A 144,179-nucleotide genomic window follows, 5' to 3' on the forward strand; every position below is an offset into this window, starting at 1 on the left:
TAAAAATAAGGGGGTCTCTCTCCAGAGGGGAGGGCAAACCAGCTCTGGTTTTATCTTTAGAGTCTTTGGATAGTCCAGAGCAGGGAGAAAAACAGAGAAAGCTTCCTGTGGACAGCAGGCCACCATTCAGGGGAGAAGTGATCCTTAGAGACTCCCCTAGCAGGCCCTTGAGCACTGTGCAGAGTCATTTCCAAGATCCAGCCATTGGCAGGAAATTGAAAGGCAAGCTTCTTAAATACATAGTCTATAGCAACAGAAGTGGGGATCACCCCAAGAAGAAAAGGTCAAGACCCCAGAACAGCCCACATGGCCCAGAGGATGTGCAAATGGACTGGGCACTGCTAACCCAGATCCAAGTCAGCCTAAGGCAGGAGTTTCTCATGAGTGAAAGAGCCAAGTATCTGGAGGACAGAATCCAAAGTCTACCACAGCCCACATGTTTTCTCTTTCAAGGTTACTCTTCTAACAGCCCCTGGGAGAAAGGAAGTGAAGGAGTACTACATGCTCCAGCAATCAGAACACAGGGTGCAGGAAGAGGGCAGAAAATCATTCCTGAAGAGATTGGAAAACAAACTGGAAGCAATCCCATCACCGAGAACACCTTTTTCCTAAGGCACCCTTCCCCTTTCCACCCCTTTATCATTCAGCAACTACTTAATACTTACCAAGAAAAATCTTACCCCTGACCTCAAGACTGCTCCGGAACTCAGGGAGAAAATGCTTTTCCTCTTCTATAAAAACATGACAACCAAGGCAGGATTTAACAGTAAGAAAGTGGACCTGGGTCACGACTCGCCCTGCAGCCCTTCAAATGGAGACACGGAGACAAGCAGCGAGCACGAGCAGCAGAGGCAGAGCAGGCTGGGCTGGGCCCGCATCTGGAGCTTCCCACGCAAGCCTTCATATCCACAGCAAGGAGGAATATCTAAGAGGAACATGATTCTGGGAAACATTTTGCCAGTAATGCTCTTACTGTAAAAAGAGAGAGTAAAAGACAATAATTTGGGGAATGTTAGCAAATTTGTTTCTTCAGTGGCTTGGGGAGGGAACAGGAATAGGAACCTGGCTCTAATTTTTGATCTTTTTCAATAAAATCAAACCAATGAAAACTAGTCGACTTGAAAACTAGGAGAGCTCTTTTACTCTCCCTCTGCACCCCATCCTCAGCAGGCAAGCCCTATGGGGAGCCTCCTTACATTTAGTTAAGCAAAGAAATGATGACTTAAGCAAGCAAGTGGCCTGATGATGTGATAAGAGCACCAAACGGGAGGCAGAGGTTCTACTTTCTAGCTTCATATAAATTCATATAACTGTAATGACCAGAGTAATCCTGGGCAAAGTGCTTCACAGCTTGAGACCTAAGTTTCCTCATCTATAAAACGAGGGTTGAAGAAGATGATTTTTTAGAAGGTCATTTTTACCCTTACACCTCTACAATTACTTTAACTTGTCACTGCCCTTGAGCAAAATAAAACATCTTCAGTCTTTTTTCCTTCCAGTGGTCAGTCCAGTGGTTGGTTAACATGTCAGACACTTTTCTGAGGTAATATAAGGAAGTTAAAGTCTTCATTATCAATTAGATGGTCATGAAGTAAACATATAGAGAAGTGGCAATTTTACATTAAAATGAATAATGGTAGGGCTCTCTTTAAATGTTATTTCTCTGTATTTCCTAAATACTTAAGTCCCATGATGACAGCAACCTAAGTGGAATTCATGTTATAAAGCACATGGCTAAATAATTGCAGGCTAATGTCACCTGAAATCAGATCTGCAGTCAGAGGCTACTCCTGTCCACTGCAGTGGTCTGCACTGTCCCAAATGACTGCATCCACTTCATGTGGATTCAGTGGGAATTTTACTAATTTCCTTTATGGGTTACTTGCATAGATGTATTGAAAGCACACAGGTGGTTGTGATGAGAAACAAAAAGCCACCCTTATATAAATAATGGGATTACAAGCATGATTTTAGAGTGGGGAGTGGGGTGGAGACCTGCAGTAGAGAAAAAGAAGCTCATAAAACTTAAAAAAAAGTTAAAACTTAAAAAACATAAAAAAGTTACTTAGGAAAACATGATTGTTTACTCACCATCTTCTTAGGAATATATGGAAAACTGGTTTCCCTTTTATTGCTTTCCAAAACCACTACATATATAGAAGCAGTATAAGGTTGTCCTATCCCTGAACAGTGGAACGTGTGAGGAGCACCTGAATGCCAGAAAAGCTCCATCCAGGACCCCCTCTTCACATGCAGGGACAGCTCTTACACTACTTTTACTGGTAGCTTCTGTGGAGATCTGGAAGTCCAGTTGACAAATAAGGCCCTTTGGTTTTACAAGCATAATTTAATTCATACAAGCATAATTTCATTCACTCAACAAATACATTCTGAACACTGGGGTGAAAAAAACAGACACATTCCTACTTTCATGGAGTAAAATTTAAGGAAAGAGTTAGGCAATAATGAAGTAAGCAAAATAATACACTGTGAAAGGCATTTTGGAATTATGAATATTTTACGGACTATAGTTCAAATCTGAAAAATATTTCAGTCCTTTTAACAATACATATTGAAAGCAAATGGCATTTTCTTTGGGTCTGGGTACAGGATGCAAGCACATGGGGGCAATTCTGAAATGCATTTTTAGGTAATAGGCTAACTTCCATTTGACAGGCCCAAGTATACACTGTAGTTGTGGTGAGCTGGGATTCTCCGGCTCAATCTCAGCTTGAAGCATTGGAGGTTATTTTCCTGCCCTTGGTAATTATCTCCAGAGCAAGGCTGCCTTCTTAGTTGCCTCAAGAAACTGACTTGATCTCACTACTGTGAACTTTTTGACCCACTGTTAAGTGGGCCGAACCCAGCAGTGTTAGGCAATGATCAGTCCTGAAAGCTGGACGTTTGCTGTAATTGATGATTTTCAAGTTTATATCACATTTCAAAAGTTTTGAAATATTTTCACAGAGCTGATATATTTCCTGGGATGACCTTCTTAAAAACTGTGGTAAGAATTGAGGTGGGGGAGGGTATCAGCCAGAAGTGTGCGAGGGACAGAAGGGAAGAGGATGGGAAGGGGTTTCTGAGGCAACCTGGTTGCTCTGTAGTTCTACAAAGCTTGTTTACATTCTGCTCTAGGCACTGGGGGCACAGCCATGATTAAGACAAGGTCCCTGGGCTTCCCTGGTGGCGCAGTGGTTGAGAGTCCGCCTGCTGATGCAGGGGACGTGGGTTCATGCCCCGGTCCGGGAAGATCCCACATGCCGCGGAGCGGCTGGGCCCGTGAGCCATGGCCGCTGAGCGTGCGCGTCCGGAGCCTGTGCTCCGCAACAGGAGAGGCCACAACAGTGAGAGGCCCGCGTACAGCAAAAAAAAAAAAAAGACAAGGTCCCTGCCCTCATCAGGCTTGGTTTGTAGTGGAGCACAGATAAAAATGAGCAGATAAGTGAACTGCTTTTTATTTTCCTTTCCTTGTGTAACCCTAAAATGCTAGCATTTTCCAGGGATTCTGTCCATGTTCTTTCTTCCTCCCTTTATTCCCTTTCCCTGGTGATTACCTAAGGGTTCATCTATACTGAAGAACCATACATTTTAATCTTGTGTAGGCTTTTCTTTAAACCCTTATTTTTTAACTGCCTCTGAACAGCTCTACTTGTGTATCTCTCAGACACTTCAATTGAAACATGACCCAAGAGTATTAATGTTCCCTCCAAAACCTGCTTCTCTTCCCTGTAGACCCCACACCACCACTACCAACCCATTAACCCAAACCAGAAATGTGGGAGTTATCTTTGACTACTCTCTCCCAGGAATATCTAATCAGTCACCCAGTCCCAGTTCCTAATATATCTTAGACTGTACCCTCCCTTCTATCCTCAGTCTCTTATATACCATTCTAGAATTACGGCAATGGTCTCCTAACTACAAAGACCATGTGGCACTTATGCTCCTCCAGTCCATGTTATAATACATATAAAATGCAAAATGAATTATCTTTGTATTACAGTATCTGCAAAATAAAAGTCCAAAATCCTTGGTACAGTCTACAAGGTCTTTCATGATCTGACCTTCCTTTCCAATCCTGTCTTGATCCCTTTGAGCCCTACACTCAGGCATACTGAACACCCTCCACTTGTCTGCCTAGTATACACCTACCCATCCGTTAAGATTCAGCTAATCCTTCACCTCCTAATTGAAATTTTTTTGGATCTGAATCCTCTGTCCAAACTGTATTTCTACATACTTCCATTAGGCTTAGTGGTTTATATGTATGTCTGGCCCACTGGATTGTCTCCCCATAAAAGATTCCTTGATTGAACAAAGCAGCTCTGAAATCAATCTGAAACCTCAGCAAACCTGTAACATGATTAGCATTCAACTGGTATTTGCCATGTAAATGTTAGTGAACAGAAAAAACTTCACACTTCATTTGGAATAGGACTAGAGGTAGGTTTGAAATCTCCCTTGGACATCTTTCCTTAGCACCAACCTAAGTGTGCCTAAGTCCTTTCTATAGGTCTGATTTACTACATAATGAGGAATGTGTGTGTCAGGAAGGAAGAAAGTAAAGGGGATGGTGCAGCAGAACACAACTTTTTTCTTTTTGCAAGTCTGCTCTCTGGCTCTGGATTTGTTTTTCTAGGAATGAAATCTCAGGTCATGTAGTTTTTCTGGTCACTTTCAGGTAATAAACAAAGCATCTATTTTTCTGGGTATGAAGTCCACACTAGTTAAACATCAAAAGGCCACTCTCTCTCCTAACTGAAAACATAACTCTTGCTCAGGCCTTCTTCTGGGTGGGAAGCCTGAAGATAGGCTCTTCCTCACTTTACCTTCTCACTCAAAAGCTATTTCTGGCCCTTCTGGAAGGGAGGGAATGAGAAAAGAATCCTGCCTTATCCAGTTGGTGCAATTATAATAGGATACTGAGCCTTCAGGCAGAGGTGGGGGTTGATGTCTTTCTTTCATGAAGTAGACTCTACAGGGAACCCCAAATGAGAACCTCTGGCTTAGCTGGTAGCTTCCAATTTCTTCTCCTCGCACAGCTTCTACATTTGATGGTACTCAGATGTTGGATGCCTTGCTCCAGAGCAGGAAGCCCACTTGTGCAGGGTAATTTTCAAGACGGCTCGTGACCAGTCTCCTACAACGACCCCATGTGGCCTATAGGAAACATACACTTCAGCCTCATCATTGGTAAATGTGCCCTTTATTCGGCAATATTCTAAACAAAATACAAACAAACCAAACCCAGCAGCATATTAGAAGGTTTGTGTACCATGGACCTATAGGATAACCCCATGAATGCAGGGTTGGTACAACATACCAAAATCCATCAATGTGATAAAGGACAAAACCCACATGACCATCTTAACAGAAGCAGAAGAAGCATCTGACAAAATCTAATATCCTTTCTTGAGAAAAAACACTCCACAAACTAGAAAAGGAAGGAAAATTTCCTCAACCTGAAGCAGCTATGAAAAACCTATTGTTAGCATCACACTCAATGGTGAAAGATTAAATGCCTTCCTCATAAAATCAGGACTAAGATAAAGATATCTGTTCTTGCCACTTCTATTCAATATTGTACTAGAGGTGCTGGCCAGGGCACTTAGAAAAGAAAAAGAAATAAAAAGAACCCAGAGTGAAAGGGAAGAAGTCAAACTATTTCTATTTGGCAGATGCATGATCTTGTATATAGAAAATCCAAAAGAACAAAAAGAATAAAATACTTAGGAAAATATTTAACCAAAGAAACCAAGACTTGTACACTGAAATCTATGAAACATCAATGAAAAAATTAAAGACCTAAAGAAATGCAAAGACATCCATGTTCATGAATTGAATACCTTTATATTGTCAAATTAGCAATATTCCCCATATTTATTTACAGATTAAACACAATCCCTATCAAAATCCTAGCTGCCTGTTTTGTAGAAACTGGTAAGCTGACCCTAAAATTCACATGGAACTGCAAGGCACCCAGAATAGCGAAAATGACCTTGAAAAAGAACAAAGTTAGAAGATTCACACATCCCAAATTCAAAATTTACTACAAAGCTACAGTAATCAAGACAATGTAGTACTGGCATAAGGACTGACATATAGGTCAATGGAATGAAATTGAGAGTCCAGAAATAAAGTCTTATATTTACAGTTAATTATTTCTCCATAAGGGTGCCAACACTATTCACAGGGAAGTAAGTCTTTCAACAACTGGTGCTTGGACAACAGATATCCATATGCCAAAAAATGAAGCTGGACTCCTACAAGACACCATATGCAAAAATGTATTAAAGATCTAAATATAGGAGCTAAAACTACAAGACACATATGATTTTTTAAGATATGACACCAAAAGCACAAGCAACAAAAGAAAAAATAGATAAACTGGACATCACCAAAATTGAAGTCTTTTGTACTTCAAAGAACACAATCAATAAAGTGAAAATACTATCCAAAGGATGGGATAAAATATTTGCAAATAACTTATCTGGTAAGGGACTTGCATCAGAATTAAACAACTCAATAATAAAAAGACAACTCAATCAAAAAATGGGGAAATGTTCTGAATAAACATGTCTCTAAAGATGATAAAAATGGCCAAAAGCACATGAAAAGATGCTCAACATCATTAGTCATTAGGAAAATGCAAAGCAAAACTGAGATACCGCTTCACTCCCACTAGGACGGCTGGAATCAAAGTCAGATAATAAGTGTTGGCGAGGATGTGGAGGAATAAGAACTCACAAGTTGATCGTGGGAATGTAAAATAGTGCAGCCACGTTGGAAAACAGTTGGCAGTTCCTTGAAAGGATTGGGCATATGACCCAGGAATTCACTCCTGTGTACATAGCCAAAATAAATGAAAGCTTATGTCCACATAAAAACTTGTACACAATGTTCATGGTTTTGGTACTTATAATAGCCAAACAGTGAAAATTACACAAATATCTACGAAATGAACAAAAATATGGTATAGCAATACAATATTATTCAGCTATAAAAAGAAACGAAGTACTGATACATGCTGCAACATAGATGCACCTTGAAAACATTGTTCTAAGTGAAAAAAGCTAGACACAAAAGGCCACATGTTGTATGATTCTATTGATATGGAATGTCCAAAACTGGCAAATCTATAGACAAAAAGTAGATAAGTAGAGTAGTGGTTAGCACTTGGGAGAGCAGGGAGAGTCACTTTTAATGGGTACAAGTTTTTCTTTTTTTGCAGTGATGAAGATGCTCTGGAATTATGTGATGATTGCACAATTTTGTGAATATTCTAAGAGCCACTAATTATATACCTTAAAGGGGTGAATTTTATTATGTGAATTATCTTAATTAAAAAAAGATGAGGGAAAACACCCCTCCTCCATTTTGAGGTAGATGAGGAAGGGTCAAGTCCTGCAAAAGAAATCACTGAAAGTATCTCCAACCTCTCAATGGATTCCCTCTTCTGTCTTGCAACAGGTTGCCTAGCATCTGTATCTCAACTTCACTGAGTCTTGGATGATAATCCAAGCTGAAGGAAGGGCAGGGCCAGGACTGAGACCCAGTCATTCAACTCTGAAGGTTGTGCCCTCAATCTGTGCACTATTTACTAGACACATGCCCATCACATTTTCTATGGTTTCCTGGAGACTGGAAGATAGGATAATTATTCCAGATCCTGTTCAGCTGAACGTGGGAATCCTGATTTAAGGGTCAATTTGTATCAATGGTTAAAAGGTTCTGGCAAAACAGGTATTCATCATGGTGAGTGCTTCATTTAGTATAAAAAACACAGTATTTAGCAAAGATAGCTCCTTGATGTGAGGGTTTGGCAACAGCAGGATGGTGTAAGACACCCGCTCCCATCTCCACTGGGATAGGAGTGTAGCCACAGAGGCTGGCTGCACAGAGGCTCCTGGTTGCCAGAGCACATCCATAAAGCAGGAAAATCTTGCCTTCAAGGACTTTGTTCTTTTCATCCTTCTCCTCTCAGTAATCTACAGTTTCACAGGCTGAAATGACAGAGCCGGTTATTCTGGGGAGCCACTTCCTCCAAAAGCAAGTTCTTTAGCCACTAAATATTCAAATATTTAAAAATAAAAACCTTTTTGGGGGAGGAGGGAGAGGAGATAGGAGACTGAGGCCATCTTTAGTGGAAAAAAGAGAAGCTTCGTTGAACATTCTAGGGCACGCTGAGTCATTTTCAACCATTCATCAGGTAGTGATTGACAAGCTAGTGGAAAAATAGAGCTAATCCTTTAACAGTTATTATGCAACTACTACATGGCAGAGGCACAAAGATAAACAATCTTCCCCATGAATCTGCCCACATCAGGTAATGATTATGGGAAAAAAAGAAAAATCCCAGTGATTCCTCACTGTTCGATGTGCCCAACCATGCATGTACTACCATGGAAGTTTGGGTTGCTGTTAGGTTACAGAGGCACTCTGAGGGTTGAAGAAGTCTTTATGGGTGAGGGGCTTTTAAAATTTTGGCCTTCAAGGTTACTTGAGAAATATGAAATAATTAAGCACAGCATGTTAAGATGTGGGTGGGGACACAGGGAGACATGCCTGTAACTGATGGTAAATAAGATGTGGGTGGGGACGCAGGGAGACATGCCTGTAACTGATGGTAAAATTGGAAAAGGAGGTGGGGCTGAGCCTATGGAGGGTTTTGGATGCAGGCTTGCAGATTTATTCAAAGGGGCACAAGTTCTGAAGCAAAGGATATTTAAATTAGCAAAATTGTGTTTTGGCAGAAAAAAGAATGCAAGAGGACGTTAGGCAGATGAGTTAGGAAGCTACTAACAGCATCCAGGTGAGTCAGAGGATCAGGGGCTGAAAGGAAGTATGCTGAAGGATGCAGGGGGAAAGAAATGATACAAGCTGTGATAACTGAGGGATGAGGGATTCTGAGTTGAAAATGATGCTTTTAAGGAAGAAACAACGGTAGGTACAGACATAAGAGTTTCATTTTTAAGTGCATTGATTTTGAGGTACCAGAAAGATATTCTGGGGATAGAGACTGAGCAAAAGACACGGATTTGAGGAAGAATCTTTTTGAGTGGTGGAGGAATACCGGACAGAATTGGGCAGGTACACGCCAGAACTTTACAATTATAGTAGTATCCATCCAACTGAAAAAAGGACAGTAGCAGCTGAACCAAGTTCAGGGTGCTGCCAAGGTTATTAGAGTTCTCACTGGCAAGTAGGAGGCTATGAGCATCTTCCAGGAGAGCATTTTTAGTGGCACAGCAATAGTTTAGCAGCATTTCTCACAGGGACACATCTGCACCAAAATCTTCCTACAGTGGTTAGTTAACAAAAGTCAACTACTGGATCTGAATAGGGGAAAAGAAAAAGTTTTGAGACTCTGCACTAGTAACACTCTCTAGCCTCCCCAGGAAATTATACACTAACACTGTGGGTAAAAGAAGACAAGAAAGGGAGCCAGAGGAAGCTGTGCTTTGAATTCTCTGGCGGCTCAGGGAAGGGGTAGGGAGGGTAAAGATGGTCCTTAGAACCCAGTGGAAGGTCAAAAAGGAAATTTAAGGTAAACAGGTAAGGGGAGCATGACTACAGATAGAGCAGCCTTGGGAAGACACTCCTTCCAATGACAGTTTGCAAGAAATTCTTGAGAAAACCCCTTAAAGGGGCCTGAAATCCCAGCACAGTCATGGTATTATGGGAACAGGGAGTCATGTTGCCAGGTTACAATCATGTCTTTTCTAATAAGATGGACCTGTGCCAATGGGGAAATGAATACCATCAACAAGTTCTGTTTGAAGCCTCGTTTCGTGTATCTCCCTGCTTAGGTATGTATCCCAAAATAAAGCTACGGAAGTTGTCACTGGATTTTATCACACAACTAAGCACAGCCCAGGAAAGTATATAGGGGAGGAAATCCAACTCAATTTGCTGAAGCGGCCAGGCTCCAGAAAAGTTTGGCTACAGGCCATGTTTTTTTTTTATCACACAACTAAGCACAGCCCAGGAAAGTATATAGGGGAGGAAATCCAACTCAATTTGCTGAAGCGGCCAGGCTCCAGAAAAGTTTGGCTACAGGCCGTGTTTTTACTGTATGCTTGAAATATTCAGTAACAATGGTATGTAAGAGAAAGTTTGTATTTTATCTGGAAAACCAATTACTTTAGTTTATGGTTCTTTATTTCCTCCAGAGCTTCCTGCTGATCCAGGCAAAAGAGTACTTTATAACACGACATCTAGGGTAGATATCTACTATAGTCAAAATTTCTATTTTTTTCCTCTTCCTAAAGATATTGTTCTGTGACAGTTTTGTAAACAGTAGTGAAAAGGAGACAATGATAAAAAGAAGTGGTAACATGCCCAGGATAATTAGTTACTAAGCAAGTGAGAGCAATTAGTCTAGACAACCAATGAATTTTTCTCTTAAAATATTTTCAAGGGTAGGTTTATTTTCAACTGTTTGTTAAAAGTCTATTTGATGTGAATTCTATGTCTGATAACCTACACTCAATTACTATTCAAAAACTTCACACAGATATTATTTCAACTGTAGAACTTCAATACTGTAGTGATAATAAAACTTGAGAACCAAAGAACACAAATTTCTTCATGAATTTATTATACAAAACGCCCCCAGAGTATTTGATTTCTCTTATTCTCACTTTCATTATACACAAGAAGCACAGGAATGAGAGGCCTTTTAAGATGACTGTAGTAGCATGAGGGTCCCTTGCATCAAGGTAGTGTACATACCTTAACAGTGTTCTAAAGGCTGGCCCAGAAAAACCCCATGTTACTTTATCACAATATGGAAAGCAATGTCTTCTTTTTCCACTAAATTATGGTGAAAAATGTCACTTTTATTTAGCATTATGGTACATAACAGTTAAGTCTCAATTACTAAAAGAATTAAAATAATTCTTAAAGACATCCTCTTTCCCCCTCCAATGATTTGAAAGCTGTATTTTTCCTGCCAATTTCAAACAAATCATCAAATTGATCTGTCATAGTCAGTTAAAAGAATCATTGAGGCACAAGCTCAGCACATTAGCTGTAACTTGTAGTAAAAGGATATATCAATATGTCTCTTCTCAGTTAAAAATACATAACCCTTTTATTTTATATTGCAATAAAAGAAATTAACAACACAGACACAGAAGACTAGAAAGGGGAAGAAACTACTTACTTCTGAATGTCCAGTAATTTAAACCAACCTGTACTTTTCCATAGTACATGAAAGTATTATTTAACACTTACTTTTTGAAATAAACTTTAATCTTTGGGGATAAACAATGTAAATAGGACTTAAGAGTAATAGTTCCATTCACTTCCAGGTCTCTGCTTACTGTATGATTAGGTAAAACAAGGCACAGTAGCCATCCTTTCCATTATGTTCCAACACTGATCATGTGCCTTGATAAAATGGCTGATTAGATAAGATGATGGCAACATGAAGGGAAGACTTTGGATTGTCTATTTAAAATGCGGGTAATAAGCAATTAATAAAAAATTTATTTTAAGTGCACTTTCACATGCTTTATGTTTATAATAAACAACAAACTTCCTACCTTTCTTGCAAAGGGTTTGACTACCATTTCTTTTGGCCAAATGCACTTTTCCCCAGTAAACTTAAAACAACAACAACAGTGACGACAACAACAAATCCCTGTCCTTCCATATACTAAGAAAGAGGATTGGCTACTGAAACAGTTCATTGCAAGACACATGAAGACGACATACTGTGGCATGAGTTGTTTTTAATTTGTTGTGCTGTTACTAAAGTAAAGTTCTGAGGGCTGCAGTTAAACATTCCAAGTTCTCCCTTCCATCTTTATTGATTTTAAGATTTTGCACAGAAAACTCTTTGGGGACTAGAACAGCAGCAACTGCATCACACTGTTTTCAAGACTTCAAGTTTCAAAAGCAAATTGTTTAAAAAAAAAATACAGCTCCTGATTTGAGTTAGATACAGGGACAAAAAAATAGCACATACCTGAAGGTTACATGGTCTACAAATGGTGGCAATATTTTCCTTGGGAGAGTAGTTTGTTGGTATATATTTTTTAAATATGCAAAAAGGCTCAACCTCAAGCAGTAATAAACACAAGCAAAAGTGATTTAACCCTTAAAATAAATATTCAGAAAAACCTCTCTGTACATACAAGTGAAAGAAAAAGTAACACTTTCACGCAAAAAAAAAAAATAATAATAATAATAAAGGATTTGTTCATATAAGTAGCTGAAATCTGCTGTTCCAGCCCACGTATCCCCAATAAAGAAGGGAGGCACAGACATAGGTGACTACTGTGGTTCACTATTTTACAGCCTTTTTGTACTGGGTCACTATCACCACCAATTTTATCCCTCTTGTTATATTTATTAAAATTTTAAATTTTTTTCTCCCCCCCGTTTTTTGTTTTTTACAGCATGCCAAATCCTTTGGCATAAGTGATGGCCTTCAACAATCTCTCTTTAAGTTTTTCTTTGCTTGAATATTCCGGAAGTAAAAGGACATTAAAGCAAGTATGAGATGTAGGTAACCTATATAGAGAGAAAGGGGAAAAATAGGAAAATAAGTCATGGGAAATACGCTCAGTATTAAATGATCCTACTTTAGATGGTATATATGTTGAGATGGTTTGCAATGCAGACTATACATTAATAGAAGTCATGGATAAACTTTCTGCTCTTGCCATACAACTACTAAACAGCAGTTTGTCTCTATCTCATAAATTACTCAATGCTAATAATGATGATGGTTGATGATAACATATTGCATCCACAAAATTATTACTACATACCAGATATTGTTTTAGGTACTTAACCCTGAGAGCTCGTTTAACTAAATTTTCTCACAATAAACCTACAGACTGCGTGTCAGTTTCCCCACTGTAGAGTTGAAGTAACTGAGAAGTTATGTAACTTACTCAAAGGTGGAGGTAATATATTCAAACCTCGTTTCCAAAATTTCAAAGTCTGGGCTCTTTAATGCTTATTAGAAATATTTCGGTATGATTATGTAATTCATTTGATAACCAATAAATTTACATTAATGCCAAATAATACAGACAATACCAAATAATGTAGAAAACTAATAGAAAACTAATAATTCAAGCTATTAAATATACTACTGCTCACATACGGTCGCTATGCACCAAATGTTAACTTACACAATGGAGAGGAAACACAATGTAAGGACTATGAAATTGGTGCTTCTAGCGTAATATAGAGCTGAATAGACAATCTCCTGAGCCTCAACTTTACCATTCTAAATAGATGACATAATATGGCTTTCAATTAAAAAATTCTCAATCAAAAACTAATCACACCAATTTTTAAAATTTCAAATCAAGTGAACTCCATAATAATTTTTAACCTGGCCAGTGTTTAAAAATTTTCTCAAACATTAACAGCAAAATATTCTCTGAACTAATGTTTCATGTGATTTGGAGATTTCTATATAAAATTGCAAAAGTGCTCAGAAGCTTCCAGATACATCACACATGTGTAATGTGAAATGCAAGGTTTTCAGTATACAGTCACAATTTAATAATTACCTTTCTGTGTCTGGGCCATTTTTGGCTATAATCATCTTTAATTTTCCTAGTCCGCCCACAGGTGCCCTGTCTGTGCCTGTTGTAAACTGCAAGAAGAGTCTTTTCTGCTCATCTGTAAATGAATGAACGATTTCCCAGAACTCCCTAATGAGAAAAGATAAAACAATGATTTTAGTTTGGCATTCATTATAATGAGCACTAATGTAAGTTTATGATTTGCATTAAAACCATAATAGGAGATAACCTGGAAGTTAATATCAAGTACCCTGAAGATTCTTTTCTGGTCATCTAGGACCTAGGAATTCCACTACACAAATTTATCTTAAGGAAACGGTTTTTAAAAATATAAAAGCTTTTGTTCATCACTACATTATCTACAACAGTAATAACTGGTAAACCTAAGTGTCCAACAAAAGGAAATAATTATGTAAACTGTAAATATATAATCAGTAACAAACAAAAGACAAAATGTGTGTACTGTGAAAACTTAACTCCGGATGTCTTCGGGTGTGTGTGTGTGTGTATTTTATTTACCCCTCCTTCTTTATTTTCTTTGCCTACGTGTGTATATACATTTTATTTACCCCTCCTTTGTTTCCTTTGTCTGCTCATACCTTACACAACTTTGGGGGAGAAGGTGATACAGATTAGAGACAAAAGAATAGGAAAAGAAAAAAAAATAAAAACCCACACACTTAAAAGTACTAATATAAAAGTATACAATTATTATATAATCAATATCAATAGTGTGTGCTGTGGAAGGGGAGATGGGGTATTATTCTGATATATCTGTTATCTGCAGTTATTTTAAGAGAATAATTTAATCCATGGCATTCCTAAAACCTATGTGATAAAAGTCATGTTATAATGATGCTTGTTAAACTTACTCTAAAAACAAAATGCAAGCACATTAAGAGCAATCCTGGCATGCTTGTTTGAATAATAATCCATAAATTTAAAAAACATACTACTTCTCAGATAAAAATTTTTAAGATTTTGGAAAATAATTAGAAACATTTTTAATTGGTGAAAGAATGCATTTTTTAAATTTAATTTTTATTTTATATTGGAGCATAGTTGATTTACAATATTGTGTTAGTTTCAGGTATACAGCAAAGTGATTCAGTTATACATATATTCATTCTTTTTCAGATTCTTTTCCCATATAGGTTATTACAAAATACTGAGTTCTCTGTGCTATAGAGTAGGTCCTTGTTGATTATCTATTTTATATACAGTAGTGTGTATATGTTAGTCCCAAACTCCTAATTTATCTCTCCTCCCACCTGTCCGCTTTGGTAACCATTAAGTTGGTTTCAGAAGTCTGAGTCTGTTTCTATTTTGTAAATAAGTGCACTTGTATCATTTTTTTTAGATTCCACATATAAGTGATATCATATGGTATTTGTCTTTCTCTATCTGATTTACTGCACTTAGTATGATCATCTACAGGTCCATCCATGTTGCTGCAAATGGCATTATTTCATTCTTTTTTATGGCTAAGTAATATCCATTGTACATATGTACCACATCTTCTTTATCCATTCCTTTGCTGATGAACATTTAGGTTGCTTCCATGTCTTGGCTATTGTAAACAGTGCTGCAATGAACACTGGGGTGCATGTATCCTTTCGAATTATCCTTTCCTCCAGATATATGCCCAGGAGTGGGATTGCTGGATCATATGTTACTTCTATTTTTAATTTTTAAGGAACTTCCATACTATTCTCCATAGTGGCTGTATCAATTTACATTCCTACCAACAGTGTGGGAGGATTCCCTTTTCTCCACACCCTCTCCAGCACTTATTTTTTGTAGATCTTTTGATGATGGCCATTCTGACCAGTGTGAGGTGATACCTCACTGCAGTTCCTATTTGCATTTCTTTAATAATTAGCGATGTTGAGCATTTTTTCATGTACTTTTTGGTCATCTGTATGTCTTCTTCAAAGGAATGTCTATTTAGATCTTCTGCCCATTTTCTGATTAGCTTGTGTTCTGATCATCAGCTGCATGAGCTGTTTGCATATTTTGGAGATTAATCCCTTGTTGGTCATTTCGTTTGCAAATATATTCTCCCATTCTGTAGGTTGTCTTTTTGTTTTGTTTATGGTTTCATTTGCTGTGCAAAAAGCTTTTAAGTTTCATTAGGTCCCATTTGTTTATTTTTGTTATTTTCATTATTTCAGAAAGATATTGATGCAATTTATGTCACAGAGTGTTCTGCCTATGTTTTCCTCTAAGAGTTTTATAGTATAGTCTTACATTTAGGTCTTTAATCCATTTTGAATTTATTTTAGTGTTAGAGAATGTTCTAATTTCATTCTTTTCCATATAGCTGTCCAGTTTTCCCAGCACCACTTACTGAAGAGACTGTCTTTTCTCCACTGTATATTCTTGCCTCCTCTGTCATAGATTAATTGACCATAGGTGTATGGGTTTGTATCTGAGCTTTCTATCCTGTTCCATTGATCTGTATTTCTATTTTTGTGCCAGTACCAAACTCTTTTGATTACTGTAGCTTTGTAGTATAGTCTGAAGTCAGGGAACCTGATTCCTCCAGCTCCATTTTTCTTTCTCAGGACTGCTTTGGCTATTTGGGGTCCTTTCTGTTTCTGTACAAATTTTAAAAATTTTGTTCTAGAAAATGCCATTGATAATTTGATAGGAATTGGATTATCTGTAGGTTACCTTGGGTAGTATAGTCATTTTGACAATATTGAATCTTTCAGTCCAAGAACATGGTATATCTTTCCATCTGTTCGTGTTGTCGTTGATTTCTTTCATCAGCATCTTATAGTTTGTGGAGCACAGGTCTTTTTTCTCCTTAGGTAGATTTATTCCTAGGTATTTTATTCTTTTTGATGCGAAGGCAAATGGGATTGTTTCCTTAATTTCCCTTTCTGATCTTTCATTGTTAGTGTATAGAAATGCAAGAGATTTCTATATATTAATTTTGTATTCTGCAACTTGACCGAATTCATTGATAAGCTCTAGTTTTCTGAAGAATGCATTTTAATATTTATTTGAAAGTTCCTTCCAGAAATTTGGCAGAGAATGTCATACTTCCTACGTCCATAATTACAATTATAGTTTTTGATATTCTAGTATTTCAGTATACAATTTCTATTACCAAAATGCTAGTATTTTTGTTGGTGCAATGCCATTATTTCTAACATAGCTTAGCAGCTTTATTAGAATTCTTGGCTCTCTCCACTTCCCTGCCCTGACACTCTAATATCCTCCCCACCCTTCAGTTCTTGCAAACCCCCCATTCACCTAGAGAAAAGAATTTAAAAAAAACTACACAACAGTAAACTGGACATGGAACGTACAGGCACATCTCTCAGGAAGGAGAGAAATCATACCACAGTTTAGGTCATTCCTTTTCGGTGGCTGGCAAGAAAAAGCAAGTCTGCTGTAACCCAGAACCCTTTGTCAGGGCAGAAAAGCTTCCTCACCCTTCAGGAGTGTTCTAAAGCCAAACTGAATCAGCCACACCTGAACAGGCAGACCAACGGGTGCCCTTGAGTAGAGGAGACAAACCCTAAAGGAAGTAGCAGACCAGATCACTGTGATGAGTTTAGCTGTTTTTTTGGTTCTTTCTAAAAAATTAGAACTTAAAATATTAGGGTTACTACTATCAATTTATATAATGAAAACACTTACTAAACAAAATTCTTCTTTTCCTGTAAGTGTTAAGTTCTACATTAAAACTGTGAACTAAGAATGCAACTATTTAGAAAACTGAAAATGAAAAAAAGAAGCTTTTCTGTTTCTACATTAAAGTGGTAGCTGTATGGATTGCATCCCACTCACATCTTCTAAAACCCATCCAGTACATAAAGGAGACAAAGTCCAATAAAAACACCCATAATCTATGCCTAAGTTAACTAGAAAAACAGAGTGGAAAACTCAAACTGACATGTAAACTGGAGTTTATATACACCTGAGTCCACACTAGCAGAGTCCAGCAGGAGCTATGTGGAAGAATGGGGTGTGCAGAATAACATGGGCTAGGGTTCACCCCAAAAGGGCAGAGCCCCACCCCAAGAGTGAACTACTAAGGGCAGGTAAGAGCACTGGCAAGAGGAAAGTATCTTGGACCAAATATGGCAGTCTTAGGAAGACATCATGCCTGAAAGGGCCAGGGGGCACCCTGGAAAGCAGAGGTATCCCTTGAAAGTAGCTTCTGGTTGTAAAGGGATGAAAGCAGCTGATGAAAATTGGCCCTAGTCAGGTAGAAGGCACTGGGCCACATAAACACACATGGAACTCAGTGAGAGATGGGACAAATCTGAAATAGAAATTAGAAGTCTCTAAAATACTCAAGAAATATGCAAAATAAACTTGGAAATAAAGCTAATTTATGTGGTAACTAAAGGAGAAACAATATGACTAAAATTTCTACTATGGACATAGGAGGTCAGAAACAGAAAAGCAAAAATAAAAAGTATTTTTAAAAAACTAAAGAAATACAAAGTATTTAACTGCATAAACATAATAGTTTTCATTTGCAAAAAATCCCTGTAAGCAAAGTCAAAAGACAAATGACAAACTAGGAAAAAATATCTGCCAATTTATTCAAGTGCTAATGTCCCTAATATAAATATAAAGTTTCTAAAAATCAAAATGAACAGCAAAATGAGCAGAACTATAAAAATTACTAACAGCTCTTAAGTATAAGAAAAGATGCCCAACCTCCCTCATTCATAATGAGAAAACCACAAATTATAATTACACTGAAATGCCATTTCTCAACTAACAGACAGGTAAACAGCTGAGTTTAACAACACACTGGGTTTGGGGAAATTGTAAGAAATGAGATACTCATATATTACTGGTGGGAGTGCAAAATGTCACAATTTCTGTGAAGGAGAATTTGGCAGTATTTAGCAAAATTACATATGTATCTACCATTTGGTTCACCAATCCCACTTTTAGCACCAATTCCCAATTTAATGATGTCTCTACGTATGTATGGAATAATCCGTATGTAAGATGATTCACTGTGACATTCTCCTAACAGGGTTGGAAATAACCAACATGTGTGTCTACACAATACGACAGTATTCAGACACACTTTTTTTTTTTTTACTGCTAAAGTAAAAAACGTAATAGGACCCAGGGTCTCCTAACAAAACAGCCAAAATGTCCAGCATACAATCCAAAATCACCTGTCAAACCAAGCACCAGGAAAATCACATGAATGAAAGAGAATCAACCAATGTCAACACTCGGATGAATAAGATACTGGACAAAGATTTTAATGAGGTCGTCATAAAAATGATTCTACAAGCAATTACAAGTTCTAGTGTTTCAAAACTGAAACATCAGAAACTCTCAGCAAAAATTAGAAGTTATAATAAAAAAGAGCCAAATGGAAATTACAGAACTAAAAAACAGAGTAAGAGAAAAATATGAGATGGGCTCAATAGTAGAGTCAAGATGACCAAGGATAAAAATCTGAACAAAAGAGAAAACAGACTGAAAAAAGATAAATAGAGCCTCAGGTACATGTGGAACTATGACAAATGACTGAACGTCAGTATCATTAGAGGCATAGAAAGAAAGGAAAAAGAGGGATTTCTCTGGTGGTCCAGTGGGTAAGACTCCGTAGTCTCAATGCAGGGGGCCTGGGTTTGATCCCTGATCAGAGAACTAGATCCCGCATGCATCTCGCAACTAAGAGTTCACAAGCCGCAACTAAGGATCCCACATCCACAATGAAGATCCCGCATGCCACAACTAAGAGTCGGTGCAGCCAAAATAAATAAATAAAGGAATATTAAAAAAAAAAAAAAAAAGGAAAAACAGAGTGGTACTGAAAAAGTATTTCAAGAAATCATGGCTGAAAACATCCCGTGTTTGGAAAAAGACACAAAACCAGACTTAAGAAGCTAAGAAACCCCAAATAGCACAAACAAAACTGTTCTTCAGAAATAAAGGGGAAGTCACCCTCAGGCAAAGGAAAACTAAAAGAATTTGTCATTAGCAAATCTGCCTTTGAAGACTAACTAAAGGAAGTGACAAAAGATGGACTCTGAGGCAAACAGAAGAAAGAATAGAAATAGTAGAAATACAGGTACATACAACAGACTACCATCCTCCTCATGAATTTTATAAATCATATGTGATGACTGCTACAAAAATTATAACAGCATTAATATTCAAGACAACGATATTTAAAAGTGGGGTTTCCGGGCCTCCCTGGTGGCGCAGTGGTTGAGAGTCCGCCTGCCGATGCAGGGGATACGGGTTCGTGCCCCGGTCTGGGAGGATCCCATATGCCGCGGAGCGGCTGGGCCCGTGAGCCATGGCCGCTGGGCCTGTGCGTCAGGAGCCTGTGCTCCGCAACGGGAGAGGCCACGGCAGTGAGAGGCCCGCGTACAGCAAAAAAAAAAAAAAAAAAAAAAAAAGTGGGGTTTCCATACTTCACAGGAAGAGATTTTGATAGCAATATCACATATGTATAATGTAATACCAACAGCAACCATGAAGAACACTATACTAAGCAACACACACACAAAAAGAACACTAAAATCATGAAATCCTTAAAAATGTTTAAATAACTAAGTATCCCACAGAAGGCAAAAAGATATCAACAAGGAACCATAAAGAAGAAAGAAACAGAAAACAAATAAAATGGCAGACTTGAGCCCTAACATATCAATAATTACCTTGAATACAAATGGCCTAAATATACCAATTAAAGGCAAAGATTGACAGATATGACTCAGCTATTTTTAAGAAACTCATTTCAAATTCAGCAACATAGATAAGTTGAAAAGTAAAAAGATATCATGCAAACAAAAAAGCAAAGCAATACAAAACCAGGAATGGTTACAGTCATATCAGATTCAGAGCAAAGAAAATTACAAGACATAAAGAGAGACCTTACAAGGGAGGGAGACGCAGGAGGGAAGGAATGTGGGAACAGATGTATATGTGTGACTGATTCACTTTGTTATAAAGCAGAAACTATTTAAAAAAAAAAAAAAAGAGAGACCTTACATAATGATGGGGGTGGGGGTGGGGAGTCAAATTAGAAGTATGGGATTAACAGATACAAACTACTATACATAAAATAGATAAGCAACAAGCATTTACTGTACAGCACAGGGAATTATATCCAATCTTATAATAACCTATAATGAAATATAATCTGCAAAAAAAAATCACTATGTTGTACACCTGAAACTAACACAACATTGCAATACTGCAAATCAACTATACTTCAAAAAATTTTTTTAAAGCATTCACATATGATCTTAAGATATGTATCAAGTAGGAATTATGTTATTATAAAAGATAGAAATAAAATTAAGACCTTAACTTAAAAAGTAATTTCTCCATAAGGAGGAGCACAAGATATCTTCAACTATTCTAAGGGAAACATTAAGATGCTACACAGTCATAACTATCTGTGATCAATAATATCACTAACAGAGATACTGCTGTGATAATACTCACAAGTGAGGTTATCCTTTCATCATGTTATCTCAACCCTTTTATGGGTCACCTTTGAACTTCAAGTAAACAGCAGAACCGTGGTTGCTAAAAGTAAAAAAGCTCACGACTACTGCTAGAAACGACCAAGGGTGTGCTAAATAGAAGAAATATCAGTAACCTCCCACGAACCAGAATGAAGAATAAAATAACAGAACAAAAGAAAATAACAGAACATAAAATAACATAAAATATTATTTATTTCTAGATACAACTGATATTCATTATGGCTTTCACACACTTGAGTCTTAGAGTAATAACCTTCAGAGACAACCTCCAGGAATGCCTTCCCACCTCACTCCACCAGTGACTGCTAGAAGGGCATCTTTGTCCCCTTAAACCCACCTTAGCAGGAAAGGAAGAAGCCTATGTCTTTCAGGACTGGACAGTAGTAAAGAAAAGAAGACAATAGCATTTGCTTGGAAGCAGTTAAGACTGGGAATCTCTGCTTCTTTCTGTGAGAATTTGGAGTCTTCAGATATACAATAACAATTCTAGTATGTACCTTGCCATGTTGTAAGGATTAAATCAAAGAATGTACCATTTCACACAAAAGATGCTTCATATAGGGTAGGTAAGTAACATTTCACAGAGTTCAAAAGAAAGGAGAAATACTCGGAAGTGATAGTTCTATTTTCCTCATCATGTAACTGGCAGTAAGCACATTCTAACCAGAATTACTAGGAATATTAGATACTTTATACCCCCAATGCAGAAAAAAAATCCCACTTACATAAAACACATCAGTCAGGAAATAAATCACAAGATTAACAATAAGAACTGGTGATTGATTATATTACAAATATACCTCCAATTTTATAGATTGAGAATTTGTGAGTTTGCTTATTTGGGAAGTAAAACCTGGAGACAAAGGTCTAAAGCATAAAGCACACATCCCTTTGGTGAATTAAATCTTCCTTTTAAGAATTAAGAACCTTACCTAATCACAACAGAGTCCCTGGTATAGCCACCGTCATATTCTGTAGTTTCTTCTAGTGCTTGGAAATCTAGATTCTGCAAATTCAAGAAAACATGTCTTAACATCTACACCACACCATTACAAACAATTAATCAATAGAAGATATTTTTGCAAACCCTTGCTTTCTTACCCGGCTTCCACATATAAGCAATTCAATTTCCTCTGGTCTGAATAAGTACTTTAAAGGAGATTCATTGGTCACCATATGAAAACCTCTCCGAAAAGCCTTGAACTGCTTTTCTACTGATTTATTCAGAATGTAGTCAGAATAGAGATTGACAAATTCCTGCAGAAAATATTAACCACAAGAGCATCTTATAATATGCAGTACAACAAAACACAACGAGCTACAGGGCTGCATAACTTTCTGTTTTTATTTTCCCAAAGAAACAACATTCAAGAATATTTTTTAAAATTCAAACTTTACACACACAAAGGAAAATACTTTTAATAAAATACCTTTAACAATTTCACAGCTCTCTATTATAGTCAATACTGAACTGTAAAAAGGCCATGCACAAGTAAGTTGATATAATTTTAAAGTTCTCTCAATTAGGTATGCAAACAAAGAGACATTTAAACCATTTACACATCAATTTATAAAAGCTAACATTTTTAATAAAGTGCAATGTACTGGATATGTATAAGCAAACAAGGAAGTCTCATGTTTTCTATTCTAGAATATTTGGGGAGCTGCCTACTGTATCCAGTTCAACAAAAATATTGGCGTTTTCATTGATACACAAGCTACTATACCAAATCATAAATGGAAAATATACTTTTGTATCCTTAGTGAATATAATATTTTATCAAAAATTAATATAAACACACACTTACTAAAGGTTTTATATATATCATAATTTCCCTGTTATGTTCTGGGTTATTCCCGTTTCCAGATGCATACTTTTCTAGTCAACAGAAAACACAAAACTGATTTAAGTATTCTTTAGTACTTTTCAGATGTATACTTAAGGCACATATATGTGCGAGTACATTGAATGCAATTATCATCTGTTTGGTTATAAGGACCTTAATTACAAGGTCCCTGTTTCCCTCCCCTCTACAGCTTAATATGAGAAACACCCCACTTCATGCTTTATACCACAGCCACACTAAGCCATTCACTACCTCCTACGCATGCCTTCTTTCTCTAAAAGGGGCTTAGTGCCCAACCATGTGCTCTCATACCAGCTTACAGCCAAAATTTAGGAAACTGTGGTTATTTCCTTTATAATAACTTGGTTACTTGATTTCTTGCGTCTCTGTATGGATGGTATTAGATACTCCTTTAAAAACTACAAGCATATATGATTTAAAATTCTGTTAATAAAGAGAAAAGACAAGGATGACATAAAAACATTTATTACCTTCCTGTTTTCATTTGTAATTGGAATTTTATCACCATTTTCCTTTAGATCATACATCATTGGATTACCAAAAAGATCCGTCTGAGATATCTGGAAAGTGATCATCATATCATCTTCCACATTCCCTTCATACTCCAATAAGTCTTTTAAACTCTGATATAGCACCTAACAATCAGAAATGGAAAATTAAGGCTACCACAGAACTACAAAATACAACAGTTTGTATCACTCTTCTTGGGAAAAGATTTAAAAAAAAAACCTTTAACAATAAAAATTAAAGCATAGATAGTATTCCTGCCAATAGTTTATATGTAGAAACTAAAGAAAGGCTGTCAGTCATTGGTGATGTCCCATTCTCTGCTGAGAAATCCCACACCAGCTACTTAGCAATGGATCTCACACTGCGCTCTTATGAGAACTTTAGAGGTGTCTCAAGGTTAAAGAGCGGCTGTAGCCACCAGCCCCTTACTCAGCACAGCTCTAACTGGGCAATTTCATGATTTCATTAAAAACAAACAAACAAACAAAAAATTAAAAACACTTTCCTACAGAATCAATCTTTACAAAGCCAGCTTGCTGACAGCAATATGTAAAAAAGTTCCCCTTCGACTTTTTAAGTGTTCATGGTACTTCAGACAGATTAAAGCAACTTTATCTTACTATCTTACAGATATTAACAAAGGTTCCAAATGAAAGCTTTAAAATTTTTATATAAATGAAAGTCTATATTTGCTTTTAAATAAAATCTAAAAGAGAGAAGAAAAAATGACCAAAGACTTACAGGGTGAGAGTCTCCCAGGTCAAGAAAAGTTCCTTTTTTCCCCATTAGCTTCCTGTAGACAACCATGGGAAAATGTACATCCAGTATACAGTTATTGTAAATAGCCAGACCCAGTACTATGCCAATCAGAGTGAACTGACCCTCAGTTTCAAAAGAGGATGGATTAAACCAAAACAATTTTGTAGATTCATCATATGTGAACATACCTATAAGAAATGATTTTTAAAAATACATTACTTTCACATTACAGACTGATGAACAAATATTTATACATATAAAATATAAAAATATACAATAATTATACATGTAAGCTTATGTGCACTACGTATAGAAATATTTTTTCTCTTACATTGGCACTTGAGAAAACAAAGTTCAAATACATATGAATGTTATAAATTGTGGCAAATGGTAGCATATATTTTTAAGAAGCCAAAGAAATAAATAAAGCATTTTGGTGGCATTTTCTAAGAAGTTAGGGAAAATGTTCATTAAATTCAAGCTCTTTCATCTTCTACTAACACAAATGAGAAGTTAATCTGCATTCACACTTTATCCACTCAATCGTTGAAAAATAAATGCAAAAGGAAAAAAGGCTAATCATACTTTGAAAATGTTTCCCTTATAAAAACATATTCAATCCACACATACTGCTTTAAAAAACAATTCTGAATTTCATTAAGTAAAAGTCTGTGTTTTCCCCAAATTGCACAATGGTTCCATGAAGTTTTTCCAGCACCTTTCTAACAAAGATGCCAAGTACTTAAACTCAGGTAAACTTGATAAACTTAGATTATGCCCCAAAACCAAACCCATTTAATACACACATTAACTGTGAGCCAAGTAAAACAAAAGTAATTTGTATTTGTAGTCTTCTTTCAGTTTCACATGGTCTTCGTTATTTTAAACGCAAGCTTGGAAACCTTTTTGATATCACTCATTTAAAAACAGGAATCTGAATAGCCATTACCAAGGTAGATTTATCTCCTTCCCTTTAAAGAAATATCTAAGATAAAAGTTAAATGATATTTTAATTGAATTAACAATTTCATTTTACTAAAAATGTTTTTCACTTGCTACTGTGAAACTGAATGAAAATATTTTAAGAATTAGGTCTGGAAAAGAGGGGGAAGTTCCAATAGAACAAACTTTAGAAATCAACAGAGCATATAAATCAATTTATAAGTTTTTTAAAAGCTTTGAAAATGTTTCTTCATTTTCACATTCAGTTTAGGTTAAATATAAAGGGAAATTTAAACGGTCCCCATGATCATAAGAACATGAATTAAACTAAGACATTTTTCTAATGCAATTTAATGTTCATGAAATAACATTTTATAAATTATCCAATTCATACTTGAATTTCAGTTTACATCCAACTTTTTCTACAGGCCTAAGTTACAACATCCACTGAAGTGCTTAAAAACTTCATTTAATTATAAATATGGTATTAACAGAGTCAGAACAGTTAAAAATAATTACAATTAATAACTTTGATGAAATATCACAAATGCATGCCCTTGGTCTCAAGGGCAATAAATTACAAATTAATCAGAATGTAAATTACACAGGTCACTACTCTCATCTTTCTGTGTGAAAGATAATAATATTAAAGTTCAAGGAGATACCATTTGGGGCACATTTATTTTCAGGTCCCTGGAAGAAAAGCTCCATAAAGGGTGGCTCTTCTAAAATATTCCTTTTTGATATTTCTATTGTCATCATTTTAATTGTTTTACTATCAAGTGGAACTGTTTAATGTATGTTTTTTCTTAAAAGTATTTCTGCATATAATGTAAATATACTTTATAGCTAATGTTTAACTTTTTTAGATACACCAGAACCTACAGCCAAAGTTTACCAAATTTATGAAGCTCATAAATTTTCTATCTCTAAAAGGGCATGGTTCTATGTGTCTAGGTTTACCTTGAATGAATTACATACAAAATGGCATAGCTTTCTGATTAACAAACATTAGCTAAAATACAAAGTCTTAACTATTATATTTGTGTCATGAACTCAAAATGTCTATTTTCATTTGCAAGTAGACTAAGAACAATTACAGAAAAGTCAATTCACTGTACATACTGAGAATCAATAGACTTTAATGGTTCAATTCTCAAAGCTTAAGGGAAATGATCTGTATACTCTCTGCCACATTCTTCACAATTATGATGGTAGCTTTTGAGAAATTCTTTTCCTGTAACTGTCATGCATTCAATTTTAAAAGTAAGCAAACCCAGTAATCAACTAGTTATACTGTAGAAATTGAATCAGATCAGAATTATACAATAGTATACTACCTAAGAAGCTGTTGTCTTTTTCCTGTTCTACTTTGCCAAGTTTGTCTATTACTTTGTCTATCAGTGAAACCCAAATTCTTCACTTTTAGACTGATATATTATAGATCAGTCTTTCCCAAACTGTGTTCAATGAAAACTCTTCTGGGAAGCAAATACTATTAGATGCAGGATGGAAGAAGGGTTCTGGAGTTCAAAAGTTTGGAAAAACATTACAATATTAAGCCCAAGAAATCCTGTAGCAAATAAACCAAATTAATTTGATATCAGCCAGTGTTTCCAAACTTTGAAGCATGATACACTTGTGAGACAATCTCAACAGTCTTCAGACCATTATTCAATGGAACTCTTGTCTCAGAAATGCTATGGGTCAGACTTCCCCGGTGGTCCAGTGGTTAAGAATCCACCTTCCAGGGGCTTCCCTGGCAGCACAGTGGTTAAAAATCCACGTGTCAATGCAGGGGACATGGGTTCACTCCCTGGTCCGGGAAGATCCCACATGCCATGGAGCAACTAAGCCCGTGTGCCACAACTACTGAGCCTGTGCTCTACAGCCCACGAGCCACAACTACTGAGCCCGCGTGCCACAACTAGTGAGCCTGCATGCTGCAACTACTGAAGCCCACGCACCTAGAGCCCATGCTCTGCAACAAGAGAAGCCACCGTAATGAGAAGCCTGCGCACGGCAACAAAGAGTAGCCCCCGCTCGCCGCAACTAGAGGAAAGCCCAGGCACAGCAACAAAGACCCAATGTGGCCAAAAACTAGAAAATAAAATATTTGTCTAAGTTATCTAAATAAGAACTTGAATAAATGAGTGATGCAGGATCAATCCCCAAAGTCCACAAATTCAGTCATTATCTGTGACTCTAGGTAATCCATACCAAAATCTCCTTCTGTTGCTCTTCGTAACTGAAAATATTTATAAACCTAGGTAAATAAATTCTTAATTCAAAAAGATATGACACCATGATCACATCACTAAAATATTTACCAATATCTGGATTGAAGATTTCCTCCACAACCAGCTGAAAAAATTCTTTGGAAACACCTCCCTCATCAACTCCTTGTTCTCCTTCAAATTCCACATACAACTGTTTCTTCAAGTCTGCAGGATTTTCCATAGCGATCATCTCTAGCTAGTGAGTGAAAAGATAAAGTGAAAAGGTGAATGCCAGTATTAGGATGAAAGAAAATAAAAATAAGGTGTAGGGGTAGGGAGCAAATAAAAGATAACACTTTTGATATATTTTAAATGGAAACAGAAAGCAAACTGGTAAAAAGCCAGTGAAGGCAAAGATTCAGTCTCATAGATAATGGAAAAATAGGACAGAAGAAAAACCGGCATAGAATTCTAAAAGGGTTACTTTCTAACTACTGATCTGTAATGAAATTAACATACAGTAGAAAATCAGAATTAGGTTTTCTGTTAATTATGTATATAACAAACCTGGGCAGTAAGATTAGGACATGGAAAAAAAGTCAAGATAACAAAAATGCCTAAGTAACTACTCAAATTATTTCAGGGAAAACAACGGCATATAGAAGTTTGACTTCAAAACTGTTCACTTGTAGTTCTTTATGTTTACTAGAATAGAAACTCAAGAATTAAGTCTTAATATCTATTAAATCATAAATAAAACAATTTCAATTAAGAAAAATACACTTAGGGAAGCAGTTTATGGTCTCCTAATAGCACCTTGGGTACAAATTACCATTTTAATGGATTAGAACATATTTTATATCCACTTTTTTTTGAAAGCAGATGAGACATATACTTGCCTATATCCTTACTCTTTAACTTCTTACTAACAGTTATCAAACCCCAGTTTCAACATTTCTTCAACTATAAATCTTTACCAAATACTTTTTGTATCTATAGAATAATATGATTGCTCTCAGTTATTGAGATTAATCATAAAATCAACACTGTATTCTAATGTGAAATATTTATACTGCAATTTGTCTTATGTGTCTGAAATTTACTAACAGCATGCCTGACTGATCATCCACCTTATTTGCTAAAGTGACTTTAAATCTGCCAAAACAGAATATATTTAAGCGTGTTCAGGTTTTTGCAACTATTCCAACTAGAATCTTTAGAATGGTTTTGAGCAATGCAAACATCATCAGAATAAGTGTGCTATAGTCAGTCCTAAAGTAATTACTTTAAGTAACAGCACTGTTTTGTACATTCTAGTGTGTCTATAAAAAATAAAATAAAATCTCACAAATTCATGATTCAGGTCAGTTGCCCTAGATCAATGTTTTTCAAGCTGCCAACTGCAATTCATTAGTGGGTAGTCCAATCCATTTAATGCAAACCAAATAAGGGAAAAAATCAGAATGCATTCCACATAGTACTGGCACCTACTGTTCTGTGAAACTTTTGCTTCAATTATATGTACAGGCAGATATGCATATGAGTATTGGAATGCTATGTAAAATATCTCTTACTAGGGGCAATCAAAAACATTTGAACAAAGGTCAAAATGATCTCCTGGATATCTTCGACTTTTGCATTCTATGATTCTGTGAATTTAGAATCTTTAGCTTTAAGGAATGTCTATCCCGTATAACAGTGGTATCTACCATTTGCAAAATCATTTTTATGCCAAGTTGTATTAAGATAATTTATCTTTGAGACAGTGTCGTTGTGGAAAGATTGAGTCAGTCCCAACTGTCACTTAACAAAATTTTTTAACCTTTAAATTTTAGCAAGGAACTCAGTTGAGCCTGTTTCCTCATCTGCAAAGGGGGAAAAAATTAGGATGGTATTCTTCACACTGCAAAGTTGTGAAGGCTTAATAAGAAAGAATGTGTGAGAAAGAGTTCTAGAGTGGGTGATATTGTTAAGATAACACATCATATTGTTACCTTTTAAAACACCTCTGCTCTTTGAACAAAAAATTATCAATTTGATTTTATAGCCTAGTCTCAAATTTTGAAAATAACTTAGGAGAAAAAAAAATAGTTCCAGTTGGAAACCTGTATCAAGTCACTGGCTATAAAGAATTCCAAGGACTAAGTCAGAATTATCATCTTAGCTCAAATATGGTTTACCCATCAGGCCAATATCCCATATTGCCATGAAACGCATTGCTAATTTCCTTCTCCCAGTTTCCACCTGCCTAGGTGTTATAGAAATGTACATCAATGTTTATGTACACCCTTACAACACAAAGACAAACCTGCTTCTATCAGGTACAGCTATTCCAAGGTGGAAAAAAATAATTATCTGTTATTTAATTATGTGTCCTGTGTCTCTTCCTCACTAACATTCATAACTGAGAGCTGACTCTGTGTCAATGTGACTGATACTTTTTAAAGGATTTGATGTAGTTTCTAAAGGATTCAGAGGCCCCGTGTTCTAGTCTTAGCTCCACACAAGACACTTCGTATCACAAGTGAAGCAAATTTATCTTCACTCTTAATAAAATATTACATTTCTGTCCATTCCCACCAATCTGCACTCCATTCTACACCTTGAATGCCAAAAGAATTTAATGCAATATGTTCTATTATTATAATTATAAACAAGTCACTTTATCTCTTTTAGTTTCATCTGTAAAATGAGCATAAAAATATATCAATAAGTTAATGTATGTGAAGCAAAGATGAATTCCCTGCACAACAATTCTTTATAAATACTAGCTCTTATTATTACTTTTATTTTATTGGCTCTCAAATTTTTTTCAGGCTTGGCTGAAAATTTAACGACTCAGCTATAATGGAACAAAAATATTCCGGTATTAACAACAAAACAATATATAGCACTTAATATGCCAGGACACTTTACACGTATCAACTCACTTAATTTTCATAAGAATCTTATCAGGTTGGTAATATTATTAACCCTATTTTACAGATGCATACCCTGAAGTAATGAGATTCATAAACTTGCTCAAGTCAGTCAGTAAATGGTAGAACAGAAATTCTAGACCAGGCAGCAAGCTCTTTACTATGCTTTACTGCCTCTCCTCAATGACTAGCAACAATCTTTTTAAAAACATTGAGTGATTTTCATTGTTATGCTCTTCTGTATATTTCAATCTTTTTTTTACAATAAATATATATTATTTTTAGAATCAGGATATATTCAAATGTAAATATTCGTAGAAAGAATGATTTGAAAAATAGACTGCAACCAAATTCCGTGGGTGAAAATTTCCCATTATTATTTATTTTAGATTATCATTCTCAGATATACTACATGGTTCTATAAAATATGGTATAATTTATGACATCAGTAGCCTATCTTTTATAAAAATTACTTTTGTGGTAAGTAACAAACACATAACAAAATTTAGCAATAATTATTTTGACAAAGGCCATTATTAACGGACTGCACTTATTTTTACTTTCCTTAAAAACAAGCACTTCTAATTCATTGTTCAATTAGAGAAGACTTAAGAATTAAATAGTAAAGGCATATCACTTTATGTAATAGACACATACCATTTAAAATTGAATTTTTTTAATCAAAAGTTATCTTGAAGGCAGGAGAATATTTGGAAATTGGAAGAATATGTCAATGAACAGTCTGAAAGAGGAGAATTTGCATGCATCCTTTAATTAAATTCATTTAGTACACAGACCTGGATTTTTACATATAGGTTTTCTTAAAGTAGGGTACACTTTGTATTAATTTAATATGGAGACTGGCAAAAGACAGATTATGTCAAATGTATCCTGATTCATAGTCGAAAAAAAAATACCTTAATGGTATGGATATTTAAGTAGAAGTAGTAGTATTCAGATAAAACAGACCTCTCTAATACTTAAGAATGCTTAGGATCCATAAGAATGGCTGGCTTAAACTACTTCAGTCAACTTACTAGAATCTACGTTTAAATACTTTGCTAGTGAGTACATTAAAACTATTGACTGGAATGAGATTTTTAGATTACCTGGATATATTTAGTTTTTTTCATTTCTCTATAAAGAGATGAGGAAAAGTTGTTTATGTTAAATATAAAGTTTAGATGTCTGAGTAACAGCCAAATCACATAATCACATCTGCCTGTGAGATCAGGAACCCTGAGTTCTACTTCCAATTCTGTTATTAATTTCTGTAGGTCAGAATCTGAGTTTCATTTTCCTCACATGTAACAACTAAGGAGTTTGACAAGTTTCATTGTTTTAAATTATTTTACGATGAATCTATGTAGATCTACTTCACTCTCTTGTTCTACTTAAAGGACATAAATCAGGTATGAAGTTCTTCAATTCAATTAGAATAAATCTTAAGAAACTATAATGGCCATTGCATTAAGCACAATATAAGTGAATGTAGACGATACAATTAAACATACCTAAAGGAGCACAGAATAATCTTACTCCTAAAGCACTGTAGGTCAATTAACAAGTAAAGGAATCAAGTTTTGTTTCAATAATAACTAAGGGTGTCTATCAAGGAAAATGCTGGGGACTGGGTTAGACAGTATTGGTATAGCAGAGCCCAGAAAAAAATGAGTGAGTGATTTTTTGAAGAGATTGAGCATAACCTCTTGGCAGTAGGGCTTGCATTTGTACCTATCACCTTTAATATGTTCTAGTTCTTATTTTTGGACTTTCCTATCCAATTCTACATCACAGCCATTTCTTTTGGTCTTTAGATCTCTACTCAAAATTCTAGGACGCCCTGACTAATCTGAACCAAGTCTCATACCACCATCACCCCTTACCCCTATGCCTACAATCCTCATCACTCTCTTAAAGCCTGCCAGTTCCTAAACATGTAATTGTATATGAAAATGGCCTCAATAAATATGTATATATAAACTGTACCAACAGCCATCTCCTAAATACTGGTTTCCAGTCTGGCTTTATCAGAATACCTATATTTCTAACAGAAATATATATTCCTAGGCTATACACGAGAGCTCCTAATCTGAATCTCTAGAGGGTAGAACTTTGGATTTTTTTTTTTTTTAAACAAATCTCTCATTCAGATACGAAGGCAGTTTGGGGCACCTCACAGACAGCAATACTGTCTTCCAAAATATTCATACCCTCAACTCAATTTCCTAACATAAAAGGTAATTTAAAAAAATTTTACATCTTCTTACCTTGAAGATGTTTTGTCTAAGAAAAAAATGACAAATTATCTAAAAGATAATTTAAAAGAACACACAAATAGATAAATGTTATTAGCAAAATACTGTAAAAACCTCATCACATTAGGATCGTTCTCATTCAAATGAAAGCTGAGTTCTGAGCCCGTTTATCACTGTATTATTTCCTACGGAACAACAAAAAGTAGTGAAAATAAGTCCTAGGAAGAAATAGTCCAGTAATTTAAGGGTGTAGGGATAGTTTTTAAACGATTCTGATATCTATTTGTGGAAAGACAACTTATATATTACATTTAATTGATTTTTAAAATTTGCTTTTCTGTTTTCATATTTTAACATCTCTGAAATCAGGATATAACATAAAATTGACAGGGTCTCAAAACTAAATTGGCAGCATTTGTTCTTTTTAGCTGTAATAAAATAATAGTGTGTCCTACAACCAGTAAGATATCTTAGGTTTGATAAAATATTGTAAACACTAATACTCTTATTGTCATCAAAAACAGTTCCTCTAAAAACTCCAGTTAGGAAACAATTTGCCTCTCTGGTTTGAATTATATGGTACATGAAAGCAAGGAATATATTTTTCTTTAAATAAAAAAAATCTATAATCATTAAGTTACTACTGCTCCCTCCAAGCTAGTCAGTCTTACAATTAATAACTGAAAAATAAGACCCAATAGAAATACTCAAAGAGTGCCATATTTTCCAGGAAATAGTCACTATTTTCCAGGCCTCATTTATAAACTAACAAGTAGATGAGCTCCAAGGCTCCTTTTAGCTCTTAAAGTCTAAGGCCCTATAACCTTGATTATTTAATTATTAATACTGAGCACACCACAATGTTTCTCATTTCCTCTTCTCTTCCTGACCCTACTCTGTAGTTCAAAATTAGCAGGTGATAAGAAAGTGGTCAATAGGCTTTATTTTGTTTGTCAAACTGTGATATAAAAAGATGAGGCTTAAAAAAGGCAAAGTAGGGCTTCCTGGTGGCACAGTGGTTGAGAGTCCGCCTGCCGATGCAGGGGACACGGGTTCGTGCCCCAGTCCGGGAAGATCCCACATGCCGCGGAGCAGCTGGGCCCGTGAGCCATGGCCGCTGAGCCTGCGCGTCCAGAGCCTGTGCTCCGCAACGGGAGAGGCCACAACAGGGAGAGGCCCGCGAACCGCAAAAAAAAAAAAAAAAAAAAAAAAAAAAACGCAAAGTAGATCTTACTGGGGAAGAAGATGTTGAAAATCCATTAGTACTTCTGAGAGTGTACCTGAGAGGATCACCTTAAACTACTTTTTATTACTAAAACACTATAACTTTATCATGATCATCACCTGCTATGAATGTTTCCAAAAAAATTGGCAGATTATCAATTTGACTTCCAAGACCTATTTTGATGCTTTTTATTTTTAACCTTTTCTCACTGTGTTATTAAAGAAGGGGAGGGAGGGAGGGAGGGACACGAAGGGAGGAAGAAAGTTAGCAGTAAAATCTGCTTAATGTGTACCCCTAAGAAGCTCCTCAGTGGTCATAATTCATCTTTACATCTCTATTGCTTAGCAAAGTACCTCACACAAAGGGTTTCTGAAGTGGTAATATTCAGGTACAGATATTATCTAGTGAATCCTAGTTTATAAACAGGTCAGTTGATAATATTTAGCTTTGACATAATTAAGCTGAACTCACTAAAAAAACAATTTGTTAGCATAATTTAAAAGCTCACAGTTAACTTTACCCTAACACTTGCTCAAAGGACATCCTTATAAACTAAAATAGTTGTTTCCTCAAAATTCTAGAGGATAATTTTTAAAATAGAATAAAGTAAGTATACAAGAAGCACCTAAACATTTGTAGGTTCTTAGTCTTGCTTTACTGGGCGGGGGAAAATAGGATGGTGTGGGGGAAGACAGTAAGGCTCAGTAGATTTCTGAGAAGGCAGCTAAGTAAGGTAGATAATTTTTTAAAACTCTGGATTGAATGTCACAGAGAGTAATTTCATTGCTTTTAAAGGCCAGGTACAGCTCTTGGAAACAGATGAAAAGATCCTAACCCAAGAAGACAAAGATAAAATGTGTAGTTTGGGGATTTGTAGTTCTGCTCTAACAATGGAAATTCATAGATAGACCTCAATGTGCTTTCCATAAAATATCATCACACCCTTATACAATAACCTATCATTCTGCTAAACTATGGAAAATAAGTTGGCTGGCTGTGTGATGATCAGTTATTAAGTATATTAAGTCAGTAGTTATTCATGTAGCTCAAAACTACTAAAGTAAAATTAAAAGGGCACCAGAAAGCAAGCAAGCTATGATAATTACTCCAAGCAACTACTGCCCCTTTCTGTCTCTGGTGAAAAACTGCCTGAGTTGCTTAAATAGTGAAGAATCTTTTTTCAACATCAGAAACCTATTTGGTATTAAAAAAAAAAAAAAAAAAAAAAAAAACAGTAACAAAGAAAAGCACAGAACCTCTGCAACTTTTAAATTTCTAAGATGTCAAACAACTTTTTCACTGGTTTAGTTTTATAAATTCTCAGATTTAGATAAATCCATTCTAAAACTAAAATATATTTTGAAATAAATTTCATTACTTTCTAGTTATCTGTGTCATGGGTTCTTTTCCTTTATTAGTATAGAAGACTGACTATATCTTAATTTTAGTTGCCATTAAATTTTACTTGAAGTTGATGAAAAAGAACTAGCAATGCCAGGTACATCTAATATTATAAATACAATAAAATCCTGTGATAAAGAACCCTATAACAAATGTAAATGTTGGTACAATGTGAATGGCAATTGGTTTCTGTCTTCTGGCCAGGCTTACATTCTTAAATGGGGGCACTAAAATTCTTATTTTCTGTGGAGGGAAGGAGTGAACAAAAAGCAACCCATGTGGAGAAACAGGGAACTAGAAGGTGGGTACCTGTGTTCTCAGTATTCTCCCAGTTCAATCTCCCTGGATTGGGTTGATAATACAGGCACCACTAATTACAAGATTCCTGGAATAGTTACTGTTTTCCCAGAAGTTCCAACCAACTCCAAGGCCCGGTGTAGTCCATATGTATATTTTAAGTAGGAAGAAACTACCACAGTCAGGCAGTGCCAAACAGGGACCTTCCACGTGACCCCGCAGGAACTCCTACCAGCAGCATGCACCACCTGCCCGGGTCACTTCATTAATCTCACAATAATGCAATACTCAACTTCACATGATGGCATTTTTAGACACCACTTATTATTTCATGGTGTGGTTTTATTCTACCATTTCTCCCCATTAAGACTTGACATTCATACTTATTATTGGGTATCTCCAAAACCCCCTTGCTTCTGTGCTCTTCAACAACCATTTCTCTTCTGAATGACAAAACTTTGGGGGTTAGTTGTCAAGATTTAGAAAATGTATTCTTTTTCAAAGAGAGAGTGATCATGACACAAGACAACCAATATTTTGTGAAACATTTATGAACTTGGACAGGAGCAACAAAAATATAGTACTTACATTTACAATTTAAAAGTCCATGTGTTCCTATACTATATAATCATATACATACATTTTCCCCCCAAAGAGTCACTTATAAAATGAATTCACTGAACTGTATCACAGTCTCCCCATCATTAGGTATTCAATCTAGTACTAATTTTTAAACAGTAACCCAACTTACCCGGACGAGTGCATCATCTATGATATGGTCACGTCTGACTTTGAGTCTCAAATATGGATTCAACTGCTGTCCTTGAACTAAGCTGTAGAGAACAGTAATTCTTCGTTCACTGTACATGCGAATTCTATTGTCATAATACAATCCCAAATTCTTTGTGACAGCATTCAATATAAAGGGACATGTCATAAAAGAGAATTTGTTCTCTGTTTCTACTTTGAAAAAAGTATAATCTTTATCCATTTCTAGAACATCATTCAGTGGTTCATTAATAAACTCTTCAAAAGGGATAAGTGGTTTTCGACAATCCAGAGTTTTAACAGCAAGTTCAGTTTCTAGTGGGTCCACTCGAGGACCTTTCTTGTTCCTTCTTTCTTCTCCCAATAGCTCCTGAAGTGTCAATTCACTGGACTCAGGAATGGGCTCTTCATCATCTTCTTCATTATGATTTGTGTCCACTTCCCCTCCCACTACATTTGCATAGTAAACCATTTTCAAGCACTTGGAAGCAGCAACAATAGCATCATCATCATTCACTAAATTTCGATTGTTAAAGTCAGTGCTTATGACTTTGTATGTAATAAGTTGTTGAAACGTTTCCATCATTCTCCGAATCTGGTCTGCGCTGTATTTAGACCACAGTCTGACCAGTTTTCCTTGGGCTGCAAGGGGTAGCTTACTCATGGCTTTGCAAAACAGTGGCAAAGCCATTTCCAGATATTCAGGACTGTGGAGATTTCTATTCTCCATGACAATAATGAATAAATTCAGATAATTAGGATCTCGGGAGTATACATTATGATACGTCAAGTCACATTCCACATTAGGTGACAAATACACAAGTGCATTGAGAAAGGCAGTTTCTATTTTTTCATTAGAGAGCAATCTGGTGTAGACCCTTCTAATGGCCTCAATATCCACAGACACATCGTCAGGACCTAGTTTTTGTAAGTTGTTATCTCCTTGTGAGCTATCACTTATCCTTGAGGAAGATGCTTCTGAATCTTCTTCCATAGCTGCAGCAGAACATGCAGCTTTTTCCTTTTCATCTTCATCTTTGTCTTCATCCTTTCCTTGAAGAGATTTCAGTTCTTCCTTGGTGTGTTGTTTGACTTTCCGAAAGCTCTGTACCAATGCCTCAGCACTAGAAAAAACTCTTCCAATAACACGAATTAAAGGGGAATAATCCTCCCTCTCTCTACATAATTCTAGAATTTCATATACCGTCTCTTCTGTTAGGTAAGTCACATCTAGAAAATTAGGAAAAAAGAGAACATTTATTTTCATAATATATATGTATGTTTGCTTTCTTTTAGTAAGTTCTAGTGAAAAATAAAATTGCCAAACATTTTGTAATAAATACCATTTATGATTTACAAATCTTTTAAAAAGTATCTTAATACTTAGGTTCAACCAACAAAATATGCTTACCTATTTTTTTAATGTACTACTAATATTAACAACTTTACTCATTTTTTAATATTCTATATGTATTCTTATATATAGCTTTTAATGAGCTCAAGCTCTTTTCACAGTGATGGTATATATTAACGTGCAGTTTTAACTGTAAATATGAACCAAGATATCATGTGCCGACTCATCACAATATACCTTTTACAACTTCGCTTTACTTTAGAGCAGAAAACACCACTATTTTTCTGAGAGGTTTCTTCCTTATTTCACTACTCTGTTTCAAAAGACTAGGAAGGCAAGGTTTTAAGAAAGATTTCTTCAGAGTCCTCTTCTGGAAACAGCCCTTGTCCTAAAACCAGACTAGTTCCTTTCTGAGTCTTCCTTTCTAAGTCTTAGTTTTTTTTCAGGGTGGCCATTCTGTGGGTGACCGAGAAGGATTAATATATCATTTCCCATAAGCTCTGAAGTTGACAGACACTGCCATCTGCAGCCAGGTTGGAATAAATCTTACACAGTGACAGGAAATAGTTATAAAGCAGTGAAAACAATAGGGTGGGAAGAAGGCAACATATGAGCAGACAAGTGAAACAGACTACTACGCAGTCACCAAAATCTGTTTCCTCTCCTTCCTGGGCACAGAGTTGGACACATTCTCCAGCTTTCCCAGCTTTTTGAGACAAGTGTTACTTTCAGGCTAATGCTTTTCTCCTTCTGGCTAACGGGATGATGCTTCCAGGATGGTTCTGAAAATCGTGTGTTAAAGACAGTGTCATTGGGCTTCCCTGGTGGCGCAGTGGTTGAGGGTCTGCCTGACGATGCAGGGGGCACGGGTTCGTGCCCCGGTCTGGGAGGATCCCACATGCCGCGGAGCGGCTGGACCCGTGAGCCATGGCCGCTGGGCCTGCGCATCCGGAGCCTGTGCTCCACAGCGGGAGAGCCCACGGCAGTGAGAGGCCCACGTACCTCAAAAAAAAAAAAAAAAAAAAAAAGAGTGCCATTACAGCTGCAATTCTGAATGACTGCATGAACAAGAACTCTCTGCCAATCTAAAATATTATGGCTGTTAGATGAGCTAGAAACAAATTTCCACTGTTTGTAATAAGCTAGTGTTCTTTCTGGGGTCTACTTAATATTGTATTCTAGCTGATCCTTACAAGTAGAGAAGCCTTTCATTTTCCCCATCTTGCCTTCAGTCTTAAAATACAAGTAATGACCATCTCCCCCTAAGCTGATATATTACCACTGTTTTTGCAGCCTGTAGTATTTAAATCCATGGGAGTTTTATTATGATTTTCTATTATATCCATTCTTCCCCATAAAGAAATAACATCATAAAAGGCAAAAATGACAGCAGGCCCTGAAAGGCCAGACTGAATATCAACTTACTACACATTTTCAGAGTTACTGTAATGTTAACAAATTAAAATTCTAATGAAATCACAGAAGAAACAAACAATACTTCAAGGACTTTTTGAGATAAAAATCTCTGGAGCCATGGACAGTTGCAGGGGTGAAAGAGTTTGTTGCAGTTTGCTGGAAGTTATTTTACTTCCTTCTCATATCTGTCTTTAAATATAGTGGCTTAGGCCTCCACTGTCAGCTTTTGCCATTAGACTTTTTACATTTGCTACTATTCGCTTTCAGACAAAACCAGATAAACCTACAGCTCCCATTTTCTTTAACAACAAAATTTAAATCTATACATATACTCCCTTTAGAGGAACAGAGTAAGTTTGGAGGTTACAGAATGCATGAGTGCTTAAGGTGAGTGCCACTGCATGAAATACATTAGAAAAAGAAAGAAAAACTCCATGTGTTCCTTCTCTTACACTTTCCTTACTCGAGAAGAAAATACAAGCATACACACAAAAATGAATTTTAACATGCTGTTTTCTAAAACTCCAAGTTCTCATCTTACTCAAATGTTGATTTATTTTGTGCAGTTTAATATGAGCTTTCATAATGTTTGACTTTTTTCAAAGAAGTTACCGAGTACAACGAATGGAGTGAAAAACAATGTAAAACATTCAAACACAAAGAGCAGTAAATCCCAATGCTTGGGAATATCATACAACAGGCAATGGGTTGATTCAACACCTCATACCATAAAACTCCCTGGCACTTACCATGAGTTTCAACTAAAAAAAAAAAGAAGAAGAAAACTATCAATTTTAAAATTAAAATTAGCTTAGCTATAATGTACTCACCCTCATGATGTTATCAAAAAAACCAAACCCACCCTACATTCTCTCACTTATTTTCTGAGATAAACCTATATAATCACAAAATTTCACCTACCAAAGCTGAGAAATATAACCCAATAACACTATTTTTTGTTATGACTTGCATGAATATTAGATTACTAGATATAAAATAAAATGTTTTAACAGTCAACAATTTAATGCATACAATAAACAGGAGCATAAACGATTGTATTTTAAATGAAAATACAGAAGTAAAAACATTTCAATCCTGTAGTCAAATAACTACATTAATAAAAGAAGTGAAAACAGCCTTTAAACAGAAGATAACCAAATTTCACTTTATAAATCAATTCTAATAGCAAAGAAAACAATGAATGCTCTGGGCAGAGATAATTCAAAAACCCTGAAAGGGGGTGGCTAGAAATGTATATGTGTGTGTGTGTGTGTGCGTGCGCGCGTATGCGTGCATGTGTGATCCCTAATGACTATAAAACATGTCTGGCATTACTCAAAGTACTCAAATGTTTGACAGGTAAGACTAACCGATTACCAAAAGGATATGAAACCTCTAATGACCAACCACAAGATCTCATTCTCAACTAACAGAAAGTTGAGTAACGCTGGGTAATACCCCAAGACTTTTGTGTCGTGATTGATAGCAGTTTAGTTTACATGGCTATATCAACTTAAATTTTCTATTGCGATTACTTCTAACTCCAAAGCAAGTGCTATCATTGTTCTGTATCTGAAATGTGATCCTCTGAAACTGCTCTCTTAACCTCCAGCTCTCTAATGTATCTGGGCAGACACTTTAGGCTGGCTAACTCCAAATCTATTCACCACCTTTACCCCGACATGCCATTGTGATAGAAACTGAAAACTAAACACTAGTATTCCAATCCTCACTTGCATTGGGGGACGGTATGTGACACAGGTCTGCCAGTGACCTAAGTGGAGCCTATTGGTGGACTTCTGAGGATTTGTTTTCCTGATAAATGAGACAAATATGACTCATACTTTGAGTAGAAAAAAGATCATTTATTCTTATTAGCAGATGTACAAAATAAGCTAACTAGTATCATTTTCAAATTACCCAAGCAAAGACTATACAGGTCTCTACAAATTATAAAACTGTCCTTCAAATTAAAAAAAAATATATAGTGTTTACTAATATTTTGAGACCTCTTTTCATACAGGCCAGTAAAAATTATCGAACTGTGGAAGAAATAAAAATATAGCACCCCAAATAAAGACCTTTTGTCATTTTGAATTAACTTCAGGTACGTTATTTTACAGGAAAGAGAACAAATGATATATTTTGTCTGTTAACTCTAAGAAGATGTACTGGTAAAACAATATTACTGACAAAAGTCTTAATCCCTTTAATCAAAAGAGCGATAGCCTTGTCATCAAATAGTTAAGCAGAGGATAATTTTAGAGTCATGTAGATAATCCTATCTTCATTGTGTCAAATGGACCCTTATACTTGTAATGAACACAGATAAAACTTCTTAATATGATTCCTACCTCTGCTTTTATATTTGCTTCATAGTAAAAGATAATACAAAATGCAAATGGTTAGTGAATGAGCAGCTTCCAAAAACTGAACCACAAAAATACCAAATTTTATCACACCACGAATCTAATCTTTGGTCCTTGTTACCAGACTGTCAACACCTTCTTTTATGGGCCATAACTCTTTAAGAACGAATCCTTAAGGTTTGTTCTATTCAGGATATTTAGGCATATTCTGCTAAACTTCAGTAACCTCTTCCTGAAGAGTGTGAAACTGCTAACTGGGAGCTTATTTCGCGCTATTTTAATTGGAAAAAATTATAATATGTTCTTTTGAGACCAGGCCCATAAAACAAAAACAAAAACAAAAAACACCTAATTTCTTAAAATGTAACCAAAACATAGTAACTATCTATTATAAATAACTATCCAGTTAGGACATAGGACACTCTGTTTCCTAATCATCAAATAATAAAGTTGTTAACAAAGAGTTGCCTTGCATGTAGTAAATATGGCTCATCTTACGGATAAAGCAGCGTTCTAGACCCACGCACCCTCTGTTGGCATGACATGCTCTTTAGAACATCTTCAAGTGATTCTGACATTCTACTAATTCTACATAAAATGTACCAATACTTTATTCACATGGTGTTTTGTTTAAAATGTTAAACTGAATTTTCAGACATAAATGTAAATTAGTTAAAAAACATTGCATTTTGAAATATAAACATTCATTAACGTTTGGGTATCAATAAAAGGAGGTATTCTACTGAGAAAACAATAAATGAGACATTTTTGTATGACATACCTGTATATTTTATGATATATATGTATTTGAAAAATAATCTATAAAATTTTTAACTTAAATTCTTATGCAAAAAGAGAGTTTGGGGCAGACTATTCAACACCTGAAACTTTGTAACTAGAGCTAATGTATATAATTAACACTCAAAATAAAAGTACTAGTGCAGTTACTATATTTATAATTCCTAGTAAAAATATACTATAGTAAATACAGATGTTGCAGGAAAAGGGGGGCAGGGGGAAAGAGTGTAGTATATTGGAAGAAAGTACAATGAACTGCTAAATTATATAAACTTGAGCTTAAACAGTACACAAAGACTGGGGATAATCACCCAATAAGTACCTCTAAAATGAACCACATAGCCAAAAAGAAGATGGGTACATCCATCCTGCACTATAACCCCCATATGGCTTGCTGCCTTCGACTGTGGCAGCACATCGTACATTCACAGTAATGGTTGTTCTTATGGTGCACACTTGCTGGGGAAATGTGTATAATGCAACTTCCACATTAACATATTGACAACGTTCACTTATTTATCTAGTGTGTGAGCTAATTCATGGAATAGAAATATTCATGCAATAAAGCTGTAATAAAGTTATGAAAACAGCTTTATTATGGAAAGAGAGTAGAAGCTATTAACACAATTCCATTTCACTAAATTAATTTAAATGTGATTCAAATGACGTTACTGAAAACTTTAGAGGTAGTATCTAACTTCTATGTATCCTGAACAAAAAGCTTCCTCTCTTAAAATACGGGACTGTCAGTCATTCAAAAATCTGATTAACTTGTTTCTAATACCGATTTGCCTTTACTGGGAGAAAGAAAGCTTGAAGTTTATTAAAAAGAAAAAAAGTTTTAAAAGTTTTGGAATACAGGATCATTTAGAAAGAAAAATAAGGCTTGGGTAAGACTACCATTGTTAGGTAATGATTCTTGGCAGTGCCAAATGCCTGGGAGAAGGTGAGCAGGATACAGGAAGAATACATTAGAAAGAAAAATTGATTATTTCTCAGGTAACTATTAACATTTTGCCTTGCCTTCAGAAACAGAAAAAGACCACTAATCAGTCTGCTACTTTCACTATATAGTGCTCGGGTTCCAAAATGCATGCCAGATATTTAGTCCAGCTATTTTAACATCTAAATGACTTTGTGGCCTAGTTTAGGTTATTAACTACTACTTAATACATTTTTCCTAGTGGAAAATATTTGAAATTTCTTATCAATCCATTAGCAAAGGAACTTTTGGGAGTATAATCTGCTTCTAATTAGAGATCATTGGAACAGTAAAATAGAGTGAAATCACTAACTCAATTATTAGTTCTGTCCCCTATCACGATAAAAAATCGATTCTACTATACTAACATGTCCTAAGGTCACAAAATGAGACAAAAAAAGCAAACATCAACACCTCACACATTTTGAAAATCTCCAATGTGGTTTTCAGTCCAAAATTATCAATTAAAAATAGAACGTCTTACCTTTAAAATCATCTCTTGCTCCTTGTCCATCCTTCTTGTTCATTTTCATGTCAGAGCAGTTGTTAGGGGCACCTTTAGAGTTTTCAAGGTAAGCTGAGCTTGCTCCTTTCTTGGAGGGATGAGGATCACAGAGTTTTGCATTAATCTTATAAAGCTCAAGGGCTTTAATAGCTGCTGCATTGTTATCCATACGACGAAAAGTTGGACAGGAAGCACAAAACTCATTCGTGCAGGCCTCATTTCCACAGCCCTCAGTTAACTGGTGGTAGTAGCGTTCTATTAGATGTTTTGCAGCTGCTCGCTTCCTGTACCAAACATTCAAACAGTAAGCACAGTGATTAGTAGAGCTCTCAGGTACAAAGCTCAACAGATCATCAACAAGGCAGAAGTTAGTCAAGCGCTGAAGTAATAAACCTGCATATTAAGATGAGGTATAGAAAACGGACATACACTATTTACACAAAACTTTTAACTGGTGAAATATTTGATACTTATTTCCTAAGACATATGACAAAGAATATCAATTCTTGTCAAAAATCATTGTTTTAATAGAATATGCTTTCCTTTGGTTTGGGGCACAGTGGGGGGGCGCTTGTTTGATGTGCTTCAATTGTTTAGCACCACAGCTGAAAATCACAAGTTTTATGACTAAGAGTTTTAGTATTTTATCACTTTAAAAATTAACATTAATAAAATGAGTCTATTTAAAGTATCAATCCAGCTTTCCTTTATATAATCACCATTTCATTTCAACAGCCTGTAAATACTTGACTTATAGTTAACATAGAACTTCTATGTGGAACAAAGAAGGAGCCCCCCCCCATTATCTACTATACGGAAGATTTAAAAAGAAATTTATAAATAAAATATCCAAACCTTGTGTCATATCACAAGAAAGTGGCTCAAAACATACAATTTTGAACCCAAAAGGTATCATTAAACTTCCTCATTAATACCATGTCATAGGAACATGGAATATTTTAAATTCCTTTTAGAGCAAAATCTTATATTACTCTTACTTTGTGAACATAAAGTATGTGAATTAATGTTCCATTATGGCTGTTCTAGCAGACCTAGCAAGGATATTGAAGAAGGGGTCATTTCATCAAGCAAGAAGCTGGACTAATTTCTATCTCTATGGCTTATTCCAACTCTTAAGATCTATACTTCTACTATTGATGATATGAGATCACCATAACTTGAGTAGTCTACTGGATCCAAAAAAACATAATTCACAGCTATTCCTTTTGTTTCCAAATAGACATACAGGAATAAAAACTACAAATAATCAAAACTATTTAAAAAATAATTTACCTAATTTAATTCTCAAAATGTTCCTACAATGATCTCACAAACATGTAGGACTAAATGGCAAGTGGTATTAGAGTTTACATCTTGTTAATCGTGAGATACATCTTGTTAATCATGAGATACATCTTGTTAATCATGAGAAACTGAACAACTAACAAGACAAACAAGGGATACACTAGTAAGTCCAATTTTGTCTCAAAAGTAGGACTTTGTCTCTAAACTATCAAGGTAAATGACAAACAGTAATAACTCAAACACATTCAATTCACTCTGGTGCTCTGTTTTTTCATATGTTCCATGCAAATTTACCACTCAATGCATGCCAACAAAGAAAAAAGAAAAACCCACAAAATGCACTTAGATATTTTATTATATGTAGCTATAAACAATTCCACTCCTGAAAATTAAAACATATTATTTCAGATATATCACTGTGCAAAATACTAAAGTGACAACATGTAAAGAAAGAGAAATACAGAATTTATAAGGTTTATACCATACACTGCTATTCTTCTTCCAAAATGCAATAGCTTTCCCTAGTGAGAATGTAAATAAGTATGTATTTCCTTTCCGGAAGAAAATTATGAACATTTATCAAAAGTCTTAAAAATGAATCAGAGGATGAACCATATGAATCAAAGATCCCATTTTGGGTGAAAATAATAGGACAATTTTGTTTCTACAAAACCTGGAAAAAAACTGACACGCCCAAAAATAGATTACTAAAATGAACTGATAACCATTCACACAATGGAATAAACAAAAATTATCAAGATCTGAATTTGGCATAGATCACTAATTGATCTTTTAATTGTAAAAGTCTGTCACAAAGTAGTGTCATATGAAGCCATTTTTATTTCAAAGTGTTAACAGTCATTTCCCTGAATAATGTGACTGAATGAGTTTTTTAAATTATTATATCATTTTGCTTGCAATTTATTTTTTCTATAACATGCTACTTGTATACTAAAATTAATGAATATGAAAGGGGAAAATGTTAGTGGTTTCAAAACTTCATATACATGATTTGAATGGCCTCAAGGTTTACTAAATTGTCCGTATGAGTTTTTAAAGATTAGTTTCAAAAATCAAAATACCGAAACAGTCTAGCTATTTTTCTTATTGTCCTAAAAAAACAAACAAACCAAAAAATACCGGTCATACATATAATGCTTCTGAATGTAATACATAAACAACTGTGAACATTAAAAACAGAACAAGACTGAGAAATCAGAAAACCAGCTTTAAGAATCAAAGTAGCTGTACTATCTGGACAATTCTGGGCTTCAGTTTCCCATCTTTAAGACTCCTTTCAGTTCTAAATCTGTTAATAGGGAGGTGAGCAAGGAACTATCATTTGTTGAATGCCTGGTAACATACTGGACACACTTGCAAGGGACTTTGACATAGGTTATCTCATCTGAATCCCATGACTCTGAGGATGATCCTCAGTCCACAGCCAAAAAAGGAGACAGAACTGAAAGAGTGAAATCACGTATCCAAGGTCGCACAAAGGAAAGTGCAGAACTAGGATGACGGCAGGAGTCCAGAGGTCTTCCGGCTTCAGAGTCTAAGTCGTTTCTACTATACTGTCTTACAGAAGGTGATACATTTCAAAATAATTCTTAACAATAGTAGTACTAAAAACTTTTATGGAAAAAAAATCCCATAAATAATGTGTAATTGAAAAAAGTAAAATGCCTTCTGAAAAATCAAAATTTGAATCTCAAATTTATGCATATCTGGTATCACACAAGAACACAAGTTTCTTGAGGAACAGGTAGCACTATATTCTGTAAATTTAATATATTTATAATTTGTTGAAGACCTACGTGCTAGGCTTACAGATGTTCTCGCTTTAGACGACAATAAACCCTAGAAGTTAAAAGCTCACACTCTGAGGCCAGATTGCCCAAGTTCACATGCTGGCTCTGCCACTTAATAACTATGTGACCTTGAATGAGTTTACTTAACTTCCTGTGTCTCAGTTTCCTCATCTTAAAAATGATGGCATACAGAAGAATTATTATGGCTGTGAGAGAATTAAATGAGTTAATATATAAAAAGTGCTTAGAACACTGCATGGCACATAGTAAGCACCATTAACTTATGGCACATAGTTAGCCACCATTATTGTTACAATTTTTATTAGCATCCTCACAAGTCTATGATTAGCTATATTAACCTGCATTCTGCTGATGCTCAGAGCTGTTACCTAACAAGTTACATATCTAATAAGAGATCTGAACCCAGGTTTGACTCAAAACTTGGGCTTTTAATACCACTAAGGGTAGATTTAATATAAAAGTAGGCCCCTCTATTTGACCTGCTTCGCTGTCCCAAGACTTAGAAACGGCAGCTAGACTGATGAAACAGGACTGAAAGGAGGCCAAGACAGAACCTCCGTGTTATTAGTGGAATCAACCACACCAAGCATTTTTTTTCTTTTCTGACTTCAGTGACACCTTGAATTACCTGTTTATAATTCTGTATCCCCATCTAATTTAGAGCACATAAAAAAGCCTCTACACTGGGAATGTGTACACTAATAATGACATTTTGGTAAATAACCTGTACAAGATTAATCCCTATACATTGAGTTGCCAAATCATAGCTATGGACCAAATCTACCATGCCACCTATTTTTTTTATAGCTTGTTGGTTTTTAAATTTTAAATGGTTGCAAAAATCAGTAAAAGAATAACATTTTGTGACATGTAAAAATTACATGAAATTCAAATTTTAGCATCCACGAAGTCTTACTAGAACACAGCCAAGCTCATTCATTTACATATTGTCTACTGCTGTTTTCACATTACAACAGCAGAGTTGAGTAGTTTTAGCAGAGACTGTACAGCCTGCAGAGCCTAAAATAAATACCACCTGGCCTTCACAGAAAAAATTTCCCAACTCTTAATTTAGAGACTGTGCTTTCTGCCCTCCAGTGACACTTCCATCCAATCACATGGCCTCCTACTCTTTCTTCTCCCTCAGCAAATCATTTTATGCAGTAAAATGTATAACTCCCTCAAGTATGATTTCAAAAAACAAAGGAGAGAAGGAAAAAGAAAGATAAAGAAGAGATGAGGAAAGAAGAAGAAAATGAAATAGAAAAAAGGAAAGAAATGAAGAGACATCTTTTCCCAATGGGGTCCCCTTTAGTGACACCTTATCTGTCGTTCAAAACTACCCCAAGAGGGGCTATGGCTAACTTTCTATAATTTCCTCACATCTCACTGCCTTTTCTTCTATGTAAAAAACAAACTAAGTATTATACTTTATAATATACTGATTTTTTATAAAGGGATTTTTTCTTATCAAGTCAAGTGACATTTAGTGATAACACTCTCAACGCTCTTGAGATTACTTACACATTGAAAACAGGTAATACTTTCCATTGATTTCTTTTATTTCTATGACTGAATCAGTGAGACAGTCCTACAAATAAATGTTCTGTGGAATAATAATATAGAGAGCCAGAGTTACTCTAGAAAACTTGGCGGAAATCTTTTAAAAATGGTTTCACCTTAGGGGGAAGTGTACTCATGTCAGCAATTAACTTTGAAATGTATGGGGGGGAAGATGGATTGATAAATAGAAGGGTGGACATATGATAAAGCACTGTAAATATTAAAGGTAGAATCTAGATGACAGGCATATGGCATCAACTGTGCAATTCTTTCAATTTACCTGCATGTTTGGAAGTTTTCAAAGTAAAATACTGGGGGAAAATACTGTTGCCGTATTGTAACTTTTTAGACAGCATATCAAATGGCAGAGGAAATGGTTTCAGCCATCAGGGGAAGAAAAGGAAAACCGATGTCAACATCATCAATGGCACTAATACCACATTTGCCGACTCTGTTTTTGGAACAGTCTGGTACTTAACAAAAACAAAAAAACAAACAAACAAAACCCTATAATAATAATGATAAATACAAGAGTTAAACTCTGACCACATTATGTACAGCAACTTAATTTGCCTGTCAAGGAAACAAATACTAGGAAAGTATGTTTAATGTTCCTATACCAATGGCAAATCACTGGAATCAGAACCACTGAAACAGCTGCCAACAATATAAGAGATGGAAGTGGAAAATGATCTTAAATTGAACTTAGTAGGAAGTTGGAAAATAAACAATGAATACAAGAACGAAGAAAATGAAGAAATAAAAATAATAACTGTCAGGCGACTTCCCTGGCAGTCAAGTGACTAAGACCCCGAGCTCCAAACGCAGAGGGCACAGGTTTGATCCCTAGTTGGGGAACTAAGATCTCACATGTTGCATGGTGTGGTCAAAAAAAAAAAAAAAAAAAAAAGCAACTATCAGAAAGTGAAGATGTATCAGTGAACAGTGAGCAAACAAGACTGTAATTATAATACAAAATGACAGAACTTAAAATAAATATTAACTGTGACGTGCAACATAAGAACTATATTGGTGGAGGAAGTACAGAATAATGAAAGGAGATAAAAAGGCAAAGATCAGAAGAACATGTGAACGTTAAGTAGAGGGGCTTTAATTGAAAATGAAGTCAAATGAAGATGTGAGGAATCAAGAACCCAGAGATAAAACAGAAAGGGCCCAAGGCTTACATAATCAGTCTATAAAGCTAATAACCACTGCTTACTAGCCTCAAAGAAAGTAGAACACCTTTGTTCCTTCTAGGATGTTGCCTTTGTAAATCCTCCACCCCCTTCCCCAAAGTTTTATTTAACATAAAAAAACTTTAAGAATGACCAATGTTATCCTAGATAGTATTAGGCCTTACAGAAAGAGATCAGACAAAAAAAACATCTGTGACACAGCCACGATCAGGTTTAAGGTTGGGTCTATTACAATTTGAGTGAATTATTAGATTATTTCAATTGTGAGCTCATTATTACCATGATCCAAGCAACAAGCCATTAACTATAGAATAAGATACAGTTTTCACACAAAAAAGTTTTTATTTAAATTGGTATTTTTTTACTGTTAGAAATATGTTTACTGTAATAACTCCTGAGTATTCTTTTATTGAGGCTTATAATCTCAGTGCCTAGAGAGTTTGTTATACAGTAAACACAACTGTAGAACTAAATATTTATACAAAAATTACTCACCTTAAAAAAACTTTGTTTTTTAAAACAGTGTGACATTTTAGAGTGAAGAATAAACAAAATACAAAATATATCCATCCACCTCCCTCCAATTAAGATCCTAAAGGGAAAGGAATACAAAGTACATGTTGGCATTAGTGTAGAGCAACTACTAATTCTCTGTGATGATCATGAAAAATGGTCTTTGATTTTTATTTCTGATTCAAAGACAATCAAGACAAAACTTGTACCTTGACTAATTATACACTTGAGTGTCTACCATGGATCAGGCAATATGCTGTAAATTCTGCGATAAAGATCTGGTTGGCTGACTATTTTGCATTCTAGATAGCTGGATCACTCATAAAATAATCTTTTCTAGGAGGTTAGGGAGCTGAGAAAACCTTGGAGTTATTTAAAAACTTAATAGCTTTTATATATATTGTTGAGAAACACCTAGAGTTCTTTCAGTGTTAGGGTGAGAAAATTCTTAAGACTTAACTTTGAATTTATACTAAAGATTATTCAATACACATCAAAGTTAGTTTTGTATAGGTGATAAATGAGCCTATAGGTGCATTCCTATCAACTGAACTGTAGAATTACTACATTCATCTGAACAAAGATAAAAAAACTAACCAGCCAACCAGAAAGGACAGCAGGATGGAGAAAAAAGAAGCACCAGAACTGACTCCCCCACAGAAACTCTGACTTATATGTGATCCCAAAACCTTTTAGGAAACCTCCAAAACCAATTAGAAAGCTGCAGTACCTCAGGCAAGCTCAAAGCCTAAACCAGCCAGAAATGTGTAAGAAAAGTTGTTTCATATCAATTGCCTCAACCCCTCCTCAAACTGGCACAGTTCACAATAGTGATGAAAAGCCCAACTTGCAGCATCACCCTTGGGAACAGAAAAAAAAAGAGAAGAATTATGTCCAACATTCTCAAGGGGGCTGCCCAAAGAACTACTTTCTGTCTTGCCTAACTCAGAAAACTGATGGAACTAGCGTACACTGGATGCCTAGGGAAAACAAAAGACAGTTATCTGGCTTGCTGTAGCCTCAGAGAACCTTAAGTGCTACAGAAAGACACAAGAGAAGGCAAAATACTATAAGCTCTTGAAAAAAAACCAATAAACCTCTTCAACTGGAAAATTACAAGCACAAGTCCAGAGAAGATGCACTCCCTAAAAGGTTTTAGAGGTACCAAGAATCTCTAGCTAGGCTGAATGATGGTGATCTTCCCCTCTACAAAGCCAGACCATAAAGACTGGGAGAGAAGCTGTTTTCCAAATGCAAAATCCACATCAATAACAACAAAAAAAATAAGGCACATAAAAAAACAGGGAACCATGACCCAGTCAAATGAACAAAATAAAGTTCTAGAAAATGACCTAAAGAAACAGAGCTCTACAAATTAAATGACAAAAAATTCAGCCTAATTGCTTTAAAGAAACTCACAGTACTACAAGAGAACACAAAGAGAAAACTAGATGAAATCATGATGCATGAACAAATGAGAATATCAAAGATATATATATATAAAGAACCAAAGATTCTAGAGTTGAAGAATACAATAAATGGACTGAAAAATTCTCAAGAGGTAATGGCAGATTTGATCAAGCAAAAGAAAAGAATCAATGAACCTGATGGGCAGGTCTTTGAAATTCTTGAGTCAGAAGGAAAAAAGAAAAAAAAAGAAAAAGAAAAATGAAGAAAGCCTAAGGGACTTATGGGACATCATCAAGATGACCAATATATGCATTAGGGGAATACCAGCAAGAGAAGAGAGAATGAAGCAGACAGCTTATTTGAAAAAATAATGGCCAAATGCCTTCCAAATATGAGGAAGAAAAAAATGGTATCTAATTTTAAGAGGCTCAAAGGACTCCAACTAGGAAGAACCCAAAGAGGCCCATACTAAGACGCATTATAATCAAACTGTCCAAAGCCAAAGGTAAAGAGAAAATCTTGAAAGCAACAAAACGGAAACTACTGGTCATGTACAAGGAAGCTACCACTAGACTATCAGTAGATTTCTCAGCAGAAACCTTCCACACCAGAAAGTAGTGGGATGAAATATTCACAGTGCTGGAAAAAAATACCTTCCAACCAAAACACTATCATCTGGCAAACTGACTTTAAAAGTGAAGGAGATACAATGACCTCCTAGCATAAGCAAAACCTGAGATAGTTCACCACCACTAAACCCACCTTACAAGAAATGCAAAAGGGAGTCCTACAACTTGAAACAAAAGGACACAAAACACAACACAAAAGCATATGAAAATATAAAGCTTTCTGGTAAAGGTAAATTTGTAGACAAATACAGAATCCTGTAATATTATAATGGTGGTGAGTAAATCACTTTTAATTCAGGTAGAGAGTTAAAATATAAAAACATTTTAAAAACTCAACTATATGTCAATGTATATGAAATATAAAAAGGTGTGATTTGTGTCATCAACAAAAAGGGGAGAGATGTAAAGCAGTGAAGTTTTTGTATGCAACTGAAATTGTTATCAGTTTAAAATACTTCATTACAACTGTAAGATTTTATGTAATTGCCATGGTAACCACAAAGAAAATACCTATAGAAGATGCACAAAAGAAAGAAAGGAATCAAAGCATGTCACTACGAAAAAAAATTAACAAAACACAAAGGAAGGCATCTCAGAGAAAAAGAGGAGAAAAAATAACTACAATATATACAAAAAACAATTAACAAAATGGCAACAGTAAGTCATTCCCTATCAGTACTTACTTTAAATGTTAATGGATTAAACTCCCAATCTAAAGACATAGATTAGCTAAATGGATTTTAAAAAGAAAAGACTCAACTATATGTTGTCTACAAGAGAGTTACTTTAGATACAAGGACATACACAAGCAGAAAGTGAAAGCACAGAAAAAACATTCTATGCAAATATAACCGAAGGAGGGAAGAGATACATATGATCAGAAAATAAAGAAAATATTTATATATAAGAAAATAAAGTCAAAAACTGTCGTAAGAAACAAAGGACACATTATATAATAATAAAAGGGTCAATTCACCAGAAAGACACTACAATTATAAATATATATGCAGAGCACTGAAACATACTAAGCAAACATTAACAGAATCAAAGGGAGAAATAGACAGTAACACAATTACAGTAAGACATTTCAGTACCTCACTTTCAATAGTAGATATATCAACCAGACAGAAAATCACTTGGGAAACAGAGGACTTGAACATCGTAATAGACCAAATGGACCTAACAGACAAATAAATGACACTCCACACAACAACAGCAGAATCTACATTTTCTCAGTTGCACGTAAAACATTTTCCAGGAAAGAGCACATGTCGTACCACAAAATGAGTCTTAACAAAATTTAAGAAGACAGAGATCATACCAAGTATCTTTCCCAACCATAATGGAATGAAGTTAAAAATCAAAATCAAAAGGAAAACTTGAATATCCACAAATTTATGGAAATTAAACAATATAGTCTTGAACAACCAATGGGTCAAAGAAGAAATCAGAAGAAAAATTAGAAAATATCTTGAGACAAACAACAATGAAACACAACATACCAAAATGTATGGGATGCAGCAGAAGCAGTACCGGGGAAGTTTATAGTGGTAAACACCCACATTAAAAAAGAAAAAAGACCTCGAATCAACAACCTAACTTTAGACCTCAAGGAACCAGAAAAACAGACTAACTCAGAAGACAGGAAACAAAGATTATAGAGAAATGAAATAGAGCACAGACAACTGAAAAAAATAATCAATGACAGTAAGAGTTGTTTTTGGAGAATTTCAAGAAAATCAACAAATCATTTGCCAGACCAAGAAAAAAGAGAAATGACTCAAGTAACAAAATCAGAAATGAAAGAAGATAAATTATAATTGATGCCACAAAAATAAAAAGAATCAGAAGAGACTACTAACAACAAGTATACACCAACAAATTGAATAACCTAGAAAAAAAAATGAATATATTTCTACAAAAGCCCAGGATAAGATAGCTTCACTGGAGAATTCTACCAAAGATTTAAAGAATAATTAACACCAATCCTTCTCAAACTCTTTCCAAAAACTGAAGAGAAGGATACACTTCCAAACTTACCTATGAGGCCAGCATTACCCTGATACTGAAATGAGACAGAGCTACGAGACAAGAAAAATACAGGCCAATATCCCTGATGAATATGGATGCAAAAATCAATAAATTACTAGCAAGTAGAATTTGACAACACCTGAAAAGGATTATACACCATTGCCAGGTGGGATTTATTCCTGGAAGGTAAGGATGCCTCATCATATGAAAATCAATCAATGTCATACACCAAATTACCAACATGAAGGACAAAAATAACATGATCATCTCAACTGATGCAGAAAAAGCATTTGACAAACACCCTTTGATAACAAAAAGTCAAACTAGACATAAAAGGAAATTACCTCAACATAATAAAGTCCACATAAGCAAAGCCCACAGTCAATATTATACCCAATGGTGTAAAACTGAAAATCTTCCCTCTAACATCAGGAACAAGGGAAGGATGCACACTCTCACCGTTTCTTTTCAACATAGTACTGGCAATCCTAGTCAGAGCACTCAGGCAAGAAAAACAAATGAAGGCATCCAAATAGGAAAGGAAGAAACAAAATTATCTTTGTTCATAGATGACATGAATATGCAGGAAACCATAAAGATCCCACAAAAAAATGTTAGAATAAATGAATTCAGTAAAGTTGCAGGATACAAAAATCAACTTGCAAAAATCAGTTGTGCTTCTATAAACTAAAAATAAACAATCTGAAAAGGAAATTAAGAAAATATTCCCATTTGCAACAGCATCAAAAATAAAATACTTATGAACAGACTTACCCAAGGAGGCGAAAGACTTTTACAGTGAAAATGACAAAAAATTTCTGAAAGAAGCTAAAGAAGACACAAACAAATGGAAAGACAGCCTGTGTTCATGGACTGGAAGACTTAGTTAATGTTGTTAAAAGGTCCATACTACCCAAAGCAATCTACAGGTTCAATTCAATCCCTATTGAAATCCCAATGGCATTTTCTCAGAAACAGAAAAAGAAATCCTAAAATTCATATGGAATCTCAAAGGACCCCAAATAGCAAAACTAATCTTAAGAAAGAAAAACAATGCCAGAGGCCTCACAATTCCTGATTTCAAAACACCTTTACAAAGCTACAGTAATTAAAACAGTATGGTACTGGTATAAAGACAAGTCATACAGACCAATGGAACACAACAGAGAATACAGAAATAAACTCTTACACATACGGTCAAATGATCTTCAACAAAGGTGCCATGGGTACACATGGGAAAGAACAGTCTCTTCAACAAATGGTGCTGAGAAAACTGAATATCCCCAAGCAAAGAATGAAGTTGGACCCTTACCTTATACTATACAATATAAAAGTTAATCCAAGATGGATTAAAGACCTAAATATATGACCTGAAACTATGAAACTCCTAGAAGAAAACATAGTGGGATAGTTTCAGGACACTGGATTTGGGTAATGAATTCTTTGATATGACACCAAAAGCATACGCAATGAAAGCGAAAACAGCCAAATGGGACTATAAAGAAATATCAAAGGAAACTATCAACAGAGTGAAAAGGCAACCTATGGAATACAATCTATTCAATCTTCTGAGCTCAACAGTCTAGGTCAGGAGTACAGGAACCAGAGGGTTGAGGGTGGAAGATAGTAGAGGGGCCAAGGGACATCTCTTAGAGACAAGGAAGGACAGATGGGATGAGAGAAAGCAAGTAAGAAAGCACACAAAGTCTGCAACCACAGGTGGGTGTTTTAATTAAAGGTTTCAGGGGTAAAACAGTTCAGACCCACATGCCTATGGGAATGGGAAGGAGCAGGAAGCAGAGGTGAAGGTTTTCGAAGATAAAATGGGTGGGGAACTGAGATGTTGTTAGAGGTTACCCATGTAAACAAAGACAGCAGGGGATCTGCAGCAGAGTACAAAAGTATGAGTTCTTCAAAGACTGAGAAAGGCCTGGGAGGTAACTAGATAATGAAGACAGAAGATGACACAGCCAGAAAGCACAGCCTCAAAGGAACAGGGATTCTTATACTGAGAAAATAACAGAAACAGTCCAGAAGCATTAGTGGAAAAAAAGAGTAACAGTGTGTAGGAAACAAAGTCAAGGCTTACAGCACCCTGTATCCAGTAATGTAGAGACTGTTCTCACCAAGTCACCACTTTTCACTCCTTATTTTACTTAACCTTGCTGAGAAATGTAGGCCTTTTGGAAATTGTTGACTGTGGGCTTTCAGGACACTATTTCCTGATTTCCTCCTTTCTCTCTGGCTGTTCTTCAGATACTTCCCTTCCTAATCTAGAAACGCTTATTATATTCCCCAGGGACCAGCCATTAGACGCTTTTTCTTTTGTATTTCTCTTTGGACAGTTTCATCTTTCAAGGCTTTAGAAATACCTGATGGCTTCCAAATGTCTCCTTCAGTATAGTTTAAACTCTGCTTGAGAACCTAGTACTATTCCAGCTCTTATGGCTATTTTTATATGGGCCCTTTCCTCAAGGAACTTACTGTCTAAAGGGGGAAAAAAGCCAGAAGATTTTAACATCATAGGGACTCAAGAGGTATGGCGATATAAAGAGAAGCAATTTAGCCAAGATGAATCACAAAGGATGGCTAGGAACTGATAACACAAAGGGTGGGAAGACCGGTTCAGATAAGATGGAAAAATGAGTGAGTGAAGGCAGAAGAGCCTAAGAACATGGTCTTATGACAACTGGAAGCAGTTCAACAGTAAAAAGTTCAAAGAAGGACTCAAAAAATATGAAGAGGCAGGAGAAGCCAGATTATGGGAGATTTTATAAGATATGATAAGAAGTTCAGATTTTAGCCAGCAGAGGAGTAATCTTACAAAGGCTAATAACTTTCTCCACATAAAAATTCATGCACATATACTCCATCTGGCAAAAAGTTTCAGAATGTTCACACACTATTCATAAACCACTAGATAAGAACACTTGCAGCAGGAGTCACTAAAGGGTTTTAAGCAGGTCAGTGACTAAGTCAAATCTGCCTTTATGATAATTCCATTTTCTAAACTGGGACCAAAGTTGGCAAAACTGGAGACAGGCAATCCAGTTAAGTGATGACTACTATTATAGACCAGGCAAAGAATGAAGTAGCAGGAAAGAAGAGGAAACTGATGCAAGAAACATTTAAAAGATGCAGTATGTAGGGACAAATGAGTTGGAACAGCTGAATACCTAGGTTTCTAAGATGGGCACCTGGGTAGAAGGTAGCACTACAAGCTGAAATGATAACAAAAACAATAAACATTCATTAACATACAGTGCGTGGTTTTTGTAAATGATGTCCTTTAATCCTCACAAATTATCCTAGAAGTGAGGACTGTAAACTATTCCCACTAACATTTCTTAAAAATTTTTTAAGGACATGTAAGATATAATGATTAAAATACAAAATTCACATTGATTCTAAAAACTGCTTCATTGGAGTATTTCAACAGAATAGCAGAATTTTGCTCATTCTGCCTTCTGCGAATACTCAGTCAGAGGCAGTTCATCTATTCATCCATCCCTACCATGAACCAGGAGCATGTTTCCTTGTATTTAAAACAGAATATATAGGTTTATACAACGCTTTGTGGTAGAAAAGTGGACAGACTATGACTCTTGTCACTTCTATGCCTAACACCTTTCATTAGTTCCTATGTCTATCAGGAGAAAACCAGGGACTTTTCAGTAGTGTCAAGGCCTTTCACTATATGGTTCTAGCTTTCTAATTCCAACTACATTTTTCAGCACTTCTCTTGTCTCGTAACTGTATTCCAGCGTAACAGTTCAGAGGATTTGTTCTGCTGTCTTCCTTGGCTCCAGGTCTTAAAAAAGTTTTTCTTCCTGCCTAGAATACTATGATCTCTACATTTATAACTAATCATCCTCAAAGATTCAGCTTAGCTATCATTTCCAGGATCACGACTGCTGCTCCCACAGTAACCTGTACCTATTCTCAGTACACCTTATAATAACTGCCTATTAATTACATGGTAAGCTCCCTGAGACACATGATCTGATAATTTATTTATTAATAAATTAATAAATAACCTAGTGAATTTCAGAGCCTCAATGAGGAGTCCTGAATTTCTCTCCTGATATTGTCTAGATAACAGTGTCAATTAACTCTATCTTTTTCTAAACTTAACCATAAAGGGAAACAGATGTCAGGATACCTCCCAGTTTCTTAGGTATATCAGATGCACACAAAAGAATATGCAAAGGCTCAGTCTGAAGAAGAAGAACATGCTATCAGAACCCAGAGGAGAGAAACCTGAAAACAGAAGAGCTATCTTTATTTGGTTGAAGAGATTTGTATCTTTTACTTCAGAATGTATTTCAAGATGTTACTTAATCCATAAATGTTTTTATACACATGTAAGTATATTTGAGTTGGAAGTCAGATAGAAATATTTTCTCCCACTCCATACTGAAAACAGCATCCAAGCTATATCTTAACTTCTGATTTCTGGTTCCACAAGTAAGGAGCTAGGAAGTCACTTCTCCAATCCAATAACAAGTAAAAATCTAAAGAGACTAAAAAATCCACAACTCTTCTTGAATCCCTAAGGGAGGGAGAACATAAACTGCAAACTGTTGTCCCTAATCCTGAAAAGACAAATACAGGGAGTCACAGTTTTACTGAAGCAGAGATCCACAAGCAGGAACCTGTGACAGGACAGGAGACTGAGCATAGGTAAGTCTAGAGTTAAAAATTCTAGGGGGGCCCAGTCACAGGGGAGCCCCCACAGTTCTTATGAGACTTACCCCAAGAAGCTCAAGCAGGTTCTCAAAGCAAGTACTGGGGAAAATCCCCTCATGCTTACAGCAGGGGTAGGAGGAAAGGAACCATTTTGAGACACACCAGAGCCCTCTATTCTTCTTACCAAGGCCTGTCCTCAGGTAAACTAGTTTACCAGAGCCTACCCTGATGGGATATTATCAAATGCTTCCTTTCCCCTTATAGCTCACTATCACATTACTAAAGCCCTATTTATAGCAATTCCTTTACTTGGGAAATCATGTCCAGCTATTAGGAAAAAATTACACAGCATACTAAAAGGCAAAAAACTCTATTTGCAACCACAGAGCAAGCATAAGAACTAGAAATGGCAGGGATGTTGGAATTAACACACCAGAATTTTAAACCAACTAAGAGCTAGTTAATATATAATTTACTAGCTTTAAAGAATAAAGTGGACAGCATGTAGGAACAGATGAACAATGTAAACAGAGAGATGGATATCCTAAGAAAGAACTAAAACAAACAAACCTAGAGATCAAAAACATTGAAACAGAATTTTAAAATGTCTTTTATGGGCTTAATAGTAGACTGGAAACAACATTTCTCAGTAGACTGAGAAAAGACTCTCTGAACTTGAAGATATATCAATACAATCACTGAAAACTGAAAAGCAAAGAGAGCAAAGACTAACAAACACAAAACTGACTATCTAACCAAATTGCTCTTCTCACATTGCAAAATCATTTGACCGCGCTCACCAGCTGTACACCATTGAGATAACCACCACTGCCACAGCTTTAGCCCCAGATACTTTCACTTATCTTACACACGCACACCCACAAACACCTTCTGAATTAGCTAAACAACTATAAAACGTGTAGCATAGCATACACATACAGAGGATACCAGAAAAAGAAGAGAAAAGACCATCAGAAATACCTGAAACAATGACTGAGAATGTCCCCAAATTAATATCAGACACCAAACAACAGATCCAGGAAGCTCAGAAAACACCAAGCAGGATAAATGCCCCCCAAAAAACCCTACACTTAGGCATATAATTTTCAGACTACAGATAATCAAAGGTAAAGAAAAAATTCTGAAAGAAGCCAGAGGAAGAAAACTCCTTACTTACAGAAGATCAAAAGTAAGAATTACATCTGACTTCTCCTCAGAAACTATGAAAGGAGAGTGAAATGAAATATTTAGAGTATTAAGGGGGAAAAAAGAAAGAAAAAACACCAACTTAGAATTCTGTACCCTGTGAAATTCTTCTTCAAAAGTGAGGAAGAAATAAAGACTCAGATAAAAATTCAGGGAATTTGTTGTCAGTAGACCAGCCTTCTTATTAAAAAAAGTTTCTCTAGAGAGAAGGAAAATGATACAGATCAGAACCTCAAATTTACATAAAGAAGAGCACTGAAAAAGAATTAAGTGGAAAGTAAAGTAAAACCTTTTATTTTCCTTAATCTTAACTGACCTATCAGGTAACAGTTTGTTCAAAATAATACCACCATGTATTTGGTTACGAATACTTATGTGTGTGTACATATACATGTGTGTACATATATGCTCATATATGTATATATATACGCTAATATATGTATGTATGTGTATATATGCTATTATCCAAGTGAAATGTATGACAGCAATGATACAAAGAGTAGGAGGGAGGAATTAGGGTTATTTTGTTATTACAAGGTACTCACACTCCCTGTGATGTGATATAGCATTACTTAAAAGTGGACCAAGATTAGATGTAAATGCAAACTCTATGACATCCACTAAAAAAAACAAAAATGTAGGATAACTGATATGCTAACAAAGGAGAGAAAATGGAATCATATAATATGCTCAAGTAAAAACCACAAAAGGCAGAAAAAGAATAGAAGACAAAAATAGGAACAGAAAACAAGGGCAACAAACAGGAAATAGTAACAAACATGTTAGATATTAAACCAACTGTATCAATAATCAGTTTAAAGAGTAACGGTCTAAATGCACCAATTAAAAGAGATGTCAGAGTGGATCAAAAAATAAGACCCAACTATATGTTGTCTATACTTTAAATATAAAGACACATATAAATTTAAAAAAATAGAAAAAATATATACCATGCTAACAATAATCAAAAGAAAGCAGGAGTAGCTATATTAACTTCAGCCAGAGGGCTTCCCTGGTGGCACAGTGGTTAAGAATCCATCTGCCGATGCAGGGGACACAGGCTCGATCCCTGGTCTGGGAAGATCCCACATGCTGTGGAGCCACTAAGCCCGTGTGCCACAACTACTGAGCCTGTGCTCTAGAGCCCGCAAGCCACAACTACTGAGCCCACGTGCTGCAACTACTGAAGCCTGTGCGCCTAGAGCCTGTGCTCTGCAACAAGAGAAGCCACCACAATGAGAATCCTGTGCACTGCAATGAAGAGCAGCCCCCACTCACCTTAACAAGCAACAAAGACCCAATGCAGCCAAAACTAAACTAAAATAAAATAAATAATTTCAACCAGAGCAGATTTCAAAGCAAAGTACTTATCAGGGTTAAAAAAAGGGCATTACATCATGAGAAATGGGTCAGTTCTCCAAGAAGATATTATAATCCTTCATGTGTATGCACCTAACAACAGAGCATGAAATTACATGAGGCAAAAAGTGATAGAACTGCAAGGAAAAACAGGTGAATCCATTACCATAGTTGGAGACTTCAATACCTCTCTATCAGGAATGGGCAGATCTAGCAGGCAGAAAATCATTAAGGACACAGATGAACTCAATAGCACCATCAATCAACTGGATATAATCGACATCTCTGGACTACTTCATCCAACAACAGATTACACATTCTTCTCAAACTCACATGGAACATTCACCAAGACAGACCACATTCTGGGCCAAAAAACACACCTTAACACATTTAAAAGAGCAGAAAGCATACAATGTCTACATTCAGACTACAATGGAATTAAACTAGAAATCAGTAACAGAAATATAACTGGAAAATCTCAAAATACGTGGAGATTAAACAACACATTTCTAAGTAACACAAGTCAAAGAAAAAAAATCACAAGAGAAACTAAAAAATATTTTGAAATAAACACAACTTATCAAAATTTGTGAGATGCAGTGAAAGCAGTGCTTTAGAGGGAACTCATAACATTGAATGCATTTATTAGGAAAGAAGATCTTTAAAAAAAAAAAATCAATCATCCAAGTTCCCACCTTAGTAAACTAGAAGAAAGAGCAAATTAAATCCAAAGTAAGCAGAAGAAATAATAAAAATTAGAGCAGAAATCAATGAAATTGAAAAAAGGAAATCTACAGAGAAAAATCAACATCTGATTCTTTGAAAAGATCAATAATAAAACTGGTAATTCCCTAACCAGACTAATTAAGGAAAAGAGAAGGCACACAAATTATTAATATCAGAAATGAAAGAGGGCACATTGCTACAAATCACATGGACATTAAAAAAAACAATAAAGGAATACTATGAACAATTCTATGCCCACAAATTTGATAACCTAGATGCAATGGACCAATTCCTTGAAAGACACAATCTGCCAAAACTCACAAGAAGAAACAGACAACCTGAGTAGGCCTATATCTATTAAAGATATTAAATCAATTTAAAAAAACCTTCCAAAACAGAAAGCACCACTACCAGAAGGGTTTAACAAGAATTTAAGGAAGAAACTATACCAATTCTCTACAATCTCTTTCAGAGGACACAAGTTATATCACCATAGTCTACTCTGATAAAAGGCTTACTTCTCCTATGATATAATGCATGTACAGTACTGAGCACAATGGCTTGTCATATGGTAAGTGCTCAAGAAGATGTTATTACCCAAGTTCTGTAGGCTATGTACATATATCAGTTTATTTATATTTAACTGATCCCAGAATATTCTTCCTACATTTCTACAAGGGAATTGAAAAGGTAGAAATAAACATTTTACATAAATGTAGTCATTTCACTCTTTCACATAATAAATATTTACTGACTACCTCTTGTATGCCCGGCACCTCTCATTAGGCTTCCATGCTACTGACAGTATTAAATGAGCCAGACAACAAAGAAATCAATATGAAACCAGTCAGATGACATTAAATCCCATGAAGATAAATACAGCACAGGAAGGGGCATAGGGAAGATAGAGCATGACCATTCTTTGAAGAAAGTTGGTCAAGGAAGGCCTCTCTGATAAGGTATCATTTAAGAGCTCTAAAGCAAGTAAGAAAGGAGGCCATGTGGATATCACAGAGAAGGGTCACAGAAAACAGTCTTAAGAACACCAAAACATTAAGGGCAAGAGCATAAAGCCAGTGTAGACAAAAATGGTCAAGAGAAAATGGAAAGGTCACAGAAGTGAAAGGAAGTTCATACAGGGCCTTGTAGATCCTTTGATTTTACTCTGAGAGAGATGGGAAGCCTTTGAAAGGTTTTGAGTATAAGTAACATGGTTTAACTTCGATCTTAAAAAAGATCACTCTGGCTGCTGCATAGAAAATACCTTGGTAAGGGTTAAGTACGGAAGCAGCAAGACTGCTGGGAAACACCTTCATTCTTTTGGCAAATGATGGCTTTAATCAGAGTGGTTGAGGTGGAAATGGTGTTTAAAAAAAAAGTTGTTGAAGTATCAATTAATTTTAAAGGTGGAGTCAATAGGATTTGCTGATGAGTTGAGTGAGACAAAGAGAAAACAAGGATGCTTCCAAAACAAAACTTTGGATGAACTGGAAGAAAAAAAGAGTTGCCACTGATTAAAATGGCAAAAAGATTACAAGAGAAGCAGATTTGAGAGGATGAAAATCAAGTGCTCCATTTTGTTTTGGACTTAAGTGTGAGAATCAGGCATCCAATTATTGGATATATATGTCTACAGTTCAGAAGGTAAGTCGGAGTTGAAGATGAAAATATGCAAGCTGTCATAGTATATATGTTAAAGTTCCTACCTAGAGAGAATAGATAATGATGGCCTGAGAACTAGGTCCTTGGTCATTCCAACATTTAGAAAAAATAGTCTTTCCAAACACTGAACCATAAATCACTTGATACATTTACCCTTGGTTCCATTTACTGTATTAGTTATATACCTGAAAACATAGCCTAAGTGTTAGAGATAGGGTTGGGGAGTAACTACCAAAGATAAGAAATCTGAAGTTACTAGAAACTGCTTTGAAATCATTAAGAAAATTAAAGAGTCTAAATTAATATGTGCAAAAAGACTACTACATGGTATATATAAATTTAAACAAAATCCAAGTACATAATACATATAACTGAATAAAAAGATCTGGGTTATTGTGTTAGTTCTATGTCTAGGCTAAACTATAAATTAGCATGCAGCTCTTAAAAACTTTTACTACGTTTTTCTGCACTCTAGGAAATGGGTGACACTAGGAATTCCTAAAAACAGGCATATTCTTTAATTTTATATATATTACTATTTTAAATGTACTCAAGGTGTTCCCTAGTTAAAGGATGTCAAATGCATCTCAAAGTGCTAAAAAAAAAAAATCATGCTTTAACAAATTTAAGATGTTGCCATTAATAAAACACACTAGCTAATTCTTAGGTAAAAACAAGACTCCTTCATCACCTATTTTGTAAATCAAGACCCACAAGATTAAGGTAGAACAAATCTTACTAAATTAATGCCTGGTTACAATTTCTACAGGTATAGGAATTTGAGAAACCGTATCAACCTCACATTCTTGCCATCCTTGGTGTTTACTACAAAACGCAAGCCTCCATCTTTCCTTTTCCATTCTTTACTCTTGATTCATCCATCTAACCTCCTCCACCAAGATCTCTAGAAATACATTTATGATATAGGCTGTCACCTATCTTCAACTGCTTTATATAATAGTTCCTCAATCTCTTAGCTTTCACTAAAACCTGATTTACCCCCAAAGGCTTTTCTTATGTTGCAATCCTTTTAGGTGAGGGCTCCACAGACAACTCAAACCCCTAAGTGCACCATTATTATTCTAATTGCTTATATTAAAAATAATGCCCATCCCCCCAAACAAAACAAAGCACAGCATAAACACAACTTTGAAACTCATGTATCTACCTGAAATCCTTCTTCCTTCCCTCTCTGGTCTGGTAAATTATAACCATATACTAAAGGCTCTATTTTTCCCGAGTTATATTGCTGGCATTGTGACTTCAATGTCTGTGTGCATGATCTATCCCAACACTCTAGCCCCCAAAATATTTGACTTTCTTAACTTGAGGGTCCCTCACCTCCTCTCAATTTCAGCCAATCACTACCTTAGGCTCTGATCATTATCATCTATCCTTGTAAGAGTTTCACTTATACTGAACTATCTCTTTGACCCATCAGGCTTTTTGTAACCAACCCAACATCTTCACCTGGCATCACAACCTTTCCAACAGTGGCCATCGCCAATGACATATAAGTTCAACTACTCCAATGTTAACACTCTACACACATGCCACTTCCCATATGCTCTAACAGCCAACCCTGAAATACCATGCATCTTCTTCTAGCTATTAAAGAAAAGTCTTTAAACTGCAAGTATGCAGTAAGCTAACCTTAGCTGGCCACTCAGTAGCACGAGACTCTCAATAATATTTGGTCCACTTCTTCACCCATTTCCCCCAATAACTTTCCAAGTTTTCAGTCTTCTCAAATCCCCTAACCAAACTCCATGTTCCACGAGAACTACTTGAAAATGTTTCTTAAAAAGTTACCTAGTCAGGACTTTCCTGGTTGCGCAGTGGTTAAGAATCCTCCTGCCAATGCAGGGGACATGGGTTCAAGCCCTGGTCCAGGAAGATCCTACATGCTGTGAACAACTAAGCCAGTGTGCCACAACTACTGAGCCTGCCCTCTAGAGCCCACATGCCACAACTACTGAGCCCGCATGCCACAACTACTGAAGCCCACGCGCCTAGAGCCTGTGCTCTGCAACAAGAGAAGCCACCGCAATGCAAAGCCCACTCACCGCAGCGAAGAATAGCCCCTGCTTGCCGCAACTAGAGAAAGCCCACACGCAGCAACGAAGACCCAACGTAGCCATAAATAGATACATAGATAGATAAATTTATTACAAAAAAAAAGTTACAGGGACACAAAACTACCAAGAAATATCACCTTACTCCCATTAGGATAGCTACTATGAAAAAAACAGATAATTACAAATGCTGATGAGAATGTGGAGAAATTATAACCTTTGTGCATTACTAGGTCAGAATGCTAATTTGGCGCAGCCACTGTAGAAAACAGTACAGAGGTTCCTCAGAAAATTAAAAATAGGACTACCATATGATCCAGCAATCCCACTTCTGGTTATATACCCAAAGAAATAAAAGCAGGGTCTCAAAGAGGTATTTGTACATTGCAGCATTATTCACAATAGCTAAAACATAAGCAACCTGTGTCCATCAACAGATGAATGGATAAACAAAATATGTTACATACATACAACAGATTATTCAGCCTTAAAAAGGAAGAAAATTCCAACATATGCTACAACAGGGATGAACCTTGACATCATGCTGCATTAGTAAAATAAGCCAATCACAAAAAGACAAATATTGTGGGCGCTCACAGTAAATGAGGTAGAGTCGTTAAAATCATAAAGACAGAAAGTAGAATGGTGGTTGCCAGGGGCTAGGGAGAAGGGTGAATGGGGAGTGATTGTTTAACAGGTACAGTTTCAGTTTTGCAAGATGAAAAGAGTTATGCAGATGACGGTGGCAATGACTGCACAACAATATGGATGTACTTAATACCACTAAATTGTATACTTAAAAATAGTAAAGATGGTAAATTTTGTTATGTGCATTTTACCACAAAAAAAATTTTTTAAAGGTTACATGGACACATAAATTTGAGAAATACATTTTATAGTCCCTTCTTGGAGATGCACAATGTACATCAGCATTTTAAAGGATTTCCACCATTTTCGGTAGAGAAATCTGCTGTTTAAGTAAGTCTGCATGTCCCAAGCTTAATCCACAACCACTTTTTCAAGAAGCACGTAGTGGTGTAGCTGACCTAATTTACTAAGAAAATTGACAGTTCAGACACAAGTGACTTTGACTTCCCCATTCTTACCTACCAACACATTTAACATCACATATCCATGTTTACCTCCTTCTTCTAGTTTCGTAAGATGAGGGTCTTTGCTCTTATTCAAGAGAAATCCCTACACCTATATTCTTCATTCCAATCCTTACTATCTTAAAAACCTTGCTTCAACAATTACCACTTCTCATATTATCTTAAACTTCTTATATTCTCACAACTAATCACTGAAGTCTTACCTACTTCACCTTCTATTTTTCTTTCATCCAAACTTTATCTTGAATTCCTAATATACCACTGCCCTTATTTAGGCCCTCATTGACTGAAGCCCTGGTCAACGTACCACCACATGATTTCTCCTCAATCCTGCTTCCTTGTTGGCAAAGTTATTAAAAATATACACCTAACAAGGTTACTACCCCTACTTAGCAAATTCTTTACTGACTCCCAAATACCTATGAGAGACAGGCCAAGGTCCTTTACATAGCATGCAAGCACCTAGTCCTTTCTTTCAAGTCTCATCTCCTTCAATTTCCTACATTTCAGTCAGTCTATGATCTAAAAATCCTCAACTGCCTACTGTTCCCTACATTCACTATGCTGCTTTATAACTCTGCTCCTGCTTCTGCCTAGAATGTGCTACCTAACTCCCAATCACACTTCAAGACTTAACTCAGCCTTCCCTGATCACCCCTATTTCCCTGCCATCTGGATTAGGTCCCTATTGCATCAGGGTACTTGAGTACCCTGGTACTTCTTTATGTTCATGTTCCATCCTGGGTATCCTTCTACCACAATGATTGAAATGATTTGCTTCTGGGTCTTTCACACTGAGTAGACTAAATTTCTGTAGGTTAGGAACTAATCTTATGCATCTCTGTATCCACAACACAGCACCCAATATCTTATACACAGCAGGCACTTAATAAATGATTGTTAAGCTGAACTCTTTCCCCATCTATTTCCCCAAAACTGCTATGTGAGCAAAAATATCTAAGAATCCAGGGGCATGCAATTATCTATCCAGAAGTAGAAATCTAGTAGCATGTTAACAAGATTTAGAGGTATTTATTTGGTAGGGAAAATATTAGACATGCGTATTTCTATCTTCCAATTTACTTTTTAAAGCATTATACTCTCTTTAACTGGAAATTATTTTCAAATAATGTGATACCATTTAAAGCAATCTAGCTCAACTTAAAAGATACCACAGCCTCAACCAAGTTATACTTACATTCGGCTAGCTTCAATGTCGTCAGACTGAGGTTCTCCTGATGATCTGCAAAATGCAATTCAGTAAAGTTAAGCAAAATATTCCATATTTCAAAAAGGGGCAAACATTTTATTTTGAAAGACAAATTTGAAAACAAGATTTAATGGTTAACAGTTTTAAAAGTTCAACATGAGAAAAAAGTGATCAAATCAGATTGCCATACAACACATTTATTTTAAGGGCTAGACTAATAAAAACTCAGTTCTCTTTTTTTTTTTTAAGGAAAGGAAACTGTAAACACTATATTTAGATACCAACATACAAACCAGTGTAATAAACCATAATTACTCACAAAGGCAAATATTTATAATAAAAACCCACAACTATGAAACCTTCTACAGCCAAGTATTGGTTATCCACAATATCAAAAGTATTCACTGGTATTAACAGTCCCAAACTTTAGATGAGGGATCAGCAAACTACTGCCTGGGATGACAAACTAAGGCCTGGGTTGGCCGCCTATTTTTGTAAAGTTGTACTGGCACAGAATCACGCTCATTTATTTACGGCTGCTTTTACATTACAAAAGCAGAGCTGAGAAACTCTGTCAGAGACATGTGGCTCACAAAGCCTAAAATATTTATTACCTAGCCCTTTAAGAAAAAGTTTGCCAACCTCTGCTGTAGATAATTCAAATTTCAATCTATTACCCTTCTGAATTTTGAGACACTTAAGTCTGTTTTACCATTCTGACCATGATTATCTTATTTCAACAATGAAAGTAGCTTTCCCTGAAAATACACTGGCAGGATGTACTACCTGTCAAAATTGTACCATCCTAGGGTATTAAAATTATGCTGTGGATAACTGTGAATTGACTTCAGTTATAAATAGTTGTCAGTTATTTTCTTTCTTTTTTTTTTTTAATATACTGCTGCTATTTTAAGTAGAAATACTGAAAATTCTAAGACACTAAGAAGCCTTTTACTTTCATTTTGGGGCATGAACCAATTTTGCCTACCCCATCATGCTGTTAAAAATAAATTCCTGCTACTCTATTCACTTTTACAACCAGCATCAGTCAATATATATTGTATTAAGGTGAATCAACATAACACTGATTTCTAACACTTTCAATTCACAAAAGAGGTAAAATATTTTTTAGAGGTCAAAAGTTAAATTTTCAAACTGACATTACAAGGACTTGATTTGTAAATTTATCACTGACTTGAGACTTCAAATTCTAAACAACTTTTAACAAGAGAATCTTAAAATCAGAGCCACCAGAAAAGAAAAGAATCTGTTTTCCATATTTCTTAGATTTAAAAAAAACTCACTTCTTTATCAGACTTTCAAAATTACCCCTCACTGCAGTGGTCCAAGGACAAGAATGCAAAAAAAAAAAAAAAAAAAATCCAGCAGCTCAAATATTTATTTTAGATCTTCTTTGCAGTATATTTACGTTTTCAATTTTGCACAAAATGATATTAGAACTAAAAACTGGGGCATGCTGGAGGTGGCAGTGACTTGGCAGTGACACAAATGCAAAAATTTCACTCCACCCTCTCCCCCAGGGAGCAAGCAAATCACCTCTGTGACACACCTGGTCTCCACCAGCCTTGTGGGTAAGTACCCCAAGATTGCTTCCAAACTTGTATCTCTCAGACAGAAGAGCTAAAAAGTGATGATAACCCCATGTACCAGCTGACTCATTTTTGAAAGTGCGACCCTCCAGCATCAGATGTCATACTGTAAGGAGGCAGAGCAGGCTTGCAAAACAAAAAATAAACCTGCTGGCACTAAGGGAAGAGAGGCAGATTAGAAGCTTTCATACATGTAGGCGGCAAAACTTTCAAAATTAACAGGGAGAGAGAGAGAGGGGGAAAAATGAGGACACAATGACAGGGAAATTAAACTGCTACTGCAAAAAGGTAAGATACAAGCAAGAGGAAAAACAAATCCAAGTCTCAGAAGCACAATTTGTAACTGCTGCAAAGTTTTGAGATTCTGAAATGGGATAGAGGTTAAATACATCAAACGGTAACTACATTCTATTTTCCGAAGTCTATTCTCTAAACAAGAGGATATGTAAACATTAGCACCAAAATGTCATCAAATTACTGTAAATAAACTAGATCATTTAACATTAACATATATTAACGTGAGCTACCAAAAACCACTTTTAAGTCAAACCAAGTAATTTAAACCAATTCAGTCAACAAGAAGAACAAAAGAATAAGGACTGAAGATTATTACCTTAAAACAATCTATCCTAGGTCTCTTAAACAGAGTTAGCATAATTGTTTTTTACTCAAAACAAAAATTGTTTTTTAATCAGAGAAAGGTGAATATACACTGAATAGAAGCACCTTTTACCTTACAGTGAGCAATAAGTAATAGTACCTGCCTGAATAAATTTCTAGTCATTCTGCTTATTGTATTCTGTCTGTTTTATTCTAAATATTCTAAATAATTAGAATATTATTTATTCTAAATATTTTACTAATTTTCTAAATAATTTACTAAAGAATATCCTAAAATTAGGATCCAAACTCTCAAAATTATAAAATACCTAAGATCTAACAATAGTTTCCAAGCTTTAATTTAGCCCCTGAAGAGTCCCTTTATTCTTTACTCTCAAGTTCTTGGAAGTAAGGATCTGGTACATATTGTAATTTTACCAAATTGAGGACATGTAACCAAAGGAGAAAAAACCCCAGAAAATATTGACTTAGGTTAACCTAAATTTCCTCAGAATAACAAATCAGAAAAGAGATTTCCATGAGGTCCAGCTTCTCTATCTAGCCTGCAAGCCCTTCCACTGTAACTCTCTAGGAGAGACAAGTATACTAGATTTATTAAAACTCTCACCACATAAAAAGCACACTTTAAAATGCATATTAAGACTTTTTTCATAGTTTTTTTAATGTTCATAATAAAATGTTTATTTAAAAACTAGAAACTTTTTAGAAATACTTTCCTGTTTATTCATACAGATAGGTCTGGGGAAAAGGCACAAAATATTTTAGGATGGAGATTAAATGGAGAAACAGGTCAACTCTTAGGTCCACTATTCTTAGCAGGCAGTATTCCTGCCAACTATACATTTTCTTCATTTTTTTACAGCACGTATTTTACAATGACAGCCTTTTAAAGGCTGTAAAATAACATTCAAAATTACCTTTTACAAGCTGTGGCCATTCGGTGACATCAGGGTGATCACAGCTTTGAGTCACTGATTAAAAACAGGTTGTCACACCAGTCTAGCTGCTAACTTGATCTGAGCGTAGGTTTAATAACTCTAATAAATTAAACAAATCTTTAGTTAGAACACTTTAATATATAAACCCAATTTATTGTTCAAAAATAATCTTCAAAGGTTCAAATTAGGTGCCAATGCAACAACCATCAGAAGAGTAATTACAGAAATGCTTTTAAGGACTGTTTTCCAGCATTTTTTTTTCCTTAAATGATTTCTTCACTTGAGAAAATATAATAATCTCCTGTACTTTTATGAAGTGTTACAGTTTACAAAGCACTTTGGTCAACGGCATCTTAAGTCTAAAGACAATTTGGGCTCTACCTATTCAGAGCAGATACTATAGAAAGAATTTTTTAAAAGAAAAAGAAAAAACCAAGCAGCCTTAAGAGTGATTAATTGACTTGCCCAAGATTTTAGTATTAGCGTTGAAGCCAGGACTAGGATTAAAAACCCAGATATACTGACTGCCTATCCAGAGTTAGTATTCTGTGATTTCATTTAGTTTTGCTATAGAGTCTCATGATTTAAATATATGAACAAAGATTTAAAATATGGATTGATACCCCACAATTACAATAATTTAAATGAGACTAATAGTAGTAGAGTTTTCCAGGTAGTCAAATGCTTAATAGAATGGTTATACACCCACACCCACACAGATACACACACACACCACCCCCCTCAGTCTATTCCTACTTATTCCATATTTAAATAGGATAATCTAACATTAGCCAAAACTACTTGGGTATTTCATGAAAACATGTTCTCCACATCAGCCATAAATCCACTAATATTCAATTTTATGAGAGAGAATGGCAAAATATGAAAACATTTTCTTCTCCTTCAACCTAGTATCTTTTGATCCTCTGACTTGGCCCTAGCTGAACTTTCCTGATTCCTGATTATCATGGTTCACATTTATCAGGCATCCTAATCACACTGTACTTTCAGGCAAAGATACACATCCAAAATATCCCAGAATCAAGAGCTCATGTCCTGCAACTAGTTTTTCCCCTGATGACTTCCCTACCAAACTATATATCCAGGCCAAATCTGAAAAGTGAACTGAGGAAAGATGAGAAAATTAGGAAAGAAAAAAAAAGATCCTTGATAGTTAACACCTTCCAAGTGACAACAGACAACCACAGAAGGTGGTTTACAGCATGGATCCAGAGCCCTATATAAAATAGCAAGTTATCTGAGAACCCTAAGAGAAGGGATGAAACATCAATGCTTGAGCCCATACCTCTGCAGCCTATGAACTTGGGCTTCAAATTCAGATAAGGGTGTGAGAGTTTGCCTAAGAATACATTAACTTTAGGGGACTCCAATACAGGCATACTTCATTTTATTGTGCTTCACAGATATTGTGTTTTTTACAAACTGAAGGTTTGTAGCAGCCCTGCATCAAGTATGTCTATTGGTGCCATCTTTCCAACTGCATTTGCTCTCTTCATGTCTCTGTGTCACATTTCGGTAATTCCTGCAATATTTCAAACTTTTTCATCATTATTATATTTGTTATGGTGATCTGTGATCAGTAACTTTTGATGTTACTACAACAACTCGCTGAAGGCTCAGATGATGGTTAGCATATTTTAGCAATAAAGTACCTTGTAATTAAGGTATGTACATTACATTTTTAGACATAATGCTATGGCACACTTAATAGACTGTAGTATAGTGCAGACAAAATTTTGATATGCACTGGAAAGCCAAAAAATTCACCTGATTAGCTTTATTTGCCTTACTGCGGTGGTCTAGAACTAAACCTGAAATACCTCTGAGGTATGCCTATAAGTGGGATTTTTAATCCCTGGAAGATATAATTCAAATTTCCCAGATTTTCCTATCATAGTTGCATGTTTTCTAATAAAAACCTAGAAAATTCCGGAGGTCATATGGGAAAGAGGTAAGGTGCCCCTGAAATGAACAGTGTTCCTGTGGGGTCCTCATAAGACTAATAGTGTATGTGGATTTAAAAGATGCAAGTCTAACTTTCCAACCTGTAAACATAAAAATGAGAAAGTCAAAATACCTTTTAACTGATTAATTAATTAACTGAGATGAATTAATTCATTAAAGAGCTACGTGTATTGTGAAAGTTACTGAGGCAAGTCCTCTCTTCTAGACCTCCGTTTTCATGAGGTCCAGTGCTCCACAGAGCAAAGAGGTTCCAGAGTCAGTCTGGATTCAAGTCCCTGTTTGGTCACTCACTAGATGGAAAATCTTGGGCAAGTTACTTAACCTCTCCAAGCCTAAGTATCCTGATATGCAGAACTAAGATATAACAGTAGTATCTATTTCAGAGGGCTGTCATGAGGATGAACAAACATATATATTGTTCACAACAGTGTCTGGCACATAGTAAGAGCCCAACAAATGGAAGCTATTATTAACTCATAGCCTAACAGCCAAACTCACCCTCTCAACCTTCTTATGCAATTATTGTACTTCTCATAGCATACTAACCTCTTCTAAAATTCTTCAGAATCCCACTTGGATTCCTCATACAGTCTACCTGGTAGCATAGTGATCTAGCACCTAGCACATGCTTTAAAAATGGCAGACACCCAAATGTGCTGAATACATTTGTCATTATTCTAACCATGGCATTAAGATATACATGCAATTTTGAATTCCAAAAAATAAAACGGAAACATACCATATTTCGCCAAACTTCTGAGGAGCTGGTGAATTCTAAACTCAGGCTCTTACAGATTTTTAACCTAAAATATAAAACACCTCACTCAATTCTTTTTACACAGACAACTGGATGGACAACTTTTACAGAAAAAACTTTTTCTAAAATTTATTATAAAAGCAAATTCATTTGTAATACTTATGAATATCCAGAAACATATTAAGAGACAAATGCCCCTAATGCTGTTGCCAGGATGCATGGAAAGGTGGTTAGGCAGGCCCTGTGGTCTGAGTGCTTTCAGCTGGCAGAACCATGATACCCATTTTCATCCACAGAACTTACTGCTTGCCGTTTCTTTACTCTTCCCTCCCTCCAAAAGGGCTGAAAATATATGAAAACTGTTTAACTACATGCCTCTAATTCCTTCAGATACCTACAGCAATTAAGCTTTTAATTAAATTCCATATGCTGAGGACCTGCTATATTAGGTATATATATATGGGCATCTGCCCCACTACCTCCTGGAGTAGCAGCCTTTGGCAGGTCCCTTGACCTGTAAGTCTTAGGTGTCAGGTTGTTGTAATAGAGAAAATATATATATATATATATATATATATATATTTTTTTTTTTTTTTTTTTTTTTTTTTTTGCGGTACGCCCACGGGCCCAGCTGCTCTGCGGCATGTGGGATCTTCCCGGACCGGGGCACGAACCCATGTCCCCTGCATCGGCAGGCGGACTCTCAACCACTGCGCCACCAGGGAAGCCCTATAGAAAATATTTTTAAAGTATGTAGGACAATGCCGCCTGGAGCATAATAGGGCCTCAGTGTATGGTAGCAAATATTATTTCTTGAATCAAACATTTAATATATCTATCAGAACTTAACTCTTATCAAAAACCAAATTCTGAAGCTTAAAGCATGCATCCAAATAATCACTGTAAATTCTTAACTCATCTGTATATTATAAGAGCTATTATAAGAGCATTCCTCAGTTGAACAGGAACTAAAGTCTTTTAATACATTTCCTTTTATTGCATATGAAGAAACCAAGTCTCCCACCAAATCAGGAAACCCACCCAGCATCCTACAGGTTGATGGCAGAAAATGAATATACTATACTGCATATAAATATATTTTTTTTAATTAACCAAGTGTTAAGAGGACTGAGTCTCAAACTCTGTTCTATAATACAATCACCTAAGGAAGCTGTAAAAAATGCAGATACTGGGCTTCCCTGGTGGCGCAGTGGTTGAGAGTCCGCCTGCCGATGCAGGGGACACGGGTTCATGCCCCGGTCTGGGAAGATTCCACATGCCGCGGAGCGGCTAGGCCCGTAAGCCATGGTCACTAAGCCTGCGCGTCCGGAGCCTGTGCTCCGCAACGGGAGAGGCCACAACAGTGAGAGGCCCGCGTACCGCAAAAAAAAAAAAAAAAAAATGCAGATACTTACTTGATATCAACCTCCAGAGACTGTGATTCAGTACATAAAATGGGGGTGTGTGAATCTGTATTTTTAACATACATTTCAGGTGATATGCATACCCCAATTTGAGAAACTTTGCCTTAGAAGATTAGGAACACATAATCACAGAATGTACCAAATCTACGAAGATACAGGATAAGTAACAGAAACTGTAAGCACCAGAAATGTTACCTGCACTCTTTGCAAATTTAACCATTAGCACTCTTACACCAGACCTAGTACCTTTATTTATATCCGTGTTCCTCTCCAACAGAGGGCTCAGTCTAATAATCTAAGAATAAGAAATGGATCAAATAATAAGAAATGCCTATACCAATCTACATCCACCTGTCCCTGTGATGTTTTCACTTATCCTTAAAATAGTCCATCTGCCTGCTCTGACTCTTTCTCTCTCCTCTCTACACAGGTGCATACATATTATTATTACATCTGTCATGTCCTTTATCTCCTCTCCAACAGCCTATTTCCTTCACCTCCTTGTAACCCTAGGTCAAACTTAATTTCAGACTACCTTTTCTATCTCTTTTTTATTGTGTCCACTCAGCAATCTTGTTCTCCTTTATGCCATGTTTATGGTGTCTTAAATTTATGGGAAAGCTACTTGTTGAAACTCATTAAGTTTTGTACATTTGTAAATTTCACAACAAAAGACTGTTCCAATAACTTTCTTGTGTAAATTTTCCTGTCTTTAGGCTCTCCTCATTCTAGTCCATTCTGCAGTTAGACTAAAATTTTAAAACACTGCTTTCATATAGTACTGTCAACGTAATTCCCTCAACTCCATTACCTCTTTACAGTACCATTTCCTTACTCTCCTTCCTTTAACTGCCAGAAAGGCCTGAAAACCGTTAGCTCAGATGCTAACATACAAAACCTTCCACATACTGAAAGTTTTCTTATAAAAGTCATCGTCATTCTTATATGTCCTAAATCCTATGGCCTCTTAATCCTACTTTTTCTCTGCAGCATTTCACACTGCTAACCATTTCTCACCCCTCCTGGACTTCCATAATGCTGTACCTGCCTGTGTTCTTCTACCTCTGACAGGAACTAAGTCTTCTGCTAGTTCACCTTCCTACCCCTCAATCATAGCCACTCTCCAAGTTTCTATCAATAGCCCCTTTTTGTAGGTTAAGAATTAATTTTCTGTGCAATGTCATCATCCATTCCTACAGCACCTCTCTATACTTAGGATCCCTATAACTCTACATCTTTAAGCCTTCTTCTCTTGAGTCATAAGCCTGTTACTCTCAATTACCAAAAGTACACATGCACTTGGATGTTTCATTAGCATCTAAAATCAAGCTCAATTATTCCCAAAAAACTTACTCCACCCTGAATGTGCCTAATCTTGTTGTCCTACTAGTTACAGAATGAAAAAAATTGGTGCCATTCTTTATTTTCTCCCCCTCATTTTTATTTAGCCTAACCAATGTATGGTTTGATACTAAAGGTCATTCAAAGAATGTCTACTAGCTAAAACTAATACAATGTTATATGTCAATTATAACTCAGTTTAAAAATATGTCTGAGTGTCTACTAAGTGGATGAAGACATAGTGGTAAAGAAACTAGACAATCTTGTATCCCCATGTAATGGGGGAAATGCGCACAATAAAAACCACAATAAACTAGGTAACTGCAATGCATAGTTAAGTGTTGTGAAGAAGAAACCAGGATATGCTAAGTGTACATATACAGTATTCTGACTTAGTCTGGGGAAAAAGGAAAGATGTTCTTCATGAAGTAACATATAAGCTGAGCTTTGAGGCATGAGCAAGGTTTATCCCAGACATATTAAGAAAAACCATGGAAGGTAATGGTACCACTACCAGTCCAGTCACCCATTAGAAAATTCTGAGTCATATTCTAAAAAGAAGGTCCCACTCTTTGCAGTACAACAAACCGTTCACCCAGTACTATCAATTCTACCTCAGAAATTCCCCCACATTCCAAAATTGGCCCCAATTATTCCTTTGTTGGCTTTGTTCCAGAGTAACATTTCCGATGAAACTATACATAATTTGGCCAAAACCTGCCAGTCCAGCCTCTTCTCTCAGACTAGACCACACTTTTAGAGAACATATATATCATTCATTTTTACACTTCCAGTGCTTGAAAATGTTCACAAAATATACTTCACGGGGTAAACATCTTATGAAGAGGAAAGTTTTCTTTTACGTGACTTGCTTTAGAGGTCATTTAACTAGTGAATACAAGATTAAAAACAAGTTTTCTGATTGTAAAGGCCGTGCTCCTTCCCTTGTACGCTTCTAATTTATACCCAAATCCTGTAATTTTTTTCTTTGAAATATCACTTGCATCCTTTTCTCCCCATGCATAGTCATGTTATAGATGCTCATTACTTCACCTAGTTTTACTTTTTCCTCTATCCTTGACTCTGCCACTAGAATTATCTTCCTAAACACCCAAATTTGGCCATATCACTCTCATACTCAAAATCTATACTTTCCCAATGCCCACACGATAAATTTCAAACCATCATATGAAGTCCCTGCCATCGGCTTCCACCCATTCATACAAGCCTTACTGCCCACTCTATGACATCATTACCAAGTACTTGATCTAGTCCCATCACTGGATTACTGGCTATCACATACTGTCCATCTGTATTTCTGATTTCAATGTTTTTGTTTCTCACAACACTTCACTCAGAAATACTTCTCTCTCCTTTGCTAACCTCCACCCCCACCCACCTATTATGCCCTGTTTAAAAAAACTCTACTCATTTTAAAGGCTGTATCTCACAGAGTTCTCTAAGCTCTTCTGTAAATAACCACTGTCTTGTCTGGGAACTATATGTTCCTAATACTATAATTTCTTAATTTCCACCCTAAATTTATTATTTTATACATTATAGCTATCCGAATACGTTTCTCAGTGCCTCTAGCTATAAGCTGGTGGAGGGTAGTGCTCATCTCATCCATATGTTTATTTTCATAGTACTGGGGACTGTTTTCTTGACCCCACACCTCCCTCTACAAGGAAGAAAAAAAAAAAGGAGTAAGGATCATGGCCTGACAAAGGATTCTAAACTAGCTCCAAATGTAATTCATGGATGCACAAACAAGGGTATCCTTTAATTCCAAATTAACACAAATTTAACCCAATGCCAATCTAACAAAAGTTTATTTTGAAGCTCAAACAAGTAAGAATAACCATGAAACTTTCATTTTTCTCAAAGAATAATGTCTCTCTCCCAAGAACTTGTTCTACCAGGGACTAAAGCATAAAATATTAAATAGTATAATTAAAATCAATACAACCCCTTCAAAAAACTTTGACAGTATCTACTAAAACTAAATCATTTAGTTTAGTCATTTACCCTATGACTTAAAAATTCCACTAAGTACACATCAAATAGAAATGAGTACATATGTTCACTAGAAGACATTCAGTGGAATACTGAGAGTAACAATATTCTTCGTAGCCCCAAACCAAAAATGACTAAAATGTCCATCAACAGCAAAATGAAAAACAAAATATAGTTGGCCCTTAAACAACCCAGGTTTGACCCATGCAGGTCTACTTATACGTGGATTTTTTTTTTCCAGTAAATACATTAATACAGTACCACACTATCTGCAATTAGTTGAATTCACAGATACAGAAATGTAAAGTTCTCAAGGCCTACTGTAAAGTTATATATGCAGATTTTCGACTATGCAGGGGATGGGTACCCCCAGCCCCCTACCTAGTTCAAGGGTCAAGTGTACTATACAGAAATTATAAGCAACCAACTACAACCAACAATGTGGATGAATCTCACAAATATGTTATGTGAGGGAAGCCAGACACAACTAAATGTGACTGTGTCCAATTACATAAAATATAAAAACAGGAAAATCTAATCTATGCTAGTAGAAGTCAGGATAGTGGTTACTCTTGGGGAAAGAGAGGTAGTGACAAAGAGCACAAGGAGCTTCAGAAGAGCTGATCTTGTTTCTTGATCTGAATGCTGGCTAAACATGTGTGCTCAGTGTGTGAAAGTTAAACAAGCCACGTGCACATTTATACACTTTTGTATGTGTATTATACTTCAATCAAAAGTTTATTTTAAAAAGCACAGTATGGTATGAGCATTAGCTAAATGTTTAAGTGGAACAGAAAGTTAAGTCCAGAGAAAGATCCAAAAGTATTTAACAGTTGCTTCTAGTCAAAAACAAGAAAACTGGACAACACATGAAACAGCTGTTTTCAGACCCTGAATAACAGGCAGTGTGAGACTGATCCATGAGAACGAACAGAAATGAGGTGAACCCTTCCAATGCTTGAATTTCTTCATGGAGGCAGCTTTCCAACCTGAGTCAATGGAGGGGAAACCCAATCACAGGACAGCAGTCTCACTGAAGTAAGAAGCAAGAGGTCAGAGTTGAGGCTGAAGTGGGTGGAATTTTTAGTAAGACAGACTGCCAGAGAGGGGAGCTATGCAGAGGAAAGTCTCCAGAAATCTGTCACTTGGGGGTCCTTTCGAGTCTGCTACTATACACAAAACTGCATGAATAAAGGGAAAGACTATATGAAGCTGGGGAAATAGGAGCTGTGAGCTGAAATATCCCCAGTGCTCATACAGGACTAGGAGATCCCTAAGTTCCTCCTAACCAGAGTGAAGAGAATATGCTGACACTGGGGACATTTAGTAGAGAACTAAGAAGGGCCATGCATTTGTAGTAGCTACCAGCCTTAAAGTAAAGCCTTCTCTAGATACTCCCTAATAGAGCCTTGAAGGGATCAAGCTGACCAGCAAGTTACTTAGCTCACTGGCAAAACAAAGTTTAACACTTTAAAAGACAACAAAATTCAGCCACTCAACAACAGACTATAACAATGTTCAGTATCCAATAGGAAAGTACTAAATATGTAAGCAGGAAAAGACAGTCCATAACCAACAGAAAAACCAATCAATAGACCCTGAAATGAAAGAATTGATAGAATCAGCAGACAAGAACTTTCAAACAGCTATTATAAATATGCTCAAGGATTCAAAGGAATACATGAAAACAAATCAAACGGAGCTTCTAGAAATACAAAAAGTAAATAAATATATACATATTTATATAAATATATACAATATCTGAAAGTATTTGACCCTGCAGGGGAAAAAAAAAGGACAGTGAAATACAAGACAAAGTAAACTAAAGCACAAGAGAGACCAAAAAAACTAAAAAATGTTAATGACCTGAAGATAATATCAAATAGCCTAACATTATACATATAACCAGAGTAACCCTGGAAAAAAGAGTGTACAAGGAAGAGAGCTAATTTAAAAAAATACATGTGAAGAAATAATGACTGACACTTTTCCAAATTTGATGAAAACATAAACATAGACCAAAAAAACAAAGCCAAAAAACTCAATAAATCCTAAGCAGGATAATCACAAAGAAAACCAGCAACGAAGAGAAAATCTTAAAGAAAACCCAGAGGTAAATAAAAAGACTTTAAGTACAGGGGAAGAAAGATAAGTATAACCACAGACTTCTCATCAGAAACAAATGCTGAAAAAAAAAAATTGTCAACCTAGACATATTTATCACTTGTTATATCACTTATATATCAAGTGATAAATATCCTTCAAAATATGAAGATAAACCTCTATACATCTACCAGAATGGCTACGTCAAAAAGACTGACAGTCCCAAATGCTGACAAGAATGCAGAGCAACTGGAAACTCTCATATAATTGTTGTTAAGAGTATAAAACAAAAACAAACAATTTGGGGAAAAGATCTGGCAAGTATCCTATAACCCAAACTGCACTCCTAGGTATTTACCCAAGAGCAAAGAAACCATATATATCTACACAAAGTCTTTCACACAACTGTTCACTGAAGGCTTTTCATAACAGCTAGAAACTGAAAATAACCCAGGTGTCCCTTAAGAGAAGAATGTAGTTACAAACTACTGACACATGCAGTACCATAGATGAATTTCATAAACATTATGCTAAGGGAAACCTTATACAAATAAGTACCATGATTTATATTTATATGGAATTCTAGAGCAAGCTAAACTAATCTATGTTAAAGTGATGAGAACAATGATTGACTTAGGGGTGTGGGTAACGTGGGGGCAGGAAATGGCTAGGAAGGGGTACAGGTTCCATAACTTGATAGGACTTTGTGTTGCAAAGATGTAGGCATTTGTCAAAAACACATGGAATGGTATATGTGGCAGACTGTATTTTCTAAAGATGGCCAGCCACAATATAACCCATCCCACATGTTCTTCTTACAAGCTTAACATTGGCATTCTCCCATCAGCTGGTGGGGTCTATGTGCGTTCTCCTTGAATTTGAGCAGCCTCGGTGACTTTCAATTAAGAAAGTACAGTGGAAGTGTGTGCTCTTTTATAAGCTAGACTTTTGATGCTAGGTTATAAAAATGCCATGCACTTCTGCCTTGGTCTCTTGAGATACTCACTCTTGGAACGTAGCCACTTGACAATGAAGCCAAGCAACCATATACAAAAGCAACATCTAAGTGTTCTAGACCAGAGCTCCAGTTGAAGTCCTGACAGCCAGCATCAATATCCAGATGTGTGAGCAAGCCTTTAGATGATAACAGCCTCGACTTATCAGGTTACCTCAGTCATCAAACAACTCCAGCTGACATGCTTGAAGTCAAGACAAGCTATCTTTGCCAGTCTCTGCCAAAAGTACAGATTAATAAGCAAAATAAATGACTGCTGATGTTTGGGGTACACTGAGTTTGGAGTGATCTGTTAGGGAGCAACAGATAACCCGAACAATATACTAAATTCAGTTAATAATACTAAATTTCTAAGTTTTAGTTGACTATATATGATGAAGTTAAGGATGAGATATTCTAACATCCACAACCTACTTTGAAAAGCATCAAAAAAAGACAAATTAATAGATGGATAGATATAAGACAGTAAATATAGTAAAATGTTAATTGTGGAATTACATTCTGCAATTATTTCACATCCATGTAAGTCTGAAAATTTTCCTAATAAAATGTTGAAGAGTGAAATAAAGTCATGTTCATACAAATAGAAGCTGAAATGTTTTTTTGGCCAATAGACCTGGTGCTTTAGAAATTTTTTAATTCTTCAAGTAGAAGGAAAACAACACCACATAGAAACTTAGGTCCATGAAAAAAGTCCACACAAATCTACACAAAGGAAAGGAAATGAAAATGGAAAATATGGGCAAAACATCAAAGAATGCTGCTTTTCGTTTTTAAATTTCTTTATAAAACAATTGACTGTTTAAAGAAATAATCAGAAATTCTACTGGGGAATTAATGGAAGACTACAATGGCAAAAAGGTAAACGAATTTATAATGTATCAGAATTCTTACATTATACTCTAAGAGGTCTAATTTTGAAGGCAGACTGAGATAAACTAAGGTGCATACTGTAAATACTAGTGCAACCACTGGGAAAAAAACAGAGGTAGGTATAAGCTAATAGTGGAGATCAAACAGACTTCCGAAAAAATGCTCAATCCAAAAGAAAGCAGCAAAGGAAGAAAAAAAGAAAGTAGTATAAATGGTACAACTAGAAAACAAATAGTAACCTGGTAGTGTTACTATTGAAAATTACAATAAATATAAGTGGACTGAATGCTCAAATTAAAAAGCAGAGATTGTAAAAAATCCAAAAAATGCAACTATACACTATCTAAAAGACTTATTAAACATAATGGCATATAAATTGAAAATAAAGAGACAGCAAAAGATATAATATGCAAACACGAATCGTAAGAAAGGAGAATTAGCTCTATTAATACCAGACAAAGCAGCCTTTAGGACAAGAAACATTACCAGAGAACAGAGACATTTCTTAATGATAAAGAATCAATTCATCAAGGAGATCTTCCAGTCCTAAATGTGAATGCGTCTAATAACAGAACTTGAGAATACATGAAGCACGGGGACTTCCCTGGTGGCACAGTGGTTAAAGAATCAGCCTGCCAATGCAGGGGACATGGGTTTGATCCCTGGTCCAGGAAGATCCCACATGCCGTGGAACAACTAAGCCCATGAGCCACAACTACTGAGCCTGAGCTCTAGAGCCCGCAAGCCACAACTACTGAGCCTGCATGCCACAACTACTGAAGCCCGCACGCCCTAGAGCCCGCACACCGCAACTACTGCATCCTGCACGCTCTAGGGACCCATATACCACAACTACAGAGCCCGTGTGCTGCAACTACTGAAGCCCACCTAGAGCCCGTGCTCCGCAACAAGAGAAGCCACCGCAATGAGAAGCCCGTGTGCCACAACAAAGGGTAGCCCCCGCTCGCCGCGACTAGAGAAAGTCCGCACGCAGCAACGAAGACCCAACGCAGCCGAAAAATTAAAGAATAAAGAAAATACATGGAAGCAAAAATGAAGAGAAGTGAAAGAAAAGATAGTAGGTTCACAATTATAAAGATTTCAACACTCCTCTCATTAATTAATAAAGTATCGCCCCCAAAAAAATCAGTAATGATACAGAATACATGCCTGTCTAAAAAACGGACCTGTATCCTGAAAAGAATGTGCAAAATATTTGGATGCTCACAAAAGAAGACATACATGTGACCAATTAATACATGAAAACATCAACATCATTAGTCATCACGGAAATGTAAATTAAAACCACAATGACACTTCACACCCATTATCTGACAATTATTTTTTTTAAAAATAAAAACAACATATTAGCAAGGTATTAGCAAAGATGTGGAGAAATTGGGACCCTTGTGGGAAGGTAAAACAGTACAGCTGCTATGGAAAATGGTATATTGGTTTTCAACAAAAATTAAACACAAAAATTACTATAAGACCCAGAAATTACATTCCTAGATATATACCCAAAAGAACTGAAAGCAGGGACTTGAAGAGATCTATTTTTAACACCCATGTTCACAGCAGCACTATTCACAATAGCCAAAGGAAGGAAGCAACTCAAGTCTCCATCAATGAAAGAATGATTAAACAAAATGTGGTATATACACACAATAGAATATTATTCAGCTTTAAAAAGGAAATTCTGATATATGATGTAACATGGGTGAACCTTGAGGACATTATGCTAAGTGAAATAAGCCAAAAGCAAAAGGACAAACATCATATGATTCCACTTACATGAGCACCTAGAACAGTCAAATTCGTAGAGTCAGAAAGTAGATTAGAGGCTGGAGGGAGGAGGAAGAAATTGGGGGGTTACTGTTTAATGGGGAGGGAGTTTCAGTTTGGGATGACGAGCAAGTTTCAAAAATGGGTTAAGGGGCTTCCCTGGTGGCGCAGTGGTTGAGAATCTGCCTGCCAATGCAGGGGACACGGGTTCGAGCCCTGGTCTGGGAAGATCCCACATGCCGTGGAGCAGCTGGGCCCGTGGGCCACAACTGCTGAGCCTGCACGTCTGGAGCCTGTGCTCCACAACAAGAGAGGCCGCGACAGTGAGAGGCCTGTGCACCGCGATGAAGAGTGGTCCCCACTTGCCACAACTAGACAAAGCCCTCGCACAGAAACGAAGACCCAACACAGCTAAAAATAAATTAATTAATTAATATTAAAAAAGGCAGCATCTTCCTATGCACAATTGCCTTCATTTAAAAAAAAATGGGTTAAGAATGATGGTTGTACAATGTGAGTATACTTTATGCCACTGAACTGTACAGTTAAAATGGTTAAGATGGTAAATTTTATGTTATGCATATTTTACTACAATTAAAAAAAAAGAAACTGCAGTGGGATACCACTACACATCCATGAGAATGTCTGCAATTTATTTGAGAGTATCAAATGCTGACAAGGATTTGGAAGAAATGGAACTCTCATACGTTGCTGGTAAGAATGCAAAATGGTATAACCATTGGGAAAAATAGTTCATCAGTTCCTTATAAATTTAAGCATAAAACTACCACACACTTCCCTGGTGACATAGTGGTTAAGAATCTACCTGCCAGGCTTCCCTGGTGGCACAGTGGTTGAGAGTCCACCTGCCGATGCAGGGGACACAGGTTCATGCCCCAGTCCGGGAGGATCACACATGCCGCGGAGCGGCTGGGCCCGTGAGCCATGGCCGCTAAGCCTGCGCGTCCGGAGCCTGTGCTCCGCAACGGGAGAGGCCACAACAGGGAGAGGCCCGCGTACCGCAAAAAAAAAAAAAGAATCTACCTGCCAATGCAGGGAACATGGGTTCAATTCCTGGTCCAGGAAGATGCTACATGCCGCGGAGCAAATAAGCCCATGCACCACAACTACTGAGCCTGCGCTCTAGAGCTTGTGAGCCACAACTACTAAGCTCGTGTGTCACAACCACTGAAGCCCGTGCACCTAGAGCCCATGCCCTGTAATAAGAGAAGCCACCACAATGAAAAGTAGCCCCCACTCGCCGCAGCTAGAGAAAACCCGCGCACAGCAATGAAGACCCAATGCAGCCAAAAAAATAAATTAAATAAATGAATAAAGAAATTTTAAAAATAAAAAAGATAGGTGCACTTTACTGGTTATAAATTCAGTACTTCAATAAACATGATTTTTTTCTTAGTTTATGAAAACAATATATAAAAAGATGGTATTTTAAATCAGTGGGGAAAGGATCCCTTACGTGGTCTAGAGCAGGGGTCCCCAACCCCCGGACCGGTACTGGTCTGCAGCCTGTTAGGAACAGGGCCACACAACAGGAGGTGAGCAGCAGGCGAGCAAGCGAAGAAGCTTCATCTGCAGCTCCCCATCGCTCGCGTTACCGCCTAAACCATCCGACCCACCCCCAGCCCCTGTCCGTGGAAAAACTGTCTTCCACAAAACCGGTCCCTGGTGCCAAAAAGGTTGGGAACCGCTGGTCTAGAGAATTAGCTGCCCAAGTGGGGATATTTAGATATTAGAACTTAGAAAAGTTAGATATTTTCACACAACATCCAAACATATGCCAAATGCAATCCAAATCTAAACCTAAATCATACAATATTCAAAAAATTGCTGAATGTATTCAGATCTAAATCTATAAATCTAAACCTATAAAGTAACCACATAGAAGGGCTAGAAAATATGAGATTTCTTTATCACCTTTGTAAGCATGGTGAAACTCAGAAGCCGCCGTAAAGGACAGACAGATTTACCTATATCAAAAAATTCTAAATTCATGACTAGATACTATATAATAAGCAATGAGGTAAATCAGCAGTCCTACACAATGTGTTGGGAATGAAACTTGCTTAAAAAGATTTTTTTAAAGAGTAATTGGCAGTATCTATCAAATCTTTAAGCTGACATAGCCTCATGGTCTAACAGTCATTTTATAGAAACCTACCTTACAGAAGTAATATGTACCATTATATGTAATATCAAAAATTGAAAACAGGGCTTCCCTGGTGGCGCAGTGGTTGAGAGTCCGCCTGCCGATGCAGGGGACACGGGTTCGTGCCCCGGTATGGGAAGATCCCACATGCCGTGGAGCGGCTGGGCCCGTGAGCCATGGCCGCTGAGCCTGCGCATCCGGAGCCTATGCTCCGCAACGGGAGAAGCCACAACAGTGAGAGGCCTGCGTACCGAAAAGAAAAAAAAAAAATTGAAAACAACCTAAATTCCACAATAAAGAGTTTCAAAATATATTATGAACTTTGAGTTAGTTTCCTAGTTCTAAAGACTGATAGAAGTCAAAAGATTGATAGTCTTCTATCAAGTTTACTTCAGGACATATGTTCCACATCTAGCATTCTTTTCCTTTCTTGGGTTTTTTCTTTTTTTTCCCTTTCCATCAAGCTGATATGGTAAAATTACCTGTAGTTATGTGGGCATGTGATACCACACATAGATTTAATGCAGTAATTAAAAAGTACTGTTCAACTCCATACTTTCAGTTGTTCTAGCCAAAACCTCAGTGTCATCTTTTACTCCTCCCTTTATTTCACACTTACATCTGACCTATTACCAAATCCTACAGACTACAATTTCAACACATATCAATAATTCAGCCACTTCTCACTAACCTGATAGGCCTCACCTTGTCCAACCCACCATCATCACCTCCTATCTGTAATGCTGTAATAGTCTGCCAACTGGTCTCTTGATTCTGCCCTTCTCTTTCAATCTACAATCAACATGGCAGCCAGAGTGATCTTGCTAAAACCTAAGTCAGAACTTTCCACTCTGCTCAAAAACCTTCAATGGCTTCCCATCTCACTCAAAGGTAAACGTCAAACTCTTTATTATGACCAAATGATCTGTATCCTACATTCCCTTTCTGACTCGCTTTCCATCATTAACTTTTCTACAGCCCCACAGGCCACCTCACTGTTCCTCAAACACATCAGGCACTCTCTCACTTCAGTGCTTCCTTATTCACTACACCCTTTGCCTGAAATGCTCTTCCTCCAGTCATCCACATGGCTAGCTCTCACATCTCCTTCAGTTCTTTACTCAAGTTATCATCTCAGTGAGGTTTTCTCTGGCCACACTAAAATTTGCACTCATCCCCTGCACTCTCAAATACTTCATATCCCACTTCCTTTATTTTTCTCCTTAGAAGTACTATGCAACATACGATATATTCTACATATCTTGTTTTTGATGTTTATGATCTCTCTTTCCCTACTAAGTATAAGTTCCATGAAAACAGGAGTTTTGGCGGATTTTGTACACTGCTGTCTCCACTAGCACCTAGAAAAATGCCTATGACATAGTAGGTGCTCAATAAATATTTGCTAAATGAATGAGATAGATGCACATGTAACCACTCACATGGAAAAGATTTCTATAACAAATAGTTAAGAGGGAAAAAAAACAAGTTGTACAGAATACAAGTTCAGGACAAAAATCTACACACAAGCAATGAATAATCTGAAAATAAAATTAAGAAAAATTCCATAAGCAATAACATCAAAAAATGAATCATAGGAACATATAAAATACATTTCTTTTGAACAGAAGAAGTGTAAGACCTGTACAACGAAAACTACAAAACACACAAAAAAACTAAAGACCTAAATAAACAGAAAGACATCCCATGTTCATGGATCAAAAGACGTAATACTAAGGTAGCAATACTCCTCAAATAGACCTAAGTATTCAACACAAACCTTATCAAAATCCCACCTGCCCTTTTTGCAGAAATTGACAAGCTAACCCTAAAATTCACACAGAAATTCAAGGAACCCAGACAGCCAAAAAAAGAAGAGCCAAGTTTGAATATTCACAATTTCCAATTTCAAAACTTACTACAAATCTACAGTAACCAAGAATGTGTATTAGTGGCTGAAGAACAGACATACAGATTAATGGAAGAGAACTGAGAGTCCAGAAATAAATTCTTACATTTATGGCCAATTGATTTTCAACAAGGGTACCAAGACAATTCAATGGGAAAGAATAGTCTTTTCAGCAAATGTTTCTGAGACAGCTGGATATCTGTATGTAAAAATAATAAAATTGGACCCCTACCTCATATAACACCATATGCAAAAATTAACTCAAAACAGATGACAAACATAAATGTAAGAGCTAAAACTACAATACTCTTAGAAGCAAACAGGTATAAATCTATATAACTGGTCAGACAATGGTTTCTTATTGGGTTGGCCAAAAAGTTCATTCGGGTTTTCTGTAAGATGTATGGAAAAACCTGAACAAACTTTTTGGCCAACACAATAAATAACACCAAAGACAACAAAAGAAAAACAGACAGGACTTCACCAAAATTTATAACTTGTGTGCCTCAGAGGAAACAATCATGAAAGTGAAAAAACAACCTTTTGGGGGAAAATACTTGGAAATCATACATCTGATAAGGGACTTGTATCCAGAACATATAAAAACGCTTAAAAGCCAACAATAAAAAGAAAAATGACCCAATTTTAAAACAGCAAAGGATCTAAATAAATCTCTGAAGATGGACAATCAGGGCATGAAATGATGATCATTAGTCATTTAGCAAATGCAAATCAAAATCACAAAAGATACCTTCACGTCCACAAGATGGCTAAAATAAAAGGGACAGACAATGGGTTTGGCAAGGAAGTAATTAGAAAGAACCCTAATATACTGCTGATGTAACTGTAAAATAGTGCAGCCACTTTGGAAAAAAAGTTTGGCAGTTCCTCAAAATATTAAACACAGTTAGCTAAGACCCAACAGTTTCACTCCTAGGTATTTACCCAAGAGAATGAATATATATGTCCACAAAAGAGCTTATATACGAATGTTCATAACATGATTCATAATAACCAAAAAATGGAAACAATCCAAAGTTATCAACTGATTACTGAACAAACAGTATGTGTATACTCATACATTGTAATATGAACCTCCAAAATATCATTTAAGTAAAGGAAGACATACACAAAAGGGCATATATTTTATGATTCCATTTATATGAAACATCCAGAATAGGCAACCCATAAAGTAAGGAAGCAGATTAGTGGTTGCCACTTTTCAGGGGCTGAAGAAGGAAAGAATGGAGAATGACTGCTAACAGGTACAGGGTTTCTTTTGGGGATGATGAAAATGTTCTAAAATTAGATAATGGTGATGGTTGCCAATTGAATATACTAAAACCCACTTTAAATGGTGGATTTTATGGTATGTGAATTATATCTCAATAAAGTTGGAAATTATAAAAAGTGTATGGAATGATTTTTTATAAACCACCTCAAAAAAAAAAACTACAACTATCTGTACTTACACAGATGTATTTGTTTGGTATTCACCAGGTGTTGTTTTTCTACATTTAAATTGAACAACCGTTAAGTTTTGGAATTGGCTAAGAAAGGAAGAGGAAACTTTCACTTCTTTTTATACTTTAAAAATACATATTTTCTCTGTATTTCCTTATTCTCAAATATAATTAATTCTACACACCAATATTTAAGGGGAGGGGCAACCAACCACGACATATAAAAGGCTCTCTGGAAATATGAAAGTTCTAGGATTTCTGGTTTTATGATTTACAGGAATAACCTAACATTTAAAATTGAGGCCACGCTGGCAAATCTCGGTGTATGGTCAGTTTATATACAGGAGTAAAATTTTAGGATCACAATCACTGTGCATTGGAAAAGAACGGAACTCTCTAATGTGACCCTTGGCCCTCCCCTCTCTCTGGGTTCTGTGAACATTTTCAAAAGTAAACAAACTATGCTTATTTACCTGTCTGAAAAACTATAAAAGGTAAACGCATGATCTGCCAACACTAAAATGCTATCTTTCCCCAGTGTTTACTTAAGTGTTTATTATGTGACTTACTAGCAGTGAGAAAATCTTATCTCAGTGTAGATCCCAAGTGTCATCTATGGAAAGCCTTTAAAAATTCCAAATTACCAGATTTCAATTTCCTGACTTTAATTATAAATCACTTATTGCTATCAACAATTCCATGATCTGAAAACAGAAGCAATGTGCCACACACATAGTCCCAATGACTTATTATTCTGAAATTTTCCTCTGGGTTCTTTCTGCACAATAGTTAAATTGAGTTCAATCTTACATAGAACTTAATCTAAAATTAAATACAGAATTACATTAGCATTCAGCGCACACACAAAAAATATTTATAATTCAATATACTAAAATAACTAAAGGTAGGTGAGTTTTCCTAGAAATAATCATGAACACTATTTTATGTTTATTACATTCCATCTGTCTATCAAATGTAGCATCTAAAGCCATAAAATCTGAATTAAGGATAAAAGACCATTAGCTTCTAATTTAACTTCAAAATGCTTTTAAAAATTCACAACATATGGGCTTCCCTGGTAGCGCAGTGGTTGAGAGTCCGCCTGCCGATGCAGGGGGACACGGGTTCGTGCCCCGGTCTGGGAAGATCCCACATGCCGTGGAGCAGCTGGGCCCGTGAGCCATGGCCGCTGAGGCTGTGCGTCCGGAGCCTGTGCTCCGCAACGGGAGAGGCCACAGCAGTGAGAGGCCCGCGTACCGCAAAAAAAAAAAAAAAAAAAAAAAAATTCAGAACATATAATTTTAAGTGAACTAGATTGCATCTGTTAAAAGACAGAAAATTGTTTTTCTAAAGACCATCCATACTCAAAGGACATAAATATTAAACATTGAGAACATTTAATTTTCTATTACTGTCTAGTAAAATACTAAAGTGTAGCCTAATTACAAATTTTCTTTTGAGCAGTTACCAACCAGAGTAATATTTCTCTAACTGGAAGAAAAATGCAAGTCTGATCAATCAGTAAACATCCAACACTCACAAATGCCTGAAAGTGCACATGAAAAAAAAATGAGACCGACATTTATTTTTCTCATTGAATCTTCAATTCAAAAGTAATTATTTAATATCAGTTGAGCTAAGTACTTATTTAGGAAACACAGAATTCAATAACCATACCATACAAGAAAGCCCTAATACTATTAAGTACAAAGAGATTCTAAAAGGAAGGCTTCCCTGAGTAATATTTAGGCTGAGCCCTACAGGATGGATAAAATTTGTTGGCTAACTGTGTTCTAGGCAGACTGAAATGCACTGGGCAAAAGGTTTGCAACAAGGAGCCTGGATAGTTCAAAAAACTGAAAAAAGGCCAATATTGTTAGGTGGTTCCGAACAAAGGAGAGCGTGAATTAAATCTTAGGAGGCAGAGAGAATCCAGTTCGGATGTGACCTTGTAGACCAATTAAGGATTCTGCATTTTATTCTGAAAGCCACAGAAAGCCAAAGAATAATTTTAAACAGAAAGTAACAGGGGCTTCCCTGGTGGCGCAGTGGTTGCGTATCCGCCTGCCAATGCAGGGGACACGGGTTCGAGCCCTGGTCTGGGAAGATCCCACATGCCGCGGAGCAACTGGGCCCGTGAGCCACAATTACTGAGCCTGCGCTCTGGAGCCTGTGCTCCGCAACAAGAGAGGCCGCGATAGTGAAAGGCCCGCACACGGCGATGAAGAGTGGCCCCCGCTTGCCACAACTAGAGAAAGCCCTCGCACAGAAACGAAGACCCAACACAGCCATAAATAAAATAAATAAATTAAAAAAAGAAAAAAAGAAAGTAACAAAGGTAGACTTGTATTTTTAAAAGTTCACTGGAAAAGACAGAATTGTTGTTTATAATAATCTAAAAGAATTATAAACTAATAAAACTGATGGAGTTCACCCAAGTTAATGGATATAAAATTAACACCAGCAATGATCAAATGTAACAGAAAAAAGATCCTATTTACAGTGCAAAAAAATATGTATAGATCAAATATCTAGGAATAAATTTAACAAGGTATGTATAAAAGGAATTTAGGAAGAAAACTGTAAAATACAGAATAAATGGCAAGATAAACTATGTCAATTCTCAAGTTAATTTATGTTTCAATGCAATTCCAATTAATATCCCCAAAAAAACTTGATACACTGGTTTTAAATTATTATGCAGGAGTGAAAGTCTAAGAATAAAAGTTCTGAAAATGAGTAAAGAAGGAGGCTTTGACTCAGACTTCAAAGCTTAATATAAAGCTATTTGAAATAAAACAATGTACTACCAGTGTTTAAAAAAAAAAATCAAAATCAAACCTAAGCATTTGGCAGATGATACAGGTGATATTTAAAAAAATTTAATGGGGAAAAGATTCAATACTTAATGTTGGGATAACTCGTTTTTCATATAAAAACAAAATTGATTCTTAATTCCCTCCCAGATGGACCTAAATGCAAAAAAATAAACAACAAAAACCTCTCAACTATTTGCAGACAATATTAAAAGGGGATTTCTTCAATAAAAAACAGAAATCATAAAAGAAAAGACTTGTGAGCTTCACTTCAGAAACTGAGATATATCCCAAAAGACAATATCACAATGGACAATAAGTAGGGTTTTATATTTTATTCTTATTCTGATAACTTTCCCGGCTGCATTATAAGGTAAGAATGTTGGATGGGATGATCTCCAAGATCCTTTACAATATAAACGTTGTATAACACGGTGTCTCTTATTTTCTTTTAAACCATTTCTTTATGGAACATTTAAAACATACAGAAAATAATAAAATTCATATCCATATATCCACCACCCAGAATTAATAATCAAGGAAATGCTAAAATGAGAGTAATATTTTGCTAAAATTTCACACCCATCAAATTCGCAAAAGTTTTTAAATCTGACAATCTCAAGTATGGGCTAGGATGCTGGAAAAAGAAATGTCCGTACACTGCTGATAAAGTATATACTGACATAACCATTTTAGAGGAGAATTTAGCAACATCCAGTAAAGTTATTCACAATCTATTTCCCAGCAGTTTCACTTCCATGAATCTTCCCAAAGAAATATGTGCACAAAGAAATGTGTCAACATGATCACTGCAGCATCGTTTATAATAGCAAAAAAGGAAACAACTCAAAATATCCATTAGTAGTGGGACACATATATTTGATATATCATACAATGGAGTACTATACAGCAGTTAAACTAAATAAACTAGAGCTACATGCATCAACATACATATCCCAAAAAAGTTTAAAAAAAGCTGATGAAAGATATGTACAATAACATTACCATTTTGTAAAAATTTTTAAACACAAAATCCAACACCATATATAGCATTTACAGATACAAGTACACATATACAGTAAAAGTATAAACGAGGATATGAAATTCAAGAACCTCGGGATAGTTATTACCTTGGGTAAAGAGAGAAGGTAATAGGACTTGGGGGTGAGGTGCCTACAAGTGCATATGTAAGATTGCATCTGGTTCGCTAGGGATCAAAATTGGCATAATTTATAGTTCTGAGTGATGGGTAAATAAGTACCTGCTATATTATTTATTGTTTTAAATGTTTTTTTAATTAAAATATATACATATATTTTAAAAAGAAAAAAGTGAGCATATAATATCCAAGCCGAGAATTACTTTGGAGATCATCTAATCGAACTTACTTCCTTTATAAAAGAACTAAGGAAAGGTATCAAAATAAGAACACAAAATAAATACTATTGTAGCCATCGCCATTTTAAGCACATACTATGTAGCTAAAAAAAGCACTTAAGGGGGGCTTCCCTGGTGGTGCAGTGGTTGAGAGTCCGCCTGCCGATGCAGGGGACACGGGTTCGTGCCCCAGTCCGGGAAGATCCCACATGCCGCGGAGTGGCTAGGCCCGTGAGCCATGGCCATTGAGCCTGCGTGCCTGGAGCCTGTGCTCCGCAACGGGAGAGGCCACAACAGTGAGAGGCCCACATACCGCAAAAAAGAAAAAAAAAAAAAAAAAAAGCACTTAAGGGGATTAGACCTTGATCTCTGGAGAGAAAACCTTGGTAGGCTGAATAGCGATCAGCCCCATCTTCTCAAAATCTGGCGTCAGGGCCTCCCTGGTGGCGCAGTGGTTGAGAGTCCGCCTGCCGATGCAGGGGATACGGGTTCGTGCCCCGGTCTGGGAGGATCCCATATGCCGCGGAGCGGCTGGGCCCGTGAGCCATGGCCGCTGGGCCTGCGCATCCGGAGCCTGTGCTCCGCAACGGGAGAGGCCACAACAGTGAGAGGCCCGCATACAGCAAAAAGAAAAAAAAAAAAAAAATCTGGCGTCAGCTAGTAAGGCATGTGTGAGCACATGCGCGCGCGCGCACACACACATACACTCTCCTAGGAGTGCCTTGTCAAATTCAGCACAGGAATAGGCAGTAAAGTGGGTCTCTGGCCCACTGTCCAGGCTGACCCCTAGTCCATCTTTACTTAAAATTACTTGAAATTCTGAGGCCTAGAGGATTGTTCTTGATCATACTTCATTATATCCTGATCACAGTTCATTAAACCACAGCAGATATCTAATAGTCCTGAACCAACTAAAAAGTAGCTCATTCATCCAGCACTTATAAATACCTAAAACAGCACACGGGAAAAAAAAAAAAAAGAGAGAGAGAGAGACAGCAGATATTTAGTGTTCACACAGAATCTTCAATCCAGGAGTAAATAAATAGTTTAATTTCAGCTGAGATAAGTGACCTATCAATATTTTACAACTGGGATCCATCTATTTTTAAGTTCACCCCTCCCTACCCTTCATCTACCCAAAACATGGAAGAGGAATTTTGAGGAGGGAGGAGACTGACTCAGATACTGAGTTAAATGAAATCCTAAGATTTTACTTTTTATTTTGAAGATAATATAAAATATAGTACATTGGGTAATAATTAAATTTAAAGAAATAGATGATTTTTAAATGCAGAAATCTAGTTTTATGTATATGAAAGTCTAATGTTTGCTCAGCTTTTCTGATATATTATACTTAAGTGTTTTCATGTCAACACTGAAGTCAACTTTTAAGAAGCACTTCCACCCGCTTACAGGGCAGAAATAGAGACAGATGTAGAGAACAAATGTATGGACACCAAGGGTGGAAAGTGGCGGGGGCGGTGGTGGTGGTGGGATGAACTGGGAGATTGGGATTGACATATATACACTAATATGCACAAAACAGATAACTAATAAGAACCTGCTGTATAAAAAGTAAAATAAAATTCAAAAAAAACAGTTCCATTTGATCAAGCACAATGTACCCCTACATTAGCTACCAAACTTTATCCATTTAATTTCCTATTTTTCTTCTCTGTTCTTTAAACATGTTTGATATGTGTCCTAGTCCATTTAGGCTGCTTATATAACAAAATACCATAGACTGGGTGGTGTATAAACAACAAAAATTTCTCATAGTTCTGGAGCCTAGGAAGTCCAAAATCAAGGCACCGGCAGATGTGATGTCTGGCGAGAATCACCTTCCTGCTTCATAGATGGCCACCCTCTGGCTAGATCCTCACAGTGGCAGAAGGGAAGGAGAGAGCTCTTTGGAATCTTTTAAAGGGCACTAATTCCATCACGAGGGCTCCATTCTCATGACCTAATCAACTCGCAAAGGCCCTACCATCTAATGCCATCACAATGGGGGGGGTGGGGTCAGGATTTCAACATATGAATTTGGGGGTTGGGGGGACATAAACATTCTATAACAATATGTTACAGACATAGCAAAATGTGTAAGAAATTGAATATGAATGAAGCAGCTTAACTAATTAGGGAAGCTTTTCATTTCTTAGGAGCTCTAAATTTGGATTATCTTAAACAGCATAGTTTTCTATCACCAACATGGAATATGGCACATTATCAGCTCACTTCAGAAAACTAGAAAAAATGTTACCTAAATATTCTTTGTGTGAAATGGGATTTATCAATTAGTATACATGTCACATAAAATAGGTGTTCAAAAGACAGGTATTTTTTAATTCTCAAAACAAACACTTTATTTAGCAAAGGTAAATATTTAGTATCCTTCTTCATGGCACACTGTAAGGTTATCAATATTGGCCAATACACACACAAGGCACAATAAGCAGAATTCCTAAGCAAAAAGTACTAAGGTAATTAATAAGCTGGAAATAACCCAGATTTCTCCCTGTGACCCATTAGCTTTATACAGAAAACACTGCTGGGCATCTCATCCTTTCCCTTCCAAAAAACAGGATTATGCTTTACCTATGATGAAAGATAGGGAAGTATTTGTTGTATGAAGAGATTGCTGTAGTGGCACCTGCAGTGCTAGAGCTATCATCTCAGAAGAAAATAAAGAACATCCCTTTCAGAGAGGGTGCTGAAGAGTACAAGTGACAAAATGTGACATTTGTCCATCCTGAGTGGTACATACACGGTTGTCATATTATTCTTTCTACTGTTTGTATATTTAATTTGGAAGGAAAATTCAGAATTTACGCTGCATCACAAAGAATATAAAAATAAATGAGTTAGCATATTGGCTACAGCTCACAAGGGCAATTAATCCTAAGACTACTTTCTCACATTCAAGAAGGAGACTGCTGAGGTAGAAGTCTGAGACTTGAAATGGATAAGCCATTCTTTTTTTTTTTTTTTTTTTTTTTTTTTTTAGTTTCTGCTTTATAACAAAGTGAATCAGTCATACATATACATCTGTTCCCACATCAAGCCATTCTTTTTGATACAAGGAGACAAAAGTCAACAAATGAAAAGAATATGTGTAAAGTACTGGTAGCATCTTCATTCAGCCCTTAGCTATGTAATTTGTGTGTAGCACTACTTGTCTCAAATGTGAAAAGGAACATTCTGAATTACTGAAAGTATGAAAAATGGGCACCTACTAAGACCTAAAGAAGAGCTACAAGCCTGCGTACCACAAAAGAGACAGGTCAAAAAAAAAAAGTTTCATGTTTTATTTCTGTAACATAAAGGGATCTGTGCTTGACTAACCTCATCTGTTCCCAAAGGGTACAGAAGATCAACTTCTGGAACACAATGAACTGTTAAAGAATCACCACAGTAGTCTCCACACTGGCAAGCCAAGAGTTTCATTGAAAGAAGATTTTTAACCTACTTGGGTTAAGCGTTCAGGGCTTGTACACCACCTCCTTGCTTTATTTGCAGCACAGATGTTGACTTTAATTAATGAAGTCTTACTTAGGATTCTCTTCCACAGTCCACATATGACATCTTATGTGAGATTCCAGAAGATTTCCTAAAATTGAACTTCAGGAATAATTTTATCTAGTAAGGTTCTAAGTCTCCAAAACCTCTTTTCCTTTCAGGTCAACCTTATGATTCACTTGCCTTTATCACATTAACAGGAGAGGTCAAAAGTAAAGCAAATTACAGAAGTGATTTGACTTTGGACTAATAATACTGAATAATGCATCACTAACTATTAAGATCTACTGTTTATTTCAAATGTAGTTACCAAATATAAAATAAATTCACATACTAAGTATTTCCAAAAATAGTATTTCTATGGAAAGGTTAAAAATGTTAGTAGAGAAAAGCATGAAAATATACCAAGGTTCCAACCGTCTGTCCACCACTGACCAACCTGTTTTCTTGGGCAAGTCACTAAATCAGTTATAAGGTCACTTCATAGAGTACCATTAATTTACTTTTTCAAGAATGATCTCATGTGAAAATCATTCCTCAGAAACAAAGCAAGTATCACCTTTACTTGACAGAAGGAACAGAGCCAAGGCTTAGAAAGCTAAATGGCCTACGCATGCCTAGCTAGGAAGCTAGAGAAGAAGGATGAACCCACAATCTTCTGACACCACAGTTAGTGTTTCTTCCTCCACATCAATGGTTCTCCATGGCTTTCGTTCACAGAACCTGTTGAGACTCTAAAGCACTTAAAATTTTATATATAATTTTAGGGCGTTCACAGTCACAAGGCTTAGAATCAAACAGTAATAACTGTCAGCTAAATCTCATGTGCAAACAGCAGAAAAAAAAAAAAGTACTAGCCTTATTTCATTTTCAGATAGACCTTATACTTAATGATCTTTTTTTTAAACTTACTATCCATAATGGTATTTATGTGTTAAAGATAACAGATAACTCAGATCAAAGCACTGTGACAATTTTGAGATTAAATGAAAAGTTGGCAAAGAAATTTATCATGTATTTGTAAGTCATCTCATTAAAAAACTATTTATAGGGACTTCCCTGGTGGTCCAGTGGTTAAGACTCTGCACTTCCACTGCAGGGGGCGCGGGTTCAATCCCTAGAACTAAGATCTCGCACGTTGCGTGTGCAGCCCAAAAAAAAGAAAAAAGAAAAAACTATTTATGTAGCGTCTTTAAGTATTTCAAACATCTCATGTTTTGGACATAGGATATAGGCTTGTAGATTAACACTATTTCCACTTACTGTAATTTTACTTTATTTTCTTTATTAGAAGAAAAAGCCCCACTTCCTCCAGTAACTGCTATGGTCAGAAAAGGCATCTTGTTGAAGGTTGCCTTCTACTAATATCATAGAAAACACTCACTTAGCTGCAATAAGGTGGGTGGGCATTCTCAAAGCAAAGTAACACTCCTCCCAACTGGTAAGACAGAACATGTACCACTGTGTGCAGAGTCCTGACCTGGAGTCGAGGCTCAAAATGTGCCCTGGCTCTGCCACCTGGTGACTTTAAGAAAACCATCTTAAAGCTCTGCACTTCAATTTCCTCATGTGTAAAACAGGAATAGCCCTACTCAGGCTCACAACTTCTGTGAATTTATAACCAGAAGACAGAATGATGACTGTCCCAGAAAAATACCAGAGTATTTACAGGCAACTTGCCAAAGTAAATTTATTTTTTTTATACATACACATACACACAAACACTAACACATTATGTGCCAGATATTGGGTGGAGGATTGGGACCAAGATATGAAGTATCTAACATGTGCCAGACAGTGTATAAAGGAAGCAGTAAAACAATATTCTTTAGAACAGGAGATGGGAGTAGGAGGTGTTGAGTCCATAGAACTGCCTGAGGAGTGGAAGGGCACCAGGAGAATAGGGCTCCATTATTTGACAGGGTTTCACAAAAAGTGTTATATGGAGAAAGTCACTAGACTATACACTTCGAAAAGACAGAGACATGAGTCTTGTCTTTATAGCCCCTACACCAAGCTCAGCTCAGAGTAGCCACACTAGATACCTAATAAATGTTAGCTGATAACTAAGTCATCCATACTCTGGTAACACACTCTCTGGTAAACACTATAAGTCCTTGTCCTTAAAAAGTGAGTTCAAAACCAGTAAGCAAAATAACAATGTAAAGGATAATATGTTAGAGTCCACTGTCTATAAGGTGCTTTGAGAACATTCAGAAAAACTGGGTAGGAAGACTTCAAAGGATAATACTTATTAAGTGCCTGTGTGTTAGGCATTTCACATGCTTTAATCCTCACACCTCTAAGTTAGTCTCATCACCCCATTTTACAGATGACAAAACTTGCAGCTCGAGATTAAGTAACTTACCAAGGGTCAGACAACCAGGGTAAGCCAGAATTAAAAGCAGGATCTAACTCCAAAGCTATTTCCACTATACATACCATAATGTCTTTGGTTTTTATACTTTACCTTTACACTTGCAGTGGGGAGAGAGCAGGGACTGTCAAAATCAGCCAAAACTTTGTCGTCCTGAATCATCATGAAAAGAGCATCTAAAACTTTACCCAAGTATTTTACTTGAAAAATCACTTCTGAAAATTGGTCTTCACTCATAAAAATCATAAAACTAATTTTTTAACAGCTGCATATGTATACTCAATGTCATGTTTCTACATTTTGACCTATACAACTACAGGTCTAAACAAAAGGGCGCAACATGACTGAAGAACGTGACCAGTAATCATTTAAGAAAACAGACACTTACTTGTAAGTGTTTGGGCTGAAAAATTTAGGTATGATCCATAGTTTTATATTATTCCACTGACTGCATATTGAGAGAAACAGCAAATTATTCCAAATATTTTTTTAAGGGGAGAGAGGACTGTTTTTGGAGGGGAGAGAGGAGGAGTCATTTAGAAATGACCTATGGTTTAAGGAATAAAACATTAAATGTTATGTGTCAAAGACACTGTAGGTATCCAACAAATCTTGTTAAATGGACTGGGCAAGTGGGATGAGAATGTGTCTTTCTCTCGCTTCTGACTTAAGAAGCTTTTTTTTAAGCCATGAAAAAAAGTGTAAATTTAAGAGATATGAAATACAAGCAGCATATAAAACCTGTGAAAAGGAATCAGAACACTGTAATTTGTGTCTCTGTGTAAACTCCTCAGTAACCCAGCAATGTCAGAAGATGGTGTACATGTTACTCAGCACATTAATGCTACTTAGTAAATACTGACACAATAAGACTTTCATAGTTTACATTCTAATTTTTTTAACTATTTTTGGTTCGCTATTTAAAACATTCCTTTCGTGCCACAGGAGTTTAAGTCTTTTTTTTTTTAATATTTATTTATTTGGCTACGCCGGGTTACAGCTGCGGCATTCGGGCTCTTAGTTGTGGCATGCGGGATCTAGTGCCCTGACCAGGGGTCAAACCCCGACCCCTGCATAGGGAGCCCAGCGTCTTAACCACTGGACCACCAGGTAAGTCCTGAGATCATTATTTCTTCAAGCTACTTCTTGTTTCTGTTTTTGTCGTGATTAATAATTTCTTTAATGGGCTTCTGGTCATTCTTTGGACTTATCAGCACCATCATTAATATTGTATTTTTTCATTAAAAATGTGATAAGCAGTTCAGATTTACAAGCAGGATCTAATTCCAAAGTTATTTCCACTTCTTTTTATCTTCCTAAACTCTAAACTTTTTTACATGGTATACAAAATAATCTCTTAAGTAAGGGTACTTACTCATCAGAGGTGTGAGATAACACTTCTCAGCCCTCTTGTCCAAATCACTTGACAACATTTACTGGGTATCTCAAGTGTCTTTCACAAGTAACTTTTTAACAGTTGTACTTCTGAACTTTAGGTCGTTTCCATTTCAATCCCCCTTCTCCCCCCTGCCCCCAGATAAAATTTTGGGGTAATCTGCTGCTTCTCTCAATATTGCAGATAGTGGAGTGATCCGAAACTATGGGTCATACCTGTATTCCTTTCTGATTGATGGACGGTAACTTCGGACTGTAAATCCCATATGCTATTAGCTGACATTTTCGACGGCACCCTAGCCACTTAATAAATATAATAACAAACAGGCTTTGTAATGTTTCTTTTTTAACATATCCATAGAACGTTTTAAAAAATTCGGAAACTAAATTATCTTTCAAGGATTCTAAGATTAACCAAACAGCGTCCATATTAAAATTATTTTTAACAATTTTATGGATCAAAACGTCTGTCGCATTAAATTCTGACTTTACCAACAAAATCCTCCACACCATGACGAGTCCTTTTCATTTTCTCAACTGGAAAAAAAAGGGCCAACTGTTTGCAGGTTTGCATTTAATAGTCTCCAGCAAACCCAGTAGCTCACGTTTAATTTCAGAATCGCGATGAGTAATCTGTGAACACAACCCCTGGGCTTGATTTACCACTTCATCCGTCCTCCCTCCCCACCAGTCGACCCCCAGAACTCCAACCCACCAAAGCACACTTCTATATATTTCTTCACCAAGAAGGCCAAAATCTCGAAAACAGCGAGGAAGAGCTCCACTTGGAAGGAAAAGGCCAGCCCTTCCCAGCCTGAGGCCCAGGCCGGCCCTGCGAGCCCCACTCCAAGGAGGGCCACCTCTCGACCGCCAGCACGCCCCGCCCCGGGTCCGCTCGTGTCCCCTCGGGCGACAAAACCCTCCCTCCCTGCGGCGCCCAGCCAGGACTGACAGTCACGGCAGGAGCAGGAGCAGCAGCAGCCGCTGCTAGCAGAGGCCTACTTCTGGCACCGGCCTCTCCAGACCGCGCGCGCCCCGAAACACTCGCCCAGGCGGGGGTGGGGGCGTCCCTACCCTCGCCGGAGCCTGCCCCGAAGGGGGACTTGGGCGGCCGAGGAGACGATGGGAGGTGCCACCCGGCCGCCCCGGCCCAGGCCCGGTCCTCAGCCACACTGACCTGTCGTCGCCCCCGCTCCTGGGCTGCGGCCCCCGCAGCAGCAGCCGCTTCACTGGTCGTCGCAGCCCTCGCCCGCCGCCTCCGCCCGCCACCGCCTCGTTCTCTTTCGTTGCCGCCACCGCCGGCGCTCATGCGGGACCCGCGCTTCCTTCTCCGGAGACCGAGACCGGGAAAGGAGGCGCAGGGGCCGCAGAAAACCCCGCGCTCGTCGCCAGCCGCCGCTCCGCCGCTGCCTGTCCGCACAGGGGGGCTACGCGGCCCGCCTGGCCGGGGCTAGGTGCGAGGTGGTCCGAGCACAGACCTGAAGAGGAGCCGAGAGAGGCGCCGCCGCCCGCGGCCGTGAGCGCCGGGTCGGCAGAGGTGAAGCTCAAGTCGGCGCGGCGGCGGATGGCGGGCGCCCGAGCCGGCGGAAGGCTACGCGGAGGCGGGGTGCGCGAGCAAGAGAAGGGCGGTGTGTCGAGGTTCCGGCGAAGGGGAGTCAGGCTCTATCGTCTCCTGCAGTCACCCCGAGCCCAGTGCCACCATCTTGGGAAAAACGCGGATCTCGCGGCCGCGGCGCAAGCGGGGAGGACTGGCTGGGCGGGCCGAGTATCCCGGCAGGCAGCGCGCGCCACCCGGCCGGGCGAGGGCTCCAGGCCTGGACGCATGGACGCGGGGCGGGGCCGGTGTGCGCGCGGGAGGGCGCCGCGCTCTGCCCGCCCTCCACAGCCAGCTCCGCTCCCCTCCTGCTTGCCGTCGTCGCCAGCGCAGGGGCTGTTGGGAAGGGGAAGTAGCTAGCGCCTCCTCGGAGTCCCACCAGGTTGGTCGCCATATTGGCAGTGGGAAGAGGGGGCGATGTCTCTTTTGAGCCACCGTGGTCTGTGGCCCGACAGAAAGCAGGCGGTACACTCCGGAAACCCCCTGGAGCCCTCTGGAGTGTTGGCGAGTCCCGTGGTCAACCCAACCGAGGAACGTGCCTGAACTTGTACGCTCCGGATTTTGTTGGGGAATGAATCGGCTCCGAAATTGCGCCAAGAGGGCTTTGATAGATAGCTGCCAGCCCCGCGGTGGGGCAGAGCGCTCCATATTCTAGGTCTCCGATCCCAGCCCCTTTACGCCCTGAGCTGCTTTGTAAACATTGCAGAGGTAGCCCAAGAGTGCAGACCAGCTTTCAGGGGACCAAGGTCATCTGCTTAGGACTTTTGCCAACACACGATGTGTCACTAGTTTACATGAAGGTGAAAGCCTGTCTCCTGCAATTTTGACCTTCAGTAGGTTGTCGATAAAGAGAAAGTGGCCCCTTAGTTGACCCCAGCTGGATACAGGCTAATTCTGATCCGTATGACGACTGAATCCATTTAAAGCTGTGCGCCTTCATATTTAGCACCAAGGTCACCATCTTATTTAAAAGGATTTTTTTATGGCTCTGCAACACTTACTAGCAAAGCTGTAATGGGGTCACTAACAATTCATATCCTTACGGTTTGCGGCTTTTGCTGATAAGTCCATAGAATACTGTATGAGATACCATTCATCTAGTATTCAAACTTTTTATATCAACAATAATACATAGCAGTGAATTTAGCTGTCATTCTTAGAACATCTTTTCTATATAGTCAGATATATATATATATATACATATATATATACATATATATATATATATATGTATATATATATACTGCTTCCCAACTAAAAAAATAAGCTAGTGGAATTTAAATTATTCTAGGACAACTGATGATAAATGACAGTATTAAAGCATGCCCAATTTTAACTCAGTTCCTTATTCTTTTCATTTTCTTACAGATTCTCATTTGGAAACTTTGCAGTTATGTTTTATGGGAGAGATTAGTTAACATCAGTCTCTTAAGAATTTACCTTTGCATATTATCAAAATAGGCAAGTGTAAATCTTTAAAGACTTTATTAGAGTAAAATAAAATATTACTACAATATCTAGCATATGAAGATTCTTTTAGCAATTCTACTTCCTCTTAAGTAAAAATTGTCTGAATAATTAAATGTAATTTTTTTTGTAATAACCTGGTATATCAAATGTGGCAGAAAACCATGAGTTCCAAGAAAATTAAAGATGAGAAATAAACCTCTTAATTAAATGTCAGTTAAATGCCAGTTCTTTACTAAGATCAAAGAGGATCCCAATTCCTCCTTGAAATCTGGAGAAATTACCCATAGCCCTTTTAGCTCGTTAGTATTAAATAGGCATTCTTATGTGTGATGCTAGTGTCAGACTTGTTTCAAGAAACCACTGTGTTGTTTGCCTTGTCCATGTTCAAATTTCAAAATGTTTGCTGGTAAAAATTACCAGTATGGAACATTGTCAGGAATCCTTAGAATACTAATAGAATACTAATAGATGGACTAATGATAATCCATCTCCATATATATCAGTTTTTATGAATAATATTTTTCCCAAGTCAAACCCATATTTTTCTTCAGGTACGTTTTCCCAGAAAAACAACTTAGTAGCTACCAAGTTAAGTAGTAAATTTGTTAGACTATTGTAGGCAAAATGTAGTTTCTAAGTTTCTCATTTCAGGTATAAAGTGAAAGGAGCAGTTTAATTTTTTTAGCATAGTGCATTAATTCCTTTAACAAACTTTGAACTTCTACTATTTACCCAGAAATGTGCCAGGCTTTGGAAAACAATAAAAGATCAACAATCCCTATCCTTGCCCTCAAGAACTCACAGTCCAAGAGGAAATCACCAGTAAAATGAAATTTATTTCAGAGTAACCCAACAGTTTTTATGGAACAGTTTGCCCCAAATTGCTGATGAAGTTGGTTTTTCAACAGGGCTGTTTTGTTACTCAAGATTTCTTTTTGATGTGAGTCACAACAGATGAATCAAAATGCAAAAACACAATTTTGTATTACCTAGCATGCCCCTGAGATCAGGAAGAAGCTTAAAGAATGGAACAAAAAATGGTCGGATATGGTGGGATAAAAGTTACTTTTGCTATATTTAGGTTGCATCAAAATGTTACACACTCAACTATTGAAAAAGACTAGGCTTTCAGTATATGAGTAGCTCTCAGTATTTAAGATATACTGTTGTAGCAAAATTAATTCCATGAAAAACATTGCCTGGCATATGACAAGTGCTCAGTAAATGTTAGTGCTTAGTAATAGCTGTAGTGATATTAGCATTATCTGTATCATTGTTTATCATTACGGACTTCAGGCATTAACTCCTTCACACCTTCACCCTTATTCCTACAGATTACCCAAATCTGTACTCCCCCTGATCTCCTGTCCTAAAGTATGAGCCATCTTTCTTCCTTTCTACAGCTAATATATATATTATGTATATATGGGGAGAGGTGCCCCTCAAGACTTAATCCCTCAGTCATTCCCTCTACTGTTCATTAATTCTCCTATTAACTTTGTCCTTTCTGTTTGGAAAAGCTATCAGATTGCCATTTCCTTCCAAGTCCCTCTTCAACTACTGAAATTTAGCATGTGACCCCATTTTACTATCAACATATACATTGCTAGTGTTAGTGTCAGTAATGGCATAATGATCAAATTTAAAAGTTGCTTCTCAATTTTCATGGTATCTGACCACTTTGCAGCCTTCCACACTGCTAACCACTACCTACTGGAAACTGCTCCCTTGGCTTCCATCACCCTGAATTCTCCATCTTCTGTGTCTTGGACCACTCTTTCTCAAGTCTTCTTTACAGAATGCTTGTCCTCTCTGCTTTTGGTTCTCTTCACCCGCCATTATTACAGTCTCTCACAGAACTATTTATGTATACTCTTTCTCTATCACTTATATAAGTCAGGAATGAAATCTGAATCTTGAACACTGACCTCACTCAGAAACTTGAGACATGTATCTTCAGCCCCTTATTGAAAATTTGTATTGAATATCCTACAGGCACCTCAAATTCATCCACGTCTGAAATTGAACTGCTGACTGTGTCCCATTTTTCATCATTAACTGAGATGTGGATAATAGTGGAGAGAAGCAGGTTTTGGAAGAATAAGCAGGAATTGGTTTTTGCAAATGTTAAATTTGAGATGCCTATATCTCTGTAGTACAGACTGATTGATAGTTGGCCCCTAATATGCACTCTACTCTACTCTTCATCCATGATAATGGAATATCTAGCCAGATACACAGTTGCCTGTAATAAACTCTCTAAGTGTGGCCATGTCACTAAGTTCTGACTAGTGAGATGTGAGCAGAAATGATGTGAGCAACTTCCAGATCATACTCTAAAAGAAATGAGATGCTCCTTTCCCTTTGTCCCTTTCTGATGATTGGAATGTGGTGGGGTTGTGAGCTACAGCAATAAGATGTGTCCCTGAGCACTTCCTGAGTCACAGTTTGTATACCAGTGAACTTTGGTGTGAGACAGCTACTAACTTCTATAATCTGCCATGGTTACTCTAGATACCTTTCACTGCAGCTGACCTTGTATCCTAATATCCAAATGAAGAAATCAAGGAAGCAGGTGGACGTAGGCATCTGGAGTTAGGGGTGAATGAAGCCAAATCACCCTACATTCTTTGACTTGATTGATGACTGTACCATCTGTGGCAGTCCCCAGTCATAATGTTAGTAATCCTAGATTTCTTCCTCTTCCTCACTCTCCTGACACTTAGGAGGCAAAGTTACATATTCCTTAAAGAATTGATTTTAGAATTAGGTAGCATAGCAAAGTGGTTAAGAGCATAGGTTCACAATTTATTAACAACTGCAAAAATGCTGGGCAAAATCATAAACTCTGTGATTTGGTTTTCTCATCTGTAAAATTGGGTTGTTGTAAGGATTACATGTTAGTATACATAAAAGCACTTAGAATAATGCTGCGTACGTAGTACAAGCTCAGTAAAGGTAAGCTTTTTTTTAATCCCATGCAAATTCCAGTTCTGCCGCTTACCAGACATAGAAATTTCAATTAAATATTCAATTAATCTCTCTGTTTCCTCGTCAGTGAAGCAGGAAAAATAATAGTACTGACCTCATCTGGCTACTGTGGAGAGTGAACAGGGACAGTACATGTGAAGTGTTTAGTGCCTGGCATATGGGAAGCGTCCAATAGATGGGAATAGGCAATACTATTACTATTAGTAGCTGTTATTGTCATTATTATTATAACATCCATTTCCTTCTATATAATCCCACTGCTGCTACCATAATTTAGACCCTTAGTTTTTCTTACTTGAACCAGATAAGCTCCAGAAGGGCAGGGCCATTTTATCTTACTCATTATTGTATCCCCAACACCCGACACAATGCTGGTCCAGTACTTTCCTACTGAAGCATCTCATCATGGAATGTTTTTTAAAGAAACAAATGTGAATCTTATTGCTCCCTTGCTTGAATATAGCAGTGGCTCTTCATAGCTTTCTGGAAAATGTTCAAACTCCAAGAACAAGGCCCATTGGAGGTGGGCCCTGCCTCCCAGCCCCGTTTCCTTCCACTCCCCTCATGGATCCCTTCCTGGAGTGGTACTTTACAGTCATTTGGAGCCCTTTTGCCTGCAATTTGTTCTGTCTTTTAAACAACTTCAAGCACCTTCTCTGAGAAGCCTCTCTAATCTTTCCAGGCAGGCTTGTTGCTCATGCCACTTCTTCCTATCATGTCACTTTGCACATACTGTTGGTTTATGTGCTGTGCTTACAATTCTGTCTCCCCTTAAGTTCCTTAAGAGAGGAGAGTGCCTTTGGTTTGCTTTTTGTTCCCAGTATCTATCTCCGTAGCTAAAACCTGGCAAGTCCTCAAAAAGGGTTTGAATGAATGAGCTAATATATGGTAAAGTAGTGTATCTTTGGATATTTCACTTTTCAACTGTGCCAAGCAGAGATACAAGGTGCAGAAGTGCCTGCCTATACAATTTAGTGGGGACAGAAAAATCAGGCAAATAAATTTGTTTTGATAAATTATCAGAGTAAGATATTTTAACTTGTTGTGAACTCCAGCAACTAAGTAAGCAACAATATGTCTTTTAATCTTTTGGGACCCTAGTATTATTATGTATAAAATTAAGATAGTGAGCAAGATAACCTACAAAATTCTCTTAAATCTACAACTTATTCAACCACTAAATGTCACTAATTGCACATATATCCAAGACTACTTAAGAAGTCATTCAAGGGCTTCCCTGGTGGCACAGTGGTTGAGAGTCCGCCTGCCAATGCAGGGGACACGGGTTCGTGCCCGGTCCGGGAAGATCCCACATGCCGCAGAAAGGCTGGGCCCGTGAGCCATGGCTGCTGAGCCTGCGTGTCCGGAGCCTGTGCTCCGCAACAGGAGAGGCCACAACAGTGAGAGGCCCACGTACCGCAAAAAAAAAGAAAAAGTCATTCAAGCAGAAACCTGCAAGTCATTAAATCATGCTTTGACTATGGTCATTTCAGTCTTTGTGCCTGCCTTACCCAACTGGAGGGTAGATGGAAAAGAGGAGTTTTATTGAACAGCGGTTGCTGCATTCACACTGAATTCATGCGTCCAATACCATTTTTAAGACATATCATACTGATCCTAACAGGAACTCTAACAATTTTTTAAATCTAAGGAAGTGTGTTGTTTAAATAAAATCTTGGTTAGTAAAAATAGTGTAGACAACTATACTTACTGTTTTTCTTTGGGATCCCTCAACTAAAGAAAATATCTAGCAAGGGAAGAATCATGAATATAGATTGCAATTGATAAGCAATATTTTTTTATTCTTGCTTGACACAAGAGAATAAAAAATTATCAAAATGATAAAATTTACTATTGGAATTTTTGATATTCCTTGAAACAAAGCTTGCCTTCTTTTTGTTGTTTTTATTTTTTCTTTGTGACAGTAAACCATCATTATACTATAAAAAGACAAATTTTTTTTAAAATTCTAACACTGATATTATTCTTGACATAAAATATTTTATATTGCTTCTTTTTTTAGTCCCTGCTAAGCATGATAGTGATTGCATCTTTATTTCAGTACTTAACACAAAGTTCCTGAAAATGAATTCATTTCCACAAATTGCATTTCTGCACCAATTAAGTGCTAGTTGCTTAAATAAATTGTACTAATTCTGACAACAATCTTTGCTATTATGCATTTCATGGATTAGGAAATTGAGCTTAAAATAAGTAACTTGCCCATGTCCCACACCTAAAACCTAGTAGAGCTAGGGTGTAAATCTGTGGGCGGGGCGTGGGGGGGTGGTGTGTGCGTGTTGCTGCTTTCCCAGAAGACAAAGATATGTTTTTTGAATTTCAAAAATATGTTTCATTGAAACGTTTTCTCAATTTTCCAGTCATCACTTTTATTCATTGCTTTCTAAAAGTATTATAAGAACGATATTCTCGAATTGTTACCTGAACAGAAAGCTCCTTTTCCATACTCTTCAGTTCAAAACCGGGCTTCTGAGAGCCTCAGCCAGCCAGCACTGCCACCACTCCCTTCCAGTACTCAGTCCTAATTGTGTGATTTGGGGCCAGCTGCTTATCTTCTTTAAGCCTCAATTTCTTCATCTATAAAGGGGATGATATTGTGATGATTAAAGAGACAATGTGCTGCTAATGACTTGGCTCAGTGCCTAGCACAGTATAAATGCTCAATAAATGTTTATGAATAAATGGGTGAATGGATGAAATTGTCTCAGTTGGGGATTGCCCCAGAAACAGATCTTGAGAAAATGATTTGGATACAAGTAGTTTATTTGGGAACTGATCCCAAAAAAAACATTAGTAGGGAAGTAAGGAAGTAAGTTAGGTAAGGGAGACAACCAATAAAGGGTGGATTATGAATCAAGCATTCAGGATGGGCAACTAGTATGTATATTTTGTAACTAATAAGTAATCTGAGTGGTGATACTTTGAGAATTGAGTAAATATTTCAGTATTTTTACCCACTAGTTTTAGCATCCATGGGTGATCATTGCCTAAATCAACTTTACACTGGTGATTGTACAATGATAAATTTTCCTCCATTCTTTCTAGGTTTATTAGTCGTGTTCTTCGGAAAAGAAGAAATTTTCCGCCTAACCACCACTTTTCTTTAGTATTAATATGGATTCATAGCTTCCCTTTTTATCCATATGGCATAGTATATTACATCATTATTCTTTTTGGTGCTCAAATTGTCCCAGATTTGTCCAGTTGGGGCCCCTTAAGCCAACTGTGTATCCTTTTGACATGTCCCTATCCACCTGAGCATTTCTTTGATTTTAGCACAATATAATGTTCAGATTTATTCTGCCCCATTTCAGTCATTTCTCAGAAACCTGGTTCCTTTTAGTAAATCTGGGCACTAGTCATTGCATCTAACTTGTCACTTCTTCAGTGGCCATACTTATGGAGTATATATATATATATATATATATATATATATATATATATATATTCATAATGATATTTCATATCCAATGCTGGATTCTTTTGCATTTCCTCTCATTCCATATTTATTTCTCTTCTCCCACAGTGAGAACCCAATATATTTTTCACATGCTGTATCTTACAATACACACAAATTACCAATACCACTATTAACAACAAATCTACTAAGTTCAAGATTTCTTTGCAATTCTTTTAGTCCTTAAACTAAATTCCCATAAAGATGTTCAGAGTATTATGTTCAGAAGTTTTTTGAATTAATTCTTATTAGTTTGATACATAATTAGATTTTTTTGTTTCTGTCTGTAGGAATTTTAGGGCTTGATTCTTTCATCTACATTAGTTTAATTTTAGTTTTTGAATATGTAAAACATTTTGATGTTTCAAATATGAAAACTACATAAAAGATACACCTGGAGATGTTTCACTCTAATTCTCACCCCTTCAACTCCATTCCCACCCACTGTCTATAAGTAGCCACTTTTATTTTTTTAAGGTTATCCTTCCTGAGTTTCCTTTTACAGAAATAAACCTACAAACACACACATTTTTATATGTATATGTAATATATATTATATATCCTTATAATTATTGTCCCTTTTTCCTTTATATTTACTAAGTTTATCTCTTTTGGTATCTAAGAAACATAAATTATGACAGAGAAAACTTTACACTCATACTTTATATAATCCCCTTAGGATCCTTTATTGAGATTTCTACTATTTGATTCAACAGCTATGCAATATCCTTTGAATTCTACCTATTGTCTATGTAACAATAAATGAGCATATTCTTCTTTCCCTGTTCTCTCTCCCCTCTCTTCTTATTTTAAAAATGATGTTATTTCTACTTTGTAACAACATATTTTTACATACTATTCTTTCACCTAATAAACTGTTTTAGGGTTAGAGTGATAATTAAATACATTTAAATCTTATAATCAGTCCTTTTACTGATGTTTCCTCAGTCATATCTTGGTTTAATAAAGGCTGTCTCTTAGTAAATTCCTCAGGAAGAGATCAGGCATACAGTAATCTCTGAGTTTGTTTATGTTTAAAACTGTTTTCCTACAGCTTTGATATTCAAAGCACAGCTTGGTTGGCTCTAAAAAATTCCTTGGTTCACATTTTATCTTTGATCTTCATGCATATGTTGCTCCACTCCTTCTTAGCTTTTGGTGCTTTTAAGAAATCTGATGGCAACTGGATTTTCTGTCCTTTGTCTGGTCTTTTAGTGTGGAGTCCAGATTTTTCTTTATTTTTAATGTCTAAAAGTTTTACTAAAATATGATTTGGAGATGACCAGTTTTCCAAGTTCACAGTGAGGCCTTTTTCAACATACAGATTCAGATCTTTTATTTCCATAATATTTTTTTGAAATGTAGTCATAGGATCAGATAGGACTAGCATCAATTCATCGCAACAGTGAAAGTGATACATCCAAGATCAGTCTTAAGCAGATCCAAACATCACAAATAAGCTGAAAGAACATCTGTCTCTCACCCCCATGTTATTCACCACTGTTGCACTGTTCCCACTCCCTGAGCTCACACCTTTGACCCAGTGAAGTATTCCCTATAGCCAGCTAACGAAGAAGAAAAAGACATGAGCTTGATTCACTATGGGTCAACAAGTGGTGTTGGTATGATCAGAAAATGAAAAACAGTGGTATAGGGTAGTGGAAAGCCTCTCAATGGGTAGAGCTTTGGGTGGTACGTCATCCATTTTGGGGGAGAGAGATACACCTGGACTCGTGGGCAATAGCAAATGACTTAGCTGATTACAGGGGCTATAGACAAAATTGTTCTAAATAGCAAGAGACTAAGAGCATTCCCTCTAAATTAAGACAAGGATTTTCACTCTCATTATTTCTATTCAATATTTTCCTGGAGGTCCTAGCCAGTGAAATAAGGCAAGATGAAGAAATAGAAAGCATACAAATTAGAAAGGAAGAAGTAAAACTATTATTGTTCATAGATGACAAAATTATATACTCTGCTATAATAAAGAGAATCCAAATGAATCTATAAGCCTACCTTTAGAATTAGTAAGGAATTTAGCAAGATTGTTTGAAACAAAGCCAATACATAAAAATCAATTTTTTTCCAAAACATTAGCAACAAGAAACTAGAAAATGAAAAATTTTGAAAACGTTATTGGTTATAGCATTGAAAAAGCAACAAATACTTAGTAATAAGTGTAATAAGCGATATACTACTCCTTAACATAGAAAATTACAAAACATTGCTGGGAGAAATTAAAGACCTAAATAAATAGAAATGTATTCCATCTTTATAGATTAATTGACTATTTTTAAGACGTCAATTATCTTTAAATCAATGTACAGATTCAATGCAAGTGTGATTTTAAAATCTCAGCATTATTTTGTGGAAATTAGCAAGCTGATTTTAAAATTCACGTAGAATAAAATATTTAGGATAAATTTAACAAAAGGAGTTCAAGACATGTACACTGAAAACTACAAAGCATTGCAAAAAGAAATTAAACAAGAACTAAATAAATTGAGAGATATATCATGTTCATGGATTGGAAGATTCAATCTTCCTAAGATGTCAAGTCTCTCTCAAATTAATCTATGGATGCAATGAAACTTTTTTTTTTGTAGAATTAACAAGATTATTCTAAAATTTGTATGGAACTAATAGCCAAAATAATTTCTTGAAAAATGGTTCTTCTGTTTGTTTTTTTTGTAAACTACCTGATTTTGAATTTTATGATAAAGCTAAAGTAAACAAGACAGTTTGGTATTAATAGAAGGATAGATTTATAGATGGATGAATCAGGATAGAGAGTCCAGAAATAAATTCACTTTTATGGTCAACTGATTTTCAACAAAAGTGCCTGAGCAATTCAGTGGGGAAAGCATAGTCTTTTAAACTAAGGGGATTCTGGGTCAATTGGATATTCATAGGCAAAATATGAACTTATACTCTTACCTTATACCATATACAAAAATTTACTCAAAATGAATCATAGACCTAAATGTAAGAATTAAAACTATAAAACTTCTAGAAGAAAACATAGGAGAAAAATTTTTGTCCCCAGCATGGGTAAAGATTTCTTTGATATGACAACACCAAAAGCACAATCCATAAAAGAACACAACAAATTGAACATCATCAAAATTTAAAATTTTTTTATCAAAATACACTATTAGTAAAATGAAAAGCCACAGACTGGAGACAATATTTGAAAATTATCTATCTAATAGAGGATATATTCAGAACATATAAAGAACTCTTACAAATCAAAAATAAGAGGACAGAGAGATTTCCTTGGTGGTTCAGTGGTTAAGACTCTGTGCTTCCAATGTAAGGGGCACGGGTTTGATCCCTGGTCAGGGAACTAAGATCCCACATGCTGTGGTGCAGCCAAAAAAATAAATAAATAACAATAAGAGGACAGACAATCCAATTTGAAATTGGCCAAATATTTGAATAGCCCTTTCACCAAATACAATATTCAAATTGCTAATTAACACAAGATATTCAACATCATTAGTTACTAGGGAAATTCAAATTAAAACCACAAAGAGGTATCACTTCATGCCCACTAGGATGACTACAATCACAAAGGCTGATAATATAAGGTTGTTGTCCAGGATGTGGAAAAATTTCTGGTGGATATATAAAATGGTGCAGTCACTTTAGAAAGCAGCTTGGAACTTTCTTGAAAAGTTAATCATGTGCTTGTCATATAACCCAGCAATACTTCTCCTAAGTTTCTATCCACAAGGAATGAAAACATACATACCCACCAAGACTTCTATAGCATTATTCATAATAGCAAAAACTGGAAGCAGTGCAAATCTCCCCCAGTTGGTATATCTGTACAACAGAATGCTAATCAACAATAAAAAGGATCAAACTACTGATACATACAACATGGATGAATGTCAAAACATTATGCTAAAGTGGAAGGAGCCAGACAGAAAACACTGTATATTCCATTTATATAAATTATATAGAATTCCATTTATATAAAGTTTCTAGAAAAGACAAAACTGAAGAGACAGAAAGATGATCAAAGGCTGCCTAGGGCTGGGAGTGAGAGCAGGGACTGGTTGCAAACGGACATGAGAGAACCTCATGGAGTGATGGAATTGTTTTAAAATTATACTGTGGTGATGTTTGCAGAACTGTATACATTTACTAAAAATTGTTTAATTGACACTTATGAGTGAATTTCACATATGTAAATTATACTTCAGTAAAGAGACATGAAAACATAAAATATTTGACAATCATTAGATTATTTCTACTAGTAGACAAGGCCCTTGTATTTCTTTTTAAAGATTTTTTTTGATGTGGACCACTTTTAAAGTCTTTATTAAATTTGTTACAATATTGCTTCTGTTTTATGTTTTGTTTTTTTGGCCACAAGGCACGTGGGATCTTAGCTCCCCAATCAGGGATCGAACCTGCACGCCCTGCATTGGAAGGTGAAGTCTTAACAACTGGACTGCCAGGGAAGTCCCAGGGTCATTGTATGTTAAAAGTTGCTTCTCTCTCTCTCTTTTTCTCTCTCTCTCTGTGTCTCATTCCATGTGCCAGGGTATATACGTTCACTTGGGGATCCCCTGGGGTCCCAGCCATCGTACTCTGTATATATGCTTGCTTTTATACTTGCTTGCTTATTGCCTGACCAAACTGGTCACAGGAGTTTAAATACAAAGGACAATAGGTAGTCTAAGCTTCATGCTTTAATATAGCATTTTTTGGAATCTATACTGAGAGTTATTTGGAATATGTTGGTGTGTTAATAAAGACACACTATGATTCTATTTTAGTTAGGATTCCATTGTTGATTACCACAGTAGGAAAATAGTATTCAGGCAAGGGAGATTGGTAAGGCAGGATTTGGGCATGCCTGGGTTCCTAAGAGATATAGTATGAGAAAACACCATAATATCTTTCTTAGCCACAATGTTGGGCTGAGAAGATACATGCATAGGGACTGGCATTTGGAAACAAGTACCAAGAGGAGAAGTTGAGACTGCTAGTGGCACCAGCAGGTACATAATTAGGGTTGGATTAGTAAGAGAGAACCTTCATTTTGAGAGTAGAGTGAGATTGTACCTCAATGGTTCATGGCCTCAGCCTAGAGCTATATTTATTTGGAGATTATATATATATATACACACACACACACACACACACACACACACACACACACACACACACACATATATATATCACATTTTCTTAATCCAGTCATCAGTTGATGGGTGCTTGGGTTGCTCATTGTTTTACATGAGGCTGTCCAGTTTTCCCAGCACCATTGAAGAGACTGTCTTTGCTCCATTGTATAGTCTTGCTTCCTTTGTCATAGATTAATTGACAATAGGTGTGTGAGTTTATTTCTGGGCTCTCTGTTCTGTTCCATTGTGTCCTTTTTTGTGCCAATACCACACTGTTTTGATTACTGTAGCTTTGTAGTATAGTCTGAAGTCTGGGAAGGTTTCTTCTGTTTTTCTCAAGGTTGCTTTGGCAGGCAGAGCCCCCTCGCCTGCCTGCTTTTATCCCTCACTAGCATCCTATATTAACATATCTACTTCTTGCCTTCACTTTGCCTCTTGCTGAATTCCTTCTGCTCAAAAAAAAAAAAAAAGATTGCTTTGACAATTCAAAGTCTTTTGTGGTTCAAAATAAATTTTAGAATTATTTGTTCTAGTTCTGTGAAAAATGTCATTTTGATAGGGATTGCATTAAATCTGTAGATTGCTTTGGGTAGAATGTTCATTTTAACAATATTAATTCTTCCAATCCAAGAGCACCAGATATCTTTCCATTTCTGTTAAACCTTTTGAAATTGCCCTTCATTTCTTTGAAACTCTATCCATTTGTTTTTCAATCTCTTTCATCTCTCTTCTTCATATTAGATGATTTCTACTGATTTATCTTCAGGTTCACTGATTCTTTACTATGTCATCTCCATTCTTCTATTAAACCCATGTAGTTAATTTATTTCAGATACCATACTTTTTCAGTTCTAAAGTTTTCTTTTCTAAAGAAAAATTAATTTTTTTTTCATTGCAAGTGTATTTTCCTTTACTTCACTGAGCAAAGGTACAACAGCTGTTTTTAAATTCTTGTTTGATATTATCTGGGTCATCTCTGGTTGGCATCTGTCAACTTCTTTTCCCCTGAGGCTAAGTCATATTTTCCTGGTACTTCATGTATCAAATAGTTTTGTATTATATCCTGAACATCAGGAAGACTTATGTTATGGAGACTCTGGTTCATGTTATATTGTTCTGAATAACGCAGGCATTTAACTTGGTTATACTCAAACTGAAAGCTGTCATAGCTGATGTGAAGAGCATGTGCACACTGTTTTCAGTTTGCTTCATCCATTCATGTTTCAGTGATCAGCAAGAAAGTTTGGCTGAGTTTAAACATGGAATTTGCGGTTCACATTCTCTCTCTTCTTTATGGGGTTCCCCCTTATTCTCTGATGACCCTGATTACTTTGGTCTCCTTTTATTGGTTCCTCTCTCCAGAAGATAGCAACCTTTCTATCAAATGTAACCTGCCCCACATTGTCATCTCCCTAACTGTGGCTGCCCTCGGGGCAAAGCTGGAAAACGTGGGAACTCTCTCCCTTCATGTCACTTGTTCCCAATTTCAGCTCTTTCCCCAAATCTATTTGTTCAGTCTCTAGAGCCCTCAGGCATTTTGGTATTGTTGTTGTTATTGTTCGTAGCTATTATTTGCAGGAAGATTAATTTATCAGGCTTTTGATCTTATATAAATTGCTTCCAATTTCTGATGGAGTGCAGCAGGGCATGGCCAACTTTATGGCTTGGTAGATTAAATAATAGTCCACCATGCAAATTTCAGTTCATGAAGTCACTTGATGTCCCCTTATCAGGCATTTAGTCTCTTTCAGAACCAAGTAGCAAGCTAATTGGAAAATTTCAGAATAGGATAAATATCATTTGCTGTCTACTCAAGAGTCACCATGGCTTACAGTTCCTGACTGAGAACATGCATCTTCCCAAGGTGATAAATGTTGGGAAAGGCCTTCCTTTTTAAATGAAATCTCACTTATCTACTCTATTATCTCTATGTCTTACCCAGGCATCTTTGGTATCTGCCACTCCCAGGTTTCCAGTGTCTCTCAGTAAAATGTCATCAATGTAGCAGACAAAGATGATTTCCTGTAGAACGACAAGATAAGCAAATCCTCTTCAGATTGTTCTGGCACAGAATTGTAGAGGTTACTCCTGCCAGACACAGTGAATTCATTCAGATGTTTTCTGGTCATTGAGACACAGAACTTGTCATCTTGCAGATTCATCACTATGTACCAGTAACCAAGAACTGTATTTATTTGCTCTGGTAAAGAAAATATACCTGGGATAGCAACTGTAATTGTAATCACTATTTGATTGACATTATAGTAATCTGCTGTCATTCTTCAAGACCTATTTTGTTGCAGGCAGGGGGACACCTTCCAGGGCCCGAGAGTGGGCACTTGTCTAACACTCGGAAATGAATTGTCCAAGGAGACACATGTGTTGACAAAGCAAGAGACTTTGTTGGGAAGGGGCACCCAGGTGGATAGCAGCAGGGTAAGGGGACCCAGGAGGACTGCTCTGTCACATGGCTTGCAGTCTCAGGTTTTATGGTGATGGGATTAGTTTCCGGGTTGTCTCTGGCCAATCATTCTGACTCAGGGTCCTTCCTGGTGACCTGCACATCACTCAGCCAAGATGGATTCCAGCAAGAAGGATTCTGGGAGGTTGGCAGGACATATGGACTGGCCTCTTCTCTCTCCTTTTGACCTTTCCTGAATTCTTACGGTTGGTAGTGGCTTCTTAGTTCCGCGTTCCTTACCAGGACCTCCTGTCACAAGATAACTCACGCAGATGGTTACTGTGGGCCTGGCCAGGGTAGGCAGTTTCAGTCAGTGGTTCCCCTAACAATTTGATCTCCAGAGATGTGATAGGAATCACCAACTACTATATATTTCAAGCCTTTGAATGTGGTATGATCTTTGAAATTTTCACAGGCATGTGTTTTTCTGTTTTTTTAGAGAGGCAGCTCCATAGTTTCCTTTGGTCTTTCATCCAATAATATGCTTTGCTCCACTGACTAGGGAGCCAGTTGAGGATTCTGTCAAGTGCTAAGGTTAGTCCAATCACACTCTCAAGATCTAGGAAAATAATGTTAGCTTGTTTTCATGATCCTCTGAGACTTAGACACAGGCTCAAAGTCTTTTTCTTTTTTTTGACCCTTAGTGTTCCCTATCTGTTTAGTGAACCACAGAATTAATTCCAAGTGTCCACAGAAGACCTGGGTTTTTCTCTTTCTTCAGCACACAATTGGCCTTGTAATTGTCTGCTACTCAGACTGGGAAATGTTAGGAGGAATATTTACCATTTGTACTCGTGATATTATCAGAAATTGCTTCCTCAAGCAATTCAAGGGGCTCTGGGTCTGTGAAATAACTACAACTTGGGACTTGGTGAAAGACTTTGAATCCTCATGGTATTTGTTCCCCAACTAAGAATTCCTTTTGCAATATGGATTAAGTTAAATTGCTTCATGGATTGCTCCTATATTTTGCTTTTATGTACCTTGTGACTGATTGCCCAACACCAAAGACCCCCTGTAGGGCAAGCCTTGCTAATTATCATTCTGGCCTTGTTGCGTACTGTAGCTCCACACTCACCTTGTCTCTGGCAGTGAGTTGCTGCTACTCTGCCTCTGCTTTATCATTTTGCTATAATAATTATCTGAGTGAAAGCAGAGAATTAATGAAGTCAGAAATTCAAGCACTGTAGTACTGGATTAACTTACTAAAATATTTGGGAATGGGGGAGTTTAACACCATAGTTTGGGATTCAGTAGGTCTTTTAGATAAATCTCAGGAACCTGAATTGTTGCCAAATGCTTTAGGTGATTTCAATAGTAATTATCCAGACACCCCTCCCCAACTCATCTCCCCAACCATAACCCACTTCAGAGAACAACTGTCATTAATCATTAATGGCTGCCCCCAATTCTTTTGAACTCCCTGCGGTCACTTTGATATGCTCCGACATTTTGAATTCTACCTCCCAAAGTGGAATTGAAACAATCTTACATTCCCCAGTCTTCTGTCTTTCTGTGCAGGGGGACTTAGGCTGTACATATTAGATAGTGGTAGCCTTCCATTTGCAGCAAAAATAGTCTTGTCTGAGACAGCATCTCCATTAGCAGGCCATTTCTATGATATGGTTCTGAGAAATGTTCTCAGAAACCTAACCTAGAGGCAGTCCCTTCTGATTGTACTGTGATCTTTGCAATATTTCTTTATAAATCTTTAACTGCTGGGCAGGAATGGGTTAACTCAATAAGCCTGGGTATTTCAAACACTGCACATTCTAAAGAAGGGCCTGCCTTCAAGACTAACCCTTGACTGGAACCCTGGGAAATAACCTTTGAACCCTTGTAACACTCTGCCTTGTAAGGCATTACATGTCTACATGACTGACCCTGAATAAAAAATCTGAACACCAAGGCTTGGGTGAGCTTCTCTGGTTGGCAATATTTCATATGTGTTGTCACACATCGTTGCTGGGAGAATTAAGCACATCTCCATGTGAATACACGGGAGAGGACACCTGGAAGTTTGTGCCTGGTTTCTCCTGGACTTTGTCCCATCTCCTTTTTTCTTTGCTGATTTTAATCTGTATTCTTTTGCTACAATAAACTGTAACCATGAATATAACAGCTTTTCTGAGTCCTGTGAGTCCTTGTAGCAAATCATCGAGCCTGAGGGTAGTCTAGGGAAGCTCTGACACACCTGCGTAAACTGGTTACAATGGATTCTGTTGTCTTCAATCAAGAACTATTACTGACACAGAATTGATCCAGAAAGATCCTCAAAGAAATAGAAATCTGGGACTAGTGTCCGAAATGGTTGGCTGAAGGCAGTAAGAACACTAGGTAGTGTTAGAGAATGGGACCATAGTCCACAGCAGCTCGTAACCAAGTAGTTACTTAAATAATAGCCTGTAGTCAACTGGACTAAATTGGGTATTGAAAAAAAGACTTTGATGAACTGAGATTCTTTGTCCGTATCATTAAGAAGGCTCCTAGATGACATTTACAAAGTCCAACTTAAGAGAAGAAGTCTTACATAAAAGAGCTAGAATAGAAATCTGAATAGTTTGGCCTACATGGATATTTAACAGAGGCTAATTGGTCAGAAAATACCAAGGACTGAAATAGTTGTGCAGTCCACTATGCCTTTTTTGGTAAGTACAATGTTAGTTCTGGTTAACCAAAGCTTGACTGATGCCATCTGAATAGAGACAACATACTTCCTAGAAAGACACCATGCTGCATCATTTCTCAGTGGTTCCAGTAGGTCCACAAGCCATCCTGAGATTAATTCTCCAGATTCTGAATCTCAGTTGTAATAAGCATGCTTGTCATCTGGCAGGATTCTCACATCAGCTCCCTGACCCATGGAGTGAGGGGCTATTGTGATATAAACATATGCACCTACCCTGGATTCAAAACATAAACCCAAAGTAGTGCCATTTTACAATGGGAATGTTGGTGATTAGTGTTACCACCCAAACCTTGAAGGATACAGAAGTGTTGATTTCTACCACCTCTCCCATTTAACTTGCCTGTATGTCCTGTGCAAAAATCGGACGGATATTGGGGAGTCACATTGTAATTATAATAGATCTAATCAGATGGTGATTTCAATTGCAGTTGCCATTCCTAAAATGGTTATCTGCCTCCCTCACTTCTCTCTCTCCTACCCCATTTTTTCCTCCATTCCTTCTCTCGCGTTTTAAAATTTTACATTGTAGAATATATCATACTTACAGAGAATTTTATAAACTCTATAAGCACTGTTTCATCAGTGATAATAAAGTGTATCCCCATGTAAACACTACCCAAGATAGTATATGAACTAGTGCTAGAAACTTAGAAGTTTCCCACATGCCCTTCTCTAATGGTAAACCTTCCCTCTAACCTAGAGGGAATCATTATGCTGACTTAAGTGACAATCATGCCTTTGCTTTTCTTTATAGGTTTGTTTTCCATATATGTACCTCCAGGGAACATAGTATTTTGAACACTACATAAATAAAATCATACTATATATTTTGCTTTGTGATTTCTTTCTTTACCTTAATATATTAGTGTTCTATTGCATTATAACTAATTACCACAAACTTAGTGACTTAAAAACACACATTTATTATCTCATAGGTCAGATCATCTGAGTTAGTTGAGTCATCTGCTCATGGTTTCACCAGGTTGAGATGTAAGTGTCAACCAGGGCTGCAGTCTCATCTGAAATTCAGAATCCTCTTTCAAGCTCACTGGTTATTGGCAGAATCCTGTTTATTGCAGTTATAGGACTGAGGTTCCCATTTTTTTACTAGCTGCCAACTGGAAACAACTCTCAGTTTTTACATCCCTGCCATGTGGGTCCCTCCTTTCACAACATGGCAACTCATTTCTTCAAGGCCAGCAGGAGAATTTCTCACCAGTCTGCTACAGTGGAGTCATATTACATACCATAATAAAGGGAGAGACTATCCCATCATATTCACAAGTCCCATCAATACTCAAGTGGAGGGGACTATTGTGTGTATACTAGGGGTTTGGAATCTTGGGGCTATCTTAGAATTCTGCCTATTGCACTAAATGATATTTATACTTCATTTATTTTAATTGCTGTGTTATTCCATTATATCTATATTATTCATTTACCATTCTACTGTTGATTTACAATTGTGTTATTGTCTAGATTTTTATTATGAAAAACAAGTTACAATGAACATTCTTATTTACAGGTCTTGTTACAAACTTCTTGTGCAAGAGTTTCTCTATGATAAGTAACCAGGAGTAGAATTGCTTGTTCATAGGTTATGTTTGTGTCCAACATCCCTAGGTGATGACATACTGTTTTCAAAGTCATTTACCAATTTATACTCCCTCCAGCAAAGCATGAATATACTCACTAGTCTACAGCCTTTCCAATTCTTGTTTTATTCAGACTTTAAAATTTTTGCCAACTTGGCAAGGGAGTAATTTTATATCATTATGACTTTGCTTTGCATTCCTGTGATTGCTAATGAAATTGAGCATCTTTTTGTATGTTTATTGACTATCTGCTTTTTCTGAAAATAATCTCCTAACTGGAAGGGCTATGATGAAAGAGTGGTTGTTGGGCTTCTTTGGGTTTTGGAGGCAACATATGCCACATTTGAGCATGCTGCTCCAAAAACTATTTACTGAGGAATCCGTTAGGCTGCCAGCTCTTAGTGATCTTGAGCAAGAGAAGGCTCTCCAGCTGGAGGCTTCAAGAAAGCATCTCTGCCATCTAGCTGTTAAGAGGCAATGGATCCAGTTAAACTTGAAGTACCTGTGATTGACTAGATACTACATGGAGTCTGTGGCAAGTCACAAATAGAGAATCACTGCAAAGAACCCAGGGTTTTGAAACAAAGCTAAGTTTTCTTTGGTAAATATTCTCCCTTTCAGAAAGAGCTCTTCTCTTCCCTACTGAGCTTAGGTAGATGGGACATCCTATGTCCATGCATTCTGAGTGGCCTTCCTGTACTGCATGTTATCTGGCCCACTAAACAATAAAGTTCCACCAAATGGGTGGTCTACAGGACAATGAATTCAAGCAGCCCATGAAGGTTTGGTAAGTTGCTTGAGCAGCTGGCTCACATTCCCAGTAGGCCAATTCTTGACCCATTGCCACCTCTCATTCAACTCTCACCTATGGACTTATGGAGGTTTTACCATTAGCAGTTGATCTGAGCCTAGTACACAGCTGGTCTGCATGAGATGCTCTCACCAGCCAGAAATGATTGATCACTGCATTGTTTTATCTCTACTTCAGAGAATCTCTGAAGATTAGTAGGAAATAAATCTTTCAGATGGGAAGAAGCTTGAGTGGCTCACTGAGTTGTTCCCCTACTTATAGAGTCAACTGCAGTGGCTAAAGGATAGCTAGATGGCCAGGGACTTGTAAGGAACAACATGGATATATCAGTGACAAGATGGTTTGGTTTGAGGGTGGAACTCTAAGAATGTGCCTACACTGTGAACATATCAGTGTCCCCTGTGAATGTCACCAAAGAGACCCCTTGTGCAGTGTGTCAGTCAGGGTCCAATCAGGAGAGAATCCACTTAATAACTGGAACAGGGAAAGTTTAGTGTAAAGAATTATTAACTATATAGGGGATTGGAGTACTGAGGAACTGGCTAATTAGAAGTAAAAAGAACACTAAAGTATACAGGGATAGTGGATAAAGAGAAGATCTGCTGAACCTGGGTTGACGAAGAGCCCAGGGCCTGAGGATGCAGACCTTGTTGGAGATGGCATGGCCATGGCTCACTGGAGAGCAGAGAAGCTACTGTGGTGCTGTGCTGATGGTACCTTCTGCTCTTCAGGAAAGGTGTCTCACCAGAGGCATCACCTAATGGAGAGTGATGCTGATGGAAGTTGCTGGGCTGCTGACCACAAAGCACTGCAGAAACAGGGCAATGGAAAACTTGCCCACATTACAGGAGCCCACTGAGCCAGCACTAGAACCCTGTCCTCCTGAAACATCTCTTCAGTACCCTTTACTGACAAAGCTTAACATACACCAGCTGGCAAAAATAAATAAATAAATAAAAGGAAGAGAAAAGAAAGAAAATTTAAAGGGTCCAGATCCATTTTCACATAGCAGGCAAAAAAGAGTAAATTCGGAGCTGAGAGGTAGTAAATCGTAGACCTAGGAGAAGTTGTCAACGACCTGGTGAACACAGCGAACTATTCTGTAGAAGTCAGTCTTCTTCTCTCCTCAGCCACCTCAAGTGCTTCCTCAATGGACTCATGAACAATCAGCCAATGTGGCAAGGGTGGACATTATGCATGGACCCAACAACATGAAATTATCTTCACCAGGGCTGTCTGGCTATAATTAGTAATGAGTGCCTAATCTGTCAACAGCAAAGAACAACTGAACAACTTTGAGCCCCACAAAAAGGAAAAAGCCACCTGATGGCAATAAAATATATTTGTCCTATTCCATCATGGAGAGGAAAATGAATAGTGGATTAGATACCCACTTTTGTAAGGAAATTGGAAATCCCTTATCCCAGCTCCAGTTTGAAAAATTACAGAAAATGTCCCTGATTGTCCTAATTTGGATCACAAACCCATATCCTGGTTTAATCACTGGGGCCTATGAAGTACCACGATTGGCCTACATCATGTCTTATGTCTGTGACTAAGAGAATGAGATCTTTATGAAAATGAAAGCTGCCATTCAGACCACAAGGATAGGATCATGGAAGATGTGTTAGTTTGCTCAGGCTGCCATAACAAAGTACCAAACATTGGTTGGCTTAAACAACAGAAATTTATTGTCTCATAGTTCTGGAGACTAGAAGTTCCAGATCAGGTTGTCATCAGGTTTGGTTTCTGCCAAGACCTCTCTCTGTGGTTTGCCGATGGTCATCCTCTTGCTGTGTGTTCACAAGGTCTTTCCTCCATGCACATGCATCCCTGGTGTCTCCCTGTCCAAATTTCCTCTTCTTATGAAGATAGCAGTCATAATGGATTAGTGCCTCATTTTAACTTAATCACCTCTTTAAAGGTTCTATCACCAAGTAAATTTACATTCTGAGGTCCTGGGTGTTAGGGCTTCAACATATGAATGGTGGGTGGGAGGGTGCGGGGAGGCACACAATTCAGCCCATAACAGAAAAGGAGTGATTTCCCAAAGAGGAAAACTATTATAGATTATTTGTGACTACTTGAACAATTATCTTGCACCAAGGTGGGAGGGGCACAACTTAGAAGCAGGGAGAACCAGAAGCTGTAATTCAAATGTCACTGGACTCTCTCTCTTACCTACTTCTCTCAGTAGGCTGACTCAAAAATTTTCTACTTGCTTCATGTATGTGTTACATTCAAGAAGCAGGCAAATTTACTTTTATTTTTATCACTCTCTCTCTCCTTGCATTTTTTAATGTAGGGTTGTTTCTTCCCTGTCCCTGGATGAAATTTATGGAAGATTCAATGACTTCTTGGGTCCTTCTTGGGTAAGAAAATATTCTTTGATCACTCCAGTTCCTCCAAAGTCTCAGTGTAATAATTAAATTGTCTAATCCAAGGTAGTAATCAGAAATGCCAAACTTTATTGTTGTGGCATATTCTCCTCCTCCTCCAACTTAGGTTTATTGTAGACTGACCAACTGCATTGGAAAAGGGGGTGTGATTTCCATCTTCTGTCTTCATCTCCTTGAACTTCTACTGATCCTCCTTCTACTGCTCCTCCTTCCATCTCTCAAATCTGTTTTTACTTCACTCAGACAAAAGGAGCAGGGAGTTCTTACCTGACTAGTTATGAGATGGCATGAGTGCTTCCTGAGATATGTGGATTTTTTTAAATGACTATCTCAGGGATGTTTCAGTGGGTTGCCTTGAGACCGTTGATCCACATCATTGAGGATCTCTCCCCTGTAGGTCCCTTGATATAGGAAAATAGATCTTCTGTGACTGATTGTTTTTTAGCTTCTGAGATTTTTGAATTTTGCTCTGCTGTTGAGTTCCTAACATATGGGTGGCTCTCTTGGACAGGATCTAAGATAACTCCACAATGGCTCTTTCTCAGGTATGACACATCTCTAATCCCTGGGAAATGTTTATCCATTCTTTCCCTGAGAAATATAGGCCTGAAAGTTGTCCAACCCAGTCACACTTCCTTGCCACACAGAGTGACTAGCCAACCATTTTCCCTTTTAAGATTTTTAGGTATGAATCAGTGTATTGGTTTCCTAGGGCTATCATGACAAAGTACCATAAGCTCAGTGGCTTAAAACAACAAACATTTAGTTTCTCATGGTTCTGGAGGTTAGAAGTCTGAAATCAAGGTGTTGATTGGGCTGTGCTCTCTCTGAAATCTCCAAGGGAAGACCCTTCTTTGAGTTTTTGAGCTTCTGGTAGCCCCAGGTGTTCCTTGGCTGGTGACAGCATAATTCAGTCTCTGCCTCTGTCTTCACATGGCCTCCTCCTATGTGTCTCTGTCTTCAGTTGGTCATCTTCTTATAAGGACAGCAGTCATATTGGACCAAAGGAACACTCTACTCCAGTATCACATCATCTTAACAATGACATCTGAAAAGATCCTATTTTCAAATAAGGTCACACTCCAAGGTACTGGGGTTAGGACTTCAACATATCTTTTTGGAGGGGACACAATTCAATGCATAACAATTAGCTACCAGGTCACTCTGTGAGACTGTGAGGAGATGCATTAAGCCCATCTTTTGACTTATGATGAAGTGGGATGCAATACTCTGCAGCCTACCAACAGCTCTCTCCCAAAATTCCTCTAGTAATCTTCAATCTTTTTCACAGTCTCCCCAAATTCTTTTATAGTGGAAGAGTGTATTCTTGAAGGCATCAGAAGGCTGAGAAGTAACTGGGAATAAACAGAAATCTAGAGAGGTAAAATTGGCATTTGGAACTTCTTACCTGGCAGCCTTTTATACCAGAAGAAGTGGCTGAAAATAAGAATCACTTTTTAAAAACTTGTAAGCCTGGGAGACAAAAGTTAGAATCCAGGGCCTATCATGGATGGAGTCACCATGCTTTGAGATGAGACCCTGAAGGATGGAACCTTACATGTAAGGGCAAACATAAGTAAACCAAGATATTCCCTAAAATTGCAAACCTGAAATTTAATTAAGTTGACCAAGGATTACTAGTATCCTCAGGAAGGATTTAAATATAATGCAAGTGGCAAATCTAAATGGATGATAAATTAATAAAGAAATAATAAAATCTAGTGGGGTTTAAAAATATGTATAGAATTAAAATACATGACAACATTTACAATAGCCCGGAGATGGAAACAACCTAAGTGTCCATCTTCGGATGAATGGATAAAGAAGATGTGGCACATATATACAATGGAATATTACTCAGCCATAAAAAGAAATGAAATTGAGCTATTTGTAATGAGGTGGATAGACCTAGAGTCTGTCATACAGAGTGAAGTAAGTCAGAAAGAGAAAGACAAATACTGTATGCTAACACATATATATGGAATTTAAGAAAAAAAAATGTCATGAAGAGCATAGGGGTAAGACAGGAATAAAGACACAGACCTACTAGAGAATGGACTTGAGGATATGGGGAGGGGGAAGGGTAGGCTGTGACGAAGTGGGGGAGCGGCATGGACATATGTACACTACCAAACGTAAGGTAGATAGCTAGTGGGAGGCAGCCGCATAGCGCAGGGAGATCAGCTCGGTGCTTTGGTGCTTTGTGACTGCCTGGAGGGGTGGGATGGGGAGGGTGGGAGGGAGACGCAAAAGGGAGGGGATATGGAAACATATGTATATGTATAACTGATTAAATTTGTTATAAAGCAAAAAAAATAAAAAATAAAAAAATAATATCTTCTGTAGCAAAAGAAAAAAAAATACATGACAACAATACCTATAGGTTTGGAGAGGGTAAATGGAGTTAAAGTGTTCCACAATCTCTGTAGAGTCCAGAAAGATGACCAAAACAAAAAATAAGTTACAAGGCAAGGATGCAGGATTATTTCCAGCATGACTACTTATAGAATAGTAGAAAAAAAAAACTTCAAAATTTAGAGTGAAAAATGCAATATAAAACCAATCAATTAAATATAAGAAAAAAGAGAAAACAGAAGCAGAAAAGATGGGAAAAAAAGATGGGAGAACAAAAATAATTTTGTTGGTAAATACATTAAATGAAAATAGACCAATGTTTCAGAAAAGGGGAAAAAATGGTCACACTGAATAAAATAAAACCCAACTTATGCTATTATCTTAAATATAAGAATACAGATAAAAAGAAGTAGAAGAAAGTTAAAGGAAGGAAAACTCATATGCACTAATGAAAAGAAAGCTAATATTACCATATTAATACCAGATAAAATAAACTTTAAGGCAAAATACTAAATAGAGATAAACAGGGATACATAATGACAATAAAATTTCAAGTTACCCGGAGGGTAGAATTGATCTAAATATTTATGTATCTAATAATAGAGCTTCAAAATATGTAAAGAACAAATCCTCAATCAGAGTGGAACATGTTAATATACTCCTCTCAGTAACTCATGAAACAAGTACACCAAAAATTGATAAGCATATAGAAGATTTGAATAACACAATTAGCAAATCCAACCTAATTGACATATATATCAGTTTTCCTCACAGGACAGTTGCTGATTTATGAGGCAATGTGTGCGACTGGAAACTTGAGCCTGAAAGGCAGAATGGAGTCTCCCATGGTCTCATGGTGCTAAATTCCATTAGAGAGAGAGGCCTGCAATAAACAGATAATTGGTCTAGATTTTGAACCTCATGACATTGGCCAGATTTTGACCCTACGCAGGGTAAAATAATAGCTAAGTTCAAAACCTACAAAGGGAAAAATTTCCAGGTTTGAGGAGATGGAAAGTTTTATAGTCTCTTAATCAAAGGGCTGGGAGGACCATCTATGATTAATAGATTTTTTTTTAAAGTAAGAAATGAAAAGACCAAAAAATTGGAGATTTTCAACAGAGAATTGAAACTATAGAAGGAATACTTTCAACAGAGACCTGAAACTCTAAAATATATATACATTTCTAGAAATGAATATTCTAGAAATGAAATGTATATTCTAGAAATGAAAAATACCATGTCTAAAATTAAGAGCTCATTAGATGGATTTAACAGCAAATCAGACATAGCAGAAGACAGGAACAATGCAGTTGAAAATAAGTTGATAAAATGTATCCAAACTAAAGTGCACAGAGAAAAGAAGAATGGAAATAAAGATAAGAGCATAAAATATATGTGAAATAAGTAATCAAATGATCTAAACAGTCAACTAATTACTGTACATTGAATGTGAATTCCAGCAGAAAAGAAGAGAAAAAAAATGTAGCAGAATGAATATCTGAAAATAGACTAGCAACAATTTCTTCAAACTGTTGAAAGCTATCAACCCACAGCTTGAAGACTGGTGAACCTTGAGCAGAATAAATAAAAATAAAAATATATGACGACAATAGCACAATAAACAAGAACATTAAATAGATTAAAAATGCTACAAAGTTTTTGCATTGCTCAGGTGGTAAAAATAACTACCTTAAGGTAAACTGTAGTAAATGAGGGATTCATATTGAATCTCTAGGTAACTACTAAAATATTTGAGAATAGCTAATAGAGATGAATAATAGAATAACAAAAAAATGTTTAATACAAAAGAAGCCTCTAAGAAAAAATATGAAGCAAAGAACAGATAGTATAAACAGAAATAAATAGCAGTATTAGAGACTTAGATCCATTCATTTTACTTGTTGTATCATGTATGAATAACTAAATATTCCAACTAAAGACAGAGATTGTCACACTGGATGCAAAACCAAGACTTGAGTATGCGCTATCTATAAGAGAAGAAGTTTAAATATAAGGACAAAGGTAAATGGAAAATAAAAGGATAGAAAAAAATATATCATGTAAACAGTAGCCAAGAGAAAACTGGTTATTTGTATATAATATCAAATTAATAGACTTTAAGGCAAAAAAATCACTAGAAGCAAAGAGAAATATTTCATAACAATAAAAATATCAACTAAACAGGTAGTCATTCTAAAATGTTCTGTACTTAATGTTTCACATATGTGTACCTAATAATTCGAAAATATACAATGCAAAACTTAACAGAACTAAAAGAAGAAACAGCTAAAATCATGTAATAGCAGTTGGTGATTTTGATACATATCTCTAAGTAAGTATTAGAACAGCAGTCAAAAAATCAACAAGAATATAACATATTTGAACAACATAATTAATCAAATTAATCAAATTTACCTATGTAAAATACCGTGCTTAACAGCTGCATATCAATTTTCTTTTTATTGGAGACTTAGATCAATTTTTTTTATTAGTTGGAACAGTTACCAAAGTATACCATATGCTGGTCCCTCAATCAAAGTCTCAGAATAAATAATAATAAATGAAAAGATTTAAGGTGTGCTCTCTGACCACTTTGAATTTAAACTGGAAATAAAGAACAGAAAGATAAATAGAAAATCCTTAATAGTTTAGCAATTAAACAACTTGCGTCTAATTAACCCATGATTAAAAGGATAAATTATAGTAAATATCTAAAAAATAGTTTAAACTGAATGGTAACATGTAGGTCATATCAAAGCCAGTTAAATGTAGCTAAAGCAATGTTTAGAGGGAGATTAGTGGCTTTAAATACAATGAAATTTAAAAATCAATGATCTGAGCCAGGAGCCAACAAAATTTTTCTGTAGAGGCCCAGATAGTAAATGTTTCAGGCTTTTGGGTCATATGGTCTCTGTCTCAACTACTCGTCTCTGCCATTGTAGAGTAAGAACATTCATAGACAGTAAACAGGAAACAGACATCATAGACATTGCAGGCTAATATGAAAAAGAACTATGAATAATGCACACTCTTTAGATCTAGTGATCTAAAGCAGTTTATCTGACCAACCCTAAGGACTAGGGTGAAAAAATGAACAAAATCACCTCATAGCATATACAAGGAAATCATCGAAAACTTCCATTGCCTCCTCAGAGAGGTCTCCCCTGGGTTGTAAAAATCGAAATCATATTCCCCCCACACACTTTTACTTCTACCTCTTTTCCCTGGTACATTTTTTTTTCTAGTCTAACTACTACTTTAAATTACATCCATACATAATTTTTATTATTTGCCTTTTATCTTCCCATCTCAATTGCAAGTTCTATGAAGGCTGAAATTTTGTCTCTTCCACATGCTGTATCTTTAGCACAGCCAGAAGACTGCCTGGCATCGGGTAGGTACTCATAACTATCAGTCGAGTCTGTGAATAAATGATGGGGAAGAGCACTTTAAGTTAGAAAGTCCTAAAAGCCCCAGAAGTGACACGAAGTTATGTGCATGAATGAAGAACAACTCATAGTCACTTTCAATCATTCTGTAAGAAATGTGGCCTCAGAAGTGGGACATGATAAGTAAACCCTGGCAGATTTTTTTTCTTTCTTTATATATGTATTTTTTTTATTGGAGTATAGTTGCTTTACACTGCACAGGGAACTCTACTCGATGCTCTGGTAACCGTGGCAGATTTTTGACTGCTCACTTCAAACCTGTGCTGTCCTTTATACAAGGAAAGGAGGACTCGAATTCCCTTTCCAGTCAGGAGGACATTCACTGAGAATTGCTGATATAGCCCAAACACAGTATCCTCAGCTCCCCCGTCGGCATAGACAGGCAAGATCCCTGGCCAGGAAAGGCCAGTATGGAATGATAGACAAACTTGACATAACCCTCTCTCTTCCCTAAAGGAGACATTTATGGAGATAATTTCCTTGCATTTCTTTATACTTTAGCTAAGCAAGTTTGAATTCCTAAACACTGTAGTTTAGTTTTCTTGTTTTTTGAACTTCGTATAAGTGGAATTGGAATCCTATCTTCTTTCACTCAAAACTATGTCCGTGAAATTCATTCATGTTGTGGCATGGGTCTGTAGTTTATTTCCATTGTCATACACTGCAAATATACTACATTTTGCTAATCCACTCTACTGTTGATGGGCATCTGAGTTCTTTCTGATTTTTGGATATAATGAATAAGCTGCTAGGAAGATTCTTGAAGTGGATGTAAACTGCTTCTGCCACAGAAACAGTGTCCCAGGTTCTCCAGGCTTGCTTATTACCATCCAGTTTTATGATCTTCAATAGCTATTTGACTGACTATATTCTTCCATAGACAGCATAATTCATCAACACAAAATAAGCTTTATTTTCTTTATTGTTCTATTAATATGTTTGCCCACTAGAGAATATTTTGAGAATTAAGGAGATTTAAGATTCTTGAAGTACTTTGAGCCCCTTGGGAGACATGCACTAGATTCACTCCCTGCTTACTTACACTAATGGGATCCAAGTGTAGGACAGATACATGATATCAACACATTAAAATCTCATTTCAGTCATACAGTATATTCTCCTCCAACTTTCTCAATAAAGCTTCTGAGAGCAAAATTAATAGTAAGAACTAGCAATGACTGAATTGTAGACATCTGTAAGATTCACCTGGATAGTCTGCTGACATTCAGCTTCCCAGGCTCTACTCAGAGTCTGGATCAGCAAGTCTGAGGTAGAGCCCAGAAAACACATTTTTAACAAGCACCCAGAGGAGACATCAGTGCAAGTATTCTTTGGACCCTGCTGTGGCAGAGCTATCAATAAGCAAAAACAGGAGGAGAAAACCATAGAAGACCAAAAAGATATAGGAAGATTACAAGAAAACCAACTGTACTTCTTGCTGTTCACAGTGGTGAAGTCCTGACCGTGTGAAGTGATTAGTACACAGGATTCTCCACTCTGGACACATCTCCCTCCCACACCAGGGCTGAGGCAAGATAGGGTTTTACCTTCCACATTGCCTGGCAGATGAGCTAAAACTTTAATGTTACATGTACTTACACCAAAAGAAGAAGTCATTTGAGGAACACAGTTATTTCAAAACTAAAAATAACATACTCAATTCTAAATTGTGTCAGATGTAGAAATATTAAAAGAGGACAAATAAATTAAATTATCCCAATAAACACACTTAGTGAGACAAAAGACAAAATTGGCAACGTGAAACCAGAAAAAAAAGTCTGAAAATAAGCAGAAATATTAGGTAACAAAAATAATACTTACAATAAAGAATACATTCAATGGGATGTGTCTGAGGAATGAGTTAATGAATGAGGAGACAGACTGAGGAAATCTCTTGGAAGAATAGCCAAAAAAAATTTTTTTTAATATATGAAGGAGAGAAATAGAAGTGCCAATGTCCAGATAATAGGAGTCCTGGAAATAGAAAATATAAATGGAGATGAGGAAATAATTGAAGGAACAATGGAGATTAAATTTTCCCAAATTAAATAAACATGAAAGACCTCTGTTTCAAAGGTCTCATAGAGTGCCCTCAAAGAGAGGTAAAGAAAAGCTGACATGCAGGTACCATATAGTAAAACATAAGATATCAAAAGTAAAGAGAAATTAGAGGGCTTCATAGACCAAACAAATCACAGATGATCCCAAGAATCAGATTGACATTAGATTTATTTTTCACTACCACCTAGTTGCAAGAAGACAATGAAGTAGGATATTATTCAACATATTGAAGGGAAACAAGTTAGGATCTAGAATTTTATATCCAAATAAACTGTCATTCAAACTTGGAGACATGATAAGATATTTTCTGAATAGAAGGTCTTAGAAGGTTTGCCAGACAAAGAACTGCATTGGAAACTAGGGTGAAATATTTGTATAAGTGGAGAGAAAAGTCTAGGAGATGCTATAGGAGATGTACGAGGGAACAAGAGATTTCATACCTTGGTAATATTTGTCTTTAAAAATAAGAACAAAGAGAAAGAAAAAAATATATCGTAATATCTATGAATTTTAAATCTAGGTATTACCAACATAAGGAGTGAAGAGTCTGGAATATTTGAAAGTGTGTTAAAATTCTTTCTTTTGGGGGGTGGAGGAGATGTAAACATCAATATCCCCCCAAAAAAGTGAGACATTAAAATAATGGAAAATGTGAGAGAGAACTAAAATAATACACTGAGACTGTAAAAATAGGTTTTGTTAGATCAGATTCCCCCAAAGCACACTCTGATATGAGAATGGATCTGGACAGAACACGACATTGTCTGCTACAAATGTCCAAATCGATCAATAATGTCAATAAACATAAGTGAAATAAGCCTACAGTGAAAACTACATGGATGTGTAAAAGCTGAAAATATAAGAATGGAAAAAACACACAATTGTATAGTGACGCTCTCCAACTCCACTAATATTTATGATCTTAAACCCTATTTTTACATTATTAGATTAGAAAAGTCACTACATAATGGTAAAAACTTCAGCACACCAGGTTGCTATCTCAGTTTTAAACATGTATGCACCTGATAAAACAGCTTCAGAATATTTCAAGCTGATAATTCAATAATGTAGAATAGCAGGTTAAATAGTTAAGTTGAAAGGCCAGCATAGTATGCATACAATTTATAAAACATGTTTATAGCAGAACTTCTCCAGGTCCTTAAGGTATTTAAATCATTAAAGCTATTGTAGAGCAGGTAGAATGGCCCCCTGGAAAAAATTGTTTCTAGGTCCAAAATGATTGGGTATTAAATTATTTTCTTCATGATATGAAATTATTATATAAATGTAAGCAGTGGAAATTAAGAAGCCCAGATTGTTGCATGGAGAAGGGGTGTGAGGAAAGTGATAATAATCATGACAATTTATAGGGGCTTCCCTGGTGGTGCAGTGGTTAGGAATCCGCCTGCCAATGCAGGGGACGTGGGTTTGAGCTCTGGTCCAGAAAGATCCCACATGCCGCAGAGCAACAAAGCCCACGCGCCACAACTACGGAGCCTGTGCCCTAGAGCCCACAAGCCACAACTACTGAAGCCCGCGTGCCTAGAGTCCGCACACCGCAACGAAGAGTAGTCCACGTTTGCTGCAACTAGAGAAAGCCCACGCACAGAAATGAAGGCCCAATGCAGCCAAAAATAAAATAAAATAAAATAAATTTATTTAAAAAATAATAATAATCATGACAGTTTAAAAGGAGAGCCTGGAGTCAGGACTACTTAGGGAATGATACTGGAGCAAACAGATATGGTTCCAAATTAGAGAGGAAGCCTGAGGCTAGGGGAAGAGATACAACAAGCATTTTTGATGGAAGAACTGCCAACACGGGTGGCTGATGGCATATTTGGACAAAAAGGAGGGAGAGAGTTCAAGGTCCCATCAAAACTTTGCACTGACTGACAAAGAGCATGAGAATGCCATTGGCAGAGGCTGCCATCTTGGGAGGCCCTGACTGGTGAGCACTGAGATCCCATGTGATAACTCTGTTCACGCAGCCTCATGGAGATGGTACCAGGGAGACATGTGTTGATTATAAACTATGAATTATTATTCTTTGGACCACCGGAGGGAGGGAGGAAGGAGGGAGCATCTCCACATGGCATGATGTTCATGGTGGGGCAGGTGCCAGCATCTTTGATAGGGTCGTGAGTGGCATAGGACAGGAGCACCTGCTGTCAGCAGGGGACAGGACAGTTGCTTTGCATGTACAGGTGGAGAATTGGGAAAAAGAGAATAACTGGGGCATGGATTCCAGGAGACTGGTTTTATAAGGCCTAAACATTTTCTCCAATCTTAAATATCCCATTAGGGAAAAAAAAAGTAAGCATAAAGTTTATATAATGTAAAATGTGAAGGTTGTGCCCGTGGAAAAGGTCTTGAGGTGAAGCTTAACGTATTGTCCAAGTTAGTTTTGGGGACTGAAATCCTATAGTATTGAAAGTTAATTTATATTACTTTAGATTGCCAGCTAAGCCCTGGGATGTTTTGTATTATGTGGAATGTCACTTTAACCATGGTCTAGAATCAGATCTGAGTCCCCAGCATGTATTTTAGGAAGTAGCAGGTGAAGCCATTGAGTTTGGCACATTGCTGAAAACTGTGCCCGGGGAATAAACCCTGACATCACCCAGCCATCTTAGCTTACTAAGAATGCATCACACTTCCTTGATCCACAGCCAAAGAACACAGCCAACCTCTGGCACAGAAACCAGGAGAGAAGCCTGGGTGTCTAATGTTCTCTCCACCCTCAGAAGTAATCCCAAAATAATTCCACTGGACCCAGCGTGAAGCAGCTCACAAAGCAGACAGGACAGCCTGCAGGAAGGGTGTGTCTGCTGGCACTTTCTCTGAGCTGTTTTTTCAGGCCTGGCCATGGTGGCTCGTATTGATGATTATACTTTTTCTTAGATGAGGAACAGGTTACAGCAGCCTGGCCACTGAAGGATTTTTAAATAGAGGTTAAGAGATTAGTGATATATTATGACTCTCACACTAAAATCTGTAGTGGAATTGCTGGAAACAGAAACCACTCTCCAGTGCCCCATATCCTGAGTGATACAGTGCCCAGTGACTTGTGAAGATCAGGTCAGCACAGAGCACACAGTGTGTCTAGATCAGTGACAGTGTCAAACAGCACTTGGAATCAGTAGATCTCAGAGAAGGGAACCGAGTCGAGGCAATAAGACTGCCCTCAAAGGCATCACTGCCCCGAGGGGTATCACAGTGATGGCTCGGCAGGGTCACCCTTGCCTGAGGACCTCATTGTAGAGGCCATGCCCACCAGCGGCAGCTTCTGTAGCACAGAGCAATTGGAGTTCTTTCTGATCAGAATCCTGAAAGTCATCCTGGTGTCTGCTCTGGAGTCAGCAGATGAGTCTATCAGGGCATGTTAGAAGATGTTGATATAATTAAAGAAACTTATTTTAGAAACTCTAAGAAAGCAGTTAGCTAAGTTTAACATCTACCTGAGTACACAAAATTCCCCAGCAATATGCACCTTCTAAGAGCACTTATTGAAAAGAACTGTCCAGGATATGACTTGAACATGTAATAATAAATGGAAGAGTAAAGAGAAAAGATGTGCTCAAAGAAAATAAAATAGACTTTGGAACAAAATTCTTTATCCTCAATGAGGATTATCAGGAAAATTTTAGGTTGGAAAGGGTAGATTTATGTGGGTATGTGTTTAGACTGTGTCATGTAATATTTAGTTATCAGAACATTTTTTATATTCTTATTTTTAGAAGAATACATTTTGAAGCATAAGTGTTAAAAATGCCACAAACCTTGAAATAATCATCCAATTTTAGGACAAATTTTGTAAATGTTATAAATGATTATCATTAATTTTTAGATGTTTATTATAAAAATAATTAATCTGATTAGAAAAGCAGTAAAGGCTTATATTATTATGCTTTTCTGATTATAAAAGTAAAACAGGGGGCTTCCCTGGTGGCACAGTGGTTGAGAATCTGCCTGCCAATGCAGGGGACACAGGTTCGAGCCCTGGTCTGGGAAGATCCTACATGCTGCGGAGCAACTAGGCCCGTGAGCCACAACTACTGAGCCTGCATGTCTGGAGCTTTGCTCCACAACAAGAGAGGCGACGACAGTGAGAGGCCTGCGCACCGCGATGAAGAGTGGCCCCCGCTCGTTGCAACTAGAGAAAGCCCATGCACAGAAACGAAGACCCAAGACAGCCAAAAAAGTAAAAAAAAAAAAAAAGTAAAACAGTAATTCATTCCAAAGAAGTAAGAAAATATCTTCAAAGGGATCTACTTCCCTAATATAGAGAAAATAATGTATTTGAGCATTCACACATTCAACAAGTATTTATTGATCCTCTACTGTGTGCTAGATGCGCTCTTAGATTCTGGGATACAAACTTTAAAAGACACCATTCTCATCTTTCAGAAGTGTGCATCCTACAGAGGATACAGGCTGGAATTGGCCATGCTGTGAGAGCAGAGAGGAAGATCAGAAGAGCGAGAGGTGAGAGAAGCTTCTTGGGGCAGAGAGAATTTGAAACAAGTTACAAAGAAGAGGCATGATAGGGAGGAGACAGCCCCATCAGGCAGAGGGAACAGCATTGAAAAGGCGTGGAGGTGCAAGAGAATCTGGCAAGTCCAAGCAGTCATTTTCTCTGGCTGGAGGAGGGACACTAGCATTTGATGAGGCTGGAGAAGTGAATCAGGAGAGCCAGCTTGTGAAGGGCGCTGTGTGTTCAAGAGCATGAACCTGATTTCAGATGCAAAGGGAACTTTCTGACAGATGACTCAGATGACATAGCCATCCTCCAACATAGAGAACATAGGTTTGCTCTAGGCTTTGTTCCTAATCCCATTGACTAATCTGGGTTTTGTAATGTGTGAGCTGCGGTAGCCTCTGTGTCCAACCCAATTCAAGGTGGTACCATTGCACCCTACAGTTAGCATCTTTCCAACAAAAGAAACCTTAACACAGAAAACAAGCCAGAAGAACACAGTGTCTCAATGTTCAGCCTCAGGTTGAACATCCAAGGAACCATACCTGTCCCACCTGAAGAGAAGATGATGATGGGAGAGATATCATTAATAGGAAATGGGACTACTCAGAGTTAAAAAAATAAGATGATAATGAACTAGTACTGGGACAGAAATTCCTGGATTCTCTCCAAATCTTAATCACTCTTTAATCTGTTTAAACTATCTCCCAAATCATAGGTCAATTTTGTGGCTAAATAATAACAGCTAATGTTTACTGAGCATTTTCTACGTGCCAGGTGCTGGCCAAGTTTCCATGAGATACTCATGCCTGAGCAACTGCTTGCCCCACTGTAACTCTACAAAAGATGATAAAGGGGCTCAGTGCAAGAGTAAGAACATTTTATTCTATTAATGTGGGGAGGTTTAGGAAAATTAGGAGATGAAAGTGATCCCAGTGAAATGACAGCTGCAGGGAATGGTGTGAATCTAATTTTGTCTACATATGAAAGGCACATTAAAGAATAAATTTGTTTATCTCTGGGAGGTGGGAGACAAGCAATGTTTATTCCTTCTTTAGACCTTTCTTCTAGGATGAAAACAAGTGATTTTTATCATAAAATTGTTACTTTTATAAGAGGACAATTTTATCTGGCTGAATTGGAGCCCAGAACTATAAATGAAAAAAAAATCTCCATTATTTCTCTAACTGCCCCTTAAACTGTTGAACCCTAGGTATTTATTTGTATCCATTGCTATGCATGAGAGTTTTTGTTCTATCATTAGAGGGGAGTTCTTGGTGGAGTCAGTGGACAGAGGCTGGATTTGAGTTTTTGCAGCTGGAGGAGGGACACAAGAAGTGGACACAACAACTTTCCATGGAAGACTCAGTAGAGATGAGAGGTCAGAAGTGGACAAAACTACCGAAGGAAAACTTTGGTTGGGTCTGCCATAAGGAGAACTGTTTACGGGCCTGAGGGACTGAAGGTGGCACAACAGTGGGAGGAACCCACTCTCCCCTCTGCAAGAGCCAAGCAATTGGCATCAGAGCATCCTGAGACCACAGGCTTGGTGTGGGCATTGTCAGATGATAGGCAAGCCTGGGGTGAGAAGGTCAGAGTGAGGCCCCTTTGGGCAGGTGTCTGGACAACTGGGAGCTGCAGCTGAAGACCAGGGCAGGTACAGCTCCTGTGGGGGTGAGAATGAGGTTCCTTTCAGGACCCAGAATAACAGGGCAAATCTTGAGGCCAACTCATTTCAAGCCCTCAAGGGTGGCCTTGTTTTGTGATCAAAGGCTGATGGAGGCTCAGTGAGAGGTTATGTTACTAACACCTGAAAGATGATGCATTTTTGACTGAGCAAGGAATTCTACAACCATTGGAATTCAGCCTAAAGCTTGGCACAGTTTTTAGTTTGTTATATGGTCCTGCTAAGTACCACAGCTGGCAAAGCAGCTGGTGGCTGCTGGGGTCCTTGTGAGGGAAACTGGCAGATGGGCCAACTGCCTGCCTGGCCCAAGATGACTTAGGGAGAGGCAGGCTTGCAGCATCAGGAAAACACCTCCCTGTTAAAGACAAGGTCATGACCGTTTGCTACAGCCCATTCAAACCAAGGGCAGGTGCATTAAAGTGAAGCAAAAATTGATTGAAACGATTGTCATGTGAATAAGAACTTCCTGATGTGACTGGGGAAGCCTGACTGTGCTTGAATGCAGATCAGGCCAGAGGTCAACATGATGCCCACGGTTTTGGTGAGACATCTGAAGACCTGTCATCCTGATGTGGCCATAGGTGGCTTCCTCAGGATGGCTGCTAAAGTCAATGACCAAATCAACAAAAAGACTGCTCTCCTGAGAAAGAGTTTATTTACTGAGAGAGTACTATTTTCAGATCCCCCTTCCCCAATACAGAATTAATAAAATTTCAGAAAGAACATGTTCAACCAATGTTTTAACAACTAAATGGATTCAGTAGCCATTACACTATTTCTAGACTCAGGAAAGGACTGCATTTAAAACAATCTTTGTATCCCATTTCAGGGTTTATTGGCGTGATATGCAGATGAAATATAGCTGCTGATAAAAAAAAAGAGAGATTTACTGTTCAATCAATGCAGGTAGACGTCACGTTGGCCTGACAACACTAGGCTCCTCCCACAGATGTGGTGACCCGGACCCCAGATGTGCGGAGCTCCTGTGGAGACCCTGGGGTGGTCTCCAGTGTGCTCCCAATTGTGTTCTCCATACCAGTGGCCCCTGGATTGCCCCAGGGTAGATCCTGTCAAATAACACTGACCACAGCATTAGAAGCCTCCTCAGACATTCACAGTGGGCCCTGAGAAGTCCTCAGGTTAAGAAGTGTTTTTAAATCTTATTTAGCCAGAAATGCTCAGAGTTTCTGTTTTTCTTTTTCCCCTTGAAACACCTCATAGCAAGGAACACTCCACTTTCTGGTAGGGACTTAAGAATCCCTTTCCCACTGTTTTCTGAGACACACTGTCATTTCCCTCTGGAACTAAACACAGTGTAATTATTTCTCTTTCTGTCTTTTTGATGTGATTGTTCGTCCTCCAGGACACAGACCAGGGCTAACTGATCGTCATGTTATTGCAGCATCTCGTCCAGGACTTAGCCAACAACTGCCACAGCAGGAAGCCACCCCTTCGAGGTCTAGTGTCCACCTGGCTGGGGGGATGGGTTTGGCCAAGGAGAGGGGACTTGGCCTTTGACTTTCTGAGGATGAGGACAGGCCTTTCCAGCTGCTAAATTGTAAGGTCTATGACAAAAATAGCTACTACACGATTTCCTGATAGCTATGCTGTTTGAGGGGTTCATATGGGGGGATGGGACACCGCTGTCTTGCGAACCACCTTCCACTGGGACAGAGTTATGCATCAAGCATGGAGAAATGGGGTTCCTCTGGGCCCTGTGTTTCAGGGTTCAGTCTCCTGTTGTTGGTGGACAGGAATTACGCTGGAAGGCAGCTCCTGGGGAAGGATGCAGCCTACATACACATTACTCTGTCTTTAATCAGCTAGACAAATTGCAAAAAATGAAGAAAAAGAAGAAAATTCATTCACCTTTTTCTAAAGTTTATTAATCTTCAATTGATTCAATTAATCTTCAATTAATCTTAATTTTATTATAAACTAATCTGGAATTTCATGAAATTTTTACTTTAAACTGAAATTTTTCAAATTTTGAAATAACTGTAGAATCACAGGAAACTGCCAAAAATAGTACAGAGAGGTCCTCTCACCCAGTTTCACCCAGTGGTAAGATCTTGTATGAATAGACACAATATCACAATCAGGATAAGATGATGATGTTTCCTGCCTCATTCCTGAGGTGGGTAATTTGTATCTTTTCTCTCTTTATTTCTGTCAGTTTTGCCAGAAGTATGTCATCATTGAAGTGTTCAAAGAACAAACTTTTTGTTGCATTGATTTTCTCTATTTCTTTTCTGTTTTCAATTCCATTGATTTCTGCTCTATTTCTTTTTTCCTGCTTGCTTTAGGTTTATTTTGTTTTTCATTTTCTAATTTCTTGAGGTGGGAGCTTATTATTATTGATTTGAGAACTTTTTTCTTAGTTCACTTAGTGCCATAAATTTCCCTCAGCAACACCTTAGCTGCAGCCAACAAATTGTGATGTTGTATTTTTATTTTAATTCAGCCCTGTGTATTTTAAAAATTTCCTCTGTGTCTTCCATTTCCATCCATGGATTATTTAGAAGTGTGTTGTTTAATTTCCAAGTTTGAGGAGATTTTTCTCATATCTTTCTGTTTATTGACTTCTAGTTTGATTTCTTTATGGTCAGAGAATATACTCTACATGATTTTGATTCTTTTAAATTTGTTGAGGTTTGTTTCATGATCCAGGATATATCGATACATTCACCCCTCCATATTCACAGGCTCTGCATCTGCAAATTCAACCAACTATGGATCAAAAATATGCGAGAAAAAGAAAAAAATTCCAGAAAGTTCCAAAAAGTAAAACTTGAATTTGCCATGTAGGCTAACAACTATTTACATAGCATTTATATTTTATTGGGTATTATAAGTAATCTAGAGATGATTTAAATTATATGGGAGGCTGCTGTAGGTTATATGCAAATGCTTCACAATTTTATATAAGGGACTTGAGCATCCTTGGATACTGGTATCTGTTGTGTGGGGGTGGGGCATCCGGAACCAATCACCCATTTATAGCAAGGAGTGACTATAGTCTACCTTGGTGGATGTTCCACGATGATAAATCCATCATAAGTTGAAAATATCATAAGTTGAAAATGCATTTAATACATCTAATTTGCTGAACATTATACCTTGGCCTAGCCCACCTTAAATGTGCTCAGAACACTTACATTAGCTTACGGTTGGGCAAAATGATCCAACACAAATCTTAGTGTAAAGTGCTGAATATCTCATGTAATTTATTGAATACTGTACCGAAAATAAAAACCAGAATTATTATTAAGTATAGGTTGTTTACCCTCATGATTGCATGGCTGACTGGGAGGTGTGGCTCACTGCTATTGCCCAGCATCATGGGAGAGTATTGTACTGCACATCACTAGCCCCGGAAAAGGTCAATATTCAAAATGCAAAGTACAGTTTCTACCAAATATGTATAGCTTCTGCACCATGGTAAAGTCAAAAAATTGTAAGTCAAAACATTGTAAGTCAGGGACCATCTGTATCCTATCCATATTGACTGTTATGTTGTTATCGATCATTATGTTCTATAGATATCTATTAGGTCCCATTGGCTGATGGTGTTGTTCAGTTCTTCTATATTCTTAATAATTTTCTGTCTGGTAGTTCTATTATTAATGTTATAACCTTTGGTGTTGTTTCCTCATTACAACTGCTCTTGATATTCCACTTAACTTGATTTAACCACATACACATTTTGTGTAGGGCTAGAGCCGCATACTAGAATTATCTGGGAGCTTTAAAAATGCTGACGCCGGGCTTCCCTGGTGGCGCAGTGGTTGAGAGTCCGCCTGCCGATGCAGGGGACACGGGTTCGTGCCCCGGTCCGGGAAGATCCCACATGCTGCA

At 37.0% G+C, this 144,179-nt stretch overlaps 2 protein-coding genes across 4 annotated transcripts; one reads left to right on the plus strand and one right to left on the minus strand.

Annotated features, from left to right (window-relative positions):
• Window positions 1-10,586: 10,586 nt before the first annotated feature.
• UBE3A (ubiquitin protein ligase E3A) lies at window positions 10,587-102,948 on the minus strand. Of its 3 annotated transcripts, XM_082616706.1 has the most exons (14): window positions 102,835-102,928; window positions 74,063-74,126; window positions 71,317-71,436; window positions 69,739-69,809; window positions 68,157-68,201; window positions 43,627-43,931; window positions 36,207-37,453; window positions 27,468-27,612; window positions 24,178-24,383; window positions 23,397-23,561; window positions 22,160-22,315; window positions 21,991-22,064; window positions 13,542-13,685; window positions 10,587-12,525 (listed from the first exon to the last, which is right to left on the minus strand). In XM_082616706.1, coding segments are annotated over exons 5-14 (2,565 nt in total). In that variant the 5' UTR covers window positions 68,159-68,201; window positions 69,739-69,809; window positions 71,317-71,436; window positions 74,063-74,126; window positions 102,835-102,928; the 3' UTR covers window positions 10,587-12,404. The 3 variants fall into 3 exon arrangements, with proteins under 3 accessions (XP_082472832.1, XP_082472831.1, XP_082472833.1); XM_082616705.1 differs by lacking the exon at window positions 69,739-69,809; XM_082616707.1 differs by lacking the exons at window positions 69,739-69,809; window positions 71,317-71,436; window positions 74,063-74,126 and having other exon boundaries at window positions 102,835-102,948.
• On the plus strand, window positions 100,603-105,003 carry LOC309802859 (uncharacterized protein; the record flags this gene model as incomplete). Its single annotated transcript, XM_082618743.1, has 5 exons — window positions 100,603-100,615; window positions 101,842-101,899; window positions 102,405-102,554; window positions 102,681-103,633; window positions 104,620-105,003. 4 exons carry the CDS (start codon window positions 100,603-100,605, stop codon window positions 103,609-103,611), a joined length of 1,152 nt encoding a protein of 383 aa, XP_082474869.1. The 3' UTR covers window positions 103,612-103,633; window positions 104,620-105,003.
• Between the last annotated feature and the right edge of the window lie 39,176 nt (window positions 105,004-144,179).

Source organism: Mesoplodon mirus, assembly GCF_964341445.2.
Source record: "Mesoplodon mirus genome assembly, chromosome: 4".
Classification (NCBI taxonomy): domain Eukaryota; kingdom Metazoa; phylum Chordata; class Mammalia; order Artiodactyla; family Ziphiidae; genus Mesoplodon; species Mesoplodon mirus.

Bases quoted from the DNA above. Each gene is read 5' to 3' on its own strand.
- UBE3A (XM_082616705.1), bottom strand. From the start codon at position 71,336: ATGGCCACAGCTTGTAAAAG. The intron at 24,384-27,467 runs GTAAATATTTTA...CATTTCTTATAG, and splicing joins AATCTTCAATCCAGATATTG to GTATGTTCACATATGATGAA. The intron at 12,526-13,541 runs GTAATTATTAAA...CTCTCTATATAG, and splicing joins AATGGCCCAGACACAGAAAG to GTTACCTACATCTCATACTT.